General features: G+C 45.4%; 3 protein-coding genes, 1 non-coding gene and 1 pseudogene across 7 annotated transcripts in view; 2 read left to right on the forward strand and 3 right to left on the reverse strand.

The window, feature by feature from the left end:
- SLC45A3 (solute carrier family 45 member 3) overlaps positions 1-1033 on the forward strand; it is a 17032-nt gene extending 15999 nt beyond the window's left edge. For both annotated transcript variants that reach the window (XM_081491095.1, XM_081491096.1), the window contains exon 5: positions 1-1033. This exon is cut by the window's left edge and continues 692 nt beyond it. The gene's annotated coding sequence lies outside the window, so the exon portion shown is untranslated.
- Positions 1034-22252: 21219 nt separating this feature from the next.
- ELK4 (ETS transcription factor ELK4) lies at positions 22253-33341 on the forward strand. 3 transcript variants are annotated; one of them, XM_081491098.1, is made up of 5 exons: positions 22253-22616; positions 28714-28929; positions 30001-30876; positions 31574-31690; positions 33083-33341. In XM_081491098.1, exons 2-5 carry the CDS (start codon positions 28723-28725, stop codon positions 33179-33181), a joined length of 1299 nt encoding a protein of 432 aa, XP_081347224.1. In that variant the 5' UTR covers positions 22253-22616; positions 28714-28722; the 3' UTR covers positions 33182-33341. The 3 variants fall into 3 exon arrangements, with proteins under 3 accessions (XP_081347224.1, XP_081347226.1, XP_081347225.1); XM_081491099.1 differs by having other exon boundaries at positions 22400-23123; XM_081491100.1 differs by lacking the exon at positions 31574-31690.
- A 4446-nt stretch (positions 33342-37787) lies between these two features.
- On the reverse strand, positions 37788-71409 carry SLC60A1 (solute carrier family 60 member 1). Its single transcript, XM_081491097.1, has 12 exons — positions 71083-71409; positions 61431-61629; positions 60515-60775; positions 57374-57536; positions 56840-56955; positions 55644-55817; positions 52686-52833; positions 49182-49252; positions 47769-47889; positions 45705-46627; positions 44912-45106; positions 37788-37874 (listed from the first exon to the last, which is right to left on the reverse strand). Exons 1-10 carry the CDS (start codon positions 71310-71312, stop codon positions 46572-46574), a joined length of 1539 nt encoding a protein of 512 aa, XP_081347223.1. The 5' UTR covers positions 71313-71409; the 3' UTR covers positions 37788-37874; positions 44912-45106; positions 45705-46571.
- Positions 71410-81306: 9897 nt separating this feature from the next.
- LOC145508102 (small nucleolar RNA SNORA70) lies at positions 81307-81441 on the reverse strand. The gene has a single exon (XR_014055363.1). It is a non-coding gene; the product is annotated as a small nucleolar RNA SNORA70 (small nucleolar RNA).
- Positions 81442-86823: 5382 nt separating this feature from the next.
- Positions 86824-87504, reverse strand: LOC145507154 (lipid transport auxiliary protein 1 pseudogene; annotated as a pseudogene).
- Positions 87505-128869: the final 41365 nt, after the last annotated feature.

Raw genomic sequence — 128869 nt, forward strand, 5'->3', positions numbered from 1 at the left:
CATTTAAGTAACTCCATGCACTGGAATGCAGGACTCTGCCGGAGGATCACCCAGGCTCAGGGTGGACAGCTAGTGTCCTGGTCAAGATACACCCAGCCAAGGGATTGGGGTAAATCCCAAATTTGAGTAAATGCAGCCACCTGTTCTGGCACCAAGTCCCTTTATCCTGTAGGTTCTCTCATTGTCGCTACTGCATGGGAGTTTCTACTGTGAAACTCTGCAGGATTTGCAAGTATGAAAATGATTTGGGGGGAACACAATCCTGAGGGGTGAAGGCAAGCTGCCCTGCCCTCCAGCACCCCGTTTCTGCTATTCCCCCCCACTACATTTTATTAGGACTTTGCTTGTTGGCCCCTGTGGTGCCATCACAGGGACCCTGGTCTTTAAATATTTAACTTATTTATTTAAGTAGAAGGGGAATCAAGGTGTCTAGGAGTTGGGTAGGATGAGATCCTCGGCGACTAGGTCCCCTGAGATGGTTGGTTATTGGGCTGAGGGTTGCCAGATTCTCCTTCTTCTGGAGGGATTGGTCTGGCCCCCAAACTGCTTCACCCTGAGCTTGCAAGCTCCACTCACCCCAACTGATACCCCAGCTCCTGGTACCCGAGGTGGGGAGGGCTGGGGAATGTGAAGGGTGGGGCTCAAAGTCTCCGCAGCCTCCCTAGCCCCCCACCCTATGACCTAGCCAGCCCCCAAACGCCCCGTCCCCTCTAGGACTGGGCTGCCCAAGCCCAGCTTTCCCGCCCTCTCCACAGCCCCCTCCTTGGGGCTGTTTTGGGACCAGAAGCACAGAGTGTGGCTCCTTGAGCCTTTACCAGTCTCGGCCCCCGGGGCATATCTGTGTTTAAGGACTCTAGTGCAGAAACTCAGGAGCACCCCCTGCCTGGGCTAAGGAGGTCTTATCTCTCTGGGGGTTTAAAGTGCCGTTTGTAATAATGTCTTATTTATTTAGCGGAGTAAATATTTTATGCTGTATGTGAGCAATCAGAGTATAATGTTTATGGTGATGAAATTAAAGCCTTCTTATATGTTTCATTGGTCTTTGTGTCTTTTCTGAGGGGGAAAGACCAGCTCCTGTCAGGACCCGTTTTGGGCAGCGGCAGGTCCCAGCACCACCAGCAGGTGGAGCCATAGACCAGCACTCGTCTGTCCTGGGGGTGAAGGCGAGTGAGGCACAGGGAGAGGGCGCATTTTCCTTATCACAGGGCTCACAGTGTGGCCAAGAAGATGGAGCAAGCGCCCGTTATCAGCTTCAGCAAGAGGACGCACCTGGCAAACTTAATGGTCTTTGAAAGCTTCTTTGCTTTCTGGCATTACCAGATGTCCCGGCTCACCGCGTGTGTTTCTAGCCATAGATCTGAAATGAGCTGTTTTCTCTAAGGGCATCTGCTTGGTTTTTGTGGAAAAAGTTTTTTTTTTTTCCCACAGTGACCATAATATTGGCATTGGGAGTGTTTATTATTAGGTTGATCATTGGTATTAGGCCTTTTCTGTGGACAAAGCTAGGGAAAAAATGTTTAGTGTCAATACATGGTGAGTTTCTACTGATACTGCCTATTTAAATTCAGGATTAGAGATTATATATGTTTATATATATACATATATATTTTACTTCTCTAATTTCTACCATGCTGAAACAGAGCTCAAGGGCTGGCCTAGCATGTATGTATGTGTGTGAGAGAAGAAGCAAAAAGAACCACCGGTCAGCCATTAATGTCAGCCTTTCTGTGCCACCAGAAATTAGAACCTGGCCCAGAGGCATATTCATTGTTTTCCCTGGTCCAAAGGAAATGAACTTTCTGGCTAGCCCAATACAAGTCATTTACCTCTGTGGTTAGACTTATTCCTAAGTAATGTATTCTTTTGATGCACTTGTAAATAAGATTGTTTTCTTGGGCTCCCCTTGTGGCTCAGCGGTAAAGAATCTGCCTGCCAGTGCAGGCAGGAGACACAGGTTTGATCCCTGTGGGAAGGGAAGAAAGATCCCACATTCAAAGAGCGGCTGGGTCCGTGCACCACAGCTGTTGAGCCTTTGCTCTAAGAGCCGAGGAACTGCACCTGCTGAAGCCTAGAGCCCAGATAAGGCCCTCTGAAATTAAGAAAATAGTCTTTTTTATATAATTTTACTTATTTATTCATTGGCTAGGCTGGGTCTTTGTTGCTGCACAGGCTTTTTCTCTAGCTGCAGTGAGCGGGGGCCACTCTCCAGTTGTGGTCTGCAGGCAAAAGATTGTTTTCTTAATTTCAGAGGGCCTTCCTAGCACAAATTTTCAATATTGGGGACCAGCTAAGCCAGCTCACAGGCTGTGAGGCCTTGTGTTGGTAGTTTTTTTTTTTAATTTTTATTTTATATTGGATTATAGTTGATTCACAATGGTAGTTCCTCAGCTTTAAACTACATTCCTCACAGAAATGCCAGCTCACTAAGAAGTACAGAAAGGGGGGAAAGAAAAAGGAAGAAAGGACTCTGGAAAGGAGAAGGAAACTGCAAGTAACCTCAAAGACACCACAGATAAGATTCACTCAGTCCTTTCCATGTGGGTCTCAGATGAATACAACCTGGCCAGTGTCCTTCAAGATCATTAATTTAGATGGAAAGGAATAAGAGGTATGAATCAGATGTACATAGATGTATCAGGTAGGATGTATGTAGAAAATTGCAGAACACGAAGCAAAGACGTTAACAGTTTAGAGAAAGGAAACATCGCTGTGGAGAGGAGGGTCAGGCTATCCGCACCTCCCTACCCTCACCCCCTGGCACCTGCCATCTCCCAGAGCCGGATGGAGCCCTGCGTTCTGGCTTGTGGTCAGAGCCCAGGAATTTGAGAGGGGGCTGGACTAGGGTTGGTTTGTACCTTCATGGGTCTGTCTTTCTGGTCTGGGGTGCTTCTCCCTGCAGGAACAGGAGTGGGAGGAGCAGGGGTAGGGAACATCCCTTCGGTGGGCAGCTTGGATCTCAGGTTGCTTCTTGTGCAGCCGGAGGAAAGTCCTTGGTTTCCAGGATCAGATTCAATTACAGCAGCCTGGCAGTTTTGTCACCATTGGCTGGAGGGTTGTGCAGAGTTGGAACTTGCTGATACTCAAGAGATCTCCACACACATAAGGAGGTAGCCCTGGCAACCCCATCCCCTGACTTCAGTCTGCCCTTGACTGAGGTCTGCCCTCTGACAAGTCATTCCACTGTACACTAGAGGGTTAATGGACTGTGTCTCCAGACATGGCTCTGGACTCCCGTGCTTCGTGGCTCTGCGCCACGTTCTGCTCCTCAGGACACTCTTCCAGTACTCTACGGTTCCCAGTTAACGTTCTCCTTCTCGTCATACAATATTTGGTGTCCCATGTGCTGGACCTGACGTGCACCCTGGAGCTGTGGCAATGAGGAGACACTCACTGGCAGCGCAGATGGAGCTGGGAGCGGGCGGGCCGGGAGCGGCCTCCTGCCCCTTAGGGGCCTCTGTCCTGGGGAGGGGGTGGCCTCCAGGGAAGCGAGGTGAGGGACCATCCATGAAAAGCCGCCTGGACCCCGAGACCCCCTCACAGGCTGCCGGCATTTCTCCCAGTGACCTGAAGAGAGCAAACCAGTGGGAGGACCCTGGGACCCTTCTTCACCAGGGACAGCCCTGAGGCCTGCTGAGACGAGGTGACTTGTCCCAGGGCACACTGACGCAGGGCTGCTTTTGTACTACTCAGTGGAAGTGAGGGGTAGGGAGGAAGACTCTGCATTATCTTTGCAGCTTATATTATTCCAATATAAAAAGTTTCTTTTTAATGTTGGACGTTCGATCCATCTCACCACCTTCTGATATGTACCCAAAAAATCTATTAATCAACCGTTACTAGTCACTGATAGGTGTAAGGCACCATTGTACATATAACTAAGGGCGTTATGAAGATACATCAAAGGTGGTCTTTGTTCTTTGTGAGTTCTGAGGCTTCTCCATGGAAAAATAAAGCATGTTCAAATGAAGTTATTTCTAACAGTGTAAGGCAGTTTGACACGTGCCAATGATACATAGGAGTACAAGGGGGATGAGGGAGAGACCACTGCCAGGAGGATGCTTTTTAAATAGCGACAGAGATTCAGTTCAGTTCGTTTGCTCAGTCGTGTCTGACTCTTTGCCACCCCATGGACTGCAGCACGCCAGGCCTCCCTGTTCATCACCAACTCCTGGAGTTTACTCAAACTTATGTCCGTCGGATCGGTGATGCCATCCAACCATCTCATCCTCTGTCATCCCCTTCTCCTCCTGCCCTCAATCTTTCCCAGCATCAGGGTCTTTTCCAATGAGTCAGCTCTTCACATCAGGTGGCCAAAGTATTGGAGTTTCAGCTTCAACATCAGTCCTTCCAATGAACACTCAGGACTGATCTCCTTTAGGATGGACTGGTTGGATCTCGTGCAGTCCAAGGGACTCTCAAGAGTCTTCTCCAACACCACAGTTCAAAAGCATCAATTCTTCGGCGCTCAGCTTTCTTCACTGTCCAACTCTCACATCCATACATGACTACTGGAAAAACCATAGCCTTGACTAGACGGACCTTTGTTGGCAGAGTAACGTCTCTGCTTTTTAATATGCTATCTAGGTTGGTCATAACTTTCCTTCCAAGGAGTAAGCATCTTTTAATTTCATGGCTGCAATCACCATCTGCAGTGATTTTGGAGCCCCCCAAAATAAAGTCAGCCACTGTTTCCCCACCTATTTGCCATGAAGTGATGGGACCGGATGCCATGATCTTAGTTTTCTGAATGTTGAGCTTTAAGCCAACTTTTTCACTCTCGTCTTTCATTTTCATCAAGAGGCTCTGTAGTTCTTCTTTACTTTCTGTCATAAGAGTGGTCATCTCACACGCTAGTAAAGTAATGTTCAAAATTCTCCAAGCCAGGCTTCAGCAATACGTGAACCGTGAACTTCCAGATGTTCAAGCTGGTTTTAGAAAAGGCAGAGGAACCGGAGATCAAATTGCCAACATCCACTGGATCATCGAAAAAGCAAGAAAGTTCCAGAAAAACATCTATTTCCTGCTTTATTGACTACGCCAAAGCCTTTGACTGTGTGGATCACAATCAACTGTGGAAAATTCTTCAAGAGATGGGAATACCAGACCACCTGACCTGCCTCCCGAGAAATCTGCATGCAGGTCAGGAAGCAACAGTTAGAACTGGAACATGGAACAACAGACTGGTTCCAAATAGGAAAAGGAGTATGTCAAGGCTGTATATTGTCACCCTGCTTGTTTAACTTATATGCAGAGTACATCATGAGAAATGCTGGGCTGGATGAAGCACAAGCTGGGATCAAGATTGCCAGGAGAAATACCAACAACCTCAGATATGCAGATGACACCACCCTATGGCAGAAAGTGAAGAAGAACTAAAGAGCCTCTTGATGAAAGTGAAAGAGGAGAGTGAAAAAGTTGGCTTAAAGCTCAACATTCAGAAAACTAAGATCATGGCATCCAGTCCCATCACTTCATGGCAAATAGATGGGGAAACAGTGGAAACAGTGTCTGACTTTATTTTGGGGGGCTCTCAAATCACTGCAGATGGTGACTGCAGCCATGAAATTAAAAGACGCTTGCTCCTTAGAAGGAAAGTTATGACAAACCTAGACAACATATTAAAAAGCAGAGACATTACTTTGCCAACAAAGGTCCATCTAGTCAAAGCTATGGTTTTTCCAGTGGTCATGGATGTGAGAGTTGGACTATAAAGAAAGCTGAGCGCCGAAGAATTGATGCTTTTGAACTGTGGTGTTGGAGAAGACTCTTGAGAGTCCCTTGGACTGCACGAGATCCAAACAGTCCATCCTAAAGGAGATTAGTCCTGGGTGTTCATTGGAGGGACTGATGTTGAAGCTGAAACTCCAGTACTTTGGCCACCTGATGTGAAGAGCTGACTCATTGGAAAAGACTTGATGCTGGGAAAGATTGAGGGCAGGAGGAGAAGGGATCGACAGAGGATGAAATGGTTGGATAACATCTCCGACTCAATGGACATGAGTTTGTGTAAACTCCGGGAGTTGGTGATGGACAGGGAGGCCTGGTGTGCTGCGGTTCATGGGGTGGCAAAGAGTCAGACATGACTGAGCAACTGAACTGAACTGAACTGCCTCACTGCTAACCTCACTGCCCCTGGCATGTTGTCCCTCTCCTGGACTAATTCATTAACCTTGCCATCTCCCTTTCTCCAGTCTAATCTCCACTTACCCCGACTGCTTGGACTGCAATCAGTTACAGGCAAGTTAGGTCCATGCTTGTACTGCAGCCTGAGCTAGCTTCCCATGCACTGAGCTGATAGCCCCATGCAGGGGAACCTCAGGAGACTCACCTGCATGTGGCTCCTTCACACATGGCTCTATCCACCTCTGTCTCCTTCATCACCACCTCCTCGTTCTCCCAGCCACTCAAACACCACTTCAGCCACAGTGGGTTTCTTCCCACTGCTCAACCAAACTTGGCTTGTGTGAGCCTCAGGACTTTTGCCCTTGCTGCACTCTCTTTGTGGAAAACCCTCGGCTTCTCTGCCTACAGCAATTGTAGTTATTCTCCAACCTTCTGCTTAAACCTCTCCTTCTCTGGTTCCCTGAAGTTAATCACTTCCTTTTCTGTCTTCCCCTAACACACTGCTAATGTGCTACTCATGCATGTTAGACAAAAACTTGGCTTATCCCACAGAATGGGGGAAAATAATGGAGCGACTAACAAGGGATTAATCTTCAAAATATATTAATATAAACAGCTCATGCAGCTCAATAACAAAAAACAACCCAATCAAAAAATGGCTGGAAGACCCAAATAGGTATTTCTCCAAAGAAGACGTACATTGGCCTCCAAAGAAGGCCAAAAAGTACATGAAAAGATGCTCAATATTACTAATTATTAGAGAAATGCAAATCAAAACTACAATGAGGTATCACCTCACACTGGTCAGAGTTGCCATCCTCAAAAAATCCACAAACAATAAATGCTGGAGAGGGTGTGGAGAAAGGGGAACTTTTCTACACTGTTAGTGGGAATGTAAACTGGTACAACCACTATGGGGAACAGTATGAAGGTTCCTTAAGAAAACTGAAAACAGAGCTACCATATAATCCAGTAGTCGCACTCCTGAGCGTTTACCTGGAGAAAACCATAATTTGAAAAGACACATGCCCTTCAATGTTCATTGCAGCATTATTTGCAATAGCTAGTACATGGAAGCAACCTAAATATCCATTGACAGAGAAATGGATAAAGAAGATGTGGTACATATATGAAATATGTGGTACACAATGAAATATCACTCAGTCATAAAAAAGAACAAAATAATGCCATTTGTAGCAACATGGATGGACCTAGAAATTATCATACTAAGTGAAGTAAGTTAGGAGGAGAAAGGACAAACATTGTATGATATTGCTTGTAAGTGGAATCTAAAAAATGGTACAAATGAACCTATTTACAAAATAGAAATAGAGTCACAGATGTATAAAACAGTCTTACGATCACCAAGGGGAAAGGGAGGGAGGGGTAAACTGGGAGATTGGGATTGACATATACACACTACTACATATAAAATAGGTAACTACTGTATAGCACAGGGAACTCTACTCAGTACTCTGTAATGACCTATATGGAAAAAGAATCTAAAAAATAGTGGATATATGTATAACTGATTTACTTTGCTGTAGAGCAGAAACTAACACACCATTGTAAATCAGTTATATTTTAATACCCCTTGGCATATTCATCTATGAATTCTTTCCACAAACACTTTTTAAGTAGCTACCATATGCCAGAACTGTGGCAGGGTGAAAAGATAGGAGCCCTCTTGGAGGTCCCCAACCAGTGAGGACTTTGGAGACACATAGAAGCAATTCAGAATGTGTGACAGTGCTATGACCAGGGGCACAGGGCTGGGGGAGTACACACAGGGGCCCCGTCTGGTCTGGGATGAGCTCTGGTGGGGGTGGGGCGGAGAGGGCGTCCCAGAAGTGATGGTAAATGAGATGGGGAGCCCAAGCAGACATTTGCAGTCTGTTCCCCTATCAAGTTTTCCCAGAGCAAAACGTGCATCTCATTCATTGTTATGTTTCCCATATCCATGTCTGTAGCTACACATAGTAGGGACTCACTAAATTTGTTTGCTTGATTAAATGACTTGTTGAGGAAACAAAATGAATGGGCAAATAAAAACCATCTTATTTTTAGGCAAACGGACAACCTCAGCTTAACACCCTGGCTTCTAATATCAGGTGGTTGAGCTGAAGATGAAGGCCATGTTTTGCCTTTGCATTTCATGTGGTTTATTGTGGTAATTTTTTCTTTTCAGTTTTTTTTTTTTTTTGACCTTTAGGTTTGGTTTAGTAATACTGTGTGAGTGGTTTCATATTTTTTTTGGAAAGAGTTTGTGGCTTTTGTTTCAGTATGCTATAGAAGTAAGTATTTAATGTCTATGAACTTTATGGATAGATAATATTGTCTTTAAAATACTTGTAAAATTTTATTAATTAAAAAAAAAGAAAAATTACAGTTGTGAAGTGGGAATGGAAAGAAATTGTAGGGGTGATGGGCGGGTCAGTAGGGGAAGATAGACTTGGATGACCTTGCCTTTATGTCCGGGAGTTCAAAGCAATTTCCCATCCAATGTCTCTCTTGTTCAAAACCAGGGCCAGGCCTTTTGAGTGACCATTATCTACTTCTATGAGTGTGATGGTTAATTTTTTGTGTCAACTTGACTGGGCTACAAGGTGCCCAACTATTTGGTTAAACATTATGATGAATCTATCTGTAAAGATGTCTGGGGATGAGGGTAACATTTAAATTGGTAGATGGAGTAAAGCCAACATGGGTGGGCCTCATCCAAAGAGTGGAAGGCCTGCATAGAACAAAAAGGCTGACCTTCCTCTGAGTTAAACAGAGTTCCTTCTTCCTGACTTCCCTTAAATTGGAACATCAACTTTTTCCTGCCTTTGGACTCAAACTGAAACATTGGCGGTTCCTGGGACTTAAGACTGCTGGTCTTCAGATTGGAGCTACACCACTGTTCTCTGGGTTCTCAGGCCTTTGGACTTGGACTGGAACTGCACCACGGGCTCTTCTGGGTCTCCAGCTTACCAACTCACCCTGAAGATCTTGGGACTTGTCAGTCTTCACAATTTTGTGAGCCAGTTTTTCATAATGAATCTTCCTCTTTACATAAATCCTATTGGTTCTGTTTCTTTGGAGAACTGTGACTAATAGAATGAGGTTTTACTAACACCAGATAAATAATCAGCTCGTAGATGCCAGAGCTGGGGATTAAATCCCTCCTTCAGTTGACGGATGATGAAATTGCAGCCCAAGAAGGAAGGTTCTTTACCTGGCATACTCTACCTACCATATGCACTACATGGCTGATGCTTGAAATTGCCTTAACTGGAGACCACACTTGCAAAGGATACTTAAAATGCAAATATCCCTAGGAAAATAATATACTGATATGGATTCATAAGAGAATATAAATGACTTGGTGAAATGTTTACAAAAGAGCAATTTTTGGTGGGAGAAGGCAGTGTACAGGGTGAAATGGTAGACACAGTTCTTACCCTCTTTGAGGTCCTTGATGGATGATAGTTTCAGAGATGGATGGAAGTAAGCCATGCGCAATGGGCATATTTGGATTTTGAAAGGAGGAGGCATTTGGGACAGTGGGAAGTTGGTACATGAGATGCAGTGCAGGCCCCCAGACCTCACCTCCTTTTGACCCCAAGCGCTGCCCCAGACCACTGTCATTTGTGTTGTGCTGGGAAATTGAGACTTCACACATCCAGGAACATGAATGGCTGGAGCTGGCCAATCCTTAATTTCAGTGAGCTTGCAGGAAATTTCTGAAAATACAGACTTCTAGCAGTAACACTTGCCTCTTTTTAGAAATAAAATTTTGTATGCATGTGTCTGCCTTCCTGGCTACACTGGGATGTGTCATGGGTAGAGTGGGTGGCGGGTTATGTTGGGATGTGTTGTGGATAGAGTGGGCAGAGGCTGTTTTGAGCCATGAGGTAACCAGAAGCCTATTTTCAAACTTTTTGTGTAACTTTTCTGCTTTGTGCTTGTATGAAGCTTCTGATTGAGTGTTCTCTTTAGGGCAACAGCTTGAAGGAGGAAACTGTATTATGCCCATCTGTCTAGTATCATATTTGTCCTTCCTATTTAGAACGGGGGCAGTGGGCAAGATGGTGAAGACACTTGAAATCCCACCACACAATGAAGGTAAAAGGAGACAGGGATGTGTTAAGTTTGGAGAAGAGACTCCTCAGGAGACTTGAGAGCAGTCTTCAGCTATTTAAAGAGTTATTCTGTGTTCTCCTGAGGGCAGGGCCTGCCTGGAGGAAGGTTACAGGAATACAGATGTTGACAGTCAAGAGTACACTGGGTGTTTCAGAAGGTAGAGAGTCCTCCGCACTGGAGGCGCTGGACGCATGCTTGGTGCAAGGTAAGCATTAAGGGCTGACTGGCCTATGCTATTTTTTAAATTTATTCATCTGTTTGGCTTCATCGGGTCTTAGCTGTGGTGCTTGGGCTTCTCTCTAGGTGCGGCATGTGGAATCTTAGTTTCCTGACCAGAGATCGAACCCACGTCCCCTGCACTGGAAGGCAAATTCTTAACCACTGGACCACCAGGGAAGTCCCTCTGCCATCTTTAATGTAGATCTATTTTTGATGTAGATTCTGAGATTCTCTGGTATGAGGCTACAGACTGGTCAACGGTCATGGCTAGAGGAGTCTGAAGAGATTTAAGTATGACCATTCATCCAACCAAACACATTGGTCTGTTGTGTATGAAGCACTGTTTGGCATGAGAAACTAAAGTCCCCATCCCAAAGGCATAAATGCCTTTAATACAAAGTAGAATGTTGTGCGTGGTGGTCCAATGGTTAAGAATCTGCCTGCCAATGCAGGGCACATGAGTTTGATCCCTGGTCCGGGAAGATCCCATATGCCATGGAGCAACTACGCCTGTGCACCACAGGTAATGCAGCCTGCACTCTAGAGCTTGTGTTCCGCAACAAGAGAAGCCACTGCAGTGAGAAGCCTGAGCACCATGACTAGAGAGCAGCACCTGCTCACCATGGTTATCGAGAGCATGTGCCCAGCAGTGAAGACCCGGGGCAGTCACAATTCAATAAATAAAATTTTTAAAGTTTTAAAAAATACTTTTAAAAAATGGGATGTTGTGTAGGCTGTAAGGTATGCACTTCTCTTCTTCTTCTGTTAGATACAGAACCTGGACAAGCAGGCAGAGTTAGGCTAGAAGCCAGGAGGTTGTTTTAAGATAGCTAAAGAGAATGGGTCAGTAAGAAACAGCAAGAGGGGATCAGATGGGGAAGGTGTTGGGGGTGGTCGGTCCCATGCTGTTCAGAAGGGGCACTCTTGCCTGCACCCTATTGTGCATTTGGCATATCAGGTTACCATGTGCTATGGTCTGAATGTTACTGTCTTCCCTAAATCTGTGTATCGGATTCCTAACCCCCAAAGATGATGATATTAGGAGATGGGGCCTTTGGGGTGTGTTTCAGTCACGAGGGTGGAGCCTTTGTGAGTGGGATTAGTGCTCCTATAAAAGAAAGCCCACAGAGCTCTCTTGCTACTTCCACCCTGTGAGGACAGGTTCTGGCCCAGGAAGAAGGCCCTCACCAGAACGTGACCATGCTGGCGCCTTGATTATGGGCTTCCCAGCCTTCAGAACAGTGAGAAATAGGCTTCTGTTTATAAGCTGCGTGGTCTGTGGTATTCTGTTATAGCAGCCTGAATGGTCTAAGACATCATGAAACATTTGATTCATTCAGCTCACTCCCCCTGCCTATACACCATGCTCACCAGTTAGCAGGATGGTCATGATTCGGCCTTTCATGTTAATTCCTCTACAGGACACATCTCAGTGTTCTAATCATTTGCTTGTCCCTCTATTACCCTTGACTGAGGTTCCTTATGGCCCTCTTTCTTAGCACAGGACCTGGTACTTAGCAGGAACTCATGAAATTTTTGTTAAGTGATATACAGTCAGCAAAAACAAGACCGGGAGCTGACTGTGGCTCAGATCATGAACGTCTTATTGCCAAATTCAGACTTAAATTGAAGAAAGTAGGGAAAACCACTAGGCCATTCAGGTATGACCTAAATCAAATCCCTTATGATTACACAGTGGAAGTGACAAATAGATTTAAGGGACTAGATCTGATAGACAGAGTGCCTGATGAACTATGGATGGAGGTTCGTGACATTGTACAGGAGACAGGGATCAAGACCATCCCCATGGAAAAGAAATGCAAAAAAGCAAAATGGCTGCCTGAGGAGGCCTTACAAATAGCTGTGAAAAGACGGGAAGCGAAAAGCAAAGGAGAAAAGGAAAGATATACCCATTGGAATGCAGAGTTGCAAAGAATAGCAAGGAGAGATAAAAAAGCCTTCCTCAGCAATCAATGCAAAGAAATAGAGGAAAACAATAGAATGGGAAAGACTAGAGATCTCTTCAAGAAAATTAGAGATACCAAGGGAACATTTCATGCAAAGATGGGCTCAATAAAGGACAGAAATGGTAGGGACCTAACAGAACCAGAAGATATTAAGAAGAGGTGGCAAGAATACACAGAAGAATTGTACAAAAAAGTTCTTCATGACCCAGACAATCACGATGGTGTGATCACTCACCTAGAGCCAGACATCCTGGAATGTGAAGTCAAGTGGGCATTTAAACCTTACTCTTCACAGGCCTCTTGGGCCAGAGTTTGGACTTTATTCTGGAAGCAGCAGAAAAAATCAATCACAGGACACTAAAATGGATGAGTAACATAATCAAATGTGGGTTTTAGCAATTTTCCTTATGGTAATGTGGAGGATGGGCTGAAATGCCTGGATACTGGGAGGGAAAGTAGAAGGCTACTGCAGTAGTCCTAGCAAGAGATGGTAAGAGCCTTTGGGATATGAATGAGGAGGGAACAGATGTGAGCTATTCTACAGATGAGGTACAACAGACAATTGTGACCAGTTGCAGAGGGTAAGGAAGAAGGAATCATTAGAGATGACTGAAATGTCTGTGGGATGCTTTCAACTGAAGTTGGGAAGGAGGATTTGGGGAAGGTGTGGCAGGGTTTATATTCTGAGATGGAGGGAGGGTCATGAGGACATCCAGGTGAAAATACTCTGTAAGAAATTGGAAACATGGATCCAGAGTTCAGGGCAGAAGTAGAGATCAGAGATAAAGGTTAGAGGTCATTAGCACTGGGGTGGTGAACAAAGCCATAGAGAGAATGAGGTCTCTTGTGGGTAGTGTGTTGAGCCCAAAGACAGAACTCTGAGGCAAGGATAGAACCCATTCTTCAGAGCTGGTGGAACAGAAGCCCCCAAAGAGAGAAAAACTGGCCAGAGAGATAGAAGGAGAATCATGGAAGCCGAGAGAGAGAACTGTGTTTCAGGGAAGGTGCCAGGAAGGGACATCTAAGTTTGCTTTGGAGGTCAGGGTATGTTTGCCTAAGGGGGTAACGTCTGAATTAGTCTTAAGGACAGAGAACAGGACGCGGACTGGAAGGGGAGGTTGGATCTGGCAGTTAGGATGACTGTAACCCTCACTAGGGCAGAGTCAGTGGTGGGGCCAGTAAACATTCAGTAGGTTAAAGATTGAGTGCAAGGTGAGAAAGTGTAGGTGGCAAATACAAACATTATTTTTTGAAGCTCAGTACTAAAGGGCTTCTGTGATAACTCAGTTGGTAAAGAATCCGCCTGCACTGCAGGAGACCCCGGTTCTATTCCTGGGTTGGGAAGATATCCTGGAGAAGGGAAAGGCTACCCACTCCAGTATTCTGGCCTAGAGAATTCCATGGACTCTACAATCCATGGGGTCGCAAAGAGTGGGACACGACTGAGTGATTTTCACTAAAGGGAAGGAAAGAGAGGAAAAGGTAGGCTGAGAGTTGGGGTTTCCTAAGGATGGGTGACTTGTACCCCAGCACACTTCTCTGCATCATGCATATTTGTGCTGTTCTTCTTGATGACCTAGTCATTTTGTGAGCATTTATTGAGTAACTCGGAGAAGGCAATGGCACCCCACTCCAGTACTCTTGCCTGGAAAATCCCATGGACGGAGGAGCCTGGTAGGCTGCAGTCCATGGGGTCGCTAAGAGTCAGACACGACTGAGCGACTTCACTTTCACTTTTCCCTTTCATGCACTGGAGAAGGAAATGGCAACCCACTCCAGTATTCTTGCCTGGAGAATCCCGGGGACGGCGGAGCCTGGTGGGCTGCCGTCTATGGGGTCGCACAGAGTCGGACACGACTGAAGCGACCTAGCAGCAGCAGCATTGAGTAACTCCCGGGATAGGGACCATTCTGGGTGCTGGACTGCAACAGGGAACAAGACCTCTCAAGGACCTCGTCCAAAGGTTAAAGAGACAAATAAGAAATTTCAGGGGCTTCCCTGATGGCTCAGTGGTAAAGAATCCACCCGCCAATACAGGAGACACGGGTTCGATCCCTGATCTGTGAAGATCGCACATCCCATGGAGCAACCAAGCCCATGTGACACAACTACTGAGCCTGTGCTCTAGAGCCTGGGACCTGAAATTACTGAGCCCACGTGCTGCAACTACTGAGCCTGTGCACCCTAGAGCCTGTGCTCCGAAGCGAGAGAAGCCATTGCAATGGGAAGCCTGAGCACCACAACTAGAGAGTAGCCCCTGCTTACCACAACCAGAGGAAAAAAGCCCATGCAGCCACAGGAATCCAGCACAGCCAAAAATAAATAAAATTCTTTTAAGCAAAAAAGAAATTTCAGGTCAGTGCCACAGACAGGGTTAGTACTGGATATGATGGGAGATAGTGGCGGTCACAGACCCAGCCTGGAAGCTTGGGAGGACTCCCTGGAGCAGGTGACATCTGAGCTCAGGCCTAAAAAGGAAGGTAGCCAGGTGGGGCAGGGCAGGGGAAAAGGCATGCCGAGCAGAATGTCTTTCCTGCACATCCCCTCCCCACCTTTCTCTAAACCCTAGACACACTGGATGCCCATGGAGAACACGAGGAATCTCCTGTCCATGGTACCCTCACCTCCCAGAACTTGTTTCTGCCCCCATTTAGCATGCCTTCCTATGTCATAGTGATTTTTGCCCCCTCATCTATTAGAAACCTCTAAAGAGAGGAGACTTGTTTTAGCCATCTGTCTGTCTCCTAACACATCTAGAGCAGTTTTCAGTACATGGCTAATGCTTAAAAAATTTTTTTATATGACATCATCTCAGGGCCAAGGACCACTGTCATGGCTAATGCATTTTCAAAGGGGCCGTGGGCAGGGTTAGTAAATAGGTATAAAGGGAAAAGAAACATAGACCGGAAGAAAAATAAGGCTGTGAGAAAAGGCTGGGGTGGGAGGTGGGGAGGAAGCAAAGAAGCGAGCGAAGAGAAAGTGTACATAGAGTGGCTGCTGCTGCTGCTGCTAAATCGCTTCAGTCGTGTCTGACTCTGTGTGACCCCACAGACGGCAGCCTACCGGGCTCCTCCGTCCCTGGGATTCTCCAGGCAAGAACACTGGAGTGGGTTGCCATTTCTTTCTCCAATACATTTAAGTGAAAAGTGAAAGTGAAGTCACTCAGTCGTGTCTGACTCTTCGCGAGCCCATGGACTGAAGCCTACCAGGCTCTTCCATCCATGGGATTTTCTAGGCAAGAGTACTGGAATGGGATGCCATTGAGTGGGGAAGGACACAATTCCAAAGAAAATTTAACCAGAACACCCCACTCCACGAAACCTTGTCTTTGGCTTCTTTTCTGCCACGGGCAGGGCCCCTTGTTCTCCTTCTTCTTCAGGGTTTTCCTGTTGGAATCTGATTTCCAGGCATATTTGATCGGTTATATGCATCACAACTGCACTTTTTCAGGAATGAGGAGAAGCTGAGAGAGAGAGAGGTGAGGAGTTATTTTCCCACTTCACAGGGTTGAGCCCAAACAGAATTCAAATTTCCTTCCCTTGAGAGATGGAAGCTGCTGGCTGTGTCACACTTCTGAATTGGGTACACAAGTCACAAGCTAAGTTCTCTAGCACAGCAAAACTAGTTTTGTTTTGCAGCTGGATAAATAAAGTAAGGAAGAAAAAAGCAGGCATTACACATTTTTGATTAGCACCAAGTCTTTGAAACTCCACCTCTTTCAGGAAATGTTCCTTAATGTGGTGGGAGGTGGTAATTTCTCTCCCTCTCCCAATCCTGCCTCACCACAAGAAACCCTGTTTAGAGCTGCACTTACCCCTTCATTTGTCAGGCTGACTTTGCTTTGCCCATTATCTCTGGATCCTTCACTGAATTCTCTGTCTATGCCAATAGGGTCAAAAGAAAAAAATGTGGAAGAATTCTAAAAACTACCAAGGAAGTTGTACATGGTGACAGTCTCTGAGGGTGTCAGTATCACTGGTCCAAGACTGGAAGTTCCTAGAAAAAAGAACAAAGCCTCTTTGAGTTTCTCCTACAGTAAACAGGTGAGTATTATGCTAAATAATAGTATTAGTGGTTTCTGAATTAATCGTAATTGAAAAAGAAAAATTTTCCAGCCAGTTATCATAATATATGCAAGAGAGGAAACAAAATTTCTAGTTTAAAATTCAGAGCAATATGATCCTGCAAGGAGTTGGACAAGCCACCCAGAATCTTGTACGTTATACATGAGGAAGATTTCATGAGCTTTTGTCAATTGAGCTATATCTTTTCTAAAGAGCAGTTAGGAATCAAGTCCCCTCCTCTTCTCTAGAACACACTTCATATCAATTTTCATAAGCCCAGGAAAAAGTACATTTATCAAAGACCAATAAAATTACTTTAGATTAAAAATATAGTGGAGGAAGAAAGAAGTAGCCTGGGTATAGATTCTAAAGATGAAAACTATATGAAGTTATTCCCAAGGTGTATTTATGACGAGTCATTAAATATATTAGATAGTCGTTATGCCCCAGGCATGTAACTGCAGTAACTCGTGTCTCATCATGTTCTCTCAGAAAAACAATGTTCTGTGTGAAGTTTACAGCTTGGGCTGAAAGATGTTGCCATGAGCTTTCCTCATAGTCTAGAAGCCACAAGTACCTTGTCCAAGGAGCTTTTCATGGATTTCTCTCTGGACCTTGAATATTCTTTGATTATAAGTCTTATTATTGGAGAGGCAACATCTTTGTCAAGAATAATAGTCTTGGTGAAAAGACATTTTTAACTATCATTTCACTTATTGTCTTTGGTGAATTTTAGGTCCTTGATAGGTAGTGGGCTTAGCAAATGCTGCCAGATTCGATAGACAGCTAGTGTGCATTTTATTTTCAAAGATAACTTTTCCTCTAAGATTTCAGTCTTCACAAATATAGTAACTATAGGATCATTTAATAGGAGTTCAGGCATTGTTTGATCAGCCATCTTTTTCTTTTCACTCTATGCACCACACACTAGAAGTGAAAGGTATGACTTTATTTTCAAAAATGTTGAAAGTGAGGCCCAGAAAAGATAATGGTGTTATTTCCTTAGGATTTCCTTAAGAGGATTTCCTCAGGAGGATCAAGCTTTGGCTAGAAGCCAGAGACCCCTGATTTTTCTTCTTTCCTATCAGACATGGTGTGATTTGCCTCAGATCCGTCCCTACCTGGGGTTGTTGGTGCTCCTTTTGCTTGAAGGTTATCTCTTCTTTACTCTGTGTGCTGTAAGACATTGCCTGGAAGACGCGCAGGTCAACTGGCTGTCTCCATGTTTGCTCAGTGAGTCAGGGTCTATGAAACATCTCTTTAGGAAAAAGGGATACATTCATCCCTCATGATATGTGGAGGGCTGGTTCCAGGAACCCTGAGGATATCAAAATCTGAGGATGCCCAAGTCCCACATATAAAGTATCTGAATTTAAAGTACATCCTCCCGTATACTTTAAATTATCTCTAGATTACTTATGATACTAATACAATGTAAATGCCATGTAAATAGTTGTGTGCAGCAAATTAAAGTGTTGCTTTCTGGAATCTTCTGGAATTTTTTTCCCAGAAGGTTAGTTGAATTCATGAATGTGGAACCCCTGGACACAGAGGGCTGCCTGAGCTAACTTAGGGTAATGATGAGGTAGTGAAATAGAAGAGAGGGATCGGGAAGTTGCCTTAAGAAGAAATGATCATAACTTAGTGTTTCTTAGAAATGTAACTACATTAGGGGAACTAGAGAGGCAGGTCTGCGATAATTGTAAAAGTTAAAACACACACTCTAGGACATGTCAGGCAGAAACATGTGTTTAAACACTGTATAAAATCTGCAAATTATATGTGAGATAGCCCTGAGTAGTTAAGAATGAGAATCCATCTATCTGGTGGGAAAATGACAAACAAGGTAAGAAAAAAGCACAGTCTTTTTGGTTGACCAACATAACCACCATGGAGTTTTCAAAAACAGAACCATCTGTTGTGTAAGGAATCATGGAGAGAGATTATGTATTTATAGAATCCTGCATGGGAAAAACAGCCATATTAAAAAACTTTTTTTAAAAATTCATTGCTCTGAAATCCATTTTTCTTCTAGTTTCTCTGCTGTTGGCATATACTGTGTTGAAACAAACAAACAAAATATCCAGTCAATTTAAAAGCAGACAGACTTGCTATGACTAATTTTTTTTTTTAGTAAATTTATTTATCTTAGTTGGGGGCTAATTACTTTACAATATTGTAGTGGTTTTTGCCATACATTGACATGAATCAGCCATGGGTTTACATGTGTTCCCCATCCTGAACCCCCCTCCCACCTCCCTCCCCATCCCATCCCTCTGGGTCATCCCATTGCCCCAGCCCTGAGCATTTGTCTCATGCATTGAACCTGGAATGGTGTTCTGTTTCACATATGATAATATACATGTTTCAATGCTATTCTCTCAGAACGTCCCACCCTCACCTTCTCCCTCATAGTCCATAAGACTGTTCTATGCATCTGTCTCTTATTCTGTCTCGCATATACGGTTATCGTTACCATCTTTCAAATTCCATATATATGCATTAGTATACTGTATTGGTGTTTTTCTTTCTGGCTTACTTCACTCTGTATGCTATGACTAATTTAAGAACTCCCAAAGTAGGCTCTTTTCCAAAAATACACAGCAATTGACAATACTGGCAGTTCAGTCTACAGGGTTATGATACAACTGAGACCCTGAGGCTGAATGTGAAGTTTACTGCTAGTTTGGGCAGAGCAGAGTAGTCTGTAAAGGAGCTTCTACAGCCCTTAACTGTTCTTGGTATGGGGCTTTAAAATGAAATCTTCCCATAAACTAATGTTTTCAATGGGTATACCTTAAATAGCCTACCTTAATAATTCTTATTTTTCCCTCTTGGTTTCTAAAATGGAAGTTGTTGTAAGGAGAAATCTTGTAGGGCCCAGGAGCCCTAGTGCTTTTCAGGTGTTGCATGAGCCTTTTAAAACACATTTCTTAGTGGCCTCCTTAGCACAGTAGGCAGTATGTCAGTCTCACAAAACATACATTTCTTTTAATTTTTTATTGAAGTTTAGTTGGAGTATAGTGTAGTGTTAATTACTGCTGTGTAGCAAAGTGACTCAGTACACATACATTTACATTCTTTTTCATAGTCCCAAACTCCCACCCCTAACCTTCTCCCACCTCCTCCCACCCCTTGGCAACCACCATTCTATTCTCTAAGTCCCTGATTTTGCTTCTGTTTCATAGATAGGTTCACTTGTAAAATACATTTCTTTACCAACTGCACTATCAGGGAAGCCCTGTAGAACACATTTCTTTATGAAAATATGTGGTAAAATTATTTTTTAAAGCCTAACATCTTTAGGTGATGTTGCTTTTCCATGAATACCTTTGTGCGTTATAATCACTCTGTATTATGGTGGAGGAGGTTGGAAATCAAATTAAGTGATGATTCTCTTCCAAAAGGCTTCAAAGGGATAGTAGGATCACATTTCTTTTTTCCTTCCTTCCTTTTAAATCCACTTTATAATTTTTCTAGGAACTTTTTCTTCAACTAAGTTTTCATATATATCTTCATAAAATTATTCATAGTATTCTCTGATAGCTTTTTAAAATTAATTTTTATTGGAGTATACTTGATATACAATGTTAGTTTGTGCTGTACAGCAAAGTGGATCAGTTACACACATATCCACTCTTTTTTAGGGTTTCCCTGATAGCTCAGTTGGTGAAGGATCCACCCACAGTGCAGGAGACCCTGGTTTGATCCCGTGGGTTGGGAAGATCCCCTGGAGAAAGGAAAGGCTACCCACTCCAGTATTCTGGTCTGGAGAATTCCATGGACTGTATAGTCCATGGGGTCACAAAGAGTCAGACACGACTCAGTGACTTTCACTTCACCGGTTGTTTAACCTTCTCCCGTGTAGGTCACGGAGAAGGCAATGGCACCCCACTCCAGTACTCTGGCCTGGAAACTCCCATGGACGGAGGAGCCTGGTAGGCTGCAGTCCATGGGGTCACGACTTCACTTTCACTTTTCACTTTCATGCATTGGAGAAGGAAATGGCAACCCACTCCAGTGTTCTTGCCTGGAGAATCCCAGGGACGGGGGAGCCTGGTGGGCTGCCGTCTCTGGGGTCGCACAGAGTCGGACACGACTGAAGTGACTTAGCACCACCAGCAGCAGTGAAATGTGATCCTCTCAGGGAACTCTATTTAATACTCTGGACTGACCTCCATGCTGCTGCTGCTGCTAAGTCGCTTCAGTCGTGTCCGACTCTGTGCGACCCCAGAGACGGCAGCCCACCAGGCTCCCCCGTCCCTGGGATTCTCCAGGCAAGAACACTGGAGTGGGTTGCCATTTCCTTCTCCAATGCATGAAAGTGAAAAGTGAAAGTGAAGTCGTGACCCCATGGACTGCAGCCTACCAGGCTCCTCCGTCCATGGGAGTTTCCAGGCCAGAGTACTGGAGTGGGGTGCCATTGCCTTCTCCGTCACATTTCACTGAGTTCGATTAATTCTACCATGAGGAATTCCCTGGCAGTCCAGTAGTTAGGACTCCTGCTTTCACTGCCGTGACTAGTGTTCAATCCCTGGTTGGGAAGCCTAGATCCTGCAAGCTTCTCTGTGCTGCCACAGAGAAATCAACTGTGGAGATGACGAGGCAAAAATAAATGACATCAGGACTTCCTGGTGGTCCAGGAGCTGAAACTCTGTACTCCCAATGCAGGGGGCCAGGATGCATCCTGGTCAGGGAACTAGATCCCACAGGTTGCAACTAAAGATTCTGTGTGCTAAGACCTGGCACAGCCCAGTAAATGCATTTTTTAAAAACGGCATCATCATTTATTCACATTTTATCTTCTCAGCAGTGCTGCGCACGATCTTCATTTTATATGAGGGGACTTAAGTTCAGAGAGGTGAAGGGACTCAAAGCTAGTAACTGGACACGGGGTTGGCCTGTTGTTGCTTTCCTGTTAAATGGGATACACAGTATATTTCTTGGCGGTTTTGTTCAGCAGTCTCTATATACCTTCTGCCTCTATACTGTTTAAGTAGTTTCTTGTACCAAGTGTGACCTGGTTCCTTAAGAATTGTATTCAATGAGCACCTATGGGCTAGACATTCCGCGAGGTGATTATACTTGGGTTCTCTCCATTTTACATATGATGAAATTGTTTGGGGAGGTAAAGAAATTTCTTAAAGATTGGCGAGCTCCTGAGAGGCAGAGCCACAGCTGGATTCCAGGTCTCTGACTCCAACGCCAGAACGAGCTTTCCCCACTTGACCAGTGCTTCCCTTTGTCAGCCCCGGGGCTAGAGAGCCACAAGGCTGACTGAATGTGTATCAACTGTTGACAGCGCCCTGGGGCCTGGCACCTCCATGAGACAGCTGCGGCGGTTCCGACCTCTCCGTCCACCCTGCCAAGAAGGCAGGACGGGCGGCCTGGAGAGAGAAAGCCCTCACACTCAAGCTTCGCGAGGACACACGCAGCCTCCTGGAAGCCACTCGGTGAGCGCCACCCCTTCCCTCGGGCGGGGCAGACACCGAGGCCCTCCGAAGTCCTGAACCAAGCGGTAGCTCTGGCGTGCGGGCTCGGACCGCGCACCTCAGGGAGCAGAAACCGCTAACGGTCCGGCGGAGACAGCAACGCGGGGAAGCGCAGGGGGCGGCTTCCCTCACGCCCGCACCCCTCACCCGGCAACCCCACGGACGCGGTCGGCGGCGACCAGCAGCGCCCCTCCGCGGTCGACCCCGCCGTTCCCGCCCCCGGAAGTGACGCGAGGCCGCTCCGGCGTCCGGGAGGGGCCCCGACGCAGCCGGGGGGGCTCGAGAGAGGCGGCGGCCGCGGAGCGACTGGCAGGCTCAGCCGCGGCGAGGAACGCCCAGAGCGCGCGCGCCCGGCGGGTAGCGGCCCTGACGACCCGCGCCGCCGCCGCGTGCGGGGGCGGGGGAGGGCGGGGCGCGACGAGCCGCGGCGGGGGCGGCGGCGGCGGCGGCGGCGGGAGATGAGGGCGGCTGCGGGCACCCGGCGGGCTCGGCTCGGCCGCCGGCGCCTTCTCCGGCTCCGCCGCGAGGGTCGCAGCGGCTGCTGCGCCGTCCTCGAGTTCCCGGCGTGAGGAGAGAAGCGTCTTGTTGGAGGCGGAGACCCGGAGGGAGCCCCGCGCGCGGCCTCGGTGAGCGACCGCGTCCGGGTCCCGCGGCCGCCGCCCCCGCCGGCGGGGCGCCGGGGCGGGGGGCTGGCTGCACTTCCGGAAGCGGGCACGGGGCCGCGGCGCGCTCCCGGGGGGCCCGGCCCGGCCCGCCGGCTCTGTCAGCCTGGACCGCAGGCGGGCCGGTGGGCGCGGGACAGACCCGCCTGGCTCCCTTCGCCCCTTATTTGGTCCCGCGAGGCCCCTGGGGCCAAAGGTGGCAGTGTTGTTTTTTTTTTATTCTTTTCTTTTATCGCCGGGGTGGCGGAGGGGAGGGCCCGAGGGGAGCGTCTCCGGCTTTCTGTGGTGACAGGAAGTTGGAAAGTGAAAGCGCAGCGAGTCGGTGCTCACTCGGGCCCGGACTTTGATCTCCCCCGGGGCACGCGGTCTTCCGCGTTTCTTCCTCTCCCCACGCTCATAACCCATCCGGCGTCGACTTTCAGTTCTTTTTCTACTTCTCTTCAGCCAACCCTCTCCCCTCGTTACTTTCCGGTTAGTACTCAGCTGCCGCGAGGCTTCTTTCCTGGGAAGACGAGTTGGAAATATCTCTTGGGGGCTGAATGTTAACTGACCTGGGCAGGCAATAAGGGACCTTGTTGACCGAGGTAGTCAGGAGATAGACAGTTGGCTTCCCCGCGCCCCCAGGCTGTTGGTATTTGAAGTCTAGGGCATTAAAGAAAAAGACTTTGTAGTTTCATCCCTCATCAGAACGGTTCACCCATCTCTTTGGTTGGTGAATAAGATCCTTCTTCCTCTCCTTTTGCCGTCTTCCACTCACCGTCCCACTGCGTGGAAAACTTGGTGCTTCAGTATTTAAGACTGTCAGTGGTATTTTCTTTAAAATGTATTGTGATTCAGTTTTCCCCCTCAGTAATTCTTCCCTCTTTGATTTTATTTAAACGTTAAAACTGCCTGAGTGGAATCCATTTAGGGAAATGTTGTTTTAAACTTTTATTGTAATAGTACACTTCTAGTATTCTGTTGGTATAGAATACTGTATAGTTAGATACACTAGGTTACTTTTTGACAGCTATAAAGATTTAAACTCAAAACTTGCCTTAATACATTTTATAATTTGTTTATGTTTTACTTAAGCAGCACTCTGAATTTGGAGACATTTATTTTTTGGGTCTTAGCTACTGTTTCTGAAAAATAGTTGGGCCATGGGTCACCAGAGCAACTGGGCTGTGTGTATGATAAACATGTTTAGGGTGGAAAAGGTTTCATTTAGTAGAGACTTCCTTTCTCTAATGAGTTACTTCCAATATGCTCCTTCTTTAATTTTAGCACAGGGATTAATCTACTGCCTTTTAAGTGTTAGTCAGTCAGTCGCTCAGTCCTGTCAGACTCTTTGCGACCCCATGGACTGTAGCCCACCAGGCTCCTCTGCCCATGGAATTCTCCAGGCAAGAACACTGGAGTGGGTTGCCATTTCCTTCTCCATTTTAAGTGTTAGAATCAATTATGTTTTCCATATTTAACCCCTCAAAAATCAGATTTCTTCATTTGGATCAGTTAAGTATTTCTCTCCCTCATTATACTACTTCTAAAAAATTCTTTAAAACTAATTTTTGGGAAAAACTGTATTTGTGGAAACATTGAGGTTTTCATGAAAAGGTTTTCAAGAAAAAGGATTTGGGTTTCTTTTGATAGGTAATAAGAATAAAAGTGTTAAATATTTTTGTCTGTTTATTTCACCTTTGTAATTTTAAATAACTTCTGATTTTTTTTACTTTAATTCTCTTTTATGGGTGAAGAAATCATTGAATTTCATACCAATGGCACACTTTTAGGAACTCAAATGAAGAGGTTTAGCTTATGGCTGAACCACCTTTTCAGTCAAAGAATAAACATATCAAAGTTGAATGAGGAAAATATTCCTTTAAAGTACCTGCTGAGGATGTCCATTTTACGTCTTCGTTAGTTTTTCCCAATAGAAAAAAATTTTTTTCCAGTAATTCAGCCCAAAACTACAGTGCCCATTTTCTTTCACAATAATTTTCTATCCTAGACGCACTGTAAAGTACTACAGAAGCTTCCACGTCTTCCACACGGTTAGGTTCTGCCGTGCAGTATCCAGCAGTTCCACCAGGATTTGGCTCAGTCCACAGCTGAGTTCAGTTAAGTCGCTCAGTCATGTCCCACTCTTTGCTACCCCATGGACTGCAGCACACCAGACTTCCCTGTCCATCACCAACTCCCGGAACTTACTCAAGCTCAGTCCACACTCTCCCCTAATAACCGAAGGGAGAGGTGGAAATTAAACCTGCACCACCTTGGGAACACTTCCCATTTGCTCAGAATGACTCGTGTGCTTGTTGTGGAAATACTTACGGTTATTTCTGTCTTTTTGTATGTATTGCTTTGCCATTATAAACCTGTAGGGCTCTAGGATGTGGTTTGGGGAATTTTTCAAAAAATAAATGAAATTATAGGCACCAAATTTGTAATAGTCTTGATATTCCAGTTCTCTACTTGTCTGTCCTCCTTTCCCTTGTCTTCCCCTCCTTCTAGCTTCAACATCATCACCATCATCGTCTCTCTCACACATATTCACACTGCTGTAAGCATTCTTGACATGAAGATGGTGTCTGGAAATGTAAAGACTGAGTTCTTTGGTTAAGCTGAAAGTTACTAGGGAATAGTTGTAACAGATTTAGACTAACAAATAATTGTTTAATTGGGGAACATACATAGTTTAAAAGTAACTTACCATGTCGGTCATCATTAGAAGAAAAGCCTCTCTGGTAAATTAAGAGAAATGAGGGGACCACGCCCCCCAACTCTACTTGATGGGGTATAGTATAAAACCACTGTTTTAACCCAGCTTGAGTGAGTCTCTGGAAAGCTGTTTTGTCGTGAACATGGTTATTTAGCATTAAAGTAGCACTTCATATTTGTACATTATTGTCAGTATCTAACAATGTAATACTTCTATACAATCCAAAGTAATGTATATAGGAAAGTGGATTCTGGATATAGGAAAGTGGTTTCCCTCGGGGACAGAGTACATGACTGTGATGAAAGAGACTTGGATTCATGGCCTCAGTTTCTCCATTAACTCTGTAACTTTGGGAGGCATCTCCCTTTTCTATTCTTAGTTATTTTCTCATCTCTACTTTTGGACGACGGTATCTCTGTATAACCAGCTTCAAATTTATAACAGAATAATAGGAGAACATTTTGAATGTCTCAGAAAAATTACTGAGATATTTTCCAATATAGTTCCTCATCTCTGGCCTTTTTGGAAGCAGACATAGTTGACTTAAGGATCCCATCCTTTGTGAGTTGTACATTGTTAGAGTTAGGTTTCTCAGGCCTAACTTTTGTGTTGTTTGGAGTGTTTGTTTTTAACATTTTTATTGAGATATATTTCACATACAGTAAAATTCACCTGAAGTGTACAGTTCAGTGGTTTTAGTATATTCCCAGAGTTGTATGGCCACTACCACAATCTAAATTTAGAATGTTTTCATCACCCCATTAACAGTCACTCCCCTTTTCTTCTCCACACCTATCCCCCATTCCCAGCCCTAAGCAACCACCAGTGTACTTTTTTTGCCTATTCAGATTAATGGCTGGCTTCTCTCACTTAGCCTAATGTTTTCAAGGTTCGTCCATTGAACTAGCCCATATCAGTACTTCATTCCTTTTTCTGGCTGATATTCCACTCTGTGGTTATATGGGGGCTTCCCTCATGGCTCAGTTGGTAAAGAATCCACCTGCAATGCAGAAGACCCTGGTTCAATTCCTGGGTCGGGAAGATCTGCTGGAGAAGGGACAGGCTACCCAATCCCGTATTCTTGAGCTTCCCTTGTGGCTCAGCTGGTAAAGAATCCGCCTGCAATGTGGGAGACCTGGGCTCGATCCCTGGGTTGGGAAGATCCCCTGGAGAAGGGAAAGGCTACATTTTGCTTGTCTGCTCATCAGTTGATGGACATCTGGGTAGTTTATACTTTTTTGGATATTATGAATACCACTCTGAACGTTCCTGCTTGTAAATGTCTGTGTGGACATATATTTTCGTTTCTCTTGGACATATACCTAGGAGTGTAATTACTGGGTCATATGCTAACTCTCTTTGGGGAACTGCTGCAACTGTTTTCCAAAGTGGCTGTACCAGTTTACATTCCCATTGGCAATGTATGAGGGTTTCACTTTTCTCCACATTTTAGCCAGTACTTATCATCTGTCTCTCTCTTTTTTTTTTTTTGGCTGTGCTGGTCTTCCTTGCTGTGCTCGAGCTCTCTCTAGCTGTGGTGTGTGGGCTTCTCGTTGTGGTGGCTTCTCTTGTTGTGGGGCATGGGCTCAGTAGTTGTGGCGCACAGCTAGTTACTCTGAGGCATGTGGAATCTTCGGGGATCGAACACACGTCCCCTGCATTGGCAGGCAGATTCCTAACCACCAGGGAGATCCATCACCTGCCTTTTCAATTATAGCCATCCTAGTAGGTGTGAAGCAGTATCTTGTGTGGTTTTGATCTTTATTCCCCTAATAACTAGTGACATTGAGCATCTTCTCATGTGCTTATTGGCTACCTGTATTACTTTTTGGAGAAATGTCTTTTCAAATCCTTTGCTTATTTTTAATTTTTTTAAATTGTAAGAACTCTTTATATTTTTTTGATGAAGGAGCCTTATTATTTGAAAATGCTTTCTTCCATTCCAAGGATTGTCTTCTCATTTGATGGTATTGTTTGCAGCACAAAAGTTTTAATTTTTGCTGTCGTCCAATATGTCTGTTTTTATAGTATTTTAACAGAATTGATTTGATTTAGTTTCTGTTCTGATCCAGTGAGATCTAATTCATAGACTGAAAAAAGGAAGGTTTTGTGTATGTGTGTGTATGTGTAAAGTTCCCTTATAGACATTTTAGGATGTGCTTATGTGTATTTTCCACCCTAAGATTTCTTTCTTATAAACAAAATGTTTTAAAGTTTTCGTGAGGAAAATACCTTTGAGAGAACATTTCCCTGCTGCTTCATTGCCTAAACCAGTGGTTATTAACTGAGATGATACTGTCCCCCAGAATGTTTGACAATGCGTGTAGATACTTCGATTGCCAAATTGGGCAGGAGGTGTTAGTGGCATCTGGTGGGTAGAGGCTAGGGATATTGTTAAACTACAATGCCAAGACAGCCTCCAAGAACAAAAGAATTATCTGGCCCAAAATATCAGTAGTGCTGAATTTAAGAAACATTTGCCTAAACAGAAAGATCTTAAAACTTGAGATATTGAAAGATTTTTCAATTCCAATCTTGATAATCAAATAAAAGGAGGATCTGTGCAGGTGGACTTCCTGTGGACAGAATGGTGGCAGAACTTGTAAATTAGGGAACATTTTGCTGAGTTTTCATTGCTGCCAACTTATATGAAAATTACATTTATGATAACGGAAGCTATTCCCCCTATCTCTGGGCCACCCTGAGATGCACAGAACATCCTGGCATATAAATCAACTGGGCTAGTATAGATAGATGCTGAAATGGTGGTCACCTCAGAGAATATGACAATGAGTTGTTTTTTTTTTTTTAATATTTGTTTATTTATTTAGCTGCACCAGGTTTTAGTTGTGACATGCAAATTCTTAGTTGGGGCATGTGTGACCTAGTTCTCTGACCACAGATCCAGCCCAGCCCCCCTGCATTGGGAGTACAGAGTCTTAGCCCCTGGACCCCCAGGAAGTCCCGACAGTGAGTTTTTAGGTAAAATTTAATAACAGTGATACTGCACTGGTTGGCATTCATCAATCTGCTCCTGTAATTTATGAAACTAGCATTATCATAGCAAGACTTTTCTTAAACACTGTGGCATGCTTAAGAGTTTGGGTCTGTATTCAGATTGCCTGGGTTTAAATTTCAGCTCCACCATTTACTTGTGTGACCTTAGACAGGTTACTTAACTCTGTAATGAATCAGTTTTTTTCACATATAAAATGAGGCTGCAGAAGTATCTGCCTTACAGGATTCTTGTGGGGATGAAATGAACAATTAATAGTCTAATACATTTAAAGTGCTTAAAACAGTGGGTGACATATATAGTATCGGCACTTAATTGTATATCTCATCTGATGCCTCTTTCAGCTCATTGCTATGGACAGTGCTATCACCCTGTGGCAGTTCCTTCTTCAGCTCCTAAAGGAGCCTCAGAACGATCACATGATCTGCTGGACCTCTAATAATGGGGAGTTCAAGCTTTTGCAGGCAGAAGAGGTGGCTCGTCTCTGGGGCATTCGAAAGAACAAGCCTAATATGAATTATGACAAACTCAGCCGAGCCCTCAGATACTACTATGTGAAGGTAATGCACATCCACCTCAAAACAAGAATTGTTCCTTCTCTTCTGTTGAGGTTAGACATACTAATGTCGTGGTTTGTTTATTTATGAAAATAACTTTTTAATTGAGGTGTAATTAACATATAATTATATTGCTTTTGAGTGTACAGCATAACAATGCAATATTTGTATGCATTGTGAAATGATCACTGTTCTGGTTAACTCAATTTATTTTACAGCTTTAGCAGCTTGGACTTAGAATAAAAGATGTAAATGTTCTAAGTGTATTTCTGCAAATTCATATTCAGTACCGGACTCCCATGCACATATTTTATTCCTTAATTGCAGTTGTCTTTAAAGAAAAAATGATTATAGAGTTGGAATAAGGAAAAGGAAATTTGAGATTCTTGATAAATACTCTTGTTTATATCATAATTTACTTTAAAAATTATCTCATATTGTTTTTTAGATGTACTTAATTTTTACTGTTTAGTTTAAACCCAGAACAGAAATTAATACCTTAAAGAATAACTGTTAATACCTAGATTTGATTGCTTAGTTAAAATTTTTTTGTTTAATTTCTAATTATTTTGAATACATTCTTGGGCATGGAAGTAAAATGCTCAAATGAAGAGAATTAGAGTGAGAAGCTGGGATCTTAATTTCTTTCACCTTTGAGTGTTGATATTATCAGCTTTCCTGTGTGGAGAGATGAGGTAAGAAACAGCTCGAGTTTCTGAAGGAAGTAGGAACCTTAGAAGTAATGTTCTAAATTCCTTTTGCTTCCTGAGGATGTGAGTGTTTTGTACCTTTGGAGTTAAGCAATTAAAATCTTTCAGCTTTTATGCAACATATTAGTTCAGTTGTTAATAAGACATTTAAATGTTTTTAACTTGTACTCCATAATGGTCGGAACTGTGTTTGGTATGGCTGGATAAATTTAGATGATTTTGAAGTTTTCAAGTAAACTACCTATCAGATAGAGAACCCTATTCAGTCAGCTTTCTCATCATCTTTGGGAGTGTGGGGTAAAGTTTTAACAAATGCTTAAGAAAAGTTTAAGAAAGTCTGAGTGCTTATTTTATTTATCTACAGAATATCATTAAAAAAGTGAATGGTCAGAAGTTTGTGTACAAGTTTGTCTCGTACCCAGAGATTTTGAACATGGACCCAATGACAGTGGGCAGGGTTGAGGGGGAATGTGAAGCTTTAAGCATCAGTGAACTCAGCAGCAGCAGTTCCAAAGATGTGGAGAATGGCGGGAAAGAGAAGCCACCACAGCCTGGTGCCAAGACCTCTAGCCGCAATGACTACATACACTCCGGCTTATATTCTTCTTTTACTCTCAACTCTTTGAACTCCTCCAGTAGGAAGCTTTTCAAATCTATAAAGGTTGAGAATCCAGCTGAGAAATCGGCAGAGAAAAAGTCTCCTCAGGAGCCAACTCCATCTGTTATCAAATTTGTAACAACACCTTCTAAAAAGCCACCAGTTGAACCTCCTGCTGCCTCCATTTCAGCTGGCCCGGGTATTTCTCCATCTTCAGAAGAAACTAGCCAAGCATTGGAGACTTTGGCTTCCCCAAGACTGCCTTCCCTGGAAGCACCAACGTCTGCATCAGGAGTGACTGCCCCTTTTACCACCGCACCTCCTGTTCCGTCCGTGTCCCCTCTGCAGGAGCCTCCTAGAACTCCTTCGCCACCGCTGAGTTCCAACCCAGACATGGACACGGACATGGAATCAGTGGCTTCTCAGCCAATGCAGCTTCCAGAGAACTTGTCCTTGGAGCCTAAAGACCAGGATTCAGCTTCGCTAGAAAAGGACAAAACAAATAATTCATCGAGGTCCAAGAAACCCAAAGGGCTAGAGCTGGCACCAACCCTTGTGATCACAGGCAGTGACCCAAGCCCCCTGGGAATATTAAGCCCGTCTCTCCCTACAGCTTCTCTTACGCCAGCGCTGTTTTCACAGGTAACATTCGCTTTCTTTTTAGTGCCACCATTTATTTTGTTTTTTCTCACCTTTTAAAACAAGTCCAGACTTTATAACCTCAGTTCTTATTCTGCTACATAGGTTTGCTTTAGAGAGGTTATATGTGACCCTGTGAAAGTAACCTAATTTTTCCACTTTCTCCTAAAGAAAATAAGTATATTTTCTCTCTCTCTGTCTTTGGTGGAGGCGGGGGCTGTTCTTATAAAACAACAGTGATAGTCTCACGTTAGAAAATAATAGATCCTCAGGACCTTAATAAACATGGTGGGAAGTTGAATAACAAGTTTGTACAGTTAGCTAACATTAGCTATTTCTTAACTTTTTCATCTCACAGAACATTTAAACAGGTTACTCCCAGACCTACTCATCATTAAGGGGAAAGTATGTTTGTGACTCAGTTACCCATTATTTTTCCATACTTGAATTCAGATTGGTTTTGTTTTTCTATTTGACAAAGATTGTATGAAAAACAGTTTAGAAAATACTTTGACCTTTTTCTTTTCTGGGTTGTAAAAGTAATTTCTGACTGTTTCCTCAGGATAAGATTTCAGACGTGGAGATATTTGGAATGGAGAATAGGACAATATTTGGGTTCAGGGCTAATTGTGTATTATTACAAGGATAAAACATAATCCTGATAAGCCATTTAGTTATATTTTTGGCTTGTATATTGCAGACACCCATCTTACTGACTCCAAGCCCCTTGCTCTCCAGTATCCACTTTTGGAGTACTCTCAGCCCTGTTGCTCCCCTGAGTCCAGCCAGACTACAAGGTGCTAACACACTTTTTCAGGTAAATTACATAGAAGCTTGTCTTTTGTAACTGGGGTGTGGTAAATGAACAGAGAGGCAAAAAGGCAGTATCCATTCTAAAGTTAATTGTAAAACTTCTATTTAATAAGTGTTCCTTAGATTTAGTTTTGAATTTCTAAGTGTTAATTTTCTGGCCTGCAAACAACTCAGATAAATATTCACAGCGGAGTTTCCTTTTCATTGTTTACTATTCCATACATTTGAATTAGACTAAGAATTGTTCAATACTGTAGTAGATTTTGAGCTCATCCAGTTTTTAAAATCATTTTAAATGCTGGAAATCCTCTCTTCTAAAAAAAATGGGTGTGTGTGTGTGTTTATGTATGTATATTTGGGGGCATTCTCTGACATAGATTTCCCCTTTTAACTGAGGATTTTTTTAAAAATAGAGAAAACGCTTGAGAATAGTATTACCAAATACTCCCCCATTTTCCCGTCACTCAGAATTAATATTCATCAGCATTTTAAATATACATGTATATATTTTAAAAATGAGTATTGCATTACCTCTTAACGAAGATCTTATTAGGAAAGATCTCATAGCTGTAAACCATGATTTTGCCTAAACTATCTAGACTTTATAACTTGTCAGCTTTCTTATATTGATTCATTCACTTATTCCAGGGTGACTCCCTGGGAGATTTTTTTAGATTTTGTAATTTAAATTTTCATTTGTTCTTTTCAAAATGGAATGGTAAGGGGCGGGGAAAGAAAAAAATTTTTTTAAATCTTTCTACTAATGAAGTTATTTTTGCAAAAACTTCCTAATTGCTGAATAGAAAGAGTATAGAAAATTTTCCATATTTCCTTTTACATTTTTGTTTGCCTCTCACAAAGAGGTAATTGATTTATATAGAGAAAACCATAGTGCTCACGTAGCTTCAGCCTGGAATCTCCATACAGATTTGGTCTCAGAATACATGATGGGGAGTGCTTTTCTGGGATGAGCACCCTACAACTGTTTGCAGCAGTTATGAGATGGGCATCTCCTCCTGGACCTCCTTTTGACAGTCTGTGATTTGCTATATAATTGAATTATAGTCTACAGAGTGCATGCTGTCATTTACTGAACTTTCTATAACCTTCATTTGAAGTCAAGTGTGAACCTGTGTACTTTAGCATCTAGGGAAAAGTATAGATTTGTTCTTTACATTCCATCAAGGTAGGCTGGAGAGTGTTAATATGTAAGACAAACATATTTTTTTTTTAAGTTATTGTGAGATCATATTGTTCCATGATAAACAATTAGTGCCTTTGTCCTGTGAGCCACTGCAGGTGCTGTTGTATTCTGCCTTAGGGAATATACCAGGGACAGAAAGTGAAGTTTAGGATTGCATAATAGGATGATAATGTGTTTTATTTTCTTTCTCAGTTTCCTTCTGTGCTGAACAGTCATGGGCCGTTCACTCTGCCTGGCCTGGATGGACCTTCTACCCCTGGCCCATTTTCCCCAGATCTACAGAAAACATAACCTATGCACTTGTGGAACGAGAGAATCAAGGATAAAGAAAAAGACAGACATTCAACATGATTACATTTAAAGTGAGGAATTGATGCTTCACAATGCTGATAATAGACTGTTATGATTTCTGCTGTTCCCCATTAAAATGCTTTTTAGGATTCCCTTTGAATAGGACTCAAGTTAGAGTGTGTATAAAAATGCCTTAATTGGAATCCAAACTCCACCTCCCTCTTTCTTTTTAGAAAATATTTTGAACCTTGTGTTAAGGAAATTTTTAATGAGGTTTAGCAGCAAGCTATGCTTTGCAAGAGAATTAAGAACAAAGTTACTCCTCTTGCCTTATTGGGACCCTTTGGCAGTTATGCTTTGAGCATATTATATAAAGAAATACTAGTTAAATGAAATTAGCCATATCTTTAGGACTTAACGTGTGCTCTGTTGAATACTAAAAGTGAGTTGTGCATAAGCAGTGGAGGAAAAAGAATCATTCCTATTCACACGAAATAAGATTGGAGCAGAACTATTGGGGATATTCTGTTTTGCTGTGAAATATAATGTATGTAAGCAACTCCACAAAAAGTTACCTTATTTACATTTATTCAGAGTGGTTCTCTTAGCCCTATGTATGATCTTGACTGAATCTGAACAGAGCATGGAGCTAGTTTATTCCCACATAAGGAGATTTTTAAACCTGGGGCTTAAGGCAGTGTTTGGAACAAACAGTGAGAATATGTGGCCTCATATCTAGCACAGAAATGTCATCTGCTGGTATGATTCCACACCCATGGAATACTTACAGTAAATGATGGCTGTTAGGGGGATGAACCTGGGGTTTGAGAGTTTGAGGCATCTCTGAGTCAAGGATTCAATTGAAAAAACTTGAAACAACATGTAGGGCTTTTCCCAGTTAGAAGATACCCAGTGTGAAGGACCTTTTTTCTGTTCATTTTATCCTATTTCCTACTGTTTATTTATCTTTTAAATTTAAAGTTGTTAGAGGTTGTGATAGTTTTAATTAGGAAGATGAAAAGCAAAGTGAACTCTAAATCTGTAGTGAGGTAAAAATACACTTATTTCTTTGATTTTTTTTTTTTTTAATTAGGAAGTAGCAAAGTTCATCTGGAAGTGCTCATACACAGGGATTGGATTATTCACATTAGTAGTGAAAAATGTAGGCCTTCATTTCTGCCAGATTTGTGAAATGTTAGCATATAGTTGTCATTGCCAGGTACAGATAGATTTGTTGAACCCCTAAGCTGATTCGATGCCAACATCACAGTGGAGTCTTTTGAAAAATTTGGCTTTAAAGTCCAGGATTAGATGATATGCTGCTGCCACCCCCCACTACCACCCTGCCCATTAAACTAGTCTTTTAACCCTAGAAATAGTTCCTATAATTGAAAGACTTGAACTAAATGGTATATGAAAGTAGTAATGGACTGAGGGCTCAAAGTGACACTGCTATAAACCAGCATCTTCCAGTTGTGTATGTTTGCTTGAAATTTGTTTTCTACAGTATAGAGAAACTCTGGTATAAGATGTCTGTGCTAGTTCATGAGTAGCAGAAGGATGGTATTCAGGGAGCTGCCTTTATATTTGTAGTGTTGGAGACCTGTTACTGTTTAATTTGTGGTTATCAGCTGAAAAGTTCTGTTCCTGAGATGTGCAATAGTAGTGTTGAAAGGTACTGTTCAGTAGTGATGGGGAACAGACAGACTGTATTTTTTTCCCACGTTGAATTATATAGTTTGCATGTTTCTTTGAAATCAGACTGCTCAGCAGCTCTTTGGACTAGTTTTATTAGGTTAATTCACATTGTGTACATTACATAAGTAAATATTGATCGCTTGATTTAACTAGTATTTAAAATTTTGAAAGCACAAAAAGTATTTTATTTTGAATCAAAGGAGAAAAGCCATTGGTTTGTTTTCACGGATAGTATCTTTGATAACGAACTGTTTCAGTAAAAGAGTGCCTGGAAAGAAACAGCACTATTAAAGCCCAGTCACAGCAGCTTCCTAGGAGCCAGTTTGAGTGCGTCCTCTGCCTGTGAGCCTCTCCTGGAGGCCTCTGAGAGGTGTGGGCCTCACGAGGTCGATGACGATCTGCTTTCTCTGTGAGATCGACTATTTAGGGGACGCTGGTGTGTGTGTGTTTGTGTGTATGTGTGTGTTCACGTTTTTAAATGAAATAAAACTGCAACCATAGTGAAGTGTATGAGGCAGGTTGTTCTATTTGTAAACTACCTCCTTCCTGGGAAGGTCTCTGATTTTTAAACATCCACAGAGTTCTTAGCATCAAAAGGTGACATACCACTTAAGATCAGTATTCACTGGAGAGACTTCTATTTGGTAGCTGTAGCTGGTATCCATCACTAGTCACTTTGCCAGGATGAATGCTGGTAGGTAAAAGTAGCCCAAGTTAAAATAGGGGAGCAGGTTTAGTGAACTTTGGCAACTTCTTAGCTTTAAGATTACCTTAGCTTTTCATTTGCTCTGGCCGGTATCTAAATCACTTGTATGCTGGGAGGTGTTTAACCACCAGGCTGTCTGAAGGGGGAAAAGGCCTTAAATTGTAGCATTTGCTGAGTCCATTCCATGATGTAAGCGACTCCCCCTGTGGCTGATTTGAGGCCACCACCTTGGAGCTGAGAAGGGATGCCCACAGGTGGATCAGGGCCACATACTCAGCCAGTGAACCATTGCGTTTATTCTACCTTTGGGTAGATTTTCACCTAATTTCTAAAATAATTTTTTCCTTTTGGTTTGTCATAGTGCTTTTGTGATGTAATATTCTTCATGGCCATATTTTTGTATTCAAACAAAGGTGGAAACTTCCATTGATTTTTTTTTAAATTTATACATGATGGAAGAATCCAAAAACTCTCAAAAGATCAACCTTAAGCTTCTTAGAATTAAAATATAGGTTTAATTTTTCTATATTTTGGTGGCTAAAATACAGGTGATGTGACTTTTTCTTTAGATTTTGATGGGGAAAATAAGCCCATGAGCCTATGTAGTAAAATGGAACTGGATTTTTTTTTTTTACACTGGAATTTTTTTTTTACGCTCAAAGAATTCCTTAAAGATTTACATACTCTGTTAGAGGTCAAAAGAAAAGAAGGCTAGACTGACTGTTTAATCTATTTACATGGCACGATTTTTAGTTTTTTCATCCTATGTGTCACTTAGGTTTGGAGGGACATGTAAATCAGAGGCTTGGAACTCTGGAGCTGAAACTGCAGGCTGTTGATGTTACACTTCAGTGCCATTCACACCTGTAATTGTGTAATGTCCACTCTGATGATAGTATTTCTTGCTGATCTCAGAATTTGTGTTATGATTCTAAAGTTTTCAAAGTCAGTTCTAATGAATTTAGGCCCATTAGAGCTACTCATTGGCATTTCAGAAAAACATCCTGTAAGCTTTTAGAATACACACCTTGACCAATAAAAGGCTTTGAACACAATCCCCTATTGCAAATTTGTATATATGTATGTTAGGTTAGGTACTGCTAAAGTCATATGTATACTATAAGACATACACAAAAACAGAAATTAAGGATGACATAAAAATAAATCTTGAGTAGAAATTCTAATGTTTTTTTCCCTACATCCAGTAGATTGTCTTGTACACCCTCTGGTGCATACTCTACTCTAAAGACCCCTGACTCAGGGTATTGTTTCTCAGTCTGATCTTGAAAAAAAAATTTTTGGTTGTGATATATGGGGAAATCCTTTACATATTTGATCTGATTTTTATGTAAAATCTCTAGAAGAGATTAGAAACTTTTCAGCAGAGCTTGTCATCAGCCTTCTGAAATTTCCTATTTCTTTTTTCATATGTTGGCAAATAACCCATTACCAAATGTTTTACAGAGCTTCATGCTTACTATTTTTGACAGTGTGGTTGTCTCTTTCCTTTTCATATTAGGTGTGACTTTAAAATTTACTAGCCACTCGCGAATTTCTTTTGGCCTTATTGTGATATTTTACCAACAATTTCAGAATTACTTCAAGTTGCTTTATTTTAAAATATGTAACAACTTCCATTTTCTTGCTGCATTAGTCAGCTTTTATTATTATTATTTTGGTAACATTTTGGTATCTGAAGAAATACTTTCTTGATGAGTCTATTCTGTGTATCACTTCATTTACTGTATATATTTTATTTGCCTATGCCAGAAATCTAGAATTGTGCTGAGGTACCATTCTTAGGTATGTAAACAAGTATGGTGACAAGTGTAGGTCTCTGTGCAGAAGCCTGGAGTTCTGAGTGAAGGACCACTTTCCAGTATGAAAGCTAGACTCCTCACAAAGTTCGTGGTCTATTATCTGAGGGTGTGATAGGATGGAATTGAGATGTTTTATTAATTATCTTCCTGGTTTGGGGTCAGCAGAGTGTTTTGTTACTGTTGTTAATGCTGCTTGTACTGCCTGAAAAATAGTGCCCTGTTATTCTTCTGTGTCATCAGAACTCTGCTTACTGAGGTTGAGGTTTTAATCTTAGAATCTAGAATTCTTGTGGGTGGTGGTGTATTAAGCAAGAAGAGAAGGCGGTTTGATTTCATTTCTCGTACTTGGTGGAACCTGTTAGGATGAAAGTCATGTTTTTACCTGTAAATGGAGCAGATCTGAAAAGGTGAGTTGTTGATGTAGTATAAATGTTCCATTTGAAGCTGCCAGTTTCTTCAAGCTCCTTTTCTGGAAGAAAAAAAAAATTGTGATAGATTGACAGCCTGGCAGAAAATAGCGATTTCTAGGGTGCTGCCATCTGCACTTAGCCATTATGAAAATGGAAATTAGAGTGGTTTATCTGAGAGGGGCAAGGTTAGCTCTAAGCTTTCTATGGGAACCAGGAGATTCAGGTGGTTGTTAACATTTTAAATGATACCTTTAACAAAATTTATGAGGGATACAATCAAGCATAGTAAGTCTCTTGAACTCTAATCTTTTGAGTATAATACACATCAAGAAGTTTTATGAGGCTTAAATTTTTATTTTAAAATATTTAATTGGGAAACCAGAGCATTTTTTTCCAAGTCATGCTGATTGGCTGAGTGTATGTGTATGTGTACTGATTATTGACTTGAGTATGTGTTTGTATGTATGTGTATAAATAAATCTATTTTTGAGGGAACATATGGTCAGCCTTAGTCTAGGATGGTTCCTAGGCTATTTTATACTAAAACTTAATAAAAAAATTTGCTGCACTTTGCAGTCATCATTTTTTAAAAATTAATGCCTTGCACATTTCCATTTTTTTAAATGCATAGACTCATAGGCCTTAAAATTGCTTGTCAACATTTTAGAAATACTGTATAGTGCTACATGTGACATACTTTAAGCAAAGTCACCATAAACTGTTCTCTTATGTTCATGTATTATTGAGCAAATAAGGATGTTCTTTCTAAAAATTTCTACATTTTTGTGTAAAATCCTTGCTATATTGCATTCTAAGTTTCTCAGAGAGGATGTTTATACTAGATGTAGTATTTCTAAAATACAGATCTAACCATGATTGAGCTAGTGGTGGAGAAATTCTGGTGTTGTAGCCTATTTATCCTTTTGGACTATACATAGAAAGCATTCGCAGAAACCTCAGAGTATCTTGGGCTGAATGTTCTTAGCTTTGCCTTGTTTCCCATCTCATCAGGGCCCATTCTGGTTCTTGTCCCCTCCAAGGATTATGAGCCCTGCGAAGACAGGCCTGGGATCTTCTGGACAAGTTTGGGGGGTGGGGGTGCCCTGTGGTTGGGCCTGACTTCTAGCTGGTGGAATCATTCAAGCCTGCCTAGAGTTCAGGGGTCGGAATGCCGTGTACTGGTATGACATTACTTGGCACTTTTGGGGCACCATTATTAGCACTGTTTTGTTTTTAATAACTGGAAGCACTTAATGATTATTTTGTTTAATTTCAACTTAAGGATATTGAGGGTCAGGGACGTTAAGATTTATTGTTTATACTTTCTGGAACTTAAGACTATTTGGAGAAGGGATAAATGGATTACCCAGTGAGCCATTCTAGGCCCTGTAAGGTATACTCTTTTGATTAGGATGCTTTAAAAAATTTACAAGCTTTTAATATTGTGCTTTTGTAAAAATGTATGACTTTTAATAATTTGCAGTTGGTGGATTATACTCTACTTTGTGAACTTACCAACTTTCTTTTCTGTTTAATCATTGTTGCTTATTGTCTATCATGTAGGGAACATAGTCCCTTCTAAGACATTTTGTACTTTTTGTTTTTGATGGCAGTATTACCAGGGATGTTTATGTGTACATTACATTCATTGCTTATGATAAAGGAACATATTGTATGAACTTCCCTGTTCAGTATTAGTGAAATTAAGATACCTATATGTGAAATTAACTAAGATGCATATATGTAAAGACAGAAATGAATACAACTGATTTTTTGATTACTTGAGGCCTATTTATTTGGTTTGGCCATTCAGCCTTTTCTAGTCATAATCATAGGTATTTTTTCACTTTTACCTTCTAGCAGTTTCACTTATCTTTGTGGGTAGAGAAGATTAAATATGAAACTCAGTCCAGTCATTTTGCTACTGATGGGCTTTGGATTGAGGCAAATAAAATTTTCGACTAAAACTAGTTTTTTAGAATGAAAAAACTTTTCACTAGATAATCAAGTCGACTTTTTAAAAAAAGTGTACAATCTTCTGATTTGAAGAACAAACTAATAATTTTCTACGAGTCCTACTGGATCTTCAAGTGTGGCCATCACTTGAAAATTAAATAATGTTGAACTTTTGATTTTCACCCACCGAATCTGTAAGTCAGAAAAAAAAGCATGTCTGCTATCGTGTTAACACAAAGAGACGCATCCTCTACATCAGTGTGTCTTAGTTTGCCTCTGTGGTAATAAGAACTCATCAGGGTGCTTTCCTCAGACTTTGATTCATTCAGCTGGGAAGACAGTTACTTCATTGTTTATTTTTCCCCTTGTTTATTCTGTTGAAATCTGTCTCTCATAATATCTAGTCTCCTCTACTTTTGTATAAACAGAGTACTTATATAAAACGTCAGTGCACGACTACCTACCCAAAAGACTGCATTACTGTTAAAGTGTCATTAATAACTTGTCTTGATTAACTTCAGTGTAACTTACATGAGGGAGACCTTCAAAGTATTAAAACCACGTTTCTTTTCTTTTTCCTAAAATGATTCAAATGATGGTAACTGCTCACATTTATTAAAATCACATCAATCATTAATGCAACTGGAGAGAGACTGCCACCTCTCTAGCTGAGCGGTCTGACTTACCTGTTGGGAAACTAAGGGGTATTGTCTTAGGGTGATTAGGATTAGCCAGAGCCTTGAGCTCTACGTGTGTGTGGCAGAGAAATTTTACAGAATCTAGGTTGGTGAGGAAGAGCCTGCGCTGACACTTTGAGGGCTTCATAATATGCTGCTTTTAAGAGGAAAAAGTAGTTAATACTCAGTGCATCTCCAGGCAGAGTAAGGGATTGCTCTGAAAACTAATCAGGTGATCTTTGTTTTCTATTGCTTCAAGTTTTATACAAAAATATTGTTAAATTCTGAAATGATGATATGCATCTTTTTAGAAAGATAATACATTTTTAAAAACTATTTTATGTAAGAACTGACAGAGGAATTTGCTTTGTATAATGGCAAGCTGGCTTTAAGAAAGCACTGTATCAAATTTACTAGTCCAAAATTATATAGATATGTTAATAGATGTATGTGCAACTAGATATGGACAACTGTATTTTTTTAAATAAATATTTTTAATAAAATGACTTTCTGAATTACTTCCCTCCTTTCTCATCTATTGAGGTAGTCTCTATGTATTAAATTTCCATCTGTGCTAAATGTGGATAAGGAAAGTTCAGCTTTTCCAAACGTTATCATTAAAACCTGGCCTTCAACTATTTGATATATATCTACATTAAAATATTTAAAGCCTGTGTTGAGATAGGTAGTGAAAAAGGGAAATTGTAAAATGATTGTTGATATAAAAAGGCATTAAAAGAATACTCACTGGCTAGAAAAATTATTTGCCATGTGAAATCTTTTTATTTTGCTTTTAAATTTTACTTACATTTTAAAGAAGTATTTAAATTTTAATCAGACTTGTTGTTTTAGTCCTTTGTAAGTAGCAGCTTTTGCTCATTCCTAGGCACTGTTTCTTCACATAGTTTTTGAAATTAGAAACTAGAGACTTCATTTAGCAAATGAAATTAGGCCCTTTTAGAACTGGTCTGATAAACATGGGTGCAGGTGGGGTTAATAGGTGCAAAATCACATTGGAGGTCTGTTTGATATGTCCAGATGAAAGTAAGAGTAACAGACTGTTCCGAGGGGCATGACAGCCCTGGTGAGACATCCCTTCAGATGGTGGGCAGTGTTCCCTCAGCACAGTGGGTGGTACCTACTTGTGAGGACTGCTGGATTCTCCTAAACCAACGTTCTGGTACCTAGAACAGTAGTCCTATGAGGGCGAATAAGTTTGGGAAATCGGGTCTTCACCTCTTGGAGAGTCAGAAAGCCTATTAAAATACTAAGAGCTCTAAGGAGTCTTTTAGGAAAAAAGCCTGCTTACTCCACCATTTCTAACCTCTCTGACTGCTGACACACCCTCTTTTGAGAGCCATAATGTCGATTTTGTAATTACTTTGTATTTCACAGATGCCTCTAATGATAAACTAATATCTTAATATTGGGTAATTTTCCAGGGCTGGGATTATTAGGAGAGAATCATTAGCAGATTTCATGTTGATTGTCACTACAAAGCACTGCACTTGTTGGAATACAGCATGTTACTGAAGGGAGTCTATGAAGTTGATTCCATTTGGAATAATTTTACAGTAAGAGAGCATTATATAATGAAAAGTGAAACAGGAACAGTGATTTCTAGTAGCCGCACAAGGTTAGGTGGCAAGCACTGGTGTCAGGGAGCTTCCTCGGACATAAGACTTGATTTCATGATTCTTATATGTTTTGAATACACCATCATTTGATAAAAAACCCTCTCTAGTCAAGGTCACCTTCTGTATTGCCAAATCCAGTGCCTGGGGTTCAGTCCACGTGGGACCTTGTGGCAGCACTGGCTACTTCCTCCTCGAGATGCTCTTCACATGCCTTCCAGGAAACCACATTCTCTCCTGAACTTCTTCATGCTTCTGGGGCTTCTCTCATTTGCTGTGCTGGATTCTGTTCTTTTCTTTCCCAAACCTCTCCGTGTTGCAGAATCCCAGGGCTCAACCTTGGATCTCTACATTCCTCCCTGGATGATCTCATTCCGTCCCACGGCTTTAAACAATCCTTATATATATATAGGTGACCATGAAATTTATACCTTCAGGCTTGACTTTTAAGCTCTAGATTTCATATCTGTCAGCATTCCTGACATCCAAGATAGCATTGTAAAAATGAACTGTCCTGAGACAACTCTTGAGCACCTCCGTTGTCTTCCAGTGTTAAATGGCCTCATCACATGCCCATTACACAAGTCAAATGCATTGGGGTTATCCATGATTCCCACCTTTCTCTTATGCCCCCCACCTGATTTATCAGCATATTGTGTGTGACTTTCAAAATACACTGTAACCCAATCACTTTCACCACTTCTGATGCTACCAGCATTGTCCAAGCCATCACCGTCTCTTGCATAGTTGACTACAGCTGTACCGTTTCTGGTGTCCCCAGTTTCATCCTTATTGCACAGTCTCTTCTTCACATACTTTTAAACACGTAAATCAGATCATGAGCCTTGCCTGTCCATAAGGTTCCCAATAACGGTCACGTGACTAAAAAAAAAAAACACCCCATGTTCCTACCATGGCTTTATGATCCAGCCCCCAACTACCACCCTAACTTACTTCCTGCCACTCTTCTGCCTTCCTCACCGCACTCAGCCACTTGGCCCGCTTGCTGGCCCTCAGATTCTTCGATCATACTCAGTCTAAGGGTCCAAGGCCTTTGCACATGCTGTGTGCCCTGCCTGACGGGATCTTCCCCGGGTGCTTGGGTGCTTGATCGTGTCTCTTTGGTTTCTGCATAAATGGCACCTCTTTAAAAAGGTCATCTGGAGCATCTCTTGACATGCCCTCTTTCCATCCCCCTTCCCTGCTTTATTTTTCTCTGTGGCACTCGTTTGTCACTCACCCTGTGGCATGTTATTTCTCTGTGTACTGTCTTCACGAGGCAGGGATTTCTCCTTCTTTGCCGTATCTGCACCTAGATCAGTGCCTTAAACCTAGTAGGTGACCAGCAAATCTTTTTAAAATGAATGAATGATCTAAGAGACTTTAGTCACTGTGTCTTCCTTTTATGAATCGGGTGTACTGATGGGTTCGATTCCAAGTAGCAGAAGGAAATGTAGGAACAGGATGATTCCACAGCACTCTGAAATGTCAAAACCCATTAAAGAAGATCAGGAAAAAAGCCCTGCTTTCTCTGTAACTGATACTGGAGTGTGGTATAAAAGCCTTCTGCCTCTCCTTATTCTGTTTCTATGTAAGAGGGAAGGCTGGTTTTCAGTCCTCCCTCTGAGGATTTTCCTTCTAAAATATCAGCCATGTATATGGCTGAGAGAGAGACCCATCTCATGAGAGACCCGTCTTCAGGGAACATTTGATCATTTGTTTCTGCGTGCATGCTCAGTCGTGTCCAACTCTTTGTGACCCTATCGACTGGAGCCCGCCAAGCTCCTCTGTCCATTGGATTTTCTAGGCAAGAATACTGGAGTGGGTTGCCATTTCCTTCTCCAGGGGATCTTCCCCACCCAGGGATTGAGCTCACGTCTCCTGCGGCTCCTGCATTGGCAAGCAAATTCTTTGCCACCAAGCCACCTGAGAAGCCCCTATTTGCCTTTTGAGCATATATAAAAGGATCGATTGTCCATAATGGACAACAGGCTTATTAAATTTAAAATATTTTATTTTAGGAAAGATACTGTCTTGGTTTCAATCTTGTTTTTTATATTCACAAATTTAATCATGATCACCTTAGGTATAACCATTGATTCTTCTTCTAAATCTGTATGAAAAGGATGTTTTCTTGGAAAAACACAAGTAAAATATAGCTGCTTTCTTCCCCAGGTCAGTCACTCAGTATGGTTAGATTGCACATACATAAATTTGGCTGTCATAAAATACTTCTAAGTATTTATGGACATAGTTAAAACTATACCCATAGGCCACCAGCTTTCAAAAGATTTTGAATCTGTTTGATTTACAGTAAATACATACCAAACATATGAACAGTTTCTAAGCTGCTAATGAGGGGGTTTTCAAAATAAAAATCGCTTACAGTTATTAAGCAGATTTCTATGTCAGGCATATAATAATTGGTTTACACAAATTTACTTAATTCTTTCAGAATTCCTTTGAGGTAGGGTGATGTTCTTTCAGAAATATCAGTTTACAGATACAAAAAGCAAGGCTGGAAGGGCCTCAGTGATCTGTGCAGGGCCATGCATCCACAAGGTGAGGTCAGGGCTTGAGCCAGGTTTCTCTCTCTAGCCAGGTTCTCATCACCACGTTGAGGGCAGATGGAGCTGGCTTACATGACCATGCCCATGGTTCCAGGATAAGCCTTTTAGTGTGGGGCAGGTAAATGCTCCACCTGGACAGGTTACTGAGAGCCATGACCCACTTATTCTGTATATTTATACGCATACATTTGTATTTACACAGAGAAAGTGCAGGTAAACTAACACAGAGAGCCACTGTAATAACCATTTCACTACTTACAGAAGTCTGAGCACTCTTAGCTCCTCCAAGTTGCTAAGTTTGCATTCTCTGTCTATGACCGCAGGATTTGATCTGGACAGGAGTTGATAACTCCTTGACTGAACTGCTTTCAGTATACTGCACAGCTCAAATTGTTCAGTCGTCCAGGTTTTGTTAAAGAAAAGAACTCTGACATGGTATAAGTAGTTTTTTCCCCTATGGAAGATATAAAGTTTAAATTAGATATTTTTTGAGAAATTCTTAGTGCTGTTTCTATACCTTTTCTAAGCTATTCAATGTCAGTAAGAAAAGCAGAAGCTCCATCCCATTCTCTCAGACAGCTTCTGGACCAATTAGCATTGGTGATTAGCAGTGGTATGCTGGTAAATGTTTATCAGATGATTCTCCAAGGAGACAATAAAGTCATGATTTTGTAGCTTTTGCCAATTTCTCACCATAAATAATCTCACCATGGCTGATCTCAAGCCACTAACCTGTTATCACTGAAAGTGAAATTGGAAAGATATACACTGAAGTATACCTTTATATAGTATTTCTACCCTGCAGATACAATAAATAAGCCTCAAGAGCATAGGTATAAAAAAATTAGGAAATGATGTCTTTTAAGTGAAAGTGTTATTTGCTCAGTTGTGTCTGACTCTTTGCAACCCCATGGATTATAGCCCGCCAGGTTCCTCTGTCCATGGAATTCTCCAGGCAAGAATGCTGGAGTGGGTTGCCATTAAACTCTCCAGGCATCTTTCTGACCCAGGGATTGAACTCGAGCCTCCTGCATTGCAGGCAGATCCTTTACCATCTGAGTGAGTGCATGCGAAGTCACTGCAGTTGTGTCCAACTCTGTGCGACCCTATGGACTGTATCTTGCCAGGCTCCTCTGTCCATGAGATTCTCCAGGCAAGAATACTGTAGCGGCTTGCCATTTCCTTCTCCATTACCATCTGAGAAGTTATAAATTACATTAAAAACAAAGGCAATAAGTTTCTCTAATTTTAAATAATGGCTGTGTTTAACAACTAGCTCTCAAAATGAAAACATAACAATTGGCTTTTATAAGCTGGTATGAGCTAGGCCAGCATACCGCTGAATTAGTGTCCCAAAGGTAGCAAGATGCAACTTTCCTTTCGATGTTTTAGACTATAGATGAACTGCTGATAGCGGGGGTTGGAGGGATTTTGGACGATTAATAAGTAAAAGCACAGTCCTTTGAACATGCCAAGGAGTGACCTGGGGTTTTTTTTGATTAATTTAAAATCTGTCTATATATAGTAATGATCATTGCTCTTTATAATTTCAACTTATTTTTTCAAACTTCAACCAAGAGTGATCTTCAAACTCAGGGTGTGGTTCATGCAGAATGTGGCCAATGGAGTGAAGCATCTAGGTGTCTTCCTTTCCAGCTGGGTATCTTGCCTCACTCTCACCAAAAGTCTGAGCCAGGGAAGAGGAGAGTAACTTGAACAGCCAAGTAAACATCCAATGATTTGCCCAGGAAGGTCGGGTACAGAACTCAGTTTAATTTCTTTTACCCCACCAAGTAGTAGTGAAGACGAGGACTAAAGCGTTGAGAGGTGCCTCCGCTGCCACGCTGGCTTCTTCAGCCCTTTGACCTGAGCTACTGCTCAGGAGGCTGGACGTCTTCGCCTGCCTCCTCCTCCTAGCTCTACCTCTGGTAGCACTCCAGGCTCTCCATTCCAAGTGCTTTATCTTGAGTAGGACCTGCCAGAGAGAAGACAGGTAGCACGTTGCAGCAGCTCTGATTAACTAGCCCTTACTTATTCCAAGACCTTACCCAGGCTTTTTGTTTCCCTGCTATTCACTGGCTCACATCAGGGAGCCTAGTGGAAAGTCAGACCTACTAATTCTGGCAAACTAGTTGGTGGAGGCAGTTTGTTGAGACTAGTGTCTAGGGCTTGGGAAATATGTACTTCTTTTTGTCTTTTGTGAACAGGGAACTCATTAAGTATCATTCCTTGGATATTCAGCAAATCTTTCTTGAACGGTGGCTTAACTGCAGGCACTGTGCCTAAGGTTGGACTGGACAACACAGGTACCTACCACCTCCGGTTCGAGGCTGGAGTGGGTGCTGACTGGGGGCCCTCACATTGATGTTTAAAGGGAGCATATGTCCACCTACTGAGGACAGGGCTATGGCTGGCTGGCCCCTCAGTCTTTTTGTGAGGGGTATTTTGCTTTCAATGATGAGGAGGGTTTGCCCGGGCACCTTCTCTTAAGAGCTGGCTACGTGCACAGCTGGTTCAGTTGCTGGCATTTTGAGAGCTCTGGGTAGAAAGGCAAGTGAGGTTTCAGGGTTGTGAAAATAGCTTTGGGACTTCCCCTGCCTGGGGGCTCAAGGAGTGAGACTATTCTTAGGGGGTGTCTCTGTCCTGAACAAGCTTTTCTTTGCCACTTGGCCTGAGGACTTCTTTTTGAGAAAGAGACTTGGACTGGAGTCAAGTCCCAAACTGCAAAGAGGTGACCAATTAGGCTGCTGGGCCAAGTTCCAGCCAAGGAGGCAGGCTCTGCCTCTCAGTGCTCAGCACAGGCTGGAAAGCGATTCTTGGCCCACGGTCCCCTGGCCTGGTGGGATGCAGGAAGCCAGTTCACAGACCATGCCCCGCTCCTGATGGAGAAACCATGAGTCAGCCTCTCCCGTTCCCTCCAGCCCTGAGAGCCCAGAGCGGACAATCACAGGGCAAAGCAGGAAGAGGGGGAAAGGAAGCTGTAGAAAAATAAACATTTCCTTGCATTTTACTTGGACCAGAACATCATTTGTGGTGTGCTAAGATCCACGGCATCTCCCACACACACCCCCTGCTCTCTTTTCCTCCTCTTGTGTAGAAATAGATTCGTTCCTTACCTGATGAGAGTCCAGGGTGCATCCTGTGGAAAAACAGGAGCAAGATATAGAAGGTAAAAGCCAAGCCACCAAAGATCACGCCACAGACCAGGAAACTATAGCTGCCCTGAGCCTGGAATATCTGCCAAAGGGGAAAACACAAAGATACAGGCCATCAAAACCTCACATGAAGATGTATTGGAGGAAGCGGCCTTCTCGGGCCATGGCAGGTTTTTCAGTCACGTTCAGGCCCACCACACCAATAGACAGAAACACAGGTAGGAGGGCCATCTTGGCCTCATTTCAAGGTTATGTTTCTGAAGGTAGCAGAAATCCTGCTGTGCCACAGCGGTCAGACCCGCTGACTCCTGCAGTCCCTTTCAGCCCTGTGTCCTGGCCCCTTTTAAAATCTCCATCTCTTCCTTAAAACCCCAATTATATTAGGTGATACAGGCGGCCTGTATCACCGCCTGTCACAGACCCTGAGCAGAACTCTGCAAAGAAGATGTGTATATATATGTGTGTGTGTTTATATATATATACATCCTTTTATTATGGAAAATGTAAAACATATGTCAGAGTGTTTTATGGAGTTCCCATGGACCCATCACCAACTTTAGCAATTAGCATGTTTCCTCTGTACCCCTCATGTCTTCCTGCACTAGATTCCACCGCGGTGAACCCTAGGCATCACGTCATTTAAACGTAGAGGGTGTCATAAGGGGGAGCTCTTCCTCTGGTCCAGCAGGGCGAAAGGCGAGGAGAATCGAGCAGTGGTTAGAGGGATTTCAGAGACTGAAAGACCTAACTCTGGACGTCATCTCTATTGGTTATTAGAAGTGTGACTGAAGGCAAGTTGCTTAATTTCTGAGTTTCAGTATCCTCTCTAAAAAGAAGCATCACAATATCTACATTCTAGTCTACCATAAAAAGCAGATGGATTTTTTTTGCCCCTGCTGAACAAATGAAACGTGGGTATGTTTGAAGAGAACTGGGCGACTTGGCCCTTGATCAGGCAGGAGTCGGGCAGGAGAGCTGGGCCCTTTGTAGGGTGGCCAGAGGTGAGGAGAGGTGGGAATGGGGGGTTAGGGGGATGGAAAGGAACTCCATTCTTGGGCCTGCCTGCAGCCCAAGCCCATTCCGGGCTCTGAGAGCTAAACATTCCCACGGGGCCCCTGGCCCTGCTCCCAGACATGGCTTGTGTTTGCTTTGGACCATGCCTCATGGCCCTTCACATCTCCAGTCCCGCATTTGGAGGCTCAGCTTCCAGGGGTAGCTCAGAAGCGGAAACAGGTGACACAGACGGAGTGGGCCCTGCTGGCCGTGTGGGGGGCCCAGGAGCGGACAGCTGGGTTCAGGAGGGGCTGGCCACATCTTCTCACTGCCTGGAGGGGTGCGCCCCCGCATCCCCCCACCCCGGGTCTCCCTACATACCGAACCAACCAGCATCTGGAGGACCATCTCTCCAACGCCCGCCCCCGTCACCAGCACTGTGGTCGCACAGCCTGAACAAGAGACAAAGGTTGGCTTAGTGATGGTAAGTTAAGGAGACACACGTCCGCTGGCATAATCCAGGTGGACTCCTGAGCTTTCTCAGACTTGAGCCCTTAACCTTGCTTGGGTGTGTCATTATATTATTTCCCTGTTCTGACACCTTCAGTGGTTCACGATTATCTTCAGTGTTTATTCCAAGTTGCTTAGCCTGGCATTCAGGGCCCTTCCCAATGTGAACACCAACTACTTTTCCAGGAAGATTTCTTCTCTCCTCTGCCAGGCAGGCTATGCTCCCCTGGCCTCTCACTAACCAGCCATGCTTCTGATCAATCTGGCCATGTGGCACAGAGCTTCAGAGCTCAAGCTTCAGAGCTGGACCTGGGTTCCAAGCCTGCTCCGTCACCTACTAGCTACGGGACCTTAGGCAATTCCTTCCCTGTCTCTTCAGTAAAATGGGCATGGTATCTCCTCGGGGCTGCTGTGTGGATAACCCTGACGCAAACGCATGTGAGTGCTCAGCACAGCACTGCCCACAGTAAAGCCTTGAAACCAGGCCGGTTCTCTGCTTAAACCCTTCACACTGCCGTCAGGGTCAGGGCCAGATGCTTTAATGTGCCTTGCAGGGCCCTCTATCATCTGCCCCCACTGAGAGCTCAGACTGTCACACTGTCTGCTCACAGTCCATCCTCCAGCCAGGAGAGGCTCTTCCGTCTGCTGACCTGTACACATGCTCACCGCCAGCTTCTGACACTTGCCTTCACCCCCTCCTGAACACTCCTCCTCCTCCTCTTGGTCTGGAAAACTCATTCGTCATTGGAGAATGCCTTCATTATCGTCTCCCCAGCCCTGAACCTGGATTAGCTGCTCCTCTTCTGGGCTCCCTTCATCCCCTGCACCCTGCTCTCATGTGGCACCCCCTCTGCCCGCCCTGTCTGCTAGGCAGCCTCCCCCACAGACTGGAAGCCCACGAGCGAGGCTGCGCCTTGAATTTTAGTTCAGCGGCCTGTATCACCGCCTGTCACCAGCACCGTGGCCAATGTGTGCTAGACACTCAGAGATCAGCATCGTCTCCTCCGGCATTCCGGGCCCTCGTTTTTCTCATGTACGTGTACACCCATCTCTGAGCTTTTGCTCTCACACTGCTCACTGCCCTGCCTCTCCCTTCCCCAGCATGCCCTTTCTCTTGTGACTTGACCCACCCTGGGCCAGCTCAGTGTTCCGTCCCCTCCATGAGGCTATCTCTAGATGGTCCGTAGCACGCACGCGAGTGTCTACTCTCCTCAGACATTCAAAAACCTTTCAGTACCTTCTATGCGGCAGGTACTGTGCTAAACCCTGAGGGTACTCAGATGACTTATCCAAGTTAACATCTACACTGAGCACCTGTGAGCACCTTATGCTGTTAAGTCAGGAGCTTTGCATGCCCTTTAACGCACAGAACAACCCTAAAAGGAAGGTATTGACATTCCAATTTTGCACAGAGGAAAACTGAGGCTCAGAAGGGCGGGGGAGGTGAATTGCAGAAGGTGACAAAGCCAGGAGGTATGGAGGCAAGGCTGACCTTCAGGTCTGCTACTGACCGCAAAGCCACGTTCTTGCCTCTGTCCCTTGTTGGTCGAGGAGAGGCAGATAACATGAGGACGAAGGTCTTGAGGTGGGACAAACAGGAGGGGCAGGGACAAGGAGGGGGCTGCCTTCCCAGTGGGGTCAGAGATGCTCCAGAGGGTGTGAAAGGGGAGAGGCCCGAGCAGGCAGATGAGAGGGCGGGGCAGAGGAGAGGGGGCGTTCCGGACCAGAGGCCACTGCTGTGCCAAAGGGTGGAGATACGGAGCGAGTTTTGTGCTGTCGAGGGATGGCAGATGACTGAACAAGGCAGACTCTGAGGGGAAGCAGGCAGGGCGGCTGCAGAAAGGCAGAGAGCTTCGGAGGAAGGCATGAGGACTGTGAGCAGCTCTGCGTTTCCAAGCGGTCCCTCTGCGTCTGCAGAGGGTGGTGGCCCAGGAAGTGGCCCTCACCCTGGCTACACTTTACCATCACCCGGCAGCTCAAGTACATCAGACTGTGTGGAGATGAAGCCCAGGCTCTAGGCTGTGTTACAAGGGCTCTGGGTGATTTGAACGTGGAACCAGCACTGAGAGCCTCTGATGGAGGCAAATTGAAAGGCCAGGAGACAAGCCAAGAGCTGCCAAGGCACTGATGGGGGTGATCAGAAATCACGAAAAGCTAGGCTCCATCAACTATTCCAAGCAGGTAAGTGGTTGATAAAGGCCTGAACCAAGGCAGGGATGGTGAGAAAAGAGAAGGGATTTGAGTGATTATCTGCAGCAGAGTCAACCAACATAACATTGTTATTATCATTAAACTCTAACATTTGTTGATCCCTTTAACGTCTGTGGGATATACTAGGTGATGTGTGATACCCACATCAGCTCATTCCTTCATTTACCTCTTTGAAGTTTGGGATCTCAAGGATCCTGGTCTCAGGATCAACTCAGCAGATGGGTGGGCTGTAGCACTAATTGCTCTGATCCTGTCTTGCCCCACACCCCAGCCCCCCAGACACCAACTGCCCCCACTCCTGCTCTAAAGAAATCACTCATCTTTAGTGGTGGTTTTCCAACACTGTAGGGAATCTCTGATTATGTTTGAGGGTAACATTAAATGTTCAGAACATAATCATTTGTAATTAACTTGTTTTTCTGAAAAAGATAGTTGCTATGCACACTCAGGAGGCTACAGAAAGGGAAGGAGATTAGTTGAGATAATCGGAGGTTTTCAACACCGAAGAAGCTATGTCACACCCCTGAATCAAGTGTGAAGTCATTGTTTCAATCCTCTATGTTTCCAACAACATCCACAAGAAAACGAAGCAAGGAGGTACTTTTACTGATCAGTTATAAAACCCTTTCTCTGTGCTATAATTTTTCCTGTGCGTATTTGCTTTTCCTTGAACTTGAATTTCCAGCACATGCATGTTACACAAAATGCCAGCTGTGGGTTGGTTGGCTCAGTTGGTAAAAAAAAAAATCTGCCTGCAGTGCAGGAGACTTGGGTTTGATCCCTCTGGTCAGGAAAATATCCTGGAGGAGGAAATGGCAACGCCGCCAGTATTCTTGCCTGGAGAATCCCATGGACAGAGTAGCCTGGCAGGCTACAGTCCATAGGGTAACACAGAGTTGACTGAGTGACTAAACCACCACCACCAACAACAATTAAAAGAAAATGAAAATGGGAAAGAGGTGCTCACTGCTTGTCTGTAGTCTGAAATCTCATGATCCAGCGTATGCTGAAAGCAGGGAGCCACGGGGGTCCGAACAACCCTGTTTGTGAGCCTTTCCACACATTCAGGCCGTGAGGAGGTGGGTGGGGACCTTCTGGCTGGAAGACCCGGGGTGAGGCTGGGTGCAGAGGAAGGAGGGGCCGCTCTGCTGTCACGGGGCTCACCTCTGTACTGCAGCACGTCCTCGGTGTAGGCCAGCATGCTGGGGAAGGTGCTGCTGAGGGACAGGCCCAGGCCGGCCGTCCCCACGAACAGGAAGACCACGTTGTGGGAGAAAACAAGAAGCACCAGGAACGTCACCACGACGCCGACCTGTCAAGGCAGAGAAGGGCTCTGAGAAACGGAAGCCGGTCCGTCTCCAGACGTGAACAACGCCTCCTGGCCCCTGGCGGGCTGTGTGACGAGGGCACGGCCCTGTGGAGTGCGCGGGAACTGCACCTTCCCCAGCTGGCGTCCGCCGAGGAGGCTCAACCACTGAACGACGGCAAGGAGAGCGCGGCGGAGGACAGGAGAGGACAGGAGGGACGCGGGAAGGGCACAACCTGGAGCCCCCAGCATCTCGCGGACGGCCTGCGGCGCAAGCTGGAGGAGCGTTCACCTCCTGCTCCCCACCGCTTACACCAGGCCTCCAAGAGTCACCTGAAAATAGCTGCACTTGGCACGTTTGAAAAACACCTACCTCAGGACTTCGCTGGTGGTCCAGCGGTTCAGAACCTGCGCTTCCACTGCCCCGGGCGCGTGTGTTTGATCCCTGGACAGGGAGCTAAGATCCCACATGTGGCGAGGTGTGGCAAAAACAACAACAAACCCCACTTCGCTCTCTTCTGTTAGCCTGATTGACAGCAGAGGGAGGATGCCAGGGCAAGTTAGCAATTCCGCCCCCACTCGGCGAGCCCCGCCCGCCAGCCGCGGGTGTAGACCGACGCTCAGCCCGCTCCCAAGCGGCCTACCAGCCCCTCACCCTCGCCTTGCCTTCCAGCCAGGACACAGACTCCCTCTCCCCATCTTCTTCCCTAGCCAACTGGAAGCGCCCTAAAGGCAGAGAGCTCCTCTTAGAGAACGCGGCAGCCCAGCCGTTCCCTGCAGGCCGCCCCCACCCACCCCCCACACACACACACAAGTGTGTGCTCATCAACCCGTGAGTGACTGTTGAGATCCAGGAGAGCATCAAGAGCAGAATGACCCTTAATTTAAAACGGAGCAGAATCTGGGAAGAAACCGTGGTGAGTTTGAGACTTGGCAGCTGCAGCCTGTTCAGGGCAGTTCAGCAATGGTCCCAACAGCCTGCCCAAGAAAAGCACCTGAAGAGCTTAAAAACAACTCAGACACCCGGGTTCCACCCCACTCCCTGGGGCCGGGGCCCAGGAATCTGTATATTCCAAAAGCACCTTGGGGGGGCTAATGTATTTGGGAATCACTTGCTGTAGGATAGTGTTTTTCCAAACTTCTTGATGACAGGAACACTGCCCCCCACTTCCGACCCACACCCCCTGGGTGTCTGTTGACGATGTAGGTTGCTAGCCTCTACCCCTGGACATTCGGATTCACCAAGTCTGAGCTGGACCCACAAATCTGATTTTCCTCTTTAAACCCAGCTCCCTGGGTGAGTTTATTGCCAGTGCCTGACTCCTGTGGAGGCCTCCGACTTCCTGCTTTCTCCCAAACCCAGAGTCATACCCTCTCTCTTTAAGCAGCTGGCCACCAGCAGCCTCTGTACCCTCATCTTCTCCCCCGGGGGGGCGTGCATCGCGTCACCCCCGCTCCACAGAATGGGCGCTCTTCTTCCTGAGCCTAGCACGCTGCCCTCCAACCCCTCCCCTCTCCCCGGGGCTCCCCATTCATGTCCCCTCTGACCCGGTGTCCTCACAGGCTCCCTCCCTTTCTCCTCTGCCTGCAAAAGCTCATACCACCCAACTCTTGTCAAACAAGCCTGTTCAGCTCAGACATGTTTGTAATCCTCACACTTCTACTTCCTTCTCACCCTCTCCCTTCCCTTCCCTGCTCTCAGCCCCCATCAAATCCATGCTCCCTGCAGTGGAAGCAATGAGTCCTCACCACTAACCATGGCACCACCAGGGAATTCCCACCCTCAACTCCTTGAGTTTGGCTTCTATGCCACCCCCACCTCCCAGCTACATTGAACAAAATTTCTTTAAGTCATCAATCAGCACAAGGACGAATCCTAGGGCCTTTCTTGGGGCTCATGATCTTTGGCTTCTATGGTGGTGGTGGTGGTTTAGTCGCTAAGTCGTGTCCAACTCTTGCGACCCCATGGACTGTAGCCTGTCAAGCTCCTCTGTCCATGGGAATTCTCCAGGCAAGAGCCTCTACATTATTTCCCAATCCTCTCTCCTCTAGAAACTCAAGTACATTCTGACAGTGGATTGGACTTCCTGGAGAGGTGGTGAGTTTCCATTCACTGGGGGTGTTTAGACAGACTTTTGGACCCCTTGGAAGCGGTATTACAGAGGTGATTTGAGCCCTGGTCAGAAGTTGGGTGAGGCAACCTTATAGGAATCTGTAATCTGGACCTTTTTGTCATAGATGGTGGCAGGGATATACATCAGGACGAAAAGTCTTAACCACCTTTCATGCCCAGACCTCCTGCCTCCAGAGAGACTAGTTCCTTGAAGGTCATCCTATGTGCCAGTCTGGGAAAGATGCAAGATACACATTGCCAGGCCCCGTCCCCGAGATGGTGCCTCTGAAGGCCAGGGGATCCCTGGTCTCTGCCGGCCACAGGGCTCTCACCACCTGGGCACCAGGGTGAACAAGGGGGGATCAAGGTCAGCACTGCTTCCCTCCTAGTCCCGCAGGCTGTCAGCAGGGAGCTGCTCCCGACACAGCACCAGTCACTTCCCATAGCCCCTTTCTTCAGTGGGTACAAAGTCCGAGCCCCAGAGAGAGGAAAGGGCTTTTCCAAGACCATGCAGGTGGGGCACACACCTTGGGTTTCCACACTGTCCACCCCGGCACCTCTTTCCTACCCTCTCTTCCTTGTACCCTGACATCCCCCCCCAACCTGGGGCAGAGTCCAGTCTGAGAAGGTGTCCTGGGGCAGGACTATGGCATGGGATGAATGGTTCTTCTGGGTCTCCAAGCAGTGAAAGGCGGCCGCTTACCACATTGATGAAAACCATGGTGGCTGGCTTCACTCTGGAGGAGACAGGAATGGAGATGAGCCGACCCAGGGTGATGAAGCCCCAGAAGAGGCTGGGGAGGTAACCGGCCACCTTGTGTCCCACAGACAGCGGTTTCTCCACCGCGTAGCTGTACACAAAGGTGGAGTATGCGCCCTGTGGGGAGATGGATCCCGCTGAGCACACCTGCAGTGTCCCCCAGCCGGGCAGGCATGGTCTGGGCTGGCGGGGACTGGCCCTGCTCCTAGAGGCCTGGAACTGAGCCCACCTGGCACATGCAGGCCTGAGCTGAGGCTGGAACCTGGGCGCCACAGCCTGCAGATGGTGCCTGCGGGAGCCAGGCACTCGGGAAGGTGTGTCTGGGTCCCAGAGGAGCCCCACGGGGTCCAGGCAGGCAGGCCGGCTCTGCCCTCCTCAGCCAGAGCAGAGTTTCACTACATGCTCTATTTACGAGGATTCCACAGAAGGTTTTTTGCTAAAGGAAGGGTGCTGCAGCTAAAAAAGGTGTGTACAGGCATCTCATTTTACAGATGAAAGGGCAGAGGGAAGTGACTTGCCCAAGGTCACACTGAGAGTTGGAAGTCAACCAGTTCTGTCACGAGTACTTTCTACCAGGTCATCTAGGCCTTTAGGGTCTTTTCTTTGGAGAGTCCCTCATATGGCAACCAGTTAATCAATCAGCCACTCCAAACGGTCCTAATCTAATCCTTAAGAGATTTCTGGAAAAATGCACTACTAAATAGAGTAGCAGAGGTCACTGGTGGACTGAATACTTAGCTGGGCCCAGATAGTGCCTGTAGCTTGTTTACCACGTGGTTTGAGAGGCCCAGGCTTGGAATGTGTTCCAGGAAGCAGAAAGCCCTAGCGTATGTGGCATGACCTCTACCTGGGGGAACAGGGCACTGCCCCTTTGAAAAAAAATGTAACACACTAGAGTCCCCTATCCACAGGGTTCATGAAAATAAAAACTGAAGAATACAGAAGACCATAGTTCCAAGAGGCTGTATTCAGTTCTAGAGAGGCTCTTCCCTGGGACTTATACTGGGTTTAAACACTTGGATCAATGGTACTAGAGGTGAGGTCTCTAGGAAACCTTGATCCACCTCCTTTCTCTCTCCACCCCGGACTTGAGGCTCAGGGGGTGCCCCATAAGGGGCGCCCTCCGAGGGCAGGCTCACCGTTAGCCCGTCGGTCATGAACAGGACCAGGGCAGCTGTGATGTGGATGGCGAAGAAGGAAGAAGGGACCCCTCTGAAGTTCTTCCTCTGGCAGCAGCTGAACAGGTCCTCGTGCCCTGGACAGGACACAGGAAGTAGGGGACAAGTCTCAGTTCCCCCTCCTCCCTCGGCACGCCCAGCCCTGGCAGAAAGGAGACCACTTCCTGCCTCCCACCTTCTCCACCTTCCAACGGCTCATGAGGAGAGCCCCCGTCTGTTTTGCAGGGTGGTTGGAAGCAGGGCTCAGAGAAGCCAGGCAGCGTGCCCCAGGTCACACAGGCAGGGTGAGGCAGGGTGGAGGTGGGAGCTGCTCTCCTCTCCTCCTGGCCTGTTTGCTCCATCTCTTGCCCCTCCCCGCACCCCGAGACCAGCAGTGCCAAGGGTTTTTTCCCAGCCATTACCACCTGTGATCCACGTCCGCCCTCTGGGCAGGAGGGCTTAGCAGGGGAGCCTCAGAATGGGGCCTTGAGCCTGAGGGTTCCTTAGAGCCCCCACCTGGGTGGAACTTGGGGGACAGCGAGGACGCATCTTCCTTCTCAGGAGGCTGTGTCTCCAGGGTGAGCTCGTCCGCGGACAGCAGCAGGGGCCTCCTCTGAGGGCAGCAGGCCAGCAGGCGTTCTTTGGACAGCAGATACAGCACAGCCAAGGGCACCGGGAGCTGGGGACAGGCAGAGGGTCAGGAGAGCCCGCTTCCCGCCAGTCTGCCCATTTCCCAGCCTGGCCTGCTGCACACGCCTCTGCCCGGCTGTGTGGCAAAGGTCTGCACGGTCCTGGGAGATGACAGCTCCTTCCACAGGGCACCCCCTGAGAGCCAGCCCCAGCTAAGGCAGCCAGATGCCTTGACCTCAGCAGGCTTGCTGTAATTGCTGCCAGACTTGAACCACAGTCATTTCCCTGAACAGACAGGTACTTTTCACACACAAAGCTTGGACTGACATGGGGCCTCTGCTGGCACAGGAGGTGCAAGAGATAAACTCCTTTCCAACATCCTTGTCCTGAGCAGGGCTGGAAATGGCCCCTCACACTCATTCACGCTGGTAGAGCATGTGATGCTTTAGAAAGAAGTTTGGCTTTTGTTCATCACAGTTCTGTAAAACATGCTGGTGATATCATTAAACCCACTTTCCAGGTGGGGCAACTGAGGCTCAGAGTTATCATTTAGTCTAAACCTACTACAGTGGGAAGGTCTGAGAGCATTAGTGCGGGCCACACAGCTGACTTGAGGCAGAGTTAGACTGGTATCCAGGCATCCTGATTCTGATCAGTGTTATCTCCATGTCGGGGGCTGTTCTGGGTGATGTCATACCTCACAAAAGCACAGGGGCTGCCCCTAAGGTAAACAGAGGCAGGGACTCCTTTAGATTGAGAAATGCATGCTATGGGCAACATGCATGCAGAGCCCAGAGTCAGGTTGACTGATAACTTACGTTAAGTCGCTTAGATTTTACGAACTCCCCAGAGCAATGACCAATGTCTCCTGCTCCTGGAGTTGCCTCCATCGCCTCCCTCAAGTGCCTTGCCTGTGTCTAACAGCCCTTGCTGCCAGGAAGTCCTTCGTCGAGTCTAACCTCTGCTCTTCCTGCTGCAACTGCATCCTGGCTCCTTTTGCTTTAGAAGGAGAAGCCCAGGGAGCTGTGAAAGTGTCCCAGGGGCCAATGGGCTCCTCGGGGCTCACAGGCAAAGCTGGCGCAGACATCAGCAAGCTGCCAGCCTCTGCCTGGCACTGCCCTGGGCAAGCCTCTACCTCGCCTGGAGACAGGCTGGCTCACACAGGCATTTTCCCAAGTCACCTAAATGCCACCCCTGTGCTGGCACCTCCCTGGGGGCACCTTGGGAGCCTCCTTCCACTTATTGATGTCAGTCAGGCACACTCCAGCAGCATTAGAGCCATAAACCAGGCCTGAATGGAGGATACAGCCCCTGCCTCTGGAGTCCTGGGTCTGATATGGGAGGTGAAGCCCTCTCTCCAATCTGATGGGGGAAACAGGAAACCCACATACAGAGGCCTGTGGCAGCAGGATGCCTGGGTGAAGGCCAAGGGGAAACAGCTGTAAAAGAGGTGTGCTCACTCAGGTTGGGCTTTCCAGAGAGGTGGGTGATGGGAAGGACTTCACCAGGGTTGCCAACAGGAACACACTGGATCTTTATTAGGAGCCCATTCAGGAAAGAGAGGCTCCACCTTAAAAGTCAGAGGATGCCAGGTGGGCTGGTCTGTGTGCTTGCATTTGCCCACATGCATGCTTAGCCCATTCTCATCTGGGGTGGACTGTTTATCTTCAGACACAAACCAATGGAAAAAGTCCGGAAATCCTGCAGCAAAGTGCCTCCAGTCTGTGCCTCGTGGAGCAAGAGAAAACAGACCTCAGGCTTAAGCTGGCTGGACGTTCCACCTTCCTGGTCCCAGAGTCTCAGCCTTGACACTGTACTGACAGGGTGCTTTGCCTTCCTAGGTCCCCCTTGGAGGGCACGGCCCAAAGCTGCATTGTTCCCCAAACAATGATGGGCATGGGAAGAAAAAGGAAGGAGCAGAGGGAGAGGGGTGCACTTTTGAGGCCTTCCCGTGAGGACTCTGGTACAGGGAAAGTTACAAAAGAGAAGGGAAATGACCAGTTGATTACAGGGCAGCTGGGAGGGGCTTGTGCCGGAAGTAAGGGGTCCAGCCTGGTCAAGTCTCTTACTGGCCCCTTTATCAGGCCCTTGAGCCAGTGACAGTATGACTGTTTAGTGGGACTGGGTGTCCTCAAGGGCCTCTTTCAATGCTATCTGTATGGCATCACTCTGAGGCCTAGCCTGCCTGCCTTGGGATGAGTACCAAGACTAACAGACTCCAAGTCAGGGTGACAATCTATGCAGCACCTCCATCCCATGGCCAGGTGGATGGTCACCTGGATTACCCCCACCCCAGCGCCTGCTCTGGTGCTCCCAGCCATCGTCCCTAAGCTGACCAGGAGCTGGCAGGTGTTCCCCAACCTCTAGCCTGGGCTAACCCAGGCTGCAGGGCCCCAGGGTGGGTTGCCAACCAGGTACGAGTCAGTCCTGACTTGGCAGAGGAGCATGAGAGCTGGGGTGGAGAGGGCCCCGGGATCTGCCCCAGTCACAGTGCGGTGGTCTCCCCGTTCTGTCCCCACCAGGGCAGCCACATCATGCGGGGTCCTTTGGAGGTCATCTTGTCCAGCCTCCAGCCTCCATGGGGGCCCACCTCACAGCAGGAACAGGAGAAGCCCACTAGTGACTGAGGACCCTGGAGGGGAGCCTGGCGTGTCCTGCAAGGCTCTGTCCCAGGGTCCACTTCACCTGCCCTTGGAGGAGAAGAGCTGGTTTCCTTAGGGGAGCTCCAAGGACTTGGAAGTCGACCCTGATCTCATGGCGCTAAGCCTGCTCACTGTTTGTTTTACCTCCTTCGAGAATTGCAATCCCAGGATGTCACTACTGAAGGGCTTCAGAGGTGAGCTCCTGCGACTCCCTGTGGTCAGGATGAATCCCTGCGGGTCGGCTCTCCCATGTTCTTGCCTTCCTGAAGGCACATCTCAGCCCCAGTCCATTTCTCAGAAAGGGAAGAATCTGTACCGGGAGCTGGTATGGACTGGTAGGGGACTGTCCACTAGTCCTCACCCAACCCTGCCCAGGGGCACTCACGTTGATCAGAGCCATAATCCAGAAGGCATAGGACACACGGGTCCCTGCCCCGTCCTGCGAGGGCAGGCCAGGCAGCGTCCGGTTGGACCCAGGCTGTGCCTCGGGGTGCTGGCGGCCCAGGACCCTGGAGGCATGGAACAGGTGGCTGCCGGAGGTGGCATTGGCTGTGCTATTGGCAGGTAAGCAGCTGGCCTCAGACAGGAAAGGGTCGGCGATGAGAGGGCTCAGCAGTGCACCAAAGCCCACAAAGAAATGGAGAACCTGGGGGGAAGAGAATTGGGGGGGTGAAGGCATGGCTCAGGCTTTGCATGACCCCCACCATATGTCCCATCTGGGGAGCCCCTGCCTGGGAGCAGCAGAGGGTGGGAGACAGGAGGGGTGAGGAGTGAAGCTCCCGTCCCCACCTTCCTGCCTGAGATAACTTGGTGACAGTGGCCAACCCCTCCCTCACTCCCTTCTTTCCCAAAGCTTAACCCTCAGCTGGGGGCTATCTACCCCCAGGCTAGAATCTACCAGGTAACACCCCAAAGGGAAGAGGGTTTGATAAAGGGAAGGACTGGACTAGAGTCCTGGGTAACAGGGAGGAGAGGATGGAAGAACAAGCACAGGAGGAGACGAGAGAACAGCAAGTCCTTCCATCGCACCCCTTCCCAATTTACAGAGCCTTTTCTCTTTAGCACTTAGATTCCTGTGACTCTCTGCACACAGTGGTCATCACCCCATTTTAGAGATGAAGACACCCAGGTCCAGAGATAACAGTCAGTGTGGCCCGGCTGGAAGTGGTCACTCTGAACTTGACCCGGCTGCTCCTTCCGGGTCACCGTCCTGGCCGTGAGGAAGAGGTGCCCGGGGAGAGGGCTGAGGAAGCTCCTTTGAGCTCCGCCCAGCCCCAGCCCCAGGCCTGCTGGGGGCTCACCTGGAGGAAGACAGCTGAGTCCTTTTGGTAGATCCTCACCAGCTGCATGTTGGCCACGGTGTCGATGCAGCCCATGGCCAGGCCCGCCAGCGCCATGACGGAGGCCAGCACCTTCACGTCCCGGCAGAAGGGGATGGTGGCGAACACCAGGGAGATGGCCAGGGAGGAGGTGAAGAGGGCCCACAACGACTGGGCCAGCCTGCAGGGCGGGGGGCGAGGTCAGCGGACGGGGCTGCAGCCCTTTGCATGAAGACCCCCTAGCCCCATCCTCCACTCGCTGGGCAGACCCCCCGGGAAGCCGAGACTCTCCCCTCCTCCTCTGGTCCGAGGGTGAGGGGAGCTGTAGCGCTCTGTCGCTTATTAGCTATAGGTTGTGGGGCAAGACGTCTGAGGCTCCTCCAGGGACAATCCCTGCCGCACAGGGAGGTCGTGAATACTATGTGAGGGACGTTTCACAAAGTATAATTGCTATTGTTGGACTTATAAAAGTGATTTTGTATCATTTACTTTAAACTGTCTGCTGATAAACAATTATATGCGAAGTTACCTCCATCCCTCCCAGGGAAGGTGTGGGGTGAATCGGTTCTGAGCGTCTCTGGGGAGCCGCGCCACGTGTGTGAGGCTGGAGGTGGGGCTGGGAGGGCGGCCAAGCCCCCCCAGAGGTGTGGGGCACGCCGGGCCCTCTGCAGGCACCAGGCCCGAGCCGCCCAAACCAAGCCCTCAGCCCAGGTATCTGGGTAATCTGGTGACCCTTCTATGTGCCTGGCAAGTATCCAGAAGGGAGGCCCTCAGCTATCCCCACGGAGCGGTGTCTGGGTGGAGAGCTTTCCCCAGAGGAGCCCAGAGCAGCAGCTGAGTGAGTGAACACGTGCCTGGAAGCCTACAGCTTTGCCGAGGTCTTTCAGGAGCACCCTGCCCAGCAACCAGGCTCTCGAGAAAGGATGGAAGCCTTGTGTTTGGCCAGTCTGAAAGGCTAAGATGGGGGTGGAGGGGGAGAGTGGGCAGAAGAAGGTTCTGAAAGGGAGGGCTTGTAGAGGAAGCACCTCAGATTATGAGAAGTTGGAGAGCCCTAGGCACCTCCATCTGGCTCTCCAGACCTGGAGGGTGGAGGGGGTTGGTGAGAGTCGGTATGTACACGTCAAGACCTGCATTTCCATCTCACTGACGACAAACGAGAGGCCCCAAGAGACCCCTCAGACTGTCCTTTCCTAGAAGTTCTTGCCTCTGACCCTGTTGGCGCTCAGCTTTTCATCTCGTTCCATCTTTGATTAAATCCGTTATCAGAAGGGCTCTGCTGATAGCAGTGGATCGTTATTTCCTCGTTTTCTCGTTTGCAGGCTGGTCTGCTGGGGAGGTGACCTATCGTGACCCCTGCCGACTCCCAGCTCAGAGCTGTGTGTGAGAGGGCAGTGGAGACTGACCACCAGAAGGCGAGCGAGAGGGAGCCGTGCTGTGGGGAGGCCACCCTCCCGGCCCCACCTCCCCCCGCAGCCCCCATCCTGCTCCCCCCACACCCCTGGCTGTGGGCCTCCAGCACTGACAGCTGGCCTGCTCCCCGAGCTTCACGTGCTTCTGCTTCCTGCTCCCTGCTGGGCCGTCTCCTGGTATTGGCACAGAGGCGATGCCCACACCTCTGCAGGCCGACAGGCCTCTCAGACAGCTCTCTCTCTCCCCTTCCTTTCCCTGTACAAGATTGACTGGGCAGCCTCCGGGGTGGCCTGACTTCAGGGATAGCAGAGGGTCCCCATCTCCTCCTCAAGGTCCCCCCTCTCACCTATTCCATGGACCTGACATTGCCACTTCCTCACTCACCACTTTCTGGTAAAGCACAGACACCCCAAGTACAAAAATGCTCTCCTGAAAAAGTGATCCTATCATTCCTGTCTTGAAAAACCTGGATGAGAGTGGTCAACCAGCCCTGTAGTACAGTCCAGAGGGAACCCGACCTGGGATCAGTGAACTGAGAGGGGCAGGAGTGTGGGAAGATGTGGGGAAAGAAAGGAGAACTAACATTACAGTGGACATGAGGACAACAGACACTTGTTCACAGTGTCCAAGACATTTGGTGCACATGACAAAGCTGTGAGGTAGACCTTGCAACTGTGCCTCGTGTGACTCACAAGGAAACAGAGGTCAGAGAGGGATCAGAGACAGTTAGCAGAAGGGCTGAGAAGGCAGTGGACAGATCCCAGACCACCGCCCAGGAATGCTGACTTGTTTCCTACGCCATGCTGCTTTCCCACGGAGGAGTGTGCACACACACGTGTGTGTGTAAAAAGGCTGGTGCTGGGCCACAGACCCCGCCAGGCTGAGAGGGGAGCAGCCAGCACAGAGCACGAGGCCAGGTTCTGTAGAGCCTTGGTCTTAGGAAGCGGCGGCAAACGGCTGAAGTTGCTAGAACATGAGCCCCGAATGGACCCTCTGCTGGCATTATGGGAGCTCCAACTGCTTCTGGATAATGCTGGCTCCATTGCAGGCTTCCTAAGGAAACTGCTGCATTCTGCTCTTTGCAGGACCCATGGCTGGTCTGTGCTTGGACCCCATCCCCTGAGACGTTTGATCTGGCGTTGCTAAATGTTGCCAGTGAGATGGGAATGCTTGAAGAAGGCCTGGCTTATCACCCCACACAGCATGGCCTGGACAAAGGGATCAGAGACGGTTAGGAGGCCGATGGTATGGGGATGACAGAGAGAAGGACACAGAGACAGAGGTGACGAGATAGTCTAGTGGGCCAGGTGGCCAGAAGGTGTGGAGTGAAACAGCAGGCAACTTGGGAGACAGGGTTGGGGCTCAGGAAGGGCTGGGGGCCAGTGGGCAGCCCTGCCAGGCCTCTCCTCTCTCCAGTGGGCACCTTCTCACTTTGCTGTTCTAGAGAGAGACACTCAATATCCAGAGGGGGCCCTTTCGTTCCCAGGTCCAGGGACAGGCAGGAGGGAGGGATGGAAAGAGAACGCGAGGAAAGGAAAGCCTGGAGGCAGGCCAGCCTGGGAAGTCCCTTCTGCCAACCCTGGGCCGTAGTTTGGGCTTGAGCCTGCCAGCTGGGTTCCTGGGGTACCCTGGGTTGAGGTGGGGGCAGCAGGGTGGTGGAGGCCAATTCCCAGCAAATGGGGACAGCTGCACTGCAGCGAACATCGGGTTTACATCCTAGGCTGCCCACCCTCTCCAGCTGTTTAGGTGGGGCTGTGCTTGGTCATTCCCAAAATCACCCAGAACAAATTTCTTTAGGATGGTAATGTTGTTGTTAAGAAAAAAGGAGTCCTAGAGACATCCTAGAGCCAGACTGAAATACACTAATTGACCTGGTCACAATGATTTGGTCAACGGCCCCTTCCAGGAATGTGGGTAATTGAAAATTACAGGATAATAATGTCATTCCCTGGTGGCTCAGACAGTAAAGAATCTGCCTGCAATGCACGATACCCGGGTTTGATCCCTCAAGAAGGGAATGGCAACCCACTCCAGTGTTCTTGCCTGAAGAATTCCACGGATAGTGAAGCCTGGAGGGCTACAGTCCATGGGGTTGCAAAGAGTAAGATACGACTGAGCAACTAACACTTTGCACTTTTCTTCAAGGTCACTGCCACTTTGGCAGCATGGATGTGTTTGTAATCAGAGGACTGGTCCTAGGCCCACCTCTGCCGCTTCCCAGTGGGTGGGTCAGGGCAAGGCATTTACACTTAGCCCTTCCGAGCCTCAGTTTCTCTGCTATGCATGGAGGATGGTGAGTGCTGCCTTGTAAGCCTCCTGTGCAGAGGGAGTAAGATGTCACCTTGTCCCGCTCTGCTTCCTCACTGGCAGCTGTCTGCCGCCCGCCCTCAGCTGTCTGCAGCTCACCTGCAGGTCCCAGGCTGCCCCAGGGGGACACACCCAGCTTGCTGAGCATTAAGGGTCAGAGACCTGGAGCCAGCTCTTGCCTGACCCCCGGCCCCACCCCTGGTTCCCGCTGCCAAGCCCCCTGGGGCGATCCTGCGAGGCTGGCCCGGAAACTGCCAGAGTGGCATCAAGGACTGAAGAGCCCTACCCTCATTTTACACATTGGGAGGCGGGCCCAGTCGAGAGACGGGTGTGAGACAGGCCACGCGGGGACCCTGCTTCCAACCCCAACCCAGAAGGCCAGCGTGGTGTCACCACCTGCCCCTCCCTGGCCTGGGTGCTGAAGTCAGAGCAGGCCGGAGGAAAGAAGGGCCCCGGTCCCCCAAGATAGTCTGGGGAGCCCTTCCTCAGGAAGCCGGAGAAATGCCAGAGTTACTTATTAACGGCCCCACACAGAAGGTGCAGAAGGGCCGGGAGCAGTCAGGCCCTCTCGGCGGGCAGTGCTGCGCTGCCCGCCCCCAGCTGGCCGCGTGACCTTGAGCCCACGGCTGGCCACTCCGCCTGGGGCTCGGCCTTGCCCAGAGGGCACCTGGGACCACCCCACGCCCTGCGCTGGCCTTTCTGGTTCTGTGATAAGAGGTGGGGCTGCCTGGCTCCGAAACAGGGCAAGGGCTTGAACAGGCAGATGTCAGCCAGGGTCCCACCCCCAACTGCTCGCGGGTGTGGGGAAGAAAGTGGCTGAGGAGGGGAATGACCCCGCGCTGCACAGACATTGCCCTAACAGCTCTACCTCAAGGGATTCCCTCTGTCCACCTGGGACAATCTCCTCCCTTGAAGGGCAAGGGGCAGAAGGCAGACCCAGGAGGCATCAGAGGCAACCAGCCCTCTCCACCTCACAGGGGCAGGCAGCCGCCCAAGACAGGAGTGGGCCCGGGATAGGAACCAAGAGACAGGACCCCCCCAGGAGCAAGGGCGGGCTGCAGACTCCACTCCAGCACGGGAGAAAGGGCAGGGCTGACACCCAGAAGGAGGTGCAGGGGGAAAGCCCTCCAGCAGGGTCACCCCCACACTCACACCCCAGCCCGTTCAAAACCCTCTGCTAAGGCTGAGGGGACCCCAAAGGAGGAACAAGGGAGACTGACTTGTGAGGGATCTCAGCCAAAGGTGGCCCCGTTAGCCTCAGATCAGGGCAGCACCCTCACGGGACTCTGTCCTCTGGTTCGGTGGGGGCTGGGCCCACACGAGTGCTCCCTGCTCACTGGTTAAACTTGTAGCCCTGTCTGCCTGAAACACCTCTCCCCACATTCTTTGCTTGCACGGCTCTCTCCTGCCTTCAGGAGTCATCTCAGAGAGGCCTTCCCCAGGGAGCTAAAGTAACCCCAACTCTGTAACTCCACAACCTTACCTTGCTTTATTTCCTTCATTTCACTAAAATAGTCCTCCAGAATGTAAGCACCTTAGGAGCAGGGACCTGTGTCATATTCACCCTGAAAACAGAGTCTGGCTCAAGAGATATTCGTTAAATTAGTGAATTAAAGGCTAGGATGGGTTTTGAGATTTTTTTTAATTAAAAAAATTGAGATATAATTTACATGCCATAAACTATCTATTCAAATCACACAATTAAGTGTTTTTTCAAAAATTTATTCAGAGTTATGAACTCATCACCACGATCTACGAGCATTTATATAACCCCCAAAAGAAACCCTTCACCCATTAGCAGTCACTCCCCATTCCTCTCTGCACGAATCTTTAGCCCTAAGAAACTACTCATCTACTTTCAGTCTCTAGAGATTTCCCCAACTCTGGACTTTCACGAAAATGGCACCATAACAGTGTGTGGTCTTCTGTGATGGGACTCTTTCACTTAGCATAATGTTGTCAAAGATCACCTATTTATAGGATGAGTCAGGACTTCATGCCTTTTTATGATTGAATCATATTCCATTGTGTGGATAGGCCACATTTTGTTTGCCCATCCATCTGCGGATAAACATTTGGCTGTTATGAATAGCTGGTATGATGCTATATAATGCTGCTATGAACATTCATGTACAAGTTTTTGTGTGGACATGTTTTTAGTTCTTTGAAGAGTATACCTAGGAGTGAAACTGTTGGGCCAGATGCTATCTCCTGTGGAGATAGGTTTTTAAAGCCCAGGTCTGTTGCATGCTGGAAGGTGGACAAGCTGCTGGCGGGAGAGAAGGAGGCTTTCTAGATGGGAGACCAACCCGGGCCTGGCTCAGAGAAGGGAACTGGCTTTCACACTGTGTTCCCAGGACCACAGGGAGCCCGCATTCTGGGGAAGTAGGTCAGAAAGTAGCCTGGGGAAATGTCCACAGAGACCAGGTTCCATGCAGTGGGCAGGGGAGAGTCAGAGGTGGGTCTTGAGAAGGTGGGACTTGTAAGAAATTGAGAAAAAAAAAGAAAGGTAGAGAAAAAGATAGTTAATACAGCAAAGAGAAGAACTCAAGCCTTCCGTTAAGAGCACACACGCAGAGGAGATGCACAGGTAAGGCTGGGGAAAGGTTGGGGAAGCTCTGAAAGTCATTTATCTGCCCTGATATCTTTGAGATAAAGGTGTCCCCCAAACTGCCCAGGGTTGTAAGACAGATCCCCGTGAAACCAGGAACAAAACCCCAACCTTTTGTCTAAATACCGGCCCCTTCTTCCTGTCTGACAAAGCACATATCTACATGCCCTGCCAACTAGGTGACTTTGGGTTTTTTTCTGAAAAGTTTCCTGCTCTTGATAAGATTTTTCTAAGGCAGGTCGAGTCCAGGTTCTTCTAGCCCTAACTACACCCTTCTCCCTCTTGGCCTACATGTAGTGCCTACTTCGAGATCTCCAACTATGTCAGAAGAGAGACAGAGAGCTGGTCCCCCTCTGAGCAGAGGGCTCCTGCCCTCCTCTAAGTCTCTCCACACCCAGTCCCTCCAGAGCACGTCCCTGTGGAGGCAACCAGAAACCTGATTCAGCCCTGCTCCTCAGTCCAGGCCAAGGACAGGGCAGGACTTGAGCAGGAGCCCCAGAGAAAGAGCGCTGCTCTGACTCTCCTCTCCCTGGTGTGTGTCATCCCACACTTTCCCCCTCCCTCGCAACAGCTGGCCCTCCTGTCCCAGTTTGTTAAACCAACCCCCACTGCAGAACTAGCCAAGCACACTTGCTGTAATCGCTTAAGCTGAAAAGCACTAGCAGCGGTATTAGCATTTTAGCTCGCGGTGAGGCCCCAAGGAGTTGAGTCTGAGAGGCCGATTTCAGGCTGGCAGAAGCTCGGTTTGCTTTGAGGGATGGAGGATTGTGAGGAGCTGTCCGGCTCTAGGTAGGTGATGATTCCCATCTGCACACAGGCCACTCCTGCGACCTCCCTCTACTTCCACTGAAGTCTACTTTGCTCTTAACCAAGGGAAAGGATTAGGACATGTTGTCTTGCAGTGGGAGGACTGAGGTTCACAATTTAAACCTGAATCACAGATGGGACACACTCCCCCTGCCCTACCCAACCCCCACCCATTACGTCCCAGCAGGAAGCCCCAGAAGCCCACAGTTTCCTCGCCAGGAGTGTCTGCTTAAGAATACTCAGCCCATGAGTATGGACAATATGCCTCTGCCTGGAGAGTGTATGGTATAACTTGTACCCTGCAGAGCTGAAGCTGACTACTATGAGTCAGCTTGCTCTTTTATGAAAAAGCAAGAGGCATTTCCAAACTATCTGGTTCTAGACACAAATGTGTGGGTTCATATCCTGGCCAGCTTAATAGCTCTGTAACCTGGGGCAAGTTTCTTAACCTCCCTGTGATTCAGCCTCCTTCTGCACAAAATGGAGATAATAGCACTACCCTATCTATGGGATTGTCATGAAGGTTAAATGAATTGATGCAAGAACATTACTAAGAAAGAAGCACTGAGTACAGTGCTTGTGTGCTCAGTCGTGTTTGACTCTGAGACCCCGTCAGGCTCCTCTGCCCAAGGAATATTCCTGGCAAATACTGGAGTGGATTGCCATTTCCTTCTCCAGGGGATCTTCCCAACCCAGGTATCGAACCTGTGTCTCCTGCATGCCATCATTGGCAGGTGGATTCTTTACTACTGCGCCACCTCAGAAGCCCAAGTAAGAACAGTGCTTGGCATGGCCTAAATGCTCAACAAAGCAAGTTATTATTGCTACCATGATTATTCTCCTTTTCTGTGAGCCAGTTTCCTGTGCCGAGACCCTTCCCACTGCCTGTTCAGGGCCCCTGATTGAGTAAGGAGCCCTGAGGAAGGCACAGAGCAGGTAAGGAAGAGCCGGCCCAGTTGGGTGTGTATCTTTGCTGTTCTCACAAATCCTGGCATGCCAACCTGCCGTTTAAAATTATCCTCATTCCCCTTCCTGTTCTTTGCCCTACACAGATTTCTAAAAAGTTCCAGGCAAGGGAGCTTTTGTAAGTCAAAATACTTAAAAACAAAAACAGAAAAATACCCTGAATGATTTCTAATAAAACCTGTAGGCAGACTCAGAAAGAATCTTGAGCTTTTTCTTAAGATTTTCTGCGTTCTCCACGCATCCACTCTTGTACAAACCCACAGAAACACTAGTGTCCATAAGGACACTTACTTCTTAAGAGGAGACTTCTTTGGTTTACAAGAGGATTTTGGTCGTGGGGATAATCACTCCCAAATTGATCATGTTTGGTCAGTTGGGTGGCTTAAAGTGGGATCTACATGTATGGACAACTGTGCTCCTCTCCATCAGCTCTAGGGGATCCACCTCACAGACATCTCTAGCAGTGAGCCAAAGGGCAGAGCCTTCGGCCCAGAATCCCACCCCCACATCCCCCTAGAGGCTTCCACTGTGGTTTTGTTCCCAGGCTTCTGCTTGTTTGAGGCCATGCAGTCCAGGAAACCACCCAGCCAGAAGCCAGGACTAGGGAAACCTCCATCAGCCTCTGACTTGCAAGTCATCTAACCCCTGTTTTGGGTCTCTTCTACCAGGTGCACCAGGAGAGTGGATCCTGCTGCCTTTCCAAAGCGCTCCATGGAGGTGGCCCTGTCAAATTCAGGCCTGGAGAACGAGGCTCTGCAATGGTAGGCAAAGGGGAACCTCTGGGGGCCATGCCAGACAGAGCCCAGAGCCCTGACCTGGGGCAGACGCCAGGCAGGAGTAACATGGGGTGGGAGAAGCGGAGGGGGACTCCAGGCCAGAGATGGAGGGTCACCTCATTAAGCTACGTGTGGGTCACCCTGCACCTACCCTTCGGTGAACTCAGCGCTAAGGTCCTGCTTGTCCCAGAGGCAGAAGGGTGCTGCCTCCAGGGGCCAATGCAAGAACCCTGGCTCCCCTAGGAGCAGGACCCACACCCTTTGTTGGCCGCTCTGGAGCTGAGGATCTGAGTGGAGCCTGCCCCAGGGCACTCTGTCCAGCTGCAGCCAGCCCTGGCGCTGGGCACAGCCCCTGAGGTCCACTCCCTCTCCTGCCACCTCACTTCCAATTCCGCCCCTGGCAGCAGGGGCTACAGACAGACCTCAGATGGGTTGTGCCAGAGGCGACCCTGCGCCTCTGCGAGCTCGCTTGCCACTCTCCCTAGGGGGTTGGGGTGGGATAAGCAGGATGAGGGCTGGGTCTATGAGTAAGGGCAAATAAATAATCCAAAAGTCACCTTCAGTCTCCGGAGAGAGTTTTGGGGGGAGAGCTGGTGGGGGTGGGTGGATAGGGAGGCAGCCCTCCGGCTAAGGCTGGTCACGGCTGGCGGGGCGGGGAGGGGTGGTCGCGGCCTTCCAGAGGCAGGGACGACCCCCGGCGCGAGCCCCGCGGGGGCCAGAGCGAGGGCGACGGGAAGGGCCGGGGGCTGGCACTCACGTCCGCTTGAAGACGCCCCCGAGGGCGCTGCCCAGCAGGAGACAGAGCTGCTGCGAGAAGAAGACCCAGGAGATCTCGGGCAGCGAGCTGCGCGTCTGGCAGCGCAGGTCCAGCAGCGTGGGCCCCAGGAAGGCGATGCACAGGCCGAAGCTGAAGAAGACGCTCCAGTAGGTGAGCGTGGGCTGCAGGTTGCGGCGAAGCAGCCCCGACACCCGGACGTCGCAGCCCATGGCCCCGGCAGGCGGGCTCGCGGCTGCTGCTGCGGGCGCGCGCGGTGCCCGAGTGCCGCTTCGCCCGCCCGCCCGCTCGCGGGAGGGCCAGCCGGGCCGGGGAGCCCGGGGCCGGGGGAGGGGCGGGAGCGGGCGGGGAGGGGCCGCCAGGAGAGGGGCCCCGCCCTCGGGCCCAGGGAGCGCCCCGGGCACCGCGCCTGCCGTGGGCACCGCGTCCGGGCCCGCGCCTTCCTCGCGCGGTGCCAGGCGCGGGTCTAGCTTCCTCCCCGCACTCACGTTTCCACCCTCCCCCGGCTACGGGAGACCCTCGGGGAGCCACTTGTCACCCCTACCCCCTCTCCCATCCAGCTCCGCTGTCTTTCCAGTCTCCTTATCCGGCCCCCCAGGGTTGGAAGGCCCTGGACGCCCATTGGAGAACTGGGCAAACTGAGAGTCTGAGACATCCAGTAAGGACACCGGAGTCTGGGGAGCGGGGTCTTCCGCCGCTTCTCTCAGGCCGGTAGCTGCAAGCCCTCCCCAAACCCCGAGCCCTCTCCCCTAAACCAGGGGCTTCACTGATGGACTTTGGGCGTCCGACAGCGCCCCGTCTTCCCCTGGAATAGAAGGCAAAATCTCCTGCATACGTTTTTTTCTTGGCAGAGTATTCCTGGCTTTCACCAGAAAAGTAATCACTCTAAGCTCAGCAGAAGGGCCTGAGACACGTCTGCTTGGTGCCCTGTCCAGGTGGGATGGAGGAACACGAAGGTGTTCTTCCACACACATCTCTCTCCTTTCCTCCTTATTGAGGAGGGGGTGAGGAGAGGGTGGGAAGAGCAGCTTGGTGACTTGGAGGAATTCTAAAATAATCCTCGAGGGAAAGAAAAAAAGAGTTCTGAGGAAAATTACTTTTTTTTTCCTTCACTGTTAGAAGAGCTGTCTGGGGGGGTGGAGTGGGAGGGTGTTAAACTCCAGACTGGGAGTCCTTCCAGGAGCCTGCAGTTGACACAGGCTGTTACTCCCCCCAGGTGGCCATGTGGCTGTTGGGTCCTGTGTGGTCCTGCTCATGAGGGAGCCAGGCACCTGTCCTGCTCTGACCTCTGGGGGCAGAGTAGAAAGGCCCCTCAGGTCACCTCGACCCAGGCACTCTAGTAATGGCAGGAGCCATGACATCATGACTACTCGCCCCCCACGGGGACCAAGGCTGAAAGGGCTGAGGAGATAAGGGGGTGGGTGTCCCCATGACAGTTTGACATGTGGAGGCAACCGACTTCACTTGCAGGTGCCAGTCCCCTCTCACTGGGGCACCTCAGCATCTGCTCCGTCCTCCCAGGGTGTGAGCACAGGGGTGGAGAGCCCCAGGGTCCCTCTGGCTTGGTTGGTCTATGGTTGATGACAGTTACTTGTTCAGCAGTGATTATGTTGGGCTTGCACAGTACTTGCAATTTAGTAAAATGTTATCCTCTGGGGAGGAGGGAGAAAAACAAATAATAACTGGAAACATTTAATTGAGTCCTCTCTGCCACTCTCAAAGAATTCCAGAAGCTTAGAGTTGGAAGGAGCCATCTCCACTTGAGTCCCCTGTCCCCACCCCATCACTGCTGATAAGTGCTCATCAGTACAGTCCTTGACTGATGCCTCTTAGCGATGGGGACCTTACTTATCATTTCTGGGGGTCTGTTTCCAATGAGAATCAGCTCTGGTTTTAGGGAAGGTTCTATGCAAAACTGAAATGCTTCTCCCTGTAGCTCCCTACTGCCACCCACAGGACAAGTCTAATTGCTTTGTGCATGCTAGTCCTTCATACACATAATGACCTCACCCGCACACTTGGCTTCTCCAGCCCAAATGCTTGAAATTCTTTCATAATTTTCTTAGATGGTACTTGCCAGTTACATCATCCTAATGGTTCAGCTCTTGACTAAACTGGCTCTGGAAGGGCAAGTATGTGAAAAAGTTTTGCTTATGTGCTGTTCTCTTTCTCTGTCTCCTTTGTTTTCCAGCACCATCACATTGTCTACCTCCTCCAGGAAGCTTTCTCAGAAAAAAATCTATCTAGCTCCCAAGTCCTAGCAAGCCCCCTTCACTCCTTTTGCCCTACAGTCTTCGTAATGTCAGCTGTTATATTTCACCAAGTGTTAGCTTCCTGTTCCTGTCACCCTGCCTCTCCTGCAGGCAATTAAACGGTGAGTTCTTAAGGACTACAACTATATTTGCCTCTATTTCTAACTCTCCACCTTTGCCTTCTTTGGGATTGGAATGAAAACTGACCTTTTCCAGTTCTGTGGCCACTGCTGAGTTTTCCAAATTTGCTGGTATATTGAGTGCAGCACTTTAACAGTATCATCTTTTAGGATTTGAAATAGCTCATCTGGAACTCCATCACCTTCACTAGCTTTGTTAGTAGTGATGCTTCCTAAGGCCCACTTGACTTTGCACTCTAAGATGTATAATTGTAAGGGATTTGATTTAGATCATACCTGAATGGCCTAGTGGTTTTCCCTACTTTCTTCAATTTAAGTCTGAATTTGGCAATAAGGAGTTCATGATCTGAGCCACAGTCAGCTCATGGTCTTGCTTTTGCTGATTTATAGAGCTTCTCCATCTTCGGCTGCAAAAAATGTAATCAGTCCAATTTTGGTATTGACCACCTGGTGATGTCCATGTATAGAGTTGTCTCTTGTGTTGTTGGAAGAGGATGTTTGCTATGACCAGTGTGTTCTCTTGGCAAAAGTCTGTTAGCTTTTTCCCTGCTTCATTTTGTACTCCAAGGCCAAACTTGCCTGTTACTCCAGGTATTTCTTGACTTTCTACTTCTGCATTCCAGTCCTCTATGATGAAAAGGACATCTTTTTTGGGTGTTAGTTCTAGAAGGTCTTGTAGGTCTTTATAGAACTGTTCACCTTCAGCTTCTTCGGCATTAGTGGTTGGGGCATAGGCTTGGATTACTGTAATATTGAATGGTTTGCCTTGGAAACGAACAGAGATCATTCTGTCGTTTTTGAGATTGCACCCAAGTGCTGCATTTTGGACTCTTTTGTTGACTATGAGGGTTACTCCATTTCTCCTAAGGGATTCTTGCCCACAGTAGTAGATATAATGGTCATCTGAATTAAATTCGCCCATTCCAGTCCATTTTAGTTCACTGATTCCTAAAATATCGATGTTCACTCTTGCCATCTCCTGTTTGACCACTTCCAATTTATCTTGATTCATGGACCTAACATTCCAGGTTCCTATGCAATATTGTTCTTCACAGCATCAGACTTTACTTTCACCACCAGACACATCCACAATTGGGCATTGTTTCCTCTTTTGCTCAGCCTCTTCATTCTTTCTGGTACTATTTCTGCGCTTTTCTCCAGTAGTATATTGGGCACCTATAGACTTGAGGAGTTCATCTTTCAGTGTCATATCTTTCTGCCTTTTCATACTATCCATGGGGTTCTCAAGGTAAGAATGCTGAAGTGGTTTTCCATTCCCTTCTCCCGTGGACCACGTTTTGTCAGAACTCTCCACCATGACCCGTCTGTCTTGGGTGGCCTTACACCCATGGCTCATAGTTTCACTGAGGTAGACAAGGCTGTGGTCCATGTGATCATTCTGGTTAGTTTTCTGTGATTGTGGTTTTCATTCTGTCTGCCCTCTGATGGATGAGGATAAGAGGCTTGTGGACCCTTCCTGATGGGAGGGACTGGCTGTGGGGAAAACTGGGTCTTGCTCTGTTGGGCAGTAAATCTTTAATCCAGTTTTCTGCTGATGGGTGGGGCTGTGTTCCCTCCCCGTAGTTTGGTCTGAGGCCAAACTGTAGTAGGGGTAATGGCAATAACATCAACCTCCTTCCAAAGGACTTATGCCAGCACTCCTCATCACCCAGGACTGCTGTAGTCAGTGCTCTGACCCCACGGAAGGCCACGGTCATCCCACATCTCCATCAGAGACTCCTGGACACTCACTGGTAAGTCTGGCTCAGTCTCTTGTGGGGTCACTGATCCCCAGAGATCAAATTTCCAACATCTGTTGGACCATAGAAAAAGCAAGAGAATTCCAGAAAAACATCTACTTCTGCTTTGTTGATTACACTAAAGTCTTTGACTGTGTGGATCACAACAAACTGTGGAAAATTCTTAAAGAGATGGGAATACCAAACCACCTTACCTGCCTCCTGCAAAACCTGTATGTAGGTCAAGAAGCAACAGTTAGAACCAGACATGGAACAACAGACTGGTTCAAAATTGGGAAAGGAGTACATCAAGGCTGTATATTGTCACCCTGCTTCAGTTCAGTTCAGTTCACTCGCTCAGTCGTGTCCAACTCTGTGACCCCATGGACTGCAGCACGCCAGGCTTCCCTGTACATCACCAGCTCCAGGAGCTTACTCAAACCATCTCATCCTCTGTCGTCTCCTTCTCCTCCCTCCTTCAATCTTTCCCAGCATCAGGATCTTTTCAAATGAGTCAGTTCTTCGCATCAGGTGACCAAAGCTGGAATTTCAGCTTTGGCATCAGTCCTTCCAAAGAATATTCAGGAATGATTTCCATTAGGATTGACTGGTTGGATCTCCTTGCAGTCCAAGGGACTCTCAAGAGTCTTCTCCAACACCACAGTTCAAAAGTATCAATTCTTTGGCGCTCAGCTTTCTTTATGGTCCAACTCTCACATCCATACACGACTACTGGAAAAACCATAGCCTTGACTAGATGGACCTTTGTTGGTCATCCTACTTATTTAACTTATACGCAGAGTACATCATGAGAAACACTGAGCTGGATGAAGCACAGGCTGGAATCAAGATTGCCAGGAGAAATATCAATAACCTCAAATATGCAGATGATATCACCCTTATGACAGAAAGGGAGGAGGAACTAAAGAGCTTCTTGATGAAGGTGAAAGAGGAGACTGAAAAGCTGGCTTAAAATCAACATTCAAAAAACTAAGATCATGGCATCTGGTCCCATCACTTCATGACAAATTATGGGGAAACAATGGAAACAGTGACAAACTTTATTTTCTTGGGCTCCAAAATCACTGTAGATTGTGACTACACCCATCAAATTAAAAGACAGTTGCTCGTTGGGAGAAAAACTGTGACAAACCTAGACAGCATATTAAAAAGCAGAGACATTACTTTGCTGACAAAGGTCCATATAGTCAAAGCTATGGCTTCTCCAGTAGTCATATATGGATGTGAGAGTTGGTCCATGAAGAAGGCTGAGTGCTGAAGAATTGATGCTTTTGAACTGTGGTGTTGGAGATGACTCTTGGACTGAAAGGAGATCAAACCAGTCAGTGCTAAAGGAAATCAAGGAGACTCTTGAGACTCCCTTGGACTGTAAGAAGAACAAATCAGTAAATCCTAAGGGAAATCAACCCTGAATATTCATTGGAAGGACTGATGCTGAAACTGAAGTTCCAATACTTTGGCCACCTGATGCAAAGAGCTGGCTCATTAGAAAAGACCTTGATGCTGGGAAAGATTGAAGGTAGGGGGAGAAGGGGACTACAGAGGATGAGATGGTTGGATGGCATCACTGACACAATGGACATGAGTTTGAGCAAGCTCTGGGAGATGGTGAAGGACAGTGAAGCCTGGCATGCTATAGCCCATGGAGTTGCAAAGAGTTGGACATGACTGAGTGATTGAACAACAGCACCCTTGCCTAATGCCTCACAGAACACCTTGCAGATAACAAGCCCTGGATATGTAGCTGTGAATTGAATTATTTACATAACACCTTTTTGATTATTTTTTTATTTTCATTTACATATCTTATCTCCTAGTAATACCAAGTTTCTCAAGGGCAGAGTCTGTCCTATAGTACCTTTGTGCTGTGTATTCAAATGTCTTGCCCTATCTGGTTACCCTGTGGTCATTCTTAAATTTGACAGAAAACCTTGGGTAGTCCCAGAGCCATTCTCTGATTTACCTCCTTGTAAATTGGAAAGAAATTACCCCTGTTTCTCACAAGCTTTGGAAAGCAGTTTGAGACCTCAAAATATGAAAAAACTGAACTGGCAGAAAGAGTGAAGAGTTCTCAGATTCTTGCTTGACATCCATTCTTTTGCTTCAAGCGTCACCTTCTCCAGGAAGCTTTCTCTGACTTTCCTAGGGTCCTTCCTTGGGGCTCCCAACGGAAACCATTGATAATGACCTGTTTACTGCTGCTGTTTCAAGGCAAGGGTCATGGGGCTTGTTCTTCACTGGGTGTGAGGACTGACTCCCTGGTGAGAAGTGTTTGCACTACACTGATTCCTGCTTACATTTGGAAGTTTACAAGCAATAAATCAATGGCTTGTCTTGGACTATGGATAGGTGATCTAAATGCTGAAAATACTCAAAGTGAAAGCACACAAGATAATATAACACAGTGTGAAGTAAGAGCTAGCTGCCCTCACCATGGTTCTTTCCCCCACATCACAGCTCCCCAGGTTCCTTAGTGTATAAACCTACGGTGCACATTTTGTGTTTGTTACTGTTTCTATTAACATTGAAAACGTTAAATTTACAAAATGAGCAAAGAGAAAAGCTCTGATTATACCAGTCTAGAGGGGGGATTACTGGGACTTGGGCCTAATTTCATGCTTGGCAGAATCCTCTGCATGACCATGGAGCTGCCCTCGGTCCACAGGGCCCTCTGTTCTCTGCTTCCCAGACTCTCATAAGGCTAGGCAGCAGCAACAGAGTTAAGTCTCCGTTCGAGATCATTAAGCATATCCTGCACTTCCTCTGGCTTTTCCAGGGCATGAGACTGGCCCTCCCCCACTTCTGGATTTTGTCTACTTGTCCACATCCTCACCTGGCTGGCCAGACTGCGGAACGTGGGTTGGCAGGCTCTGTCTGGGATTGGCATAGGGCGGTTGGCAAATAGCTTGGTGCCAAGGACTGCCCCTGGATGACCCAGCCACCCTACCACACATGTAGCAAAGATGGGTGTGTGTACAAAGAGCCTTCTTTACCAAGTATCCAGATGAACTGAGTTTTCATCTTCATGGACGGTGAAGAAGGTGGTTGCTGCAGGTGCCAAGAGGGATAGGACTGACAGGAACAGGCAAAATGGCCCAAAAGCATCTTAAAAATTAGAACAGTGGCCACACACATCCTGGGGAGAATGTTGCATAGAACCTGACATTTCGTCAGTGCCTAAAAGTGTTAGTTGAAGCTAATCTAACTTTGAAAGTTGAAAGGACTCTCTGAAATTATCTAGGGCAACCGCCCACTCAGAAACAGAATTTTATTTATAGCCTCCTTGAAGGTGGCCACAGCTTCAGTGTGCTCAGGCTTGATATCAGAAGAATCTAGTCTAAGCTATAAGATCTGTGAAAAAGTGAGCCTTGGTTTTTTTCCTCTCTAAAATGGGAGGAATAATTCTTCCCTTACTGAGAGAAAATGTAGACAGTGTATAACACAGGAGCTAGTACCCCAAATTCTCAATAAATGATAATTATTATTATTATCATCAACACCAATTCAAACTGATCTCCTAGTCTTGTACGCTAGAACAGTACCCTAATGAGACCAAGTCTGCCTAAAACTGAATCCGCACTCTGAGTCCTCTCTGTCCAAAACTATTCCCCATCTTATCCCTTCTGACCTCAATCCTGTACTAACTAAGCACTAATCATCCAGAGTTAAAGGACTAAACTTGCTGTTGACAATAACATTGTTAATGTACAGACTCAGGTTGTTTCTCCAGACAAGATGAGCTAGCGGAGCCGTGGGTCATGGGCCATCAGACCAGAGACTCATAGACCTTAGGCATCTTGATCCCTAAAACTGTGATGAAGAAATGTCATAAGATGATGATTAATCCCAGCTTCTTTTCCTTCCCCTTTAACAACCCCTAACTTAGAGACTTCCCTGGTGGCCCAGTGGTTAAGACTCCATGCTCCCAATGGAGGGGCCTGAGTTTGATCCCTGATCAGGATCTCACATGCCACAACCGAAGATCCTGTATGCCACAAAGAATATCGAAGCTCCCATGTGCTGCACTAAGACCCAGTGCAGCCAAATAAATAAATAAAAATATTTTTTAAAAAATTAAAAAAAAACAAACTCTAGCTCAAAAGACCCAACGGGAGTGGAATAGAGGCTTGTCTCCCACTCCTTTGTTGGATGCCCTGCAATAAACTCTTACTTTGCTGCAAATGTCTGCTTTCAGAGTTTGCCTTTCTAAATGGCAGGCTCATGAGCCCTTTTGCTAGGTTGTAATTTGGCTACCATAAAGGGACCTCGCAGGTTCCTCTGAAGTTAGTGCCTGTGGTCTGCAGCCCTCTGCTAGTGTGGAGCTTCCCTTAGCAGATCCAGCAGCTGTGGCTCTTTTGGCCAAGAAATCCAATCAGAGAATTCCCTTTTTGACCAAGCATCAGCAACCCTAGGCAATATTCCAGGTTTGTAATGAAGGAATGGCTTTTGTATTAGAAGACCTCTATGGTAAAGAACCAGCACAATGGTATGGGCTGAAAACTTCTACGTTTGTAGGTTAATGCCCTCCAAGGTCCATTGCTGGGTATTGAAGGATGAATTGGGTTCGATAAAAATATGAGCCTGGGACTTCTCTGGTGGCACAGTGGATAAAGAATCCTCCTGCCGGTGCAGGGGACATGGGTTCAATCCCCGGTCTGGGAAGATTCCGCATGCTGTGCCCCACAACTACTGAGTGGGCACTCTTGAGCCCATGTGCTGCAACTACTGAAGCCCATATGCCTAGAGCCTGTGTTCCGCAACAAGAGACGCCAACACAGTGAGAAGCGCGCATGCCACAATGAAGAGTAGCCCCACCTGGCACAGCAAAGAAAGCCCATGCACAACAACGGAGACCCAGTGCAGCCAAAATAAAAATAAATACTTTTTTTTAAAAAATTATGACCCTAAGGTTTCTTTTGGAATTGGTTTGACTTTTGTGTTATGTGTGTGTGTGTGTATATTTGGCAGACATGGGAAACAAAAGTTCAGTTTCTAAACATAGCCTTTTATGATACTGCAAAATTAGACCACCTTTACTTATGGTTCCCCAAACTGGGTTGCTGACTTAATAAAACATCTTTTCAGTGTTCCAACTCTAAGGGAACAAGCACTTCTAGGAGGAACTTGCTGTTTTCTACCTATGCCTTCTCTATATGTAAATGTTCTACCAAAGCTCTCAAGAAATTTTATCTTACTATTATCTAGACCATTTCCAACTCCTGAGACTGAGGGGGGAAAGGGGAAAAGAGACCCTTTTAAACTTAACTTATTTCAACTGTTATTTATAAACAGATGAGTTTTGTATTATACTTGATTCTTGACTGTTTTATTTATCTATTTATTTATTTTTTTGACAGGAAATAGCATTTATTGTGGAGAAGGCAATGGCACCCCACTCCAGTACTCTTGCCTGGAAAATCCCACGTATGGGGGAGCCTGGTAGGCTGCAGTCCATGGGGTCGCTGAGAGTTGGACGACTGAGTGACTTCACTTTCACTTTTCACTTTCATGCATTGGAGAAGGAAATGGCAACCCACTCCAGTGTTCTTGCCTGGAGAATCCCAGAGACGGCGGAGCCTGGTGGGCTGCCGTCTATGAGGTCACACAGAGTTGGACACAACTGAAGCGACTTAGCAGCAGCAGCAGCAGCAGCATTTATTGGTGAGCATGATTGAGGAGGGGACAGCGCTGATGCTCATGAGTGCAGAGCCTGCCATTTTTCCAGGGGACCACGATTAGGGATGTACTTGACCCCACAGCCATCTGGGATGAGTTGCTTTTCTGCCACCATGTTTTCAAATTCACCCATGTTGAACTTGGTAAATCCCTGCTTCTTGGAGATGTGGATCTTCTGGCAGCCAGGAACTTGAAGTTGGCCCGGCGGAGGGCTTCAATCACATGCTACTTGTTCTGCAGCTTGGTGCGGATGGACATTATGACCTGGCCAATGTGGACCCTGGCCACTGTGCCCTGGGGCTTTCCAAAGGCACCGGCATACCTGTCTGGAGTCTAGATTGGGGAACAGCAGGCCAGTCATGAATGCCCACTAGGAAGAGTTGTCTCCAAGGTCCCTTATGGCAACCTGTACAGGCAACAGGTTGCATACACTACCAAGGAGGCTGCTGTTTGCAGCCATTGCACACTGGGCCTCCATGGGGAAAAGAGAACAGTCGGCTTAATTGGCTGCAAACTGACTAAGTTTTAAAATGAAGCTATGACATCTCTGGTTGTGTCTGTCTATAAGTCTGTGTGTGCATCACAAATATATGTCTTTACCTTTTGATAGTATTATCAAAGTTAATTTGTAAGTAAACTATTTCATTGGCTTAAAGGAAATTAAACACTTATTTAAATTCTCAGAAATACAAAAGAAACTAACCTGAATTAGTTAAGGTTCACATGATTTGTGAAATATTCAGTATTAAATTGATACATGATATTAAAGTTAGTTTAACCTTGTTGGCTTAACTAATATAGACGTGTCTTTATTTTTTTTATATATTTATTTTATTTATTTAGCTGAGCTGGGTGTAGTTCTGGCATGTGGGAACTAGTTCCCTCACCAGGAATTGAACCCAGGCCTCCTGCATGGGGAGCGTGGACTCTTAGCCACTGGACCAACAGGGAAGTCCCTAGACATGTCTTAAGAATTATCAACATTAAATATAATACGTTTATTGTACCTAGGTTTACTGAAAGTCAAATAAGATCTTATTTCTTCCTTTCTGCTTTCTCTTTATTTAATTAAGGTATTGTTGATTTACAATATAATGTAAGTTTCAGATGTACAATGTAGTAGTGTGCAATTTTAAGGTTATATTCCATTTATAGTTATTATAAAATATTTGCTTCCCTGTGCAGTACAATATATCCTTATAGCTTATTTATTTTGTAGCTTGGACCTCTTAATCCCCTGACTGTATATTGCCCCTCCTCTCTTCCCTCTCCCCACTGGTAACCACTAGTTTGTTGTCTATATCTGTGAGGGATCTTATTATTTCTGCTACAAAAATTTGTCATTAAGAAAAATAGCATGATATAATGAAGTTTTATAAGCAAATTAAATGTAAATGAAATGAGAATTTTTAGGTAAACTTGTTAGAAATAATTATGTTTTAGAAATGTCTACTTAAAAGCAGTCTCTCCAGATTTTTAGTAACTTGAAATTTTAGAGTTTTGCTAAATTAAATTAAGTGATGGAAGTTTATTAAATATCTAGGTCATTCCCAAATAAAATAAGATACTGGAATATTAATAACTGAATATAGGCTTCCTTTTACAGAAAAGCTAAAGATAGTTAGGACTATTAATAAATATTTTGGTGCCATATTGAGATATTTTCTATAAGAAGGCATGTGTTTTTTGAAACCATGAATAGTATTTATAAGTTTGCAGTCTACACGATGATCATGTGAAAGGCAAAAGGTTTGTATGACCTGAAGAGAAACTGAGTATGGGTAGAATACTAACATAAAAGACAATTCATAACTGCTTACTTTTAAGTTTTTGCTAGAAACTAGGTTTTTAAACATTAAGAATTAGAAATAATATCTGTAATTAAAACTACTAAAAAGTAATATGAAAAATATTTTTGTATGCAAGGAAAAAGACGGTATAAGGAATGGAAATGTTTTTTGTTAAGAGAAAAGAAAGTGATTTTGTCCTAAAGCTGAACATTTCTAAATGCAAAAGAAAATAAGGGACAAATTAATATGAATATAGAAAGTATACAAGGTTTATAAAAAGAAAAGAATTTTGGAAGGGAATTCTATGTATGGTCAGGACTGACTAAAATTAGAATACATTTAATTGGATAAATGAATTTTAATATTAAAGATAAGATGGTCCACAACCAGAATTTGTTTCCCTTTTATTAAGAAGACAAAATTTTCTTGGAAAATTGAGCTGCTTTTGATAACAGACTGTAAGTTTCTTTACATTTTAAGTGATCTGTTATGACTTTCTGTATTTGCCTTTGAATTCTTTTACTATCACATTGGTTAAGTAAATAAGTATAGTTTCACAGTAAACCATGATTCTATTCTTTCAAGTGTTTTTTTTTCCAGTTATATATATGAAAGTGAAAGTGTTAGTCACTCAGTCGTGTCCGACTCTTTGCGACCTCATGCACTGTAGCCCATCAGGTTCCTCTGTCCATGGGATTTCCCAGGCAAGAATACTGGAGGGGGTTGCCATTCACTTCTTCAGGGGATCTTCCTGATCGAACCTAGTTCTCTTGCACTTCAGATAGATTCTTTACTATCTGAGCCACCAGGGACTTTTAGTTATATATGCATTAAAAATGCAATTAAATGTATTCTAATTTTAGTCAGTCCTGACCATACATAGAATTCCCTTCCAAAATTCTTTTCTTTTTATAAACCTTGTATATATATATACACACATATATGTTAGTTATATATTTATTTGATTTTAATTAAAGGATAATTGCTTTACAATATTGTGTTACTTTCTGTCATCAGCTCAGTTCAGTTCTGTTCAGTCGCTCAGTCGTGTTCGCCTCTTTGCGAGCCCATGGACTGTAGCACTCTGGGCCTCCCTGTCCATCACCAACTCCCGGAGTTTACTCAAACTCATGTCCATTGAGTTGGTGATGCCATCCAACCATCTCATCCTCTGTCGTCCCCTTCTCCTCCCACCTTCAATCTTTCCAGGTATCAGGGTCTTTTTCAAATGAGTCAGTTCTTGGCATCAGGTGGCCAAAGTATTGGAGTTTCAGCTTCAGCATCAGTCCTTCCAATGAATATTCAGGACTGATTTCCTTTAGGATGAACTGGTTGGATCTCCTTTTAGTCCAAGGGACTCTCAAGAGTCTTCTCCAACACCACAGTTCAAAAGCATCAATACTTCAACGCTCAGCTTTCTTTATAGTCCAACTCCCACATCTATACATGACTACTGGAAAAACCATAGCTTTGACTAGATGGACCTTTGTTGGCAAAGTAATGTCTCTGCTTTTTAATATGCTGTCTAGGTTGGTCATAACTTTTCTTCCAAGGAGCAAGTGTCTTTTAACTTCATGGCTGCAATCACCAATTGCAGTGATTTTGGAGCCCCCAAAAAGAAAGTCAGCCACTGTTTCCTCGTTTATTTGCCATGAAGTGATGGAACCAGATGCCATGATCTTAGTTTTCTGAATGTTGAGTTTTAAGCCAACTTTTTCACTCTCCTCTTTCACTTTCATCAAGAGGCTCTTTAGTTCTTCTTCACGTTCTGCCATAAGGGTGGTGTCATCTGCATATCTGAGGTTACTGATATTTCCCCTGACAATATTGACTCCAGCTCGTGCTTCATCCAGCCCAGCGTTTCTCATGATGTACTCTGCATATAAGTTAAATAAACAGGGTGACAATATACAGCCTTGAAGTACTCCTTTTCCTATTTGGAAACAGTCATTGTTCCAAGTCCAGTTCTAACTGTTGCTTCCTGACCTGCATACAGATTTCTCAAGAGGCAGGTCAAGTGTTCTGGTATTCCCATCTCTTCAAGAATGTTCCAGAGCTTGTTGTGGTCCACACAGTCAAAGGCTTTGGCATAGTCAATAAAGAAGAAATAGATGTTTTTCTGGAACTCTCTTGCTTTTTTGATGATCCAATGGATGCTGGCAATTTGATCTGTGGTTCCTCTGCCTTTTCTAAATCCAGCTTGAACATCTGGAAGTTTGTGGTTCACATACTGTTGAAGCCTGGCTTGGAGAATTTTGAGCATTACTTTACTAGCGTGTGAGATGGGTGAAATTGTGTGGTAGTTTGAGCATTCTTTGGCATTGCCTTTTTTTGGGATTGGAATGAAAACTGACTTTTTCCAGTCCTGTGGCCACTGTTGAGTTTTCCAAGTTTGCTGGCATATCGAGTGCAGCACTTTCACAGCATCATCTTTTAGGATCTGAAATAGCTCAACTGGAATTTCGTCACCTCCACTAGCTTTGTTCATAGTGATGCTTCCTAAGGCTCACTTGACTTCGCGTTCCAGGATGTCGGGCTCTAGGTTGGTGATCACACCATCATGATTATCTGGTTCATGAAAAACTTTTTTGTACAGTTCTTCTATGTATTCTTGCCACCTCTTCTTAATATCTTCTGTTTCTGTTAGGTCCATACCATTTCTGTCCTTCATTGTGTCCATCTTTGCATGAAATGTTCCCTTGGTATCTCTAATTTTCTTGAAGAGATCTCTAGTCCTTCCCATTCTATTGTTTTCTATTTCTTTGCACTGATCACTCAGGAAGGCTTCCTCATCTCTTCTTGCTATTCTTTGGAACTCTGCATTCCAATGGGTATATCTTTCCTTTTCTCCTTTGCCTTTCGCTTCTCTTCTATTCACAGCTATTTGTAAGGCCTCCTCAGGCAATCATTTTGCCTTTTTGCATTTCTTTTCCTTGGGGATGGTCTTGATCCCTGCCTCCTGTACAGTGTCCTGAACCTCTGTCCATAGTTCTTCAGGCACTCTGTCTATCAGATCTAATCCCTTGAATCTATTTGTCACTTCTACTGTATAATCATAAGGGATTTGATTTAGGTCATACCTGAATGGTCTGGTGGTTTCCCCTACTTTCTTCAGTTTAAGTCTGAATTTGGCAATAAGGAGTTCATGGTCTGTGCCACAGTCAGCTCCTGGTCTTGTTTTTGCTGACTGTATCGAACTTCTCCATCTTTGGCTGCAAAGAATAAAATCTATCTGATTTCAATATTGACTGTCTGGTAATGTCTATGTGTAGAGTCATCTCTTGCGTTGTTACGAGAGGGTGTTTTCTATGACCAGTGCGTTCTCTTGGCAAAACTCTATTAGCCTTTTCCCTGCTTCATTTTGTACTCCAAGGCCAAACTTGCCTGTTACTCCAGTTGTTTCTTTTTTTTTTTCAGATGTTAAAACATCCCTTTTTCAGTTTATTCATGACAGTAGCACAATGAAAGTGGAAGGCAGATCCTGGCATGTTAGAGAAGTTGTGTTAATGTTCCCATTAACATCCTGGTTTAAGTGGAGCACCAGGGTAAGTTGTTCGACATACCACTCATGGCCTCCACCAATTTCCCCACCATTCTGTATACCATTTCCACTAATCAACTCTTAGATGTCTCAAACCAAATTGTTCCCATTCAACTGTGTACAGAAGACAAGACACCAAGCCCCATCACCCCTGGGATAATTTGTAGTCTGGAAAAGGACAGATGAACCATGATCAAAAAACCAAGTGAGCATTTTTAAGGAAGGTTTGACAGAAATATTAAGAAAAACATCTAATTCAACTCCAGAGAAAAGTGCTACCAGGGAAAAATAAAGTCTTTAACTGATGTTCTGAAACTGGCCATAAGAGAGGGTGGGAGAATGATCCTTTAGGCATGAAATCTTAAGAGCTCTGAACACAACCAGAGCTTCATCTGGCTGAACCAGATGACCTGAGTGAGGGCCACCCGGCAAGCACATTGCAGTCTGTCTGGCTCCATCAACAGTGAGAGTCCTTCAGCTCCATCACAGAGTACTCTCCAGTGTGTTATAGTTGTCCTTAAAGCTCTTCAATTGGAGGAAGTGCTTGGCATGTTTACTCTTCTGACTGGAGGGGAGGTATGTCACCTGGATAGTTGTTGGGGAGACTTCAGGAGACTGGGTTAGGTCTTTGGCTGCTGACTGGTGTTGTCGCTGAGAGCTCCCACTTCATGCTTTGACCACTGTGGCCAGCTCACTCAGGGCCTCCTGATAGCACAGGTACTCACTCAGGCCAAAGACTCCTGTCCCATAGTGGGCTGTCTCATAGCCATCCAGCAGGGTATCAATGAGGGCCTTGTGCACACCCTTGAAAGGAGTACTAGTGTTTCGAAGATCTAGCAGGTAGGAGCGGAAATTCTTACCCATTAAGGAATGAGGATGCCGGCCTTCAGCATGAAATGGGATCTCAGAGGCACGGATGGCATCCAGAGCTTTCATCCTGTATAGGTAGTTGTAGCAATTTTGATTTCCCTGGGTTTCCAGCTGTAGCAGTCTTGCATCATCATCTGCAAGAAGCTGAGGTTTATACTTGATATCCTGAACCTTGTACAGACGTGTATCAATCTCCTCTTTTAAGTCCTTGGGGGCATTGTGTCCCACAGGGACGAGAAGTCCCCTTCGGGATTTCATTGCAAAGCTCATGATTTGCCTCTTCACAAAAATAAATAGCAGTACAAACACCAGGCTCCCATAGGCCATCACCAGCATGACATTCACGCCAGAGAGCCAGTTACTGCCAGACGCCATGGCCTCCCCACCCCACGCGGAACTGCTCCAGTTTAACCAGCTGCCCTGCCTCGTCAGCCTGGCTCCGCTGAGGCAACGGCGCCTGGGTTTCCTGAAACTCCGCAGTCATTTCCTTAAGGGGATAGACGAAGGCTGACCGGGCCTGAAAACATGGTGAATGGGGGGGCTCCACTTGTTTCTTGACTTTCTACTTTTGCATTCTAGTCCCCTATAATGAAAAGGACATCTTTTTTTGGTGTTAGTTCTAGAAGGTCTTGTAAGTCTTCATAGAACCATCCAACTTCAGCTTATTCAGCATTACTGGTGGGGGCATAGACTTGGATTACTGTGATATTGAATGGTTTGCCCTGGAAACAAAAAGATATCATTCTGTTGTTTTTGAGATTGCACCCAAGTACTGCATTTTGGACTCTTTTGTTGACTATGATGGCTACTCCATTTCTCCTAAGCATCAGTCCTTCCAGAGAATATTCAGGACTGATTTTCTTTAGGTTGTCAGCATGAATCTATACCTTTATCTTAATTATATTTATTTAGTTAGTTTTAATTGAAGGATAATTGCTTTACAATATTGTGTTAGTTTCTGTCATATGTCAGCATGAATCAGCCTTTGGTATACATTGTTCCCTCCCTCATGGACCTCCTTTCCCACCTCCCACTCCATTCCACCCCTCTAGGTTGTCACAAAGCCCCAATTTAAGTTCCCTGAGTCATACAGAAAATTCCCGTTGGCAATCTATTTTACATATTGTGGTGCATATGTTTCCATGCTAGTTTCTCCATTCGTTCCACTCTCTCCCCCACACCCCTACCACGTCCACAAGTCTCTTCTCTATGTCTCCATTTCCATTGTTGTCCTGCAAATAGGTTCATCAGTACCATCCTTCTAGATTCCATATGTATGTGTTAATGAATTCTCCAGGCCAGGATACTGGAGTGGGTAGCTGTTCCCTTCTCCAGGGAATCTTCCCAACCCAGGAATCAAACCCAAGTCTCCCACACTGCAGGTAGATTCTTTACCAGTTGAGCTACCAGGGAAGCCTATGTATGTTAATATTTGTTTCCCTTTTTCTGACTTTCTTCACTCTGTATAATAGGCTCTAGATTCATCCACGTCATCAGAACTGACTCAAATGCATTCCTTTTTATGGCTGAGTAATATTCTATTGTATATATGTACCACAGCTTCTTTATCCAGTCATCTGTCAATGGACATCTAGGTTGTTTCCATGTCCTAGCTATTGTAAATCTTGCTGCAATGAGAATTGGGATACATGTGTCTTTTTCAATTATGGTTTTCTCAGGGTATATGCCCAGTAGTGGGATTGTTGGATCATATGGTAGTTTTATATTTAATTTTTTAATGACTCTCCATACTGTCTCCATAGCAGCTGTATCAATTTAAATTCCCACCAACAATGCATGATGGTTGCCTTTTCTTCACACCCTCTCTAGCTTTTCTTCTTTGTAGATTTTCGATAATGGCCATTCTGACCAGTGTGAGGTGATATCTCGTTGTAGTTTTGATTTGCATTTCTCTAATAATGAGCGATGTTGAGCATCTTTTCATGTTGTTGTTGTTCAGTTGCTCAGTTGTGTTTGACTCTTTGACCCCGTGGACTACAGCATGCCAGGCTTCCCTGTCCTTCACCATCTCCCACAGTTTGCTCAAACTCATGTCCATTGAGTAGGTGATGCCACCCAACCATCTCATCCTCTGTCATCCCCTTCTCCTGCCTTCTATCTTTCCCAGCATCAGGGTCTTTTCCAGTGAGTCAGTTCTTTGCATCAGGGGGCCAAAGGATTGGAGCTTCAGCTTCAGCATCAGTCGTTCCAATGAATATTTAGGGTTGATTTCCTTTAGGGTTGATTGGTTTGATCTCCTTACAGTCCAAGGGACTCTCAAGAGTCTTCTCCAACACCACAGTTCAAAAGCATCAATTTCTCGGTGCATGGGTTTATCTCTGGGCTTTCTATCTTGTTCCATTGATCTATATTTCTGGTTTTGTTCCAGTACCATACTGTCTTGATGACTGTAGCTTTGTAGTATAGTCTGAAGTCAGGAGGTTGACTCCTCCAGCTCCATTCTTCTTTCTCAAGATTACTTTGGCTACTCTGGGATCTTTTGTGTTTCCATACAAACTGAAATTTTTTGTTCTAGTTCTGTGAAAAATGCCATTGGTGATTTGACAGGGATTGCACTGAATCTGTAAATTGCATTTTGTAGTATAGTCATTTTCACAATATTGATTCTTCCAACCCAAGAACATGGAGTATCTCTCCATCTGTTTATGTCGTCTTTGCTTTCTCTCATCAGTGTTATATAGTTTTCTGTATACAGCACTTTTATCACCTTATGTAGCTTTATTCCTAGGTATTTTATTCTTTTTTTGCAGTGGTAAATGGGATTGATTCCTTAATTTCTCTTTTTTGATTTTTTTGTTGTCATAGGAGTGTATAAGAATGCAAGTGATTTCTGTGTATTGATTTTGCATCCTGTGACTTTACTAAATTCACTGATTAGCTCTAGTAATTTTCTGGTAGTATCTTTAGGGTTTTCTACATATTAGTATCATGTTGTCTGCAAATAGTGAGAGTTTTACTTCTTTTCCAATCTGGATTCCTTTTATCCCTTTTTCTCTCTGATTGCCATAGTTAGGACTTCCAAAACTACGTTGAATGATAGTGGTAAAAATGGGCATCCTTGCCTTGTTCCTGATCTTAGAGCAAATGCTTTCAGTTTTCCACCATTGAGAATAATGTTTGCTGTGGGTTTATCATATATAGCCTTTATTAGGTTGAGATTCCTTCTATGCCTACTTTTTGAAGTTTTTATCATAAATATGTGTTGAATTTTGTTGAAAGCTTTTCCTGCATCTATTGATATTATCATGTGGTTTTTATCCTTCAGCTTGTTAATAAGGTGTATCACATTGATTGATTTGCATATGTTGTAGAATCCTTGCATCCCTGGAGTAAACCTGACTTGATCATGATGCATGATCTTTTTAATGTGTTGTTGAATTCTGTTTGCTAGAATTTTGTTGAGTATTTTTGCATCTATGTTCTCTATGTCCTATGTTTTGCATCTATGGCCTGTAATTTTATTTTTTTGTTTATCTAGTTTGCGTATCAGGGTGATGGTAGCCTCATAGAATGAGTTTGGAAGTGTTCCTTTCTCTTCAATTTTTTGAAAGAGTTTCAGAAGGATGGTCATTAGCTCTTCTCTAAATGTTTGATAGAATTTGCCTGTGAAGTCATCTGGCTCTGGGCATCTGTTTAGGGAGATCTTTTCTTAATCACAGTTTTCAGTGCTTGTGGTTGGCTTGTTCGTAATTTCTCTTTCTTCTTGATTCAGTCTTGGAAGGTTGAACTTCTCTAAGAATCTGTTCATTTCTTCAAGGTTGTCCATTTTATCGGCATGTAGTTGCTCATAATACTCTTTTATGGTCCTTTGTATCTCTGCATTGTCTGTTAACCTCTCCTTCTCTATTTCTAATTTTTTTGATTTGATTCTTCTCCATTTTTTTCTTGATGAGTTTGGCTAATGGTTTGTCAATTTTGTTTATCTTCTCAAAGAACCAACTTTTAGTTTTATTAATTTTTACTATTGTTTCGTTCATGTCTTTTTCATTTATTTCTGCTCTGATATATATGATTTTTTTCCTTTTAACTTTGGGGGTTTTTTTTGTTGCTGTTGTTCTTCTTTTTCCAGTTGTTTTAGGTATAAAGTTAGATTGTCTATTTGATATTTTTCTTTTCCTTAAGGTAGGATTGTATTTCTATAAAATTCCCTCTTAGAACTGCTTTTGCTACATCCTATAGGTTTTGGGTCATCATGTTTTCACTGTCATTTGTTTATAGGAATTTTTTGATTTCCCTTTTTATTTCTTCAGTAACCTGTTCATTATTTAAAAATATATTGTTTAATCTCCATGTGTTTATGTTTTTTAAAGTTTTTTTCCTTAGTTGATATCTAGTCTCATAGCCTGACTGTTGTGGTCAGAAAAGATGCTTGATACAATTTCAATTTTCTTAAATTTACTGAGGCTTGATTTGTTTCCCAAGATGTGGTCTATCCTGGAGAATGTTCCATATGCACTTGAGAAGAAAGTGTTCCTCTGCATTTGGTTGGAATGTCCTAAAGATATTGATTAGATCCATCTGGTCTGATGTGTCATTTGAGGCTTCCGTTTCCTTATTAATTTTCTGTTTTGATGATCTGCCCATTTGTGTAAGTGGGGTGTTAAAGTCCTCTACTATTATTGTGTTTCTGTCAATTTCCCCTTTTATGTCTCCTAGTGTTTGCCTTATGTATTGAGATGCTCCTTTGTTGGGTGCATAAATATTTACAATTGTTATGTCTTGTTTTTGGATCGATCCCTTGATCATTATGTAGTGTCCTTCCTTATCTCTTGTAAGGTTCTTTATCTTCAGGTCTATTTTGTCTGATATGAGAATTGCTACTCTGGCTTTCTTTTGATTTCCATTCCATTTGATGAAATATCTTTTTCCATCCTCTCACTTTCAGTCTGTATATGTCTCTAGGTCTGAAGTGGGTCTCTTATAGACAGCATATATATATGGGTCTCATTTTTGTATCCACTCAGCCAGTCTGTGTCTTTTGGTTGGAGTGTTTAATCCATTTACATTTAAAGTAATTATTGATACATATGCTCCTATTGGCATTCTCTTAATTGTTTTGGGTTTGTTTTTATAGGTCTTTTCCTTCTTTTGTGTTCTTGCCTATAAAAGTACCTTTGACATTTGTAGCAAAGCTAGTTTGGTGGTGCTAAATTCTCTTAACTTTTGCTTGTCTGTTAAGCTTTTGATTTCTCCATCATCTTTGAATGAGATCCTTTGCCAGGTAGAGTAATCTTGGTTGTAGATTTTCCCTTTCAGTACTTCAAATATATCTACCATTTCCTTCTGACCCGCAGAGTTTCTGCTGAAAGATCAGCTGTTAAACATATGGGTTTTCCGTTGTATGTTACTTGTTGCTTTTCCCTTGCTGCTTTTAATATTCTTTCTTTGTGTTTAATCTTTGTTATTTTCATTAGTATGTATCTCAGTGTGTTTCTCCTTGGCTTTATCCTGTATGGGACTCTTTGTACTTCTTGGACTTTGACTATTTCCTTTCTCATGTTAAGGAAGTTTTCGGCTATAATCTCTTCAAATATTTTCTCAGACCCTTCCTTTTTCTCTTCTTCTTCTGGGAACCCTATAATTTGAATGTTGTTGCTTTTAATATTGTCCCAGAGGTCTCTGAGACTATCTTCAATTCTTTTCATTCTTTTTCCTTTATTCTGCTCTTCAGCAGTTATTTCCACCATTCTACCTTCCAGCTCACTTATCCCTTCTTCTTCCTCAGTTTATCTGCAACTGATTTCTTCTGGAGTATTTTTGATTTCAGTAATTGTATTGCTTGTTTCTGTTTGTTGATTCTTTATTTCTTCTAGATACTTGTTAAATGTGTTCATTGATTCTTGCATTTTCTCCATTCTTTACTCAAGGTTTTGGATCATCTTTACAATCATTATTCTGAATTCTTTTTCAGGTAGTTTGCTTATTTCCTCTTCATTTATTTGGTATTGTGAGTTTTTACCTTGCTCCTTCATTTGCTCAATATTTCTCTGTCTTTTCATTTTTTTTTCTATCTTACTGTGTCTGAGGTCCCCTTTCCCCAGGCTTTAGGGTAGTATTCCTTCTTTCTTTTGGTTCTGCTCTCGTTGGGTTAGTTTGGTCCAGTGGTCTTTCTAGGCTGTGTGTTGGCTGGTACTTGTGCCTGTGTTCTGGTGGGAGGAGGTGAGTTTTTTTTCCCTCTGATGGACAGGGCTGTGTGAGGTGGTATTTTTTGGGGTGTCTGTAAGAAGTGTGTCTGCTGATGATTTGGTTTGTGTTTTGTCTTGCTTGTTGTTTGGGTGAAGCATCCTGCACTGGGTGCTGCCAGCGGTTGGGTGATGCCAGGTCTTGGATACAGGTGGAGGCCTTCGTGGGAGTTCTCACTAATTAACACTCCCTGGGGTTAGGAGTTCTCTGGCAGTCTAGGGTCCTGGACTCAGCTCTCCCACTCAAAAGACTCAGGCCCAATCTTTGGCTAGGGAACCAAGATTCCACAATCCATTTGTTATGGCATTAAACACACAAAAACAAGCAAACAAAAACAAGAAATAACAGATGAATCCCAGACAAATGGTAAATACAAAATCAGACAAATAATAACAAAAACAAAGGAACTCACACACACACACACAATACCAAAACAATCCAAAAAGAAAAGAAAGGTAAGAAAAGAAAGTACAAGAGAGTGACCTGGTGAGCAAAGAAAACCAAAAATGATATCAACCAATTAAAAAACAAAACTAACCAAAACACAAACCTGAAAACAAAACAAAACCAGAGTGCCAACTGGGAAATAAAGCAAATAAAACAAAACAAACTATCAAACATGGTGAAATAAAGAAAGAAAAGAAAACAATAGAAAAGCAAAGTTAAATAGAAGTATATAAAAAAAAATTATATATACTAAAGTATAACTACAGAAGGAAAGAACAATAAGAAAAACAAAGAAACACGAACAAAAGCAAAAACAAAAAGTTAAAAGAAAAAAACCCCACAGAACCGCAAAAAGCCAACATAGAGGTAAAAGTATATAAAGGAAATTAAAAGTGTGATTTTTTAAAAAGTTCTCAGAAGTTTAAAGCTAACAGTAATAATAAAATCAATAACCACAGCAGCAAATAAAAAAAAAGAAGAAGAAAATCCAGAACCAACTGTAGAACAAATCAAAATATGAGGATAGAAATAAATGTTTTTCTTGGATCTCAGCTGTCAGCATCCTTTCCTTCACTGTATGTCACAGTCCACCTCCACCTCCCTAAGATGCTTTCTAATACTGGACTGGACTCTGGACCTGCTGTGGGGACAGCTTACTTTATCATGGCCCTACTCCTGTGTGTTCTTGCCTCCAGTGCCCACAGCTGTGAGAACTAATGTGTTTGTTTTTCTGTGTGGGAACTCTCATTGTCCTTTTATATATTCTATAGATACAGAGTCTGCCTGTGTGGATTTAATTTTCAGCTTGTACAGCTGGTGGGAAAGTTTTCAATTCTTTTTGTTAGCCACATTGCCCTGGCATTCAATTGTGGTTTTATCCCCACCTCTGCATGTGGATCATCCACAGGAGTTTACTCCTGAGGCTGCCCTGGAGGACTTGGGTCTGCCCCAGTGAGTACCTGGTTGAAGGTGGTGCAACTGCTTGGTTTTCAGGGACCCTGGAAGCACCAGGTATGCAGGGGAGCCAGCAGTCGTTGGTGCAGGAGATACAGTGCTTTTAGGGTTTTTTCCTAGCCTCTGGCAGCTCTGCCCCAGTGAGGATTGAGTGCGGAGGTGGTGCAGCTGCTTGGATCTCAGAGACCCTGGTGGTGCCAAGTGTGGAGGGATTCCAGCTGCCTCAGACGCTGGGGCTATGGCACTATTAGAGTCTTTTTCTAACCTCTGGCAGCTGACATCCAAAGGGCCTCCCTGGCTGGTCCTTCTCTGCTGCTTGGTGCAGTAGGTGCTCAAAGGCCTTCCTGGCTGGGCTCTTTCTCTATTGATTTGTGTGTCAGGCTCTAAAAGGGCCTGGCTGACTGGGGTTCTTCTCTATTGCTTTGGCACCAGGCACTTAAAGGACCACCCTCTCTGGGGTCTCTCTCTATTGGTCAGCTGCCAGTGCTGGTGGGGAGAGAAAAGCTGCAGTGAGGCTTCCACCCCCTGCTCATGACTCAGCAGTATCACCTGTCTCCATGACTGCCTGGCTTTCCTCCAAAGGCATTCCCCACCGTGACATCCCCTCAGGCCGTCTCCCAGCAGTCAACAGCAGACCTCCCCCTGGGATTGCTTTCCCATCCCTACCATCCAGCTCCCAGCTGCTTCACATTCCAGGGGACTTGTGTCCCTGCCCAGGGTACGTAGGGCTGCAGCAAGGATTGTTTGTGTGGTTCTCACTCCATTCAGACTGTCACGGATCAGCTGCTGTACTCTCCAACAGTCTCAAATGCTTCTCCTCTGTCCCAAACAGTTACCCCGATATGGGGATCTGACCCCTGCTTCAGTTTCCCCACAGCTCAGGTGCAGGTTCAATCCTGCTCACCCTCCCTCCTCTTTTCCCCTTCTTCCCTTGTCTTACCGAGTTTTGCGTGGATCTATATATTCCTTTCTGGTGGTCAGGGTCTCCTGCCTGCTCTCAGCTGGTGTTCTGCAAGATCTTCTGCATCTAAAGGTGTATTCCTGATGCATCCATGGAGAGAGATGTACTCCACATCCACCTACCCCTGTGCCGTCTTCTCTCGGAAAGTATTTTAAAATTTTGTTTTCAATATTTTTGATAAACTCCCCAAATATCAAATTCTAATTGAATTTCCTTTGACCTCCAGTTAACTTTGGGATGTTTCCAAGGAACTCTGAAGCATCTGAGAGAGATATTAAACTAATTTAGGATTACTTGAAATGTTAAATTACATGAGAACATTGTCAAATGAGTGGTGATAAACATTCTTAAGTTATATTGAATAGACACAATATTAATGACATTCATATAAATATTCTAGAAATTATATGAAATTTCTAAGATTTGAATATGTCCTGGTATAATGTTAAATATTTTAATGTTTTACATTTACAGAAATATATTTATTTGTCATTCCAATGTAATCAGATCGTTCTGCCATTTTAAGTCTTTTGTCATTCATGGACAGTTATTGTTTTACTCTAGTGCTCTTACAAAGATGCTTCATCTTCAAGAAGATTCATAGAAAGGACTTTTTGGCAAGTACAGATTTCTTTTGTTGTTGTTTGTTTGGCTGTGTTGTGTGACTTCTGGCATCTTAGTTCAATGATCAAGGATTGAACCCGCACCTACAGCAGTGAGAGCATGGAATCCTAACAACTGGACTGCCATGGAATTCCCAAGTACAGATTTTTTAATGGTTTTTTTTTTGGTTTGAAATATTGCTGGCTTTTAACCTATGTTTCAAGCTGGTTTTAGAAAAGGCAGAGGAACCAGAGATCAAATTGCCAACATCTGCTGGATCATCGAAAAAGCAAGAGAGTTACAGAAAAACATCTATTTCTGCTTTATTGACTATGCCAAAGCCTTTGACTGTGTGGATCACAATAAACTGTGGAAAATTCTGAAAGAGATGGGAATACCAGACCACCTGACCTGCCTCTTGAGAAACCTGTATGCAGGTCAGGAAGCAACAGTTAGAACTGGAACATGGGACAACAGATTGGTTCCAAATAGGAAAAGGAGTATGTCAAGGCTGTATATTGTCACCCTGCTTATTTAACTTATCATGAGAAACGCTGGGCTGGATGAAGCACAAGCTGGAATCAAGATTGCTAAGAGAAATATCAGTAACCTCGGATATGCAGATGACACCACCCTTATGGCAGAACGTGAAGAAGAACTAAAGAGCCTCTTGATGAAAGTGAAAGAGGAGAGTGAAAAAGTTGGCTTAAAACTCAACATTCAGAAAACTAAGATCATGGCATCCAGTCCCATCACTTCATGGCAAATAAACGAGGAAACAGTGGAAACAGTGGTTGACTTTATTTTTTTGGGCTCCCAAATCACTGCAGATGGTGATTGCAGCCATGAAATTAAAAGACGTTTACTCCTTGGAAGGAAAGTTATGACCAACCTAGACAGCATATTAAAAGGCAGAGACATTACTTTGCCATCTAGTCAAGGCTATGGTTTTTCCAGTAGTCATGAATGGATGTGAGAGTTGGACTATAAAGAAAGCTGAGCATTGAAGTATTGATGCTTTTGAACTGTGGTGTTGGAGAAGACTCTTGAGAGTCCCTTGGACTGCAAGGAGATCCAACCAGTCCCTCCTAAAGGAGATCAGTCCTGGGTGTTCATTGGAGGGACTGATGTTGAAGCTGAAAGTCCAATAATTTGGCCACCTGATGCGAAGAGCTGACTCATCGGAAGAGACCCTGATACTGGGAAAGATTGAGGGCAGGAGGAGAAGGGGACGACAGAGGATGAGATGGTTGGATGGCATCACTGACTCAATGGACATAGGTTTGGGTAGACTCCAGGAGCTGGTGATGGACAAGGAGGCCTGGCATGCTGGGGTTCAGGGGGTCGCAAAGAGTCAGACATGACTGAGTGACTGAACTGAACTGAACCTATGTTTTCCAGATATAAGGAAACCTTTCCCTTTATGCTAATTATGACTTATAGCAATTTAGCAAATTATTCCTTTATAAGCAGAATTGAAACGTTTACCTTTTCTCTCTACTTGATCCTTCTAGAAATTGGAAACTCTTAGGTCTCCAATAGTTTTAAAAGGTGAATAAGAAGGGCCACCTTCCTACTGGTACAGGAATCTCAAGATAGTTTAAGGAAATTGAGAAGAGAGGAATTCAGCCAAATCTATAGATATCACAGACAGAATTTGATGGCAAGTCCTTGGTGTAGCTTTTCTAGCCTTGGGAGGTTTTGAAAAGCTCATTCTGCGTTATTGTTGTTAAGTCACTAAGTTGTATCGGACTGTTTACGACCCCATGGACTGCAGCACACGAGGCTTCCTGTCCATCACCACCTCCCAGAGTTTGCCCAAGTTCATGTCCATTGAGCATGCTATCCAACCATCTCATCCTCTGCCACCCTCTTCTCCCTTCTGCCTTCAGTTTTTCCCAGCATCAGAGTCTTTTCCAGTGAATCAGCTCTTCCCATCCAGTGGCCAAAGTATTGGAGCTTCAGCTTCAGTATCAGTCCTTTTAATGAGTATTCAGAGTTGATTTCCTTTTAAGATTGAATGGTTTGATCTCCTTGCTGTTCAAGGGACTGTCAACAGTCTTCTCCTGCACTGCAGTTTGAAAGCATCAATTCTTTGGCACTCTGCTTTTTTTATGGTCTAGTTGTCACATATGTACATGACTCCTGGAAAGCCATGGCCTTGACTATATGGACCTTTGTCAGAAAAATGATGTCTTTGCTTTTTCACACACTGTCTAGGTTTGTCATAGCTTTCCTGCCTAGGAGAAACCATCTTCTAATTTCATAGCTGCAGTCACCATCTGCAGTGATTTTAGAGCCCAAGAAGAGGAAATCTGTCACTGCTTCCACCTTTTCCCATTCTATTTGCCATGAAGTTGTGGGACTGGCTGCCATGATCTTATTTTTTTAATATTAAGTTTTAAGCCGGCTTTTTCACTCTCCTCTTTCACCCTCATCAAGAGGTTATTTAGTTCTTCACTTTCTGCCATTAAAGTGGTATCATCTGCATATCTGAGGTTGTTGACATTTCTCCCAGCTATCTTGATTCCAGCTTGTAATTCATCCAGCCCGGAATGTCACATGATATGCTCTGTGTATAAGTTAAATAAACAGGGTGACAATAAACAGCCTTGTCATACTCCTTTCTCAATCTTGAACCAGTCAGTTGTTCCACACAAGGTTCTTACTATTGCTTCTTAACTTGCATACAGGTTTCTCAGGAGACAGGTGAGGAGGTCTGGTATTCCCATTTCTTTAAGAATTTTCCGCTCTTTGTTATGATCCACACAGTCAAAGGCTTTAGTGTAGTCAATGAAACAGGTAAATGTTTTCTTGGCATTCTCTTGCTTTCTCTGGTGCTGCTGCTGCTGCTAAGTCGCTTCAGCTGTGTCCTACTCTGTGCGACCCCATAGATGGCAGCCCACCAGGCTCCCCCGTCCCTGGGATTCTCCAGGCAGGAATACTGGAGTGGGTTGCCATTTCCTTCTCCAATGCATGAAAGTGAAAAGTGAAAGTGAAGTCGCTCAGTCGTGTCCGACTCTTCGCGACCCCGTGGACTGCAGCCTTCCAGGCTCCTCCGTCCATGGGATTTTCCAGACAAGAGTACTGGAGTGGGGTGCCATTGCCTTCTCCGCTTGCTTTCTCTATGACTCGGCAAATGTTGGCAACTTGATCTCTGAGTCATTTGCCTTTTCTAAACCCAGCTTGAACATCTGGAAGTTCTAAGATTCCTCATGAAAAGTTCCAGCACAGCTAATTTAAAAGAGCCTTTGTGAATTCCCTGGTGATCCAGTGGTTAGGATCGCTGCAGGGGCCTGGTTCAATCCGTAGCTGGGGAACTAAGATCCCAAAAGACATGTGGTGTGGCCAATAAAATAAAATAACCTTTGTGATCTGTAACATATATGAAATAATCAGACCAAGCTTGAAATCAGACTACATTACAAACAAATTAGTCTTAATTTGGCTGTATTTGGTAGAGATGAGGATAATTTTAGAGAAAAAGATTATGTTTCAGTGAATATTAAATTCTAGTTTTGTTAATTAAGGTCTGTGTTTATTGCCTAAGACTCACTTCCCAGACAGTTCTTTGTTGGTAAATGTTACATTACTGTAAAATTTAACTGAATTATTAAAAGTGCACTCTACATTTGTTTCTGCAGCTTATCACAGCAATCTATCTTTGGATAAAGATCAGATGCCCCATGACCTATAATCAGGAGATTATGTATATGGGAAAGGACTGCTCCAGCCTAGAAGAAAGTCTCCTTAATAGTCTTAAGTAGCTCAATCTCAGTAAAACTGAAGGAAATTGACTCTTGACTTCGTATTTCCCGTTTAAGAAGGGCCTATGCCCTGAACGAACAGGTCTATAGAAAGGACTGCTAATCCTAAATGCTACTGCTACTGCTAAGTCACCTCAGTCGTGTCCGACTCTGTACGACCCCATAGATTGCAGCCCACCAGGCTCCACCATCCCTGGGATTCTCCAGGCAAGAACACTGGACACCAGCATAAAATGATGACAACAGCAATGGTAGACAGTTGACTGAAGAATCCAGACCAGACCTGTAAGACCCATCCTACCAGTTTAACTGAACTTTTTATCAACTGTATGTCTCTCTGTCAAAACTGAAAGTTATTCTTTTGCTTCTAAGCATGCTATTGCCTCCAATGTTCAGGATAGAAAGAAGTTTCTCTAGTGAAGTTTTCACAGGGTATAACTACCCACAACACATATCAGAGCTTGCTGTAAGTCTATTGCTAGAAGCACATGTACAATGCTTGTGCAACAATTTGGTATAATTGATAAAAATATGTAGTGTATAAAATGTTTTCCGATTAGTATGCCTCTGAGCTTGTTCACTATGTCTTATTAGTTTTCTCTCGATATGGATAACTAGGTAAATATCTATAAGCAAAAAGTAGGCCCAGCACCAAGAGATATGATGGACCCAGTGCAGGTAGCAACCACCTTGGCATTGAGGGACAAATATTTTTGATCATCAATACTTTCTATTGAGTGACCTCCCTGGTGGGCCAGTGGTTAAGAATCTGCTTTCCAATGCAGGGGACATAGGTTTGATCCCTGGTCAGAGAACTAGTATACTACATGCCGTGGGCCAACTAAACCCTGGTAGCACAACTGCTGAGCCTAGGCACCTCAGTTAGAGAGCCTGCGTGCTGCAAACTACAGAGCCCATGCACTCTGGAGCCCACACGGCACAGCTAGAGAAAGGCTTGTGTGCCACAACGAAGACCCAATGCATCAAAAATAAATGAATAAATAAATACATATTTCATACTGAAAGACTTGCAAACAAAGCTGCTTCATCTTCTCTAGAAACTTTGACAGCTCTTTATTGGGTGCCCCCTCTGTGCCAACCACGTGACATACAAAAACTTTTTGTTTACTTTTTTATTGAGATTAACTTTATATACATCAAAGCACACAAGCCTTAAGTGACTACATTGAATTTTTATATGTGTATTTACATTCTCAGGTGACTGCCACCCAGATCAAGATATAGAACACTTTGAGCACCCACCCCAGAAACACTACTGTGATTGCCAGTGCTGTGTCTATGAGAGTAGTAGTTCATTATTTTTCATTGATATGTAGGAGTCCTTTATATGCATATACTACATTTTTTTACCCTATCTAGTATTGATGGCTATTCAGGTTGTACCCGGTTTGGAGCTATTATAAATAAAGCTGCTGTGTACATTTCATGTATTTGGCTTTTGGTGGACATAAGCTCTCATTCTAATGAGATTATGCCCAGAAATGAAATTGCCAGGTCATGGGGTTGGTTTGGCTTTAGTAGATGCTGCCAGTTACCCACAGTGATAGTATCAGAGTACAAACCTACTAGTTTGTACTAGTTCTAGTTGCTCCACTTCCTTGTCAACACTTGGCATTGCCAGTTGTGTTCATCTTAATCATTGTGTTGGTAATATCTCAGTGGTATCCACCAGTATCTCAGTGGTTTTAATTTACACTTCCCTTGCAATAAATACTGTTCAGTATCTTATCAAATGCTCATCAATCACCTGCATATCATCTTTTGTGAAATGCCCCTTCAAGTCTTCTACCTACCTAAAAAATTGGACTGTCTGTCTTTTAAAAAATTATTTAGAGGTTCTTGATATATTCTGGGTATGAGTCTTTTCTATGATAAATGTATTGTAAACAACTGCTTCTTATCTATACCTACATTATCTTTAATCTGGTGACTGAGATAATAAAGAATCTGCCAGCAATGCAAGAGACCCCGGTTCGATCCCTGGGTCCAGAAGATGTCCTGGAGAAGAGAATGGTAACCCACTCCAGGATTCTTGCCTGGAGAATCCCATGGACAGAAAAGCCTGGTGGGCTACAGTGCATGGGGTCGCAAAGAGTTGGACACGACTGAGTCTGAGCGACTAACTGAAGATCGTATGAGACAGGCATTATTAACCCTATATTAGGAATAAAGAAACTGAAGCTCAGGAATGCACAGTATCTTGCCCTAAGTCACACACTTAGAAAATAATGAGGCTGAATTTTGGGCCCAGGTCTCCTGATTCCAATGTCTGACTGCTTCCCATGATAACATCTGCCTCTTATACTCTTACTTACACATCTAAGATGTGTGCTTAAGCTTATAGCTGTTAATATTTTCACCCACAGGAACCACTGTTGAACTAAGTCTTCCCATTTCATTTATGAGCAGTTGATGTCTTGAATCCAAGTGTAAGCCTTGGTATACATGAAATAATGGAAAGAACCTGGACCTGGGAGAAGGTCAGGCCTTCACTAGGTTCTGCCTCCACACTTGGCTGTGTCGACTCAGGGCCTGCCATTATAAACCTAATTGTCAATGTAAAATGTCATATTCTTACAGTGTTGTGGTGGGATGAAATGCAAGCACATGCACAACTGCTTGCAGACTCTCACACTTGCCTCCTCCTGTTCCCGAGTTTCAGTTAGTTTTGGTTTGAGTTCCTCTCCCCTGCAGCATGCTTTGGGTTACAATTCAGCCATGTAGCAGAAGGGCTACTCGTCCAGCTGCTCCAGAGGAAGGATGGCAACTCACATTCATAATGTATATTTACTAATACAGTTGACCCTTGAACAACACAGGTTTGAGCTCTGAGGGCACACATACGGGCAGATTTTTTTTCAGTAAATACAGTACAACATGATCCGTGGTTTGTTGAATCCTCAGATGCAGAAACTGGGATATGGAGGGCTGACTCCAGGACTTGATTATCCACAGATTTGTGTATCGACAGTGGGTCCTGGAACTAGGAATGACTGTACTCATCCAAATCATTGAGAAATTTATTGAACACACTGCACCATTCTCCACTCTTCTCTCCTGTTGACTCTTTCCTTCAGGTCCCAGATGAGCTATACCTTCTCCTGGGAACCCACTCAGGGCCGCCTCAGGTGCCTACCCTGTACCCACCTCGTCTCCTCACTTACCTCCCTTTCTTGTGTCACCAGCTGGGGTATCCATAATGTGAATCAACTGTCAGCTCCTTGAGGATAGAAGTTGGGTCACACATTAACTATCAAGGCATTGTACAGCAACCACCCAGCATATAAGTGGCATTTAGAAAATACTGGCTATACAAATCTGTGTTTAATTATCATAACCTTGAATTTATGAAAAACTGAGGCAAGAAATAATATTCATAGAGGATTCCATGAGGGATGTACAACTCATCTATTTAATCAGTACTTCTCAGACCTGGCTATACAGATCCTGCTCAACTTATGATGGAGTTACAGCCCTGTAAACCCAAAGTTGAAAATATTATAAGTCAAAAGTGCACTTAATAGGGAGTTTCCTGGTGGCCTAGTGGTTAAAATTCTGGGCTTTCACCACCATGGCCAGGGTTCAATCTCTGGTTAGGGATTTGAGATCTTGCAACCCACATGGTATGGCAAAAAAAAAAAAAGCATTTAATACACAACCTACCAAACATCATGGCTTAGGGTAGCCTACCTTAAACATGCTCAGAATACTTAGATTAGCCATTGGGCAAAATCGTCTAACAGAAAGCCTGTTTTAATATTTATTTATTCTAGGTTGTGTCCAGTCTCAGTGTGGCATGCAGGACCTTCGCTGGGGCATGAGGGATCTCTCGTTGTGGTGCACAGGCTTTTCTCTAGTTGCAGTGTGTGGGCTCTGTAGCTTGTGGCATGTGGGCTCTCTGGTTGAGGTGCCTAGGTGTAGTTGCCCCACTGCATGTGGGATATTAGTTCCCTGACCAGAGATCAAACCCATGTGCCCTGCATTGGAAGGCGGATTCTTCACCACTGGACCACCAGGAAAGTCCCAGGAAGCCTATTTTATAATAAAGTGTTGAACATCTCTTGTAATTGAATGTTGTACTGAAAGTGAAAAGCAAAATGTAACTGCATCAGTTGTTTACGTCTGTGATCCCAAGGCTGATCGGGAACATTGGCTCACTGCCTGCCTAGGATCAGGAGAGGATATTGTATTGCATATTGACAGCCCGAAATTCAAAATTCCAAGTATGGGTCCTACTGAGCGTATATCACATTGTCAAGTCAAAATGTCAGAAGCGAACTGTCTTAAGTTGGAGTGTATGAATGTTAGAATAATTTGAAATCTAAAAAATGTCAGACTTTCTGGTTCATGGAGTCTTGTGTTGTTGACAGTTTGCTAAAGCTCCCCAGGGCTTTCTAATGTGCAGCCAAAGTTGGAAACCACTGGTCCAAAGAATCCACATTTTATCAACAAGAGCTGCTTGCATATCATGCACCATTTAAGCCCCACATTAAATTGCCTTTATTGAATTATCCTTGGATTTTATGCCTAGTTTGAGAAACTTAAAGATGTGTGACTGGAGTTATAAAGGTAGGGATGTTGTTGCCAATGGACCACTATATGAAGACATATAGGAAAAAGTTGTGAGTCTCCTGAGCAACTGGCTTATGTTTATCTTATGGATGCTGGGAATCATCTAATTAACACTTTTCTGAACTTGTCATAGCTGATGGAAAGCTCGTGGTCAAAGTCATGATCCACCTTTATCACACATATAGAATTTTATGGTTTATGTGTTGTGTGTTAACTTAATTCCTCTTTAATTTTTGTCTTTTTCATCCTTCTTTCCTTATTTTCTCCCATAACAATGCTTTTTAATTGAGATATAATTCACATACTATAAAACTCACTCTTTTACAGTGTACAATTTGTGATTTTTAGTATAGTTACATCACCACTGAGAGCAGCTGCTGCTGCTAAGTCGCTTGAGTCACGTCTGACCCTGTGCGACCCCATAGACGGCAACCCACCAAGCTCCCCCATCCTTGGGATTCTCCAGGCAAGAACACTGGAGTGGATTGCCATTTCCTTCTCCAGTGCATGAAAGTGAAAACTGAAAGTGAAGTCGCTCAGTCATGTCCAACTCTTAGCGACCCCATGGACTACAGCCCACCAGGCTCCTCCATCCATGGGATAGCACCACTAACTAATTCCAGAACATTTTCATCACCCCCAGAAGAAACTCTTTACCTCTTGGCAGTTGCTCCTCCTTCACCCCTCCCCTCAGCCTTTGGCAAGCAATGGTCAACTTTCTGTCTATGGTTTTGCCTATTCTGGACATTTCATATAAATGAAGTCATATAATTATGTGGTCCTTTATGTCTGGCTTCATTAATTTAGTGTAATGTTTTCAAAGTTCACTTACACTGAAGCTTGTGTCAATACTTTATTCCTTTTCATAGCTGAATAATATTCCATTATACAGAATGAAAGTACCACATTTTATTTTTCCATGGACATTTGGGTTTCCACTTTTTGGCTATCATGAATAATGCTGCTTAAACATTCATTTGGAAGTTTTTGTGAACATGTTTCAGTTTTCTTGGGTATATACCTCCAAGTGGATTTGTCAGATCATATAGTACTTGTATGTTTAAATTTTTGAGACTCCTTTCTCATTAAATTTTTTTTATCTTATTGTATTGTATGTATCTCTGTAAGCCACTACAAATCCTTCTTTTTGCAAGGAGGCAGAGTATAAATAAATAAATATTTCACAAAGCACTCTCAAGCCATCTGTTTAATAATCTGTGCTAGAATTTTGCCAGGATTCTGTATTGAGCCATTTGGTCTATAGTTTCCGAAATACCTTCTGTCTCTTTGTGAAAATCAGAACATTTTCTTATCTCCAATTTCCTCATAGTTTATCCAGGTTGTTTTTCATTCCTACTTGCAAGTTATTTCATGACCCTGTATCTAATTCATCTGAATCTGGCCCCTAGAATTCATCTGCAGCCACATAAGCTCTCAACTGTCTTGTGATGTACTTAAATTTTTATAGCCAAATAATTTGTTTTACATGGTTAAAAATAAAGTAGAACAGAAGAGCTTACAATGAACAGTCCTACCTCATTCCTTCTCCCTATAGTCCTGCTCCCAGAGGCAACTGCTTCCAAGTCTTTATTCTGGGAAGGACTTCTATATCTCTAAATAATGTGCTTATGTGACTATTTCTGAATTTCTCAGTTTAAAATATCTTTTCTTGGTATATAACTATAAAAGATAAGAATTTATTTCATCTACATCATCCAAATAACCCCCACACCCTACTCACAACATGGTTGTATAGCTGTTTTTATTTAGATCTTCTAAATAAAATAAAAATAAGTGTGTTGATTACCTATGTTTCTTTAAGTAACAAATTTATATCTTTATGTCTCATCCCATCAGCTATTGACAGTAGTCTTGACCCACTATTTTGTAGGATAAGGATATCACTCCTACCTTTCCATTTGGCTTCCCTTCCCAGCTTCTGTCTTCTGAATGTTTATTTTAGATGATCAGTGTTGATAACCTGTATGTACAATTTTCTAGTTGTAATTAAGTCTTCTGTGCTCTGTTTATTAGTTGATCCTAAAAGTTTAAACCAATAAGTAATGTTTACATTTTTAACCATGTAAATATATTTATTGCAAAGCCAGGAAACCCCTATAATTAGATTTCTTTCTTTTATTTGTTTTAGTTTCTTACAGTTTCAGATTACCTTTCTTCTCCTTCCTCTTAACTTAACCCTTCTCTTCTCTTTCCTTGCCATGATTATTTCCTCATGTTTGTTTCTAACTTTTCTGCTTATTGAGTATTCTATTTCTGAGGTTCCTATTTTTCCCAGGCACCTCACACAGGGCCCCCTCCATTATATGCTCTAATTTGGGCGTGTTGCTTTTCTGTTATACAGCTTTTGGATGGGCACCTCTTTTCACTGTTGCCCTGAGCTGGTCCCACTGTTCTCTCCCCCTTCCTTCCTTCTTTCTTCTGTTCCTCCCTCCCTCTGTTTTTGTTTAGGCTATTATTTTGCTGCACCACATCTCAGGTAATTTCTTAAAAGGAGTGTTTGTATGGGTGAGAGATAATTTAGGGGTTTGGAATTAACATAGATATACTACTATGTATAAAAAAAACAGCAAGGACCTACCATATAGCACAGGGAACTATACTTAATGTCCTGTAATAACCTGTAATGGAAAAGAATCTGAAAAAGAATATATATATATACTCGGTTACATACATATGTAATTGAATCAGTTTGCTGTACACCTGAAACTAACACAACATTGTAATTAACTTTACTTCAATGTTAAAAAATGGTTATTTGGAAAGAAAGAGTGTGGTATGTCCTAGATTTTCTGAGTCTCTAGCTCCTCAATGTGTTATAGCTCTATCCTCATACTTAAATGATAATTTGGATGGATATAGACTTCTTTGTTGAAAATTGCTTTTTTCACAGAATGTTGAGGGCATCATTCCAGCTTTTGCAAATGAGAGTCCTGAAGTCAGTTTGATTCTTACATTTTTAAAGGTAAAATTTTCTTATTCTCTAGGGAAATATTTAGGATCTTGTCTTTATCATAGCTATTCTAAAATTTCATCATGATGATGCTCATATGCAGGTTCCTTTTTCATTCATTGTGCTGGCTCCTTGTGTCCCCTTTACAAGCTGTTCTTCAGCTTTGAGGAATTATTTTGTTTTCTTATTTGAGAATGCCTTCCCTTCTGTTTTCTCTTTACTTTTTTTTTTTTCCTGGATATTTCTCTTATCCAGTCATCAAACTAATTCTCTAACTCTCTTACCTCCCAACACTTTCTCTTGAAATTTCAATTTCCATAATCTTATCTATAATTTCCAGGTGCTCACATTTATTTTCTGGTTCTCCTTTCATAGCATCCTGTACTTGTTTAGGGATGTAACACTTCCTCAAATCTCCCTGATTACCTATTAGTTATTGAAAATTTCTTTAGTTTTCTGTTCCCTAAATTATTTATCTTTATTATGGAGTATACCCCCCCCCAATTTATCTGTATCTTTTATTCATGCCAGAGACTTTTTTTTCCAAATGTCTGATGATCATTTTCTTTTCATATTTAAGAGTGAGACTGGGCTGGTCAGGTGGCAGACTGGCAGTGAGGCTGCATCACACGAGGACTCCAGTATTAGAGGCGGAAGCCCCTTCTTTGGAGGCATTGGACTGAACCCTCCAACTGGGGATGTACCACTGGCTGCAAGACTGCTGCTTGGGAATTGGCTGTTTCATGACCATAGGCCAGTCCTCCTCACTTCAGCGGTGGCTGTGTCTCCTGCTTCCTCTACCCCTCACAGCATCTGCAAGGCCTGAGCCCCCTCTGGTTCTGCAAGGATGATCTGCAGCTAGCTGTCTTGCTGCCTTCTCCTCTGTCCTCCACCCACTTCATCAGTGACCACTCTTTTCTCCATTTCTCAGCTCCTGTATGTTTCCTGACAAGGCTTATCTGCAGTGACTTCCCTCCTATTCTCTTCATCATTAGGAGAGTAAAATTTCCTCATTGCTTTATAATCGTTTTAGTGGGGTCACAGAAGGGGTGGCAAACACGTGTGGCCAATAATCTGTCTTTAAGGGGAAACTTCAATCCCCTCTTAATGTGTCCGTTTTACCTTTTTTCAGAGTGAAGCTCATTTTCCTTGACATAGGAGAATGAAACAAATTAAGAGCTTTATTATTGTAACAAATATCTCTACACTTTGAGAAAGGGAGACGTCAGGGGACCCCTTACTTCTCTGTTTGCCTGCTTTTGTTTCACCTGTCTTCTTACTTCAGACACCATTTCAATACCTACGCAGTCACCCTGTCACAGACCTTTATACTCTCACATCCAAACGCCATTTGTGTCTTTATCCTCTCAGTTCTAAATCCATAACGTTTCTTAATTCACAGCTCCAGCTCCTTTGTCCAGGTGAGTTTCTCTAAGGAGGCTGTCTTCCCACATTTATTCCAGCTTCCTTATACTCTTATGTTCAGACCTGATTTTATCCCTCATTTACATCAGAGGAAGGACATTTTAAAGCAATTAGTATCACCTCTACAGAAGGCTATTTGACAATATCCATCAAAATTATAACTGCATCTGTTCCTTGACCTATAATTGCGCTTCTAGGAAGTTTTCCTGCATATGGAGTTATTCTTTTGCAAGATGACATATGTACAGAGTTATCTGTGGCAGCACAATAGCTGTTTATAAATGCAAAAGATTGGAGACAACCCAAATGACTATTAGTAGTTCAGTTCAGTTCAGTTGCTCAGTCGTGTCCGACTCTTTGCGACCCCATGAATCGCAGCACGCCAGGCCTCCCTGTCCATCACCAACTCCTGGAGTCTACCCAAACCCATGTCCATCGAGTTGGTGATATCATCCAGCCATCTCATCCTCTGTCGCCCCCTTCTCCTCCTGCCCCCAGTCCTTCCCAGTATTAGGGTTTTTTCCAGTGAGTCAACTCTTCGCATGAGGTGGCCAAAGTATTGGAGTTTCAGCTTCAACATCAGTCCTTCCAATGAACACCCAGGACTGATCTCCTTTAGGATGGACTGGTTGGATTTCCTTGCAGTCCAAGGGACTCTAAAGAGTCTTCTCCAACACCACAGTTCAAAAGCATCAATTCTTCGGCTCTCAGCTTTCTTCACCATCCAACTCTCACATCCATACATGACTACTGGAAAAACCATAGCTTTGACTAGATGGACGTTTGCTAAATAAATTAGAATACATTCGCACCATTACCGAGTCCAAGCTCACTCTGCTTGCTGCAAGACAGGCCAGTGAATCTGAGACATGAGGTGTTGAGACAAGGAATACGACTTTATTTATAAAGCTGGCTGACCGAGAAGATGGCAGGCTAATGCCTATAAATAACCATCTTAGCAGGGTCTGTATGCCAGGTTCTTGTATAGATCAGAGATGGAGGTGGGAGTGAGGAAACAAAGTTAAAAGGGCATCAATCTTGCAAATATCTCCTAGAATGGCAAGTTTCAAGCAGAGGATGTGTTCATTTCTTCCTTCCTGCCATCTACAGGTGGACAGGGTTCTGAAAAAAGACACTTTTAGTTTAACAGTCAGGCAGAGGGGCAGGATTCTCTGAGGCAGCTCATTATGTATGATTATAATAACAAAAACAACAAAAAGCAAGTCAAAGAAACAGTTCCAGCATGGAGTCAGAATTGGCTTTTCCCTGCAACAATTCCCCACTGTCATAGCCCATTGCACAATCTTGTGGAAAGGGAGGCAATGACCCCTCTAACTCTTACATAGGTGGATCTTTCTTAGAGTGTCTGCCATTGGTGCCAGTGTTCCAAGTGTTGACATTTGTCTTCCTTTGCTCCTCTTGTGAAGTATCTATACCTGTAGACTTCAAAATATTGAACTTTGAACCCAGGAGGCAGCATCTCAAATTAAGGAATGTAGTGCTTTTCTACGTATGGGAAGATGCAAGAGTCAGGGCTCATTAAAATTATTTTCTTGATGTGCATCTCAGCTCTCTGGGGTCTATAATCCTGTGTTCTCATATTCTGAGCTTTGTCAGCACTCACCATAGGGAGTGGCTACAGTCTTATGGCTGCTAGATAGCAGATGTTTTTCCTCAGGATTCACTGGCTTACTTTGGAGGGCTGAAACCACTGATGGCAGGAAATTTTCCATTTTTCAGATCCTCCCCTCTTGGTCGGGTTTCCCTGATAGCTCAGTTGGTAAAGAATCCACCTGCAATGCAGGAGACCCTGGTTCAATTCCTGGGTCAGGAAGATCCCCTGGAGAAGGGATAGGCTATCCACTCCAGTATTCTTGGGCTTCCCTTGTGGCTCAGCTGGTAAAGAATCCACTTGCAATGCAGGAGACCTGGGTTTGATCCCTGAGTTGGGAAGATCCTCTGGAGAAGGGAAAGGCTACCCACTCCAGTATTCTGGCCTGGAGAATTCCATGGACTGTATAGTTCATGGGGTCACAAAGAGCTGGACACGACTGAGTGACTTTCGCTTTCACTTCACTTTCCCCTCTTGGTCAGGAATTTGACCAATATTTGGGAGGTATTTTGTGATCAAATTTTGTCCCACAGTTCTGGGGGACTCACTCCAGATCAGGTGAAAATTTTTGAAACGCCACTCTAGGTGCTAAATTTTGGACCAGGCCCCATCAATAATTAAAGATCCTCTGAATTTTGTCTAATTGTAATCCAGGGGACATATTCCCTTGTTGCTTCTTCCATACCTAGAATCACACTATTACAATCATTTTATGTTACTGATATGATCTATTTTCTCATGATGTTTAACTAGATAAGTTTTCTTAAGGGCCTGGTTATACACTGGGTACTGTAAGAGACAATCTTATAAATTAGACAGGATATAAGTGATGCAGCTAGTAACATTTGACAATGACATAGTGCAGCAGGGAGACACAAACCACAGTTTGAAAACAAGGACAAATGAAAACAATGACTAATATAACTAGTTGTAATCCAGTTGCCATAATCTAGTGACCAAAGGAGCCGTAACTGATTTAACTGCTATCTGCAGTTTCATTATACTGGCCATGCTCACTTATGCATGGCTTAATCTCTGAGACAAGTGTGTACTACCGGCAGGATCAATCAGTTAGAGAGAAAAAAGTTTCCATTTTGCTTACAAAGATATAATTTACCAAGTTACTGTAAGTCACAGTTTAAGGAGAAGGTTTTCCTTATAACTGGAAAACACAGATTAAACCAGTAATCCTTTTAGATAGAAACAATAGAAATTATAACCATATTTACCAGTTTACTCAGTCCTATGTAACTATTCCTTTTTGTTAAACAGCTTTATGAAGCCATCAGTTTCCCTTTTAGAATTCTTCAATGTCTTTCCCAGTTCAGCATTATGGCCTGAAAGTCAGAAACCTGCATTTATCCAAAAGTCTTCTTTATAAATCTTCTTGAAGAGGAGACATTTTTGCAAAGGCATCAGTGTGAAACCATAACTGTCTATAATGACAAAAGACTTAAGAAGGCAAGTTTAAATCTGATTACAATGTAGTTGACAAAGCAACCCAGTTACTGCTATGACATACAACACTTTCAGATATCTAGAATTATGACTGAAAATATTCCACCAGGAGATAGATTTTAAGAAACTCCATATAACCTCTAGAAAGTTGTATCATTTACCATATAACTTAAAATTTATTATTCATGTAACAATACCTCTCATGTAATTTAACATACCAGTTCAGTTCAGTTCAGTCACTCAGTCGTGTCCGACTCTTTGCGACCCCATGGACCGCAGCACGCCAGGCCTCCGTATCCATCACCAACTCCCAGAGTCCACCCAAACCCATGTCCATCAAGTCGGTGATGCCATCCAGCCATCTCATCCTCTGTCGCCCCCTTTTTCTCCTACCCTCAATCTTTCCCAGCATCATGGTCTTTTCAAATGAGTCAGCTCTTCGCATCAGGTGGCCAAAGTATTGTACTGGAGTTTCAGCTTCAGCATCAGTCGTTCCAATGAACACCCAGGACTGATCTCCTTTAGGATGGATTGGTTGGATCTCCTTGCAGTCCAAGGGACTCTCGAGAGTCTTTTCCAACACCAAAGAAATCTAATTAGGTTAATATCTTCCTTTGTGGTGTTTCAGGAACCCTTTGAAGTATCCAAAAGTTAGCTAGAATGTAATTTGATTTGAGAATTTTTGTCAAAAGAACCTTAAAAAACATTTTAAAACACAACAGGATCATAGGCCCCTGTGAAAAAAGTTATTTTCTTAGCCAAAGTGACAATAAAAGATTCCAAAAGCAAATACATAACAGATCACTTAAAAGGTAAAGAAACTTACAATATGTTATCAAAGGCAGTTTAGCATCTTTAGAAAATGTGTTTGTTTTGACAGAGAGAAAAACCAAATTTATGTTTTGTACCAGCTTACTTTAAAGATTCATTTACTCAATTAAACTTGTTTTAAACTTAGTCAATCCTGCTTGATCATGTACAAAACACTTTTGGGAGTCCATTTTCCACAAATGTTTCATCCCTTAACTTATTTTAGCACAATTTTAACTTTTGAGTTTTAGAATATCTGGAGAGATCCTAAAACATATATTTCTAAAAGTTCACTCAAAACTCTTTTCTCATTTGCACTTTCTTTCCTCAAAAGTTTCTGCACATTGAATTACTTTCCTGGCTGACAAATTTGCAACAAATATAATAAGATCTTATTTAGCTTATGTTAAACCTAGGCACAATGAAAGTATTATACTTAATGTTGCATTTAATATGTTGATCACTTAAGACATGTCTATATTAATTACATCAATAAACTTTAAACATTAATACCAGGTACAAATTTAATATTGAACATTTCCCAGTTCTTGTGAACCTGAAATTCATTTAGCTTAATTTCTCTTGTGCTTAGAATTGTTCAGTTTGTAAGCACTTTTATTTAAGCCAATTAAATAGAGCTCTTTTACAAATCAACTACAACAATGTTATCAGAAGGCAAAAATACATACGAATCCACAGAGTGGCCTCAGTGCTCATTTCAAGATTTTAGTCCTGAGTCAGGTACAGCAATGTAAAACCCATCAGTTTACAAAAGAGCTTGGGTTAAAATTGGGTTTCTCATACATGGAACAAGTCAAGCTCACTTGGCGAGATGGCTAAACATTTGCAGAAAGAGCACTGAAGATTTCTAATTCCCTTGGACGAGCCAACTTCTAAATCATTATACCCTCTCTAAAATTTGAATTTTAGAAGACCGCAGAGATGAGGGTTCCTGAGAAGACCAGATAGGACATTTGCATCTCAGAGATACAGGCAAGTTCTTCCTAGAATGACTTTGTCTACCCTTTGTTTAATACTGAGGGGGAAAGAGATGAAGGTAATAGGAAAGATCAGCTGAGGAACCCACCTCGTAGTCCTGGCCTCCTGGGACGGCAGCAGCCAGAGAAGTGGGCTCAGGGTTGTGCTTGAACCAATATGGGCTGACATTGCACAGAAGTTGTCTTTCTGGGGGCAGATGCCCTAGGAGCCTGGTCTATTCTGTGACCCCCTTATCCTGTTGTGGGAGTCTTCAAGCAGCAGGTGCCCTAATAGCTTTTAAGTGCCTGACCCATGCCACACAAGTTTAATTGACCTGGTCCTCAGCTTAAAGGAGAAAGCAGAAAGGAGAGCCCTCACCTCCTTGGGTGATAGCTACTGTGCCACGGTGGGCTGTGGGGTCCTCAGAACACGCCAGAGAGTAACCCTGGCCAGAGTTCCTCAACTGCTTCTATAGCTACTAGCCTGTTCACAGAAGGTATGGGGAGAGAGAAACAAGAGTTGGTGTGGGGGTGGGTGGGAACCTTAGAGGAAGCACTTCTCATTTTAGCTTAAGCAGTTAGTACTAGATGGCTGCGCATTACCGAATTACCAAAGTAACCAAAATAAACCAAAACCTAGCTAGCTGGAAAGTCACACTAATGTGACCTCCCAGTTCCATTAGATCTATGACCTTTGCCCAAAATGCTTTATAAAAGAAGTTTTCCTTCACAGGGGAAGCTCCCCAAACTGGAGCTGAAGTTCTCCACTGTCAAAGTTACCCAGGGCTCCTATAGGGGAAATTGGAATTGGACACCTCAAGTCCAAGGGAGCCTCCAGTTCTATTCATTCATTTTCAGAGTGCTCCTCTCCTTTACAAAGTACTTCCAATTAATTGCAAGATTGCATAATTGTGAGCCATTCATGGGCCATCATTCTTCTGATCTTAATATATCTAATATATGCCCCAAAGAGCTTTCCTTCAGGATAGATGAAATATTTCCCATTTCTGTAAGTCTGATAACACCAAAACACAAAAGATGTAGGCAAATTTCAATGAAGACAGCATAAATTCTAGCATCGATGCACAGAGGAACTGGTTCCCATCTCAGGTAAGTAAATTTACCCTACAAAATAAATGAACTAATTCCAACTAGGTAGCCTACCCACATCAGAATTAGTTCCCCAATGAACTGGTTCCAACTGAGGTAGAGTCCAGCAATAATTCTCTCCAACAGGGTACCCCAGTCAAACTGGTTCATCCCATAAAGGAAAAAATCCAAATTGAGGGGGAAATATGTTCCCAGTGTGTACACCAGAATGACTTACCCTACAAAACCAAGTCTGTTGACTCATAACACAAAACGGCATGCAAAGCCACAAACAAATCAACTGGCTATCAGATTGGGTAAACTTACCCTATGAAATTGAGTTCGTTGACTTGTAGAAGTTGGTCAGTTCTTTGTTTCAAACTGTCAAGCACTGGGGCAGCTGGTGCCACTTCCCAGAATCTTGAAGGAAAGATCAAGATGGTCCTGGCAGCTGCCAGGGCCTTGTCCCAATATACCTTGACTGGGGCCAGTTAGCCTCTAGCAACAAGAATCCTGGATGGCTAAGCCAAATTTGTTACCAAGTTCAAGCTCTCTCTGCTTGCCACATGACAGGCCAATGAATCTGAGAGATGAGGTGTTGAGGCAAGGACTATGACTTTATTTGGAAATATAGCTGACTGAGAAGATGGCAGACTAATATCTCTAAATAACCATCTTAGTGGGGTCTGGATGCCAGGTTCTTTTATAGATCAGAGATGGGAGAGGTGAGGAAACAAAGTAAAACAGCCATTAATCTTGCAAATATCTCCTAGAATGGCAAGCCTCAGGCAGGAGATGTGTTTATTTCTTCCTTCCTTCCTGCCATCTACAGGTGGACAGGGTTCTGAACAAAGGCACTTTAACAGTCAAGTAGAGGGGCAGGGTTCTCTGAGACAGGCTATTATATATGATTATAATAACAAAAGCAACGGAAAGCAAGTCAAAGAAACAGTTCCAACATGGAGTCAGAATTGGCTTTTCCTTTCAACAATATGATGGAATAGTATGCAGTCATAAAAAACTAAGAAAACGTTTTATGTATTTATAGGAAATGATATCTAAGATATACTAAGTAAAAACTGAAGGATGCAACGTAAGGGACTAACACTTGTGTAACGTTTTTGTAAAGAGGGAAAAATAATATGTGTTTATCTGCTTGTTTATGCATAAAGCTCCTGGAAGGTTACAAGAACATTTATTGATTCCAAGGAGGGTAGATGCTTGGTGAGGGGTGGCATGAAAGGGATATTTTCACTCTATAACCTCTTGAGCCTTTTCTCTGGAAAAAAAAAATTTTGGCCATGCCGTGCAGCATGCAGGATCTCAGTTCCCTGACCAGGGACTGAACCCACCCCTCTTGTGCCTTCTGATTTATGGAGCACATGAATGTGTTGTCTATTAAAAATTAACAAATAAAAAGTAAAACTCCCTCTTTATATTATCTCAGTTTAGTTTTTTAAGGCATTGTATTACACTAAATGATTATAAAATAACTCATATGTTTATATATTCTATGAATTCAGAATATGTTTAATATAACACAATCTTTTAACATGAATATGTATTTTGCTATATTAATTTGACTATATATTGCGTGTTGTATCTATCCTACATATATTTGTTTTAAAGGTCTCTTTATAAGAAACAGTCTGAAAGGAAAACATCAGTGATTATTTCTGGGTAGTTGACATATAAATGATTTTAATTTTCTTCTTTATACTTTTTCTGTTTCTCTGGTTTATATTGCCAAAGGTATACTGCTCCTAATTATTAGGAAAAAACCATGTGTGCTCCCACTCCCCTCTGTCCAAGGATAAAGCTCGGTGACTTCAATGTGCCTTTTGAGGCCCTGCCAATGTTTCCCCCTCTCCTATCAATCCTCCCACTGCCCCTACAGGAGGCTCTGTGACCCCTGAACAGGCTCCTTGGCTGTTTCCTGTCCTACAGAAATGCAACCCAGACGTTAGTATCCAGCTCAAACGTCCTCCCACCCAGACAGAATCAGTGGTGCCCTCCTCTGTGCTCAGGTGACCTGCTGTCTTCCTCTGGACTGGATTCCTCAGGCATGTGGCCTTTGTTTCATGAGTCACTGAGCCCCCAAGAGCAGCCCAGGTGCTGACTCAGCATGAACGCTGGGACAGTTTGGGCCCAGTGTCTCCCCTGTGGCTTCCTCTACCTTCTGTGAGATGGAGGTGCTAAGAGAGTTACTGTTGGCTGCAAAGCTCCCTTTGCTTTGGTGTCTCCTTTCTGTTTGTGGGCTCTGGGGGTGTGATCTTGGTGTCCTGTCTGACCTGGCTGCAGTCCTCATTCCCATCCCGGTGGGGCCCTCTACCTAGTGGCATTCTTCACAAAGAACTGCACTTTCCAAACCAATGGTGAGCACAGATCAGCCCCCAGCAGTCCAGTTTGAAGGGAACACACTCTCCCCAGGGTGGCTGGTCTGCCCAAGAGAGAGGAGGTGCTTTTCTCATGTCTGTTGGAGAAAGTGGGGCTGGGAGATGTCCCTGTCCCAAAGACTTTCAATCCCTTCCAGGTGCCTTCTGAGTCTTCCTTCCCACTCCTCTACAGAGGGAAATTGGCTGGAAGGGAAGGAGATAGAAGCAGAAGGAGGAGGCCCCTTCAGCCATCCCCTTTCCTGGACGATCTGAGCCTGTTCTTTGCCTCTTCACAGACTCACAGACTGGTACACAGTAGCAAAGCTGTCAGAGAATCCCACTCCTTCCCCAGCTCTAGAGTGCAGATACCCAGTGACTCACCAAGCCCTGTCCCCAGTTCACTGGCACCTGAGCCTTAAGCAAAGGGCAGAGAGGAGCAGATGTCAAATTCCTTTCAGATCCATCTATGCTTTCCTTTAAGCCCCAGCTTAAGAGATACTAACATTCTCCCCTAATCTGGCTGTTGTTACTCTCTCATCCATATCCTTATTCCCAAAAAGATTTACTAAGAGGATAAATCCCAGCCCAAGAACTCAGACACTTGGCTCCATTTGCAGCGTCTCCTTTGTATGACAGTCAAGGCTAGGCTGGACGTGGCAGGCACACAGCCCTGGAATGGACATGGGCATTTACCTATGAAATTCAAACTATTAAAGGTCTCCTCCATGCCCCAAACCCTTCCATTAATGAGCAATAATGAGTAATATTTACCAAGTACTTAGTATGTGCCAGACACATTCTGGGTGCTTCTCCTGCATTAAAGAAGCAAATGCACTTGTTATAGTTCTGTCTGATACCTAAGGAAACTGAAGCAAGTGGCACAAGGTCACTCAGCTAACAAAGGGTTTAGCCAGGATGAACCCTCTGCCTCCAGAGCCTGCCCTCTTAACCTCAAGGCTATTCTGCCAGAGGAGAGGCCCTCTCAAGTGCCCCAGGACTGCTTTCTTGTAGCTGCTTGTAAAGTGCACCTATTCCAGGGGAGGGCCGCAGGCCTGCCTAGTCCACCCACTGGGGATGAATTGGTTTATCAGATCTTTTTCCCAGAGGGAGTTGGCAGTTGGCCTGAGGATGACCCCTGGCCTTCTTGAGATGAAGAGGGGGGAAAGGAGCCTCGAAAGAGGGCATGGTGGTCAAGGAAGAAAGGATAGGGGTCCTTGGAGGCATGCAAAGGTGATGGGGAGGAAGGGAAGAACGGTTAGGTCCCCCAGCTCAACAGAGACAACTCCAGGGAAATAAGCCTGAGCAGCAATGAGGGTCGTATGGGAAGGGCCCCTGGGATGATCCCTCGGAGTACACGCTTTTTGTGTGATTCCTGTTGTGAAACTGAGGGTTTGGGGAGTGGATGGACAAGGAGTGGAGTGGTTGAACCATGTGCAGAGGTGGACCAGATGACCCCCGGACCTGACCAGGGCTCCAGGGTCCTGCAGGTCACAGCCTGACCCTGACCCTCTGATGGTGACCCAGGCCACTCACTCATCAGAGCCCACAGTCATCATTCTGAGTTCTGACCCCCACCACCCGATCCAGCCCTTGGCTCTCAATGGAGTGAAGTGGGTCAGTGGCAGGTGGACGCTGCTGGGAGCCCTTGGTCAGCACAGCCTGGACACAGAGGGTCAGCTCCTTCCACTGCTTTCCTGCTGCTGTCCATGCAGGGACCCCTGCGTGCTCACAATGATTTCACAGCCATGTGCAGAGGTGGACCAGATGACCCTCATCTGGTCTGTGAGGAGTTGAGCTCAGGGAGGTTGTCATTTGCCTGGAAGTGCAGAGTGGCCAAGCCAGGATTCAAACCCAGAACCCCACACACTAAGTGTGAGTGTGGCACCCCTTTCACTAATCTACAGCTGTGCCCCAGGCATTCCTCAGGGGCTGTAGCTTTGGGGCCCTCACCTCGGGAGTTCCTTTCCTCCCCAGACCCTCCGGCCACCAGTTCTCAAACCTCTATTTGCTTCAGAATTGTCTGGGGAACACATTTAAAACAAAATGCAGATTCCTAGAGTTCATCCACCAGGGATTCTGACTGTAGAAGGCTGGGACAGAGCCCAGGACTCTGCATTCTTAGCAAACCCCAGGTGTCTCTGAAGCAGGAGGTTCCTGATGCATCCAACTCTGTTTGCCATATCAGAGGTGTCTGTCCCAAGCCCTTTCCCACGGCATGTGTGTGGGCTAAATCGCTTCTGTTGTGTCGGACTCTTTGTGACCCCATGGACCATAGCCCACCAGGTTCCTCTGTCCATGGGGTTCTCCAAGCAAGGATACTGGTATGCCCTTCTCCAGAGGATCTTCCAGACCCAGGGATCAAACCCGCATCTCTTACATCTCCTGCATTAGCAGGTAGGTTCTTTACCACTATGCCACCTGGGACGCTCCCAGGGAGAGGGCCCCTTTATTCTGCCTTTGTTGCTCAGTTTTCTCTCTTATGTATTTCAAATATTATGAAGGGTGATGGGAGACTTCTCTAGGCTGCAGATGGGTTCCCTTTGTCTTCTGAGGCTCCAGGCTGCTTTTCTTGAGTCTTGCACATAGGCAGGGACAAGTGAAGGGACAGGACCACCTCTTGGGGTCTCAGCAGAAGCCTGAGGCTGTACCTCTGTTTTAGACCAGTGTGCTGCTCTCTTGGCTGAAATCACAAAACAGAACCTAGCCCTCAAAACAGTGTTTCTCAACCTGTGGCTCGCATGATACAGAATCCTCTCTTATTTGGCAAAAATGCAGATTCCTGCCCCACCCTGATTTATTGAATTAGAGTAGGGGAGAACGCAGGGCCCAGAAATCTGCACTTGGCCAGCAGTCCAGTCAACTTTTATGCACGTGAATGGCTGAGAAGTCCTGCTGTCGATCGTGGACTGTGGAGTGTGCAGACCGGGGTTCAAATCCCAGGCCCGCCACGAGGTAGCTATGTGGACTGGAACTAATTTCTAACCTCTCATCTGTAAGACAGGGTGTATTATACCTGCCTATTTATTGGTCTTGCTGTGAGGATTCAATCAGACCCTGAGAAAATTGATTCAGAGCAGCCGGCATCCAGAACCTGCTCTGAAGGCACACCCCATCTAGTGGCAAAGAGGATGCGGACATAAATGCCCCCCCTGGGAGGGAAGCGCTGCAAGCTAAGAACACTGAACATTACTCACCCCACAGCAAACACAGAGCAGCTTTAAAACAGTTCTGACCTTGCCTTTCCTCTGGGGTGAGCTCAGGGAAGTTTTCAAGGTGACTAGGTCCATTCCCACCCTCAGGTGTGAGCCATTCCAAGTTGGGGTCAGGCATTGGCAAACCTCTGGTAGGCCAAGGTCCCTGGGACCTTCAGCCTTGCAGCAGGCTGCCAGGAACCGGGAGTCTGCAAGTCCTTCCTTTCCCGGGCTCCCCTAGTCTGGCTGATCCAAAGAAATGCCAAAACTTGTAAAAAGCTCCAGCCATTCATAACGGGTCAGTTCCCTCGGGAAACGCTTCCCAGCTCTGCTGAAAGCTCGCCAGGCGACCTGGTGACGTCGTGCTCTCAGCCCACACAATGGGCAGGGTAGGAAAAACACCCCGCCTGTCCATAGGATCACATCCTCCTGGGGCCCCACCCTGTGGCTCCCAGAGTTTGGGGAGGTGGTGCAGAGGGGGACAGGAGGATGCCAGAGCAGCTATGGAGGAGGGGAAGGGTGTGGAAGCAGGACCAGATCTCCCCAGTTTGGCTGCCTCCGGAACCAGCTGGGCGGGTTAGATTACAAATCAAACATGCTTTTTCTGGCTCCCCTTTCAGTCTCCAGAGACCACTGCTTAACAGCCCCGACATTGGGATGGATTAAAATCTGAGCTGGCAAACAAAGCTGTTCAGAGGGCAGTCAGCAGGTAGGCATACCTGGTGGGAGGACTTGCTTCGCACTTAACTGACTGTGCAAGATGTTAAACCTCCCAGGCCCTCAGTTTCCACATCCACTGAATGGGAGTAATCGTGTATGTCCTGTCTACTACACAGGGTGTTCTCAGAGCAAAATGGGCTACCATGCATGAAAGCACCTCAGTAACTATGAATACATTACTGGTTTCGTCATCATAGCAGAGTGACTGGGGAGTGGGGTGGCATGCCTGGGGACGCATGGCCGTGAGGACGTGACCCTCTTCAGCCCAGGCAGCTGGCAGCCTGAGCCCAGTGAAGAGACCTAACAGATCGGAAACGTGGATACGTGAGTGCCAGCTACAGGCTGTGAGAATGTTCAGACAGGCTTGGGGGCGGGGTGGGGTAGGATAAGTGGAGAGGGAGCAGGGGAGCATTTATTGGAGAACTTATCCGGAGGTCACATTTCCATGTTAAGCTCTCTGTTTTTCCTTCAGTTGTGTGTATTTAGGGTGGCCTTTTGGGAAATGGAAGTTATAAGGGGCTAAGGCCCCGTGAAGCCCTCGCATCAGCATTGGTGTAGGCCTATTTGGTGCCAACAGAACTGAGCACATAGTGCTCAAGGGGTTGATCAGGGAAGGCTTCCTGGAGGAGGATTTGAGGCTTACTTGAAAGGAAGACAGAGGGAAAAGTTTCCCACAAAACCATAAAGTAAAAACAGACACGTTGATGAAAAATCGGGAGCAGAGAGGACACTCTGAGGGCATCTACACCCCCCAACCCCATCACTGTAGGGACGGGAGCACTGAGTCCCAGCACCTGCCTGAGGCCCAGTGTCTGGCTGAGCTGCTGCAGGAGGTGGGAGAGGAGGCAGAGGTTGGAAGACTTGAAGGAGGAGTCGCCTTCCAGGGAAAGGTGATCCTTGGTCTGCTGGCAGGAGAGGAGTGTGCAGTGGGTAGTCAGACACAGGACTGGAGAGAGAGGAGTGTCAGGGCTGGGACCCAAAGGGCACCTTGCTGGGGTAAGCACAGCCCCTCACAGATGATAATGGGAAGACAACAGGATGTCTTGGGGCCTCTAGGAGCACCTCTGTGGCCCAGGGCCACATTCTTTTGAGTATTCTGGGGGTGGGGTGGGGGTTGAAGGAGTAGAGTATGGAAACACCTAGAAATAAGACTGACTTTACCATGCGACTAAATGGCACTGAGTCTAGAGAGGTCTAAATTCAAAGTTGAGGGTCACCTGGGGGCACTCACTACCTGGGAGCAGGCAAGGAAGGGAAAGGCTTGCAGAGGTGGGTTCCAGCAAGTTCCTAATGTATCGGATATTTCATTTCAATGTTAATTCATTCTCATTCACAACTATGAACTATGAGGCCCAGAGATCCAACTCACTCTCTGAAACTTGCAACACTAATAGGCACTCAGAGGTTGAGGAAGGGGAGGGAAGGTGGTTGTAAGTGAAAAGACCCTAGACAAGTTGCTCATACCCTATGGGATTATCTGCCTCTGTGAGTTCCTTGAGGGGTTTCCTCAATTCTGAATCTTTAGTGCTTCACAGAGTGGTTTGGGCCAAGGAGATTTTTAATAAATGTGTGTCAAATTAAAGAAAAAAATGTGAATTTAGGTAATGGTTTGTTATCTAAATTTTAATGAGCGCCGAAGAATTGATGCTTTTGAACTATGGTGTTGGAGAAGACTCTTGAGAGTCACTTGGACTGCAAGGAGATCCAACCAGTCCATCCTAAAGGAAATCAGTCCTGAATATTCATTGGAAGGACTGATGCTGAAGCTGAAACTCCAATACTTTGGCCACCTGATGCAAAGAGCTGACTCATTTGAAAAGACCCTGATGCTGGGAAAGATTGAAGGTGGGAGGAGAAGGGGATGACAGAGGATAAGATGGTTGGATGACACCACTGACTCGATGAACATGAGTTTGAGTAAACTGTGGGAACTGGTGAAGGACAGGAGGCCTGGCATGCTGCAGTCTATGGGGTCACAAAGAGTCAGACATGACTGAGCGATGAACTGAATTGACCTGAATGTTACATAAAAATTTTGATTTAGGTAATGGTTTGTTAAGTCCACAGCACCTTGCCTGACATACATCTGCTAGGATATGAATGAATGTGTGTAGCATTCTCAGTCGTGTCCAACTCATTGCAACCCCACAGACTGTAGCCCGCCAGGCTCCTCTGTCCAGGGAATTCTCCAGGCAAGAATACTGGAGGAGGAGTCGCCATTTCCTCCTCCAGGGGATCTTCCCAACCCATGGAAGGAAACTGAGTCTCTTGCATTCCCTGCATTGGCAGCCGGATTCCTTACCACTGTGCCATCTGGGAACCCCAAGGGACATCAGAATTCTGAAACTGTGGTGGCAGTTTGGAAGGATGGGTGGGTTCCCATGGACAGATGGGTTTTATTCCTTCCTGTGCTCCTACAACCCTTCCCCCTTGAGAGAATAATGTCTGCTTCCACCCTAGGGGACAGGCAACATAGCAACAGCCAACACTTAGGTGGTGCTTTTCATGTGCCCAATAAATTCTGAGTGCTTTCCCTGTATTACTCATCTAATCTTCACACTGATCCTGTGATCACCCCATTCTACAAATGGGGAAACTGAGGCATGGAGAAGCCATTTTCTGTGATCCCGCAATTAGGAAGTGATGGAGCCAGGATTCAAGCCGAGACAGCCCAGCACTAGAGCTCTGCTCTCGATCGTCACACTCCACTGCCTCTGTTGCTTGGGAACTCCAACCTCCCTGCCTCCTCTGGTACCCTGAAGCTGGGCGGTCAACTCCACCACCAAGCAGAACACTTAGCAGAGGTGTAGAAACACAAGTGGTTGAGGGTAAACTTCAAGTCATCACCTCAAGGCAGGGCCCTGACCGCTGGGCCCTTCCTCCCGCTCCAAGGCAGCCCTCCCCCCATCCTCATCAGCTCCAACTTTAGGAATTCCCACACCACAGAGTCAGCCCCAGGTCTAGAAAGACCAAGGTAGTCTGGCCTCAAAGCAAATGGCCCCACTGGACGCTCCAGGCATCCTGCAATCCAGGTGGAAGGGTTTTGCAAGCCTACAGCCATGGTTGACCATACTCCTCTTAGCATCTCCAAGGGATGCTTCTTATCTGTGGGCTGTATCTTCCTGCCTGCTTGGCAAAGTAGAGATCTGGCCAACCCCAAGACAGCTCCTTCCTATGCAACCTGGTAAGACTTGCCAGAAACATTGCATGCCACTGGAATTCCCAAGTGGTCTCCCATCCTCTTCTTGGATGCTTCTAGGGACAGAGAGCTCACCACCTCAGAAGGCAGCTGATCCACTAAGTAATACCTATGACCCAGTGTTTTTTATCATAAAACTCTTTTCATGTTTACTTCCCCAGCTATACTTAAAGCTCTATGGAAACAAAACCGAGATGAGGTCATCCTAAAGTCTTGCAAAATCTTTTAGGTAGAAAGTACTTAATACATTCTTGCTAATCGAGATCTTATCAAAGGTGAAGAATACAAGAAACAAGTATGATCTAATTTAACAGCTTGCAAACAGCAGAGCAGGGATCTGAATCCAGATTCCTGTATTTTGGAGCCTTGGATGTACAAGACTCTTCCCTGGAAACCCAGGACCCCACTGACCCCTACTCCAGGGAAAACACGGATGGTATAAAGTCTTTGTTGTGTCTGAAGAAAAGAAAAGCAAAAATAAATAAATAAATAACAAAACTCTTGGTACATTTTTTTCAAATGAACAACTCCCCCTCCCCCAATAACCGAGACCTCATGAGAGGAAGCAGAGACCACATCCTAACTGACGCTGAGACTCTGAGTTCCTGCAAGTGGGGTCTAAGTCAGGGTCGAGTTGGTGTCCCAGATACTGGAAATAGAGCGCAGCGTGTGGTCAGGAAGTCTTGGATGAATAATGAGTGAATGTGGGTGGGAGGAGCTCGGAGACAGGAAGATAAGGGGCTGGGCTAGAAGCTTGAGCAGGGAGGAGCGCTGATGGCATCCTAGAGGGCTGAGCGTGTGGCTGCCACTCGGATGGGCCCCCTTGTGACACAGCTGCTGCACACCCATGGCTCGTGCTGACCTCACCAGGACGAGGCGGACGCGGGTGCAGGAGAAAGGGATGGTGCCCGGCGTCGAGAGAACTTCCCAGGGACTGGGGGCTGGGTGAGCAGCTAGGAGAGGCTTCTTTTTCAGGCAGAGGCCAGGTCAGATGAATCATTTCTGGAGGTGTGTTACTTGGCCCCCCAGCAAGAGGAAGGGACAGGGGAGGAGCAGAAAGAGCGGCTGGAAGAGGGGAAAGGGGCAGAGAGATAGAAGGCACCAGGAAGTGGACAAGTGGCTTCTGCAGTCCCTCTGAGCCGCCGCCCACCCTGTCCATCCTGTCTGAGGAGAGCTGGTGCGCTCTCCCTGGAACTGGGCGCCACCCATCAGAAAGGAAGTCGCCCACAGCGCTGGCGGGGCAACTGGGCCCCAGTGCCCAAGGCTGCCTGCTGAGTTGGTGGGGAGGTTGGGAGGGTCCCGAGGAGGGGCTGGGCAATGGCAGGGGGCACATGGTGGGATGGGGTGCAGGGCCTCGCCCTCTGGGGCTTCTGGCGGCCTGTCAGCCATGCCCGCAGGTGACCGAAGGGCGAAGGCCTGCTCCCAGATGCCAGGAATGCAGCAGGCAAGCCAGGTGCCAGCCACCCACACGCCCCTGGCAGGCAGAGCAGCAGGCAGGATGCGAACTCTGACAATCGCCTTGCTCTGCGGGGCGTAGAGCCTCAAGCACACCACGGTAAAGGGAGTGAGTCCCATCTCAGGGCTTCACCCCCGGGGGAGGCTCCTCCTCCCTTCCTGAGCTCCTCAGACGAAGCCTCCCAGTGTCGGTATGTGTGTGGGGCCCCGTGGATGCTCTTGGCCTCTCTCAGCCTTTAAAAGCAGGGGTCAGGGGCTTCCCAGCTCAAAGTGAGATCCAGAGTCCCTCCCATGCCCCACAGGACTCCAACCTGGCTACACACTGGGGTAAACTGGGGAGTCTTTAAAAAAACGACTGATGGGGCTTCCCTCGTGGTCCGGTGATAAGACTCCATGCTTCCAATGCAGGGGTGCAGGTTCAATCCCTGGTCAGGGAACTAAGATCCTACATGCTGCAGAGTGCATGCAGCCCCCGCCCAATTTTTTTTTTTAATTTCTGACACCTGGCCCCACTGCTGGAAAATCTGTGAATTTCCAGTATGGAAACCTGGAACCACACTTCCTACATGCTCCCCGATGGGCCCCATGTGCAGAACCATCCATCCCTCCACATGTGCCAGCTCACCCACCACCCCGCCGGGCCACTGTGCTCCGTCCAGCCCGGCTGCCTCATTGTTCATCCTCACGCGCCCTCCCTTTGAGAGTCTTCGCTAGAACACTCTGTCCTTGAGGGTCCACACAGCTCCCCACTGACAAGGCACTGCTCTCCCCAGTCTTACCAGAGGCCCTTGACCACACTGTGCCATCACATGGCCCCTGACTCTGCTTGATTCTGCCTCCTCACACCTGAGCCTGTGACATCGGGGTGCTTAATTTGGGTGATGCTTTCCCCCCTCAGCAGAACGTCAGCTCTGCAACAGCAGGGACAAGGCGACCTTGCTCGCTGCCCCGTCCTCTGGGCCCAGCACCGTGCCTGGCACGCGGCAGGTGCTTGATACAAATCTGCTGAGAGAAAGGTCATCCGCACCGACGGGTCTGAGCTCGTGCTGCTGCAAAGCAAGGGTGCAGAGTCCCAGCTCCGCTTGCTGGCTCCCAGCTGGGGCCAGGCGGGGACAAATTCCTGGGGCTAAAGATCTGCTCTGGAGACAGGGCTCCTAGGAGGCTGCGTTGCATCAAGACAGGAAGCAGGGGTCTGAGCAGAGGGAAGGTGGAAAGAGCCCAGAAGGAACTAAGCTGCTTCAGGAGGAAGAAAGGAGGTCCAGCACGTGTCCCACACCTGGAGCCCAGCAGACAAAGCGGGCAATGACCGTGGTCAGACCAGCAGCCCTGACCAATGGACCCAGCCCAGAGGGACGGCGTGACTGAGAGCCACAGGAAGGACAGAGGCAGCCCAGGGCCGGCAGGTGGGAGTCACTGAGGGACAGAGCCCAGCCGGCCCTGGGGCCACTGCTGAAGAGGAGCTCCTGTCAGCAGCTGAGGGCCCCTGCAGGGTGCTGTGCCCTCGCCGGACGGGCTGCTGCGGTGGAGGGAGAGGCTGTGGGCGCCCCAGGTGCTCCTGACCCATCCCGGGGGCAGAGGAGGGCAAAGGGCGGCGAGAGGGGCACATGGCCAGCTGCTGTGGAGGACGTTGGGCCCGGGACTCCAGCCCAGGGGCAAGCCGCCGCGCAGGACAGGCGTATAAGAATGATGGTGGGGCGCCCGGAAGACAGAGGGGCCCAGGACACCTGCCCCGTACAGGGGTGGTCTGGCTACCGGAGAGGCTGAGGACGACCCTCAAAGCCCGTCTGCCCCAGCAGCTCACAACCATCACTCCACCAGCTTCCTTCTCAAGCAACATCCTTTTCCCTCAGGCACTGATCACACATGCAGCCTGGAGAAGTGCCCCCACTCCGCCCGGAGCTCTCTGGGGCAGAAACTCAGAGTGCTGTGATGTCTGCACAGAGACCCCCAACGTCCCCTCGAGCCCTTCAGCCTCCAGAGAGGACAGAAGCTGCAGCAACAAGAGCAACCACCCTGCCCCTTCAGACTCTCAAAGGGGCCGGAGCCTGTGTGAACCCATGGGTGCCACGGCCCGGGGTGCAGCAGTCCCGAGAGCAGCTGCAGCAAAGCAGCATCTGCTCCAGCTTCCCTCCTGTGTGCTTCTCCGGTCTGCCCCTCTTCCTTCTTTGCCCTCCTTGAAGACCCGCGGCTGTGGTGGCTGACAGACCTGGACTCTAATTCACTGTGGGACCCCAGGCGAGTCATTTAACCCCAGGGAGCCTTGCTGTCCTCACCAGCAAAGCAGGGAGAAAAGGGGCTGCTGAGAGGCTTTGATGAGAGGCACGGTGGTGGCACATAGTAGGGAGCTCAACAAAGCCTCAGGTCTTGCTAGTCTCCTCCCAAATTCAACTTCAGAAGCCCAACGCAGATCCCCACCAATGTGGTTCCTGGCCCCTGCCCTCCAGTTTGGTGACCAGCTGCCGTTAGGAGGTGAGAGGGTTAAGGCTGGCAGAACCAATGTTGAGAAGCAGGCCCTGATCCACCCTCTATGTCCATGGTCTTAGGGCACACCACCCGACCTCTCAACATGAGCTTCCTCCCTGGGGAAGCAGCCAGCCCCTCACATGTGCCAGCAAACTGGAAAGTTCTCATGGCCAGATGTGAGGCAGCCAGGAGGCCTGGTTTGCAGCCTGACATTCTCAGGGTGGTCTTGGGGAGAACAAACCTGGACACTGAACTGGAAAACACAGCACAATGCTGAGAACTCTGGGAGATAAATGTGAAAGGAGGTGTGAACAGACCCAGGGTAAGGGGGCATCTGGCAAGCGGGAAAAGGTGTCAGGTCTGTGCAGTTACTGTTGGGCTGGAAATACAGGAGGTCTGTGCCCTAGTTCCGCTGTGCTGGCCTTGATCATTCTCCACGTCAACTCTCTCTTAAACCTTCCTCCCT

Source organism: Giraffa tippelskirchi, chromosome 5, assembly GCF_054371585.1.
Source record: "Giraffa tippelskirchi isolate mGirTip1 chromosome 5, T2T-mGirTip1v1.2.pri, whole genome shotgun sequence".
Lineage (NCBI taxonomy): Eukaryota > Metazoa > Chordata > Mammalia > Artiodactyla > Giraffidae > Giraffa > Giraffa tippelskirchi.

Bases quoted from the DNA above. Each gene is read 5' to 3' on its own strand.
- SLC60A1 (XM_081491097.1), bottom strand. From the start codon at position 71,312: ATGGGCTGCGACGTCCGGGTGTCGGGGCTGCTTCGCCGCAACCTGCAG. The intron at 49,253-52,685 runs GTGAGCCCCGTG...TCTCTTGTTCAG, and splicing joins GGACGTGCTGCAGTACAGAG to GCTGTGCGACCACAGTGCTG. The intron at 46,628-47,768 runs GTAAGGAACGAA...TCTCTCTGGCAG, and splicing joins GCACCCTGGACTCTCATCAG to GTCCTACTCAAGATAAAGCA.
- ELK4 (XM_081491098.1), top strand. From the start codon at position 28,723: ATGGACAGTGCTATCACCCTGTGGCAGTTCCTTCTTCAGCTCCTAAAG. The intron at 28,930-30,000 runs GTAATGCACATC...ATTTATCTACAG, and splicing joins TCAGATACTACTATGTGAAG to AATATCATTAAAAAAGTGAA. The intron at 31,691-33,082 runs GTAAATTACATA...TTTCTTTCTCAG, and splicing joins GTGCTAACACACTTTTTCAG to TTTCCTTCTGTGCTGAACAG.